Below are 117,166 nucleotides of genomic sequence, written 5' to 3' on the forward strand. Positions count from 1 at the left end.
GGACATTTATGACATTATATAATGGTCATATATAGTTCCAAACGGCATTATATGAACCTTAGATGTATCCCCTAGGGTCTCAATACTTTTCGCATCGGGCCCCATAACCTCAAAAATTCATCAAAAAGCGTGGATAATAGCCTTCAATTTTGAAATTTTTTTGACCGGAAATAAAAATTGCCGAGAACCATGGTTCCTAACCCCCTCCGGTAGTCCAATTGAGTGGGTGGAACCATCCAATATGCCTTAAAACGATCAATTTACCCGTTAGCAACTCGCACCAATTTCGTGAGTTCAAGACTACCACGAAAATTATGACAACATATAGTGGTCATATATGATTCCAAACGGCATTGTATGACTCTAATATGTATCCCCTAGGGCCTTAAGACTTTTCGCCACCGGGCCCCATAACCTTCGAAATTTCTCAAAAAGCGTGGATAATAATAGCTTTCAATTTTGGATTTTTGACCTTTTTCGCCCGGAATTAAAAATTGCCGAGGCGTTTACCATGGTCCCTGACATCCTCCGGAAGTCCAATTAGGTAGGTGGAACCATCCAATTTGCTTTTAAAACAATCAATTTACCCGTTCATAACTTGCACTGATTTTGTGAGCTCAAGCCTACCACGGACATTTATGACATTATATAATGGTCATATATGGTTCCAAACGGCATTATATGACCCTAAGATGTATCCACTATGGTCTCAATACTTTTCGCCACCGGGCCCTGTAACCTCAAAAATTCATCAAAAAGCGTGGATAATAGCCTTTAATTTTGGATTTTTTTGACCTTTTTTCGCCCGGAAATAAAAATTGCCGAGATGTTTACCATGGTCCCTTACAGCCTCCGGGAGTCCAATTGGGTGGGTGGAACCATCCAATATGCCTTAAAACGATCAATTTACCCGTTCGCAACTTGCACCAATTTCGTGAGTTCAAGCCTACCACGGACATTTATGACAACATATAGTGGTCATATATGGTTCCAAACGGCATTGTATGACCCTAATATTTATCCCCTAGGGTCTCAAGACTTTTCACCACCGGGCCCCGTAACCTTCGAAATACCTCAAAAAGCGTGGATAATAGCCTTTAATTTTGCAATTTTTGACCTTTTTTCGCTCGAAAATAAAAATTGCTGAGATGTTTACCATGATCCCTAACACCCTCCGGGAGTGCTATTGGGTGGGTGGAAGCATCCAATTTGCCTTAAAACGGTCAATTTACCAGTTCACAACTTGCACCGATTTCGTGAGCTCAAGCCTACTACGGAGATTTATGACAATATATAATGGTCATATATGGTTCCAAATGGCATTATATAACCCAAATATGTATCCCCTAGGGTCTCAAGAATTTTCGCCACCGGCCCGGTAACCTCTGAAATTCCTCAAAAAGCGTGGATAATAGCCTTCAATTTTGGATTTTTTCGACCTTTTTTCGCCCGAGAAAAAAATTTGCCAAGATGTTTACTTTGGTCCCTACCACCCTCCAGGAGTCCAATTGGGTTGGTGGAACCATCCAATTTGCCTTAAAACGGTCAATTTAGTCATTCACAACTTGCACCGATTTCATGAGCTCAAGCCTACCACAGACATTTATGACATTAAATAATGGTTATATATGGATCCAAACGGCATTATATGACCCTAAGATTTATTCCCTATGGTCTCAAAACTTTTTGTCACCGGGCCCCGCAACTTTTGAAATTCCTCAAAAAGCTTGAATTATAGCCTCCAATTTGCAAATTTTTGGTTTTTATTTTAACCATGAAACAAAAATAGCCGAGAAGCTTCCTATAAACCCTAATACCCTCCAAGAGCTTAATTGGGTAGGTGCAGTGGAATCATACAATTTGCCTTTAAGGATCCCATTGAGCCGTGTTCGTACACGCATCTTATATTGGCAATTAATCATATCAAAAGGCATTAAAAAAAAAAATCATATCAAAAGGATATGGAGTAAATTTTTATAGAAAATTATCGTAGAAGTTGTATGTCTATTTACATCCATTGTATAGTTAGTCATATATGGATTATTATATGATCGAGTTAAGTTTCGGTACAATCGAGCTAATCGAGTTTATTATGGAAGAGTCTTGTGCTTATAGACGGACGGAGTAAGGATAGTTGGTTATCGATGACCATTAACCACAATATATGTTAGGCAAAATTACAACCATTGACACCAACTTTGGGGGTGTTACAATTATTGACACCAATTTATACCAATAGTTATATTGACACCAGCTTTAAATTAAAAAAATAATATTAAATATTGTGTGTTTTCTACTTATTTTTGCCCTTTTCTCCTAATTTATTTTTTCAATCTCTACCTCTTTAATTTTGCTTCCGCTGGTTAATAAGACCGAATTAGCTTAAAAATTAGTATTATACCCCCCTTGATTTGATTTTTATTGATGTGGTAATGTGGTATATAAGACAAAGGAAAACGGTAGGGTAGGGTTTTGAAACAAACAAACCCTTTCTCCAATTCCCTCACTTGACCTACCTCACCGGCGCTCTCTGTCTCTTTGCAATGGCGATAGATGAATATGAGCTAATCCGGTCGATGAGAATAGACTTCAATCTAATCCCAATCGAAGGACATGTTACTACTTATTCTTCCCGTCTGAAGGGTGATATCTGGAGTGCAATACAGACCATACTCGAAACCCGAAAATCAGTCTTAGCCTCAACTAATCCGGATAATGTGGAGATATTCCCATCACTGGAGTGTCCGTGTTTTGGTAGTGAGCGGTGGTATGATGATAGGGGCTATGATGAGCAGTTAAGAGATGGCGATCACAGCTACATCATCATCCGTGGCACCACTCTAGACTCGTTAGTTTACGATCCTAGTAGTGGTACAGACAAGTTTGACAACGCCAGACAACTTCTTGTCAATGAGCTCAATTGCACTTACTTTAATTGTTGTGGCAAAAGATCTCGCCTTCTTATTACTCACTTTAATCCGTCTCATGATCCTCGTCTCTTCATCAATCTTATTGTTTCTCACTCTCAAACTCAACCGCCTACAGTCCATCTCCAGCGGTTTGGTCTTGGTGTTGAAGCATCGCTTCGAAACTTCCTCCACTCCCTTGCCAAAATTAGGTAATACACCTATGATATGAATAACACATACATACATACTTAATTGATCTTTTTGCTTACTTTACTTTACTCCTCTTTGTAGGGATATTAATTTTGGAGAATACCGTGTCTCCGTTCAATTTAAGAATTACAAGCAATGTTACAAAGCTTTGAAAAAATTGTGCTCCCATTATATATAAAAGGTACGGAGTATAATATTTCCAATACATGACTGTAGTTTCAGAATGGAAGTGAAAAACCAATTCAACCTGTTGACTTTATATGATATGTGATCTGCAGAAGGGGGAAAACCGTGTAGTTGATTATCAATTGACTTTGAAAGACGACGATAAGTTGTCTTACGTATCACTTTTTTGTGGCTCCTTTGATGATGAAGTGCTAGCCTACAAATGCAGCGAGAATAGCTACAACTCAAGCTCTCAACAACTGAGTATCAATGCTCGAGAAAGAGTTCAACTTGGTTAAATCCTTAACAAAGAATTCCAAGTCTGACTTTAAGGGATCAACTAAAGCCCGGGCTCTGAATCACCGAGCAGCAATGCTTCAGGAGAGATTATACTTGGTCAAATCCGTAATGGACAGCAGAGGTTGTTACAACAACCATGATGAATCAGAATCACCATTTAGTAGTCTGGCTCTGGCTCTGAGAAACCGAGTGTCAACCCTTGATAAGGATTTGAGCACTCTCAAAGCTGTACTGGAGGATGCTTGCATTACTAGGACTCAAACTCTACTTGAGAATCGAGTGGCAATGCTTGAAAAGGAATTGAAAGCTTTGAAAGACAACGTGGTCATCAAGGAATCATCCCACGATGATCAGGCTCTAAAGCGTTGCAAACGCTTGAGAAGGGAATGATTGAACCACTCACTTTGTAACACAATGGAGGAGGAATCAATCTCTGGTGTTAGCTAGCTAGTTGTTGTATTAGTTTAAGCTATCTATTTAGATATATATCCTTTAATTTAGTCGTGTTTAAGTTATTATTAAGGTGTCCTTTAGTTAATGTGTTTAACTTATTATCTAGGTGTTCTTTAGTTGTTGTGTTTAAGTTATTTCGGTGTTATAACTTAATCATCTGTTTTTCAAAGCAAAAAGAAAAAACTTAAATCATCTGGTAACATTAATGGTTATTTGATGCAAATGACTAAAGTGTATGCCCACCTATGTCAGTCTTAACAAGAGGATTGGTAGCATTGGTGCCTACTGTACACTTGGTCAGTTGAGGTAGCGGTGGCCAAGGTTATCGTGTTTGAGCTACAGCAGGCTCTGCAGTGTTATGTTCGTTGCGTGAAGTTGGAAAGGGGAAATTCCCATTGCGAACAAAATTTGTTTCTCATGGGGGCATTTTCGTAAATAAATCAACAACGTTTTCATTATTGTGGGCTCTATAGTTGAATAAAGTTGTTGACTTATTTACGAAAATACCATCTGAGAAACTGGGGCATCCTCGTTGGAAAGTGATTGTCTCATGGTCATTAAGAGCTAGCTAATGATGGGTCTTTGCTAGGATCGTTAATTCGTGAGATTTTGTTAGACGTGTAGTATGATACCGCGATTTATAAAAGAAAGTGACTATAATGTACAAAATTATACTTCGAATGTAAGATGAAAACAGGAAATGCATCATATTAGTCATATAATTAACTATATTATTAACAAAAACGGGTATACAATAGGTGTAATTTGTATAGAACGATCGTGAATCCAAAATTTCTTAAATATCACCCCAAATCACATAATAAGCTCTCACATACTAGAACATGTATCAATTTTGCAAAGGGTTGACTTTTTTTTTTGTTACTTGATTTGGAGTGATATTTATGAAATTTAGGGTCACTAAGACACTAATAATAAGCTCATAGTATACAAGATTGTTGAAACCATATTTACTGATGATATAAATTAAAATTAGATTAGCTGCTCTTTACTCATGATCTGTTGTTGAGTTCTTCTCGTGGCTCTAATGTAACAAAAAATCGACAAAACGAAAGCAGTAGCTAAGCAGCCAATAATAACACCACCACCAGCAACAGATTTATCCGTGTGATGGTGTGCATGAACATTCTCCAAATGTACCTCTTGGTGTGGACTAAGCTCCTCTCCATGACCATTCATCGCCTCATCATTAGAAGAACTCGCGTTTTCATGATGATTCTTCACACTATTGTGACTACTCTCTGGAGCTTGGCTAGGACTAATAGAAGGAGCATTACCATGATGAGACTTGTTAGCCCCATGGTGACCGAACTTACGTGGCTCGGGCACCATGAAGTCACTAGGACCGTTGTTGTTTAAGGTCTTAACCTCGTTACAATTAACAACTAACAACGACGAATTAAGGAGTATTAGCACAATAATACTTCTAAGAAGAGCCATATTTTTAGATGATAGAAAATAATTAGGTTGATAGGTTGGTTTATATATAATAGTGAAATTAAGGGCATTAATTATAAAGGATCCAATAATCACGTAGATTCCTTAGTAGGTTCCTATATGTTGGTTAGGTAAGCTGGAGATTTTAATTATAATGTTTTAAGATATTAAAATTGTCTGCTAAAAGGGGATGAATCAAAGAAAATCCACGTGCAACTTGTAGTATATTGCGCTCATACGATTAGCTGTACTTAAAATATTTACAACAATTTGTAATAAGCTGAGAAATGAACAAAATTTTGAGTTCAACTTATAAATATTGTGATGAATTGAACGAACATTTCAAGAAGGTTCGGATTCCAATAATTTTTGCCGATTGTTTAGGATTGTGTAGCCCAACTTATGTATTTTATTTTGGTAACGTAAACTACGGAGTACATTTCTTTGGAACTCATATATTGATAAATAAAAAGGGAAAAGAATGAGTGGCGAGATGATGTGAGAAGGTATAATAATACACTCGGATGCAAGGTGTGTGGAAGTAATACGGAGTAGTAGAGAGGATATAATTTAGTATAATAATACTTTGATCGACAAGGTAGTTTAAAAATTTAACAGAATACTGCAGTTAGTTAATATCATGTTTGAATTGTTGCTTTGCTAATAATCTTGTTAATAATTATACGTTTGATTGGCCACTGCAATTCTTGTCATAGTAAACAAGTCTAGATAGAAAGAACCAATATCAATTAGATCAACAATACATATCATATGCTCATATTAACCAATACAACAATTAGTGGTAAATCCAAAAATTTAGGAATGAGGCCGGTTTAAATTTTACCTATACAAAACTTTTGACCCAATATTTAAATCTAGACTAAATACCACGACATTCAAATTTATTTACGAAGTAATTAAAAAAAAAAAACGATCTAACTATAACCGAAAAAGTCACTTAATTTTCGATTCACACAAGTTAATTTGAGATCGTTACATACAAGACTTTAACACATACGTCAAATGATTGGGCATACTCAAGCTTGCGCCCACTTATCTGGCCAAATATAAGGGATGATATGACTACAGCTGCAACATGCCAACATGCAAGAAAGTTTATAGTTGAGGCAATCAAAGTAGGTCTGCTTATCAAAAATCAGAAAGATTTCCTCACCCTCTGACCTAATTGATTTAGATTAGCTGGCCATGTTTCCAAAAATAGAAGGCACACCACCAGCTTCATTAATCTCTAGTCTCTAGTTCTCTACCCATTCTATTACATATCCTCAACTCATCATGACACATAAACAACATTAGTAACTAGGGCACTACAAAGACGATCCTTGTTAATCGGAAAAAGAAAACAAAGCATGACCCGTACATAATCTAGTTTTAAATTAAGGAAAATGCTATACATAGCTTTTAGGGCTACATATAACCATTGAATTTACACCTAAAAATCGTAAAAGATTAAGAAATCATCAAAATATAAACACTAATTTTCGCGTGTTTTTGTCGTGAATTCCTAATTTTATACAATTTTCAAGAGTATATTTAATACTTATATATATATCCCTTATGACTATTCAAAATATATATATATATATATATATATATATATATATATCACTTATGACTACATATAGCATTACCCTTAAATTAAATAACGACCTATTTATGATATATTGGCTATACGGCTATACCCCTTGCACTCCTAATGGGGCGTGGGTACGGATTCCAAAGTTGGTAATTTAACTTTATCACCCACTTAAAAACTTAATAATATTCCCTTTTCACATGCTCACTGACTTAATCACTCACTAAATCACCTACTTAAAATAATTAACACTTCATTATTATCATCGCCATTAACAATTTGAAATCCATCAATGGCGGCATCATCTCTCCGTCTCCCCTTTCTCCCATCAATTTCTTCTCACCTTCCTCAACACTCCAACAACAACACACCACCACCACCTTCCAACCTCCACATCTCCGGCACACGCAAGCTACGCGCCGCCGTCATCGGCGGCGGACCCGCCGGAGCTTGCGCCGCCGAAGCGATGTCCTCCGGCGGCGTCGAAACGTTTCTGTTCGAGCGAAACGTTTCGGGTTCGAAACCTTGCGGCGGTGCTATTCCGCTTTGTATGCTCGACGAGTTTTCGATCCCACGCGACATTGTTGACCGTGAAGTGACGCGCATGAGGATCTTCTCTCCTTCGAACCTTTGCGTTGACTTTGGTAAGACTCTTTTGCCTAGTGAGTTTATTGCTATGACTCGGCGTGAGGTGCTTGACTCGTTTTTGCGGGCCAAGGCCCAGGCTAGTGGGGCCCGTTTGATCACTGGGCTTGTGACTAGGTTGGACCTTCCGGCCCATTTGGATAGTGGGCCGTATGTGATCCATTACAATGTGGGCGGGTCAAAGAAGTCGGTTGCGGTTGATGTTGTGATTGGGGCAGATGGGGTCCACAGCCGGGTGGCGAAGTCGATTGGGGCGGGAAATTACGAGTATGCCCTTGCTTTTCAGGAGAGGATCAAGCTGCCGGAGGAGGAGATGGAGTATTATAGAGATCTTGCTGAGATGTATGTGGGTGATGACGTGTCGCCTGATTTTTACGGGTGGGTGTTCCCGAAATGTGACCACGTGGCGGTGGGGACCGGCACGGTTAAGTCCAAGTCGGATATTAAGAAGTTCCAACATGGGATACGGGCCCGGGCTGGGCCCAAAATTCGTGGAGGTCGGGTCTTTAAGGTGGAGGCCCATCCGATACCGGAACACCCGAGGCCCGTGCGGGTGCGAGGTCGTGTCGCTCTTGTTGGGGATGCAGCGGGTTACGTCACCAAGTGTTCGGGCGAGGGGATATACTTTGCTGCAAAGTCGGGTCGAATGTGTGGGCAGGCTGTGGTGGAGGCGTCGGAGGGGGGTACTTACATGGTTAATGAACGAGATTTGAAGAGGGAGTATTTGAGGAAGTGGGATGGAGAGTATAGGAGTACATTTAGGTTTTTGGATGTGTTGCAAAAGGTATTTTATGGGAATGATGCAAGTAGAGAAGCATTGGTAGAATTGTGTGGGGATGAGTATGTGCAAAGGATGACATTTGAGAGTTATTTGTATAAGAAATTAGCAAAGGGAAATCCTTGGGAAGATACTAAGATGACAATGAATACTATTGGGAGTTTAGTTAGGTGTAATCTTCTAGGTAAAGGAATGGAATTTTTGTCAAATGTTTGATCCTTTGTTATGTTGCAATGGACATCTTATAAGTGTATCGAATTCATGATTTTATCATAAATTTTCACAACTTTGTACTACTTTGGCAATGATTTTTCAATGCTTACAACAGACTAAAGCTGTAATAGCACCAGAACAATGTGTTGCAATGTTTTTTATATCAAAAAGAAAAGGTTAATATTCATGCAAAAACAGGGCAGAGAGATGTAAACCCAAAAAGATAGCAGTGGTATCTTAATGCTTTGATATCATTGGCTAACTGTACAAAGAACTGAAATGGTACATCAATTACAAGAATAGGAACAAATGGTATCTATCTAGGTACACGAGTAACAATATAACGGCCTTTTTCAAGGTCATATATTGTCTTAAACTGTGGTTTTCGCAATTTCATTACAAAAAACGTGGCCAGAAGAACAATAACTATAAGAACCGCAAACAGGAAGAAGTAGGTGACAGACTCATTCTCGACAATATGGGTGTCATAGTGTTCTGTGATACTATCAAATGATTCCATGATTGTCTGGGAAATGAAGGCTCCAAGTCTCCAATCAACAGGAGTGCTTCCTGCTGCAAACTCAACTCTGTATAACCAGCATGAGTAAATTAAATCAGCTTGAAATTACATAGGCATCAGTACATCCCCTTCTACAACACAAAACACGAAAGAGGACTATTTCTGTATTGCAAGAATAAGAAACAAGGGTGCAGCAGAGCTATGAATAAAGACATAATATTTTCCCAGAAAAGACATCAGATTAGGATCTAATGATAATCATGCGTTATTTCATAATATTTATATTTAACAGTATTTCAACTTTTAGACAACATTCCATAGTCCAAAGAGCTAAGCTTACCATTATCTTTAAAGCAATTAGCTTAAAAATAAATACTCCAATAAAGTTAACAGATTAAAATTGAGCAGCAGGCAATGGAGAAGAAAAAGGATACCTAGTGGTAAGTTTTAGGAAACACAAGTTCAAATAGGTTCTGACAAGTTTTAGCAAATTTGAAATTATTCATATGCTGGGTTTTCAGGTGAAAGAATAAAGCCTGAAGTGTACAAATTCAAATTCCTACAAAAAAGTCCTAGATATGGAAGCATACCTCTTCTCATCAAATGGAATGCCAAAACTGTTGCGTAACAAGCTCACCATGAATGTATGTGAGAAACAACTTCTTGACAGTTCTACACCATCAATATCATATTTTCTTTTAAGATTGTCCCAGTCATCCTCGCAATAATTTCGTGCAACAGACTCCAGTTCTGATATAGAAGCCTTTAGAACTAAGCCTCGAAGCTGCCAATGACCAAAATAGAAAAGTAAAGCACTGTTCTACTGCAACCAAATATACCCGTCATTCCCTTTTATTCCTCCATGTACCCCCCTCATATCAGGCATTAGCAATAAAAGAATCTTAGATCATGGTCTTTATTATCTTCTTCTTTTATTTTTATTTTTTTTAAAAAAAAAAAAAAATATTACAATGTGCAAATTGTTCTAATTACTTATTTTGAACTCCATAGTGAAGAGTTGAGAATTATTATGAAAGAGCTCGAACTTTTTCTGATTGTTTTTTTTATAAGCCCAAACACGATGTAACAACAAATAATGTGGTTAACGAGAAGCAAGTTTCTTCAGTGATTATAAAATTCCTAATTTCTGACAAGCCTAATTTCAGTTCATCATCATTTGTTCCTTACCATGTGATACAGGTAATTAGCTGATAATTTTTTAACAATAAATTTTTCCACATGTTCCATATGCAACAACAAAACTCAGATATTTTTCTAGTGATTTCTCAAACACAAACCTGTGAAGAAAGATAGAACCTTTGCTGAGGGTGAGGTTTATTTTCCAACTCACTCAAAATGGTAGGCATTATCTCGCACGGTGCATGAGTGCATTTTCCTACAAAAAAAAAAAAAAAAATAAAATAAAATAAAATAAATAATAAAAAATAAATAAAAAATAAAAATAAAAACATTTGTCCTGGGCATTAGTCAAGAAATTATAATGTTGCTACGCCAAACACATGAAATTAAAATCTACTTCAGAGGACCCTGTGGAATTTATGAGCTACAAAAACAAAATTTTCAATCAATTGCAATAACAGTAGTATAAGCCAGGCTTTGTCAATAGCATGGCCAAAGTTGTATGCTGTAATTTGGCAACAAAAAGCACATTTGAGGTGTACTGCTTGGCTTCTTTAATTAGATGGGTATTCAGTATTCTGGCTATCAAAGGGTCATCACTCTCAATCATCATGCAGCTTTGGTAACTTTAAATGTTGAACGAAACTCTTATTTTCAATTAATTAAAACTTTGTGCATTGGATATATTTAGTTATTTTTTTTTTTCATAAAATGTTTATAGAAAAACTTGCAAAACAGCTGAAGTTCAATCTTTGAGGCAACACAATAATCAAGTCATCCCCCCTGAAGCACAAAAGAAAATTAGCAGGCAATTCAGCTGAGAAAAGGAACAAGTAAAAGCCAAGGGGAGCAACTACATTCATCAAAAGTAGAGCCTACAAAATCATAACCCATATAGAGAGTCAAAACATCACTGTAGAAAACTTCAAGGATAAAGAACCAACTTAAGCTCCAATATGGTCTAATCATAGACTGCAAAATAATTAAGCAAGATGGGAAATCAGAAGACTAAGGATGTATTGCACAATAAGACAAGTACCTTTCCTACCATTCAGCAACATGGTAAGTTCAGATTTACAAGCAGAAAAGTTCCCTGAGGCATGGGTTTTCAAAAGATTCTCATCACTTGCCTGTGATGTCAATTCAAATCCTCTGGGATAACAAGGATTAGGCATTGATCTTTCACTGTTAAGTGAAGCTGCAAAATAAATTAATTGATAGTTATACACCTAGTTCAAAAAATGCACAATATTTATTTACGGAGTAATAAATATAACATACCATATATGACCACTGATCGGTCACATGAAGGGAAGTGGCAAGCTTAAGTTAATGAAGGGAAATGTGTACGTAAACGGCTAAATTGATGGTTTAAAGACAGAGTAGACGATTTCAATCACCCAAATGGCCTCTCATGATATTGTGGGGTCCATGGGAAGAGCCACAACCTCTTTCCTTAATGAGTCTAAAAAAAAGGTCGAATTTGTCCAAAAATGAAGGCTATAATACACGAATTCGGACCAATTTTGGAGGTATTGGGACCCGGTGTTAAAAGTTCAAAGGATGGTAGGCAATGCATCCAAAAGTCATGTAATGTTGTTTGAAATCATAAATAACCACTAGTTAGTTAATTAATGGCCTATAGCAGCTTTGAGTTAATGAAGGGAGGTGTATGGGTAAAAGGCTAGACTGACATTTTAAAAGCAAAGTGTGCGTTCTAACCACCCAAATGGCTTCCTGACGTGTTATGGGGTTTATGGGGAGCACCCCAGTCTCTTTCATTTTCGGGCCCGAAAAAGTCCAAATTGAAGGCTATAATCAACAATTTCGGGCCAATTTCCGGAAAATTTTCAAAACGTAAGTAAATGTGTGGGGTGTCCACTGGGATCATATAAGTTGTTTTGGAACTAAAAGAGGCCTATCATTCTATCAACAGGACTATAAAGTTTAATAATGAATTTGGTTAAGCTATGTGACTAATTAGAATTTATGTTGCATTGAGATGGTTGTTTATATCAACAACTTGGCATCCCAGGGTCCTTATTAAGGTGTCAAGATTCCTTCATCTTTGGGTTCAGAAATACTAGAAAACCTTTGTAACCTTATACCCCTAGAAAACCTAATCTGAGACAGCTAGTGCCTTTTGGGCAAACCTTGAGACAGAGATAAATATGTGACATGACTAGAACATACAGGCTGCTTTCTAGAACTGGCAATTTCATATAATAATAAATAGTTTCCAAAAATATATTGACTAAAATTTTGTAGCATACAATTGTCTGTGATACCAATGCATCATTCATTGTAAGCCATAAACTCACTCCCCCAACCATTCCTACTAAACAAATGTTACTTTTCATTGATCACTAGTTTAGTCGTCTATAAGTAAGTAATGAACGGGAAAATCAAGAATTAGTTACCTATACCCCATTCCTCCCTAAATAAAGTTGTTAATAGATTAGTAGTATCATAAATAACTCAAAGAGTTTAATATAGATTCATCACCCTGAACTACATCAAATTCATGAGTGACCAGAGACTTCTGCTAGGCTCCCACTGATAGGTTTCCAGGACCAATTTAGATAAAGAAGGTAGTCCCATCAGACTGACCTTGATTGAAAAGACATGAAATAACTTCACAAACAATAAGCAGAGGGAGCAATTAAATGCATTAATTGATTGAGTGCATACTAATTCAAGCTGAGAAATTACCCACTAGAGATTCAATCAAACATTTTCATACTGTTTCATGGAGGAGACACATTAAAGAGCATTAAGGCAAAATAGTATCAATCGGAAACTTACATGACACCAAGTTGGGAGCACTCCGCTCATGAAACTTTTTCCAAATTGCATCCTGCATCCAGTAATCCACAAATTTGTATGTTAATAGAAGAGAGATCACATTGTTACCGCATATACTCCACATAATGTGGAAATTTTCCATCCTCTATCCAAGGCAGAATAAAGCTAAAAGTCTAAAACCAAAGTAATGTGGAAATTTTCCATCGCTTATCCCAGGTACAGTTAAGTTAAAAATCTAAAACCAAAGTAATGGACAAATAAATGAGCATAGAAAAAAAAATTAGAACACGGGTATAGAACTTAGATCAATGTCTTAGGTTACTTTATATTGTGGCTTAAACTACAGTTTTTGTGAAATTTGTAAGACATAACCATCCAAATAGATCTCTAAAAGTAATCTTCCTCGAAATCATTTACTAAAAATTGAAGTTCCACATCAAGGAACAAAAAAAGTTGATCACACTTCAAGAATTTCATCGTATTACATAATGAAATAATCTCCATGAAAGGCACCTGACCAAACTGCTGCAGACTTTGAGTATAAAGATTGTAAGGAACTCCTGCGAACCTGATAACTCTTGAGGATTCTGATAGTGGGGTCTCAGGGTTAGCAAAAGAGACCTGCAAACATATTTAACTAATTCAATAACAATGCAGAATGACATAAGCTAATTCAGAAGATATCACAGCCTACAACTTTTGTTACCAGGTCATAGTAATCCAATACATGCGCAGACAGTTTTATGATGTTCCACTGCTTCAAGTATAGAAACCTTAAAGCAGCACTACTAAGATGAGCCCATAGCCAGGTGTTGTTGCTGGTACAATAAGTATCTTTAACTCAGTGTTTTAACAAAGATATGTATTCATGTTTTTATATCACATCAAAAGACTAAGAGATCACAGTCACCGGAAAGAAGAGATGTTGCTGAAAATTATTTAAAAGTGATTTTTTCAAAATTTTAAACTTTTTAAAAAACATACTCACTTAAGGTCAAAAGAAAAACAGAGAATCAGAACTCTTAAGGGAACAGCACTTATTAAGGAGAACTTAACCATTATGAGTAATAAAATAGGAGAAGAACATGCACAACATTAAACGTTAAGCAGCAAGAGATTGGTTCATTACATGGACTAAAGATCAAGTGCAAGGACCAAACTATGCAGCAGAAATAGAATTATGCACATGTTACTAAGCCCAAGCACACGGATAGAGGCAGGTCAAAGGACAGGAAGAAAAAGAGAGGGTATGAGAAGTGAAATTAAAAAGGAAACCTGCATAGCAGAACTTCCAAGCGAAACTACTCCAGCTGTTTCTTCAGGTTTATTGCCTAGGTATCCGAGAGCATAATTTACAGCCAGCCAAGAATAAAGACCCTCGTCTTGACCTGCACTCAGATTGTGTCATACGGACTTAGAAACCATTGAACAGCTGTCATGTGTCATTTCTAATACAACTGAATAAGTAATGGTTAGATTTGAAACCTTTCATCGTTTCAGAGCAAGAATGATCGGAGTAAAACTCAGAGAGCAGCATAAAGGGTGCCTTTAAGGGATGTGATGGACCTTGAGTTATTTTTAAAAAATTTAGCTAAAAAGGTTAACAGACTTCCGAATTGTGAGTCATAATTGTTAATGTATCATGCATGTGAAGAAAGATCACAGCATGAACCTATAACAGAAACAAGTAACTGCCAGATTTCTTCTACGGTAGACTTAACTATAAAAGAAGAAAAAAAAATGTAAAAAAAGATATAGTGTAAAGATCATACCAACAGCACGACCACAAAAGTATTCCAGTTCCAATGATATGCAATCAATTACACGTCAATAAGAATTCGACAAGCCATAACATCTACATTATCAACTCACAAATAGCCAACTAAAGCAACAGATAACATAGGATAGCATGCAATTCTCTCAACTAGAAAATAAACTCAACAGCACCTATGCAAGCTTATACACCCTATACTTTTACATTCCCTAGGTTTGATAGTTACAAGATCACAATTGCTGCATCTCCCGCTAGAAAACTACGGATTATTAGCCAAGCACATCAATTCAACCAAAAATTATCAGTGATCCTCTAAAACATTATTAAATTGCATACTTTTCACTAGTCTCTTGCTCTCTTCACTTTAAATCAATAAGTTAATTTTCATTAATGACAGATTGCTTCTTTCCAGACTTTCAAGAAGCACACAATAATCTAACTAGCAGTAATAATTAAGCATTAATTACTGAAAAAAGTAGCAACATTGTTGAGTATAAGCAACATTAAATTCATAACTACATGATCAAATTTCAACAATGTTGCAAATTAATATCATCCCACCTTGTAAAAACACTACAAAATTGCATTCATCTTCAACCAATTAGATCACAAATCACAATAATCATATCTTCAAACTAGCATAAAATATGAAATTGCATCAAACTAAATCTGCAAACAAAATTAACCCATCATTTAAAATGAAAAAACTATTTCATACCTTTTAAAACAGAAGCCCAATCATCCCTAAACATGAACCCAGATGATCTCAAAACTCGACGACACTCTTCCAACACCCTTTCTCTCTCCTCAACTCCACCACCCACCAAATCACTCGTAATCATAAGCTGAACTTTACTAAATTTCCACTCATAATTGGGGATTTTCTCCTTAGCAAAATCCATCAATTTGAACAAAACCCGACCCGCCAATTCGGGTTTCCCGGAAAAGTTCAAAGTTCCGGCATCAACCCAGAAAGAATCAGAGCTCTCGCCGGAAAAGGGGTTGCCGGAAACCTCATTAAGAGATCGGAAAACGAAGATTTGAGAGCGAGAGAGTGAGATGTCAATGACAATGCCAAAAGAAGAGGAAGGAGGAAGATGGAGAGAACGGTAAAGAGAGAGAAAGTAAAGAAGAAAAGGGAGGAGAGAGAGTGAGATGATGAGAAGAAGGTGTTTATGGTGGTGGGATTTTGAAGATGGCGGTGGAGGAGAGAGAGAGAAGGGTTGCATCCGAGGAGGGAGTTGGGTTTTGTGAAGTGGGATGTATGAAGATGATTTTGTTGATGATGATAGTGAGGAAGAAGAAGAAGAAGAGGGGAATTTGTGGAAGTTTGTGGACGCCATTGGAGTGATCTTGGAGCTTGGGGAAGAGAGAGAAGAACGAAGGAGGTTGAAGAATTCACATGGAATGGAAGTTGTATTTGCACTTCACCGAGAGAGAGAGAGTGAAAGGAATGAGAATTTCTCTCTCCTCCTTTGCCTTCAAATGAAAAGTACAGTACAACTAGTAGGGGTGAGCATGGGACGGGTACCCGTACCGTTAGTACTAACGGTTCGGGTACCCGATAACCAAAATCACTAAAAGTGATACCCATAACCGGAACCGATAAGTTCGGGTACCCGAACTTCGGGTACCCGGATTTTCGGATCGGTTATCGGGTACCCAATAAGATATCCAATAATGATAATTATACTTAATTACGTAGTTACTATGATATAATTTACAACTAATTAACAACAATACCATATGATCTTGACTAAATTATTAATAATATTACTAATCATTGATATAATAAAGTGATTATGAAGTAAAGTGAAAATTGAGATTTATATTTATAGATTTAAGTAGGGACAACAAGCAAAAAAAAATGCTTATCGGATCGGATCGGGTAACCGTTAATTTTAAAATGATACCCATAACCATACCCGATAACAAATTATCGGAACGGGTACCCGAACCGTTATGGTTATTGGATCGGGTACCCTAATTTTCGGAACGGTTACGGATCGGTTTTTCGGGTTTTCGGTTTTTTGGGTAGTTTTGCTCAGCCCTAAGTACAAGTGTAGATAATAGAATGATCACCGATTTGCAATTTTGCCATGCCCGGAACGGCTACGTGCACCACACCCGTTGCCCCGTCGGAGTAGTACGGATGTATTGGCGTGTGATCTAAATGTTACTCTAATTGGCACGAGAGGTAATTTATATATGGAATTAGTGCGAAGTTTTATGTTGAAGTAAACGAACTTTAAAATTGAAATTGTCATTGCTTGATCAAATGTCGAATTTCAGGTTGTGTATTATTAAACAACATTTGCTTATTTACGCGGAGAATTACAATTAGTGGGAATTTTGTAAGATTGGAGGATTAGAGGTGTCCATGTGTCATAGGAATCCTTTGAATCAAGTTTGGTTTGAGTTGATTGTAAAAATTTTAAGGCATGTTTGGATGAATGATATCTACTTTCGAACAAAATTTATATTAAGTAATCAAGTAGGATCAATTAAACACGATCAACCTTTTATAAATTGTGTCTTTGCTATTCATGAAATTATGGATTATTTAATGGGATAGTGTTGATTTAGAGTTATGTACTGTACTGTTTTTGGAAAACATAGGCCAAAAATAGAGGGAAAATTAAGATTATGAGGGATCACGATTGATAGTACAAATGCTTTAACTAAAACAAAGTGTACACGTTCCTTGATTCTTCAACTGATTACATGCTCAATAAGTCAATTAGTCCAGCCTAAATTGCATATGAGATATGACAGCAAACTAAAAACTACTGTATAATTTAGAATATTAAACAGAAGATTAAAAATTCAAAGTATGGTTTAACCAAAAATAATCTGCAGCAGCATCCAGAATGAGGCTCATCAAGTCATCACTGTTGCATCTTGCAACTATTTTGACCTTGATGGCAAAAAATTGAGGTTGTAGAACAATATATGTCCCATGGCAGGGGCCGAATTAGCAAAAAAGAAAATGAGGGAATAAATGGTATAGGTAGTTTTAGAACTGAAATTGCATCTCAGAAGTGTATCCTAGAGCTTCGAGATGAGCAGCCATGGCCTTGTTCATTGGAGGCGGTCCACACCTCAAGATCTGATGACAATTCATTGTTACTTATTAGTATTGAAAGGTTGGATTTTACAATGAGTTGACGCTAGAAGATGCATAAAACATTAGCAAATGTCTACCTGAATATCAGAGGCAGGTTCAGGACAATGATCTTGAATCATTTTTGCTGATACGAAACCAACTCCACCTCTCCATTCTTCAGGTGGCTAAGGAGGACAAAACATTTGTATATTAGAAAACCTCAAATCTTTTTCTATTCCATTTAAGAGATATTAGTCCTTAGTATCAACATGCAAATGCCTATCAGAATCACATCTATCGAACTACTTGCACCAGTAGTAATACTAATATTACACAAGACTAAAGATGCTTCAAGAACAGACTCCTGAAAGAGTGAAAGGTATAGCATACTTGGTGCCACAACAGAGCCACAGGCTCTTCTTACATGAATGTACTGTACTAATATTTATGCATGCCAAAATCAATGCTGAATGATTCAATGAGTTATTACAAATTAATGATGGCTACATTAACCATGATTTCCAAATGATTGTTTACACACCAAATTGAGATATCTGATTTCCTGCTCTTATACCAACTAAGCGAGGCTTGTAAATGGAAATAACAAAGAAAACATGCAGGGCAGGACCAAGTTAATAAATGGAAACTGAATGGTCGCCTCACTAGTCACTATTAACCTACATGAATCATCAGCATTACTAACCAAATACCAACTTTTTCATACCAACTTCGAGCTTGATAGGCACCGTTTGGTCAGCAAGAAATAGGGATCCTGTGAGTTGTAAATTACTCAACCCCACACAAAGCAACCCTAAGCTCTTACGCTAATCTCCATTCTCAGATTTTGACCATTGATAATCAGATTAGTATCTAGACATATGATAAATAATTGCTTGCAGTGAATATTACTTAAAGTGCTCTAGATAAGCTTTCTTAAATCAGTATACTAAACACTCAGGAGAATCCACTAGTCTACCATGCACGGCATCAGATTTCACTCCAACCTCTTTTAGATTCATGAATTCTTAGCTTAATCACCAAAAAAAACACCAAAAAAACAGTTTAGCTAGATATTAAGCATGATCAAGCCAGTTCTGCCAGACAAATTAAGACACCATACCACATCCGCCTGACAAATGAAGACAGCATGAACATGTATATGTATTCGTGACTAGAAAATAATCAATGAGTCACTATTACTATATCAGTCAACAATCTGCAGGTGTAGAGGGAAAGAGGGTGATGCAAGATTGCAGAAAATTTTCTTGTCTTGGCATTTAAGTTTAAGAGAAGTTGAAAAAACTTAACCAGGACTAGGTGAAATATACAAAATCTAATACCTCATTTAGGACATAGTAAACAGAGAATCGATCAGAGAAACTGTGAGCAAAATTATCCAGTTCTTCCTGCAATACAAAAAAATAAAAACAAATTATAGTTGGAAGCAGTTTAATGAGCTGAAAACTCTTGCAATCACACATCATAATAAAGGACAGCGTATCTACAGAAGAGATAATACTGTATCTAACTTATAAAGATTGGGTATAAGCAAAGTTATAACCATGAGAGAGACTAATAAAAACAGTGAAAAACAAATGGAAGCTGGAATTACCTTCAAAAGAATATCATCATACGTGACATTTGCGTATATTAACTGAATCTTGGTCTTGTCACTTGGATCCTCTAATATGGCTCTAGCAACCTAACAATATACAAAATAGATCATGAAACAAAGTGACTTGCTCATTTCTGAATATGAAAAGGCTGGAAACATTCCATTTCTGATTACAAAAAGCAGTAAATCTTCCATTTTTACACCACATTGCCAGACCTGAAACATTGGAGTAATTCCTGTACCTCCAGCAAGCATACCAAAAGCTCTAACTTGCCCGGGCTGATACTTAAAACGTCCCTGCAATATAAGCAAAACCATATTGTTAACCGGAATACATCCTTAGTACACAGCTAGACACTCAAGCTAGTTTTTCATGGTACATAATTCATATTAGTTTAAGTAAAATAACTGAAACCCCAGATTGAAGACTAATTGCTGCAATACCATTAATATCTTGGAATAATATATGATAGAATTACAAACCTTGGGGCCCTTAACAGACAAGTAATCACCTTCACACATTTCTCTGAAATGGTGTGACATTCTTCCTTGTGGATACATCTAGAAATCATTGGGATAACTATATTAGATCCAATTGGGCAACACAATGCAATAATAAAAAGGAAAGGCTAACATAGCTATTGGATCAAGTCATTAATTATTGCATCAGGTATACTGACATACCTTTATAACCAACTCAAAATAGCCAACATCAGAATCCAATGTAGTTGGTGTATAAGCTTTCATAACTTCCTCACCATTAGCATCTTTTCCTCTGCATCAATAATGATCAATATCACATATGAATACTTAAAATTCTAAGATTATACTCATATAATGCCATTGCGCAAAACTCACAAACCTGCAACTTATATGTTGTCCAATGGGAAGACCCAACACAGAATCTGGTGAAGGAAGAGCAAATCTAAACTTTGCAACATTATGACTTAGCTCAGTCCGTTTCACAAGCTTAAATTCCTTGAACGTTTCAGGGTCCAAGCAACCTAACACAAGAATTACCATAAAAATCATAACATAATGAAATTGAATTTGAATATTTAAAAACAATCACATTGAATTACTCCATACCAAATAAAATCTTACAACTCAATTAAAGTAACTAGCACAACTTAAAGTGACCTTACACGTATGAAATTAAAACATTAAGATCAAGCATTGTTCTCGAGAGCCTGATTAGCCGACCCCATCCGTTTGGTATTAAGGCTTTGGCATTGTTGTTATATCAGAGTTTGATCAAGCATTAAGGATCATCAAACTTACTACATCACCCCCTACATTTTTGTAATCTTCAAAACCTCTTTAATCTTAACCAATCCACTTTCGGCCAAATGTATACTAATAAAATACATAAATTCTATGCCAGTATTTAACCAGTAAAGTCCCTTAGTTTCTCAAGATCAACCAGATTTTCCAGAAATACATATAATAATCTGATTAAAATAGCCTTAGAATCATTACTTCACTAGTCAAAGTACCCAAATCTTCTTGTCTTTAACAAAATTATTTTCCAGTACATATCTAAGGAACCCAGAATTGTTTATGCCCAGAGAATCCAACCAATATATTTAAATATTTCATTCATGATGCAGCTGATCATCTCAATTTATTATATTCCCAAAATTCAATATTATAATAATCAATGAAAAACCCAGAATTAATAACTGAACAATAATCAATTAAACAGCAGTAATAGGCTAATAGCAACAAATCATCAAAATTTATACAAAAAACACAGAAACTAAAACAAAAAATTAAAGGGAAAAAGATGGGTACCTTTGAATTTGGATTTAGATTTGTTGGAAAGATAGAAATAATAAGCAGAGCCAACACCAATAGCAGCAAGAGCAACAGAAATGCCTATAATCTCATTTCTGTGAGACTGCAAGGAATCCATGCTTAAACAAGTGATTAAATGATGAATCAATTTCTGGGTAATTGAGTGAAATTAGGAAGAAGGTGGGATTGAATGAAGGGATTTGAGCTCAACAACAATGGTGGGTTGTTAATGGAGGTATCGTGTTTGGTTTAAACTGTTTTGACTCTACCAAACTATACGCTTCACCATTGGTGGGTTCATGCGCCCACCACACTTTCCCTTTTCTCTAAAAAGATTGATTATTCTATTACCTTAAATTCTAAACAATACAAAAAGTGGTTGGTTGTTCACAAATTTCAAAATTACTCCGTTTGTGGAGATTACGCCGTTTTGAATGTGTGCGTTTGTTAATGTAACGGTGTAAAACTCAATAAATCTAATTACGGAGTACCTATTGAAAAAAGACTTAAGTTGAGATGGTTAAGTATTAGTAAGTGAACGGTTTTAGGTCATTTTTACTTTTTGGGTGAAATTGGTTCATCGTCAAAGTTGAGATACACAAGTTGGGTAGTTTATCGGTATAAAGGTTCAAAAGCTAGGTCAAAACAAATATAAATTTCGGAGATTGGATGATTAGGCTAAAAAGTATGATCCAAGACCCGAACTACATCGGTTTGAAGTTTTGAACCGGTCCAGCAACGATGATTAGACAATATTATATCTTTCAATACTAGTAAAATGGGATGATGAGATTGATGACAATAAAGGGAAGAAATCAATAAGACAATCTATTTGGTATTAACTTTTTTTTTTTTTTGAACAAATATTATAGCACATTAGCACTCATTACAATTTTTATTAGCAAAATCCCCTAATAAAAGGTGGACTATACTAGCTGGGAATAATTGGTTATAATGTGTTGCTTAACAATACAATTAAATTTACATAATCAAGAACTCAGTTTGTAGTTTCTGGTTGAGCAGCTGCTTCTTTGCCTTCAATTTCTGTTTTCTCTTCAGATTCATCTGCTTCTTTCTCTAGAGTTTTCTCAACCTTCATAACTCGAAAAATTGCAAGATGAGTATCCCCTGCCAAAAACAATTTAAGACTTCAGTATATAGGTAACCAAGCTATATAACATATATACACTATCCTATGATTATAAAAGAGTAATCAATAGGGACTGTATTGCTTCATGTCTAGCAGGATCAGAATCATGAGTTGAACTGAACTCGAACTATATATGTCCTCAGTCGCGTTCAATCCAAGTTGAACTTGTTATGCTCACGAATTCAAATAATAACTCAACTTAATCCATAATAGCTTGACTTGAATTCAAGGAGTTGCAACCTATTAGATGTATTGCTTTGGCTGATTCATCAAAAGTTGAATGCTAGAAAATGAACCTATTTAGCCAGGTTCAGGTTAACTCTGCTCAACTTATAAAGACCCTAAGTAGTACTCAAAACTCTAGTCGAGTTTTGACCAAACTGAACTCGAGCTACTCAGTTGTCACCTAGAGTGCATTGCTTACACTGCTAAACACATTGATTATGATACATGTTGTCTAGATTGCAGCATGCTTGTAACAGGATTAATTAGTTAATTACCAAATGTGAGCAAGCTTCCAGGAGGTACAACTGCTGGAAAACCGGGTTGTACTCGTTTTTCATTGATGTAAGTTCCATTTGTGCTGTCTAAGTCACTGATATAGAGACTTCCTTCTTTGTTCTGAATTCGAGCATGCATCCCTGAAACTGCAAACATATATATATATAGCTATATTTAGGCAAATAAACTCCTTGACTTTTTACATTAATAACAATGTCCAAGCACTATGAATTTGGTAATTGCAAGAAAATGATCGAATTGGCAATCTATTGCAAGATTAATGAATTGAACATGAAATTTATCTAGGACAAACATAATTTCATAATAAGAATGAATGAGAATTCATACTTCAAATAATTCACTATAACACGCTGTAACAACAAAATCATACAACAATGTTAATAATTTATTCTCCGTATATATCACTGACATAGTAGACTGTAGACTACGTGTTACTTTAATTGTATAAAAAACTTAAAATACTCGTGCTCGTGTTTGTTAAAAAAATCTAAATTATACCTGTGGCAACAGGAATAACCAAATCTGCTTTCTGAGGCTCTCTCCCAATCACCATCTCATCACTCTGATCAATTGACACCATAAAATGAGTACTCTAGCTAGCTAATGTATCATAATATGTATAATTTCATAAACAAATAAATGGTGAACTAATAAAATAAAATTAACTAACTTACAGAGAAAATTTCATATGCACCTGGCATTGGTACCTTAAAACCTATGTGTTTCCAATCACCATCTCCTGCAACACATACCATACATAAACCACGCCTTACTTTAAACAAAAAAGGTATCAGGGAGATGATATAAATAACTCTGGTAATATAACATATCGATACATGATTTACAATGGGTTCGGATTTAGGAAAAATGTGACAACCAATAACTCCACTAATAACCTAATATAACATATCGATACATAATTTACTATGGATTGAGATTAAGGACAATGTGACAACTTCTTCTAGGCCGCGGAATAATAAAAATTATACATTAAAAATGGGAACACACTATAATAAGTTACTGACCTACAGGTTCAAGAACCCAGCCCTGGACAACATTAGCAGGAGAAGTGTCACCTTTAGAAGCATACACAACTCCAAATTTCTTTTTTGGGAATGAATTGATGATTCTAACACATTGTAAATTTAGCCTTTTTAAACCCAGATTTTGAACAGATTGATAAGAAAAGGCAGAAGTTTTACATTGTAAAAATGAAGGAGAAATTGAAGTTGAAGTTGAACAATTTCTTATTAAAGGCTTGGAAATTTTTGTGTAGGAAAGAGATTGAGCTACTACTGCTTCCATTATTATTGTTGATCAAATAATTTGTCAATTGAAAATTAAATTTTGTTGGTGTTTTTTTTTTTTTTTTTTTTTTTTCCGGGTGTGTGGCTAAGATATTTGGATAAAGAGAATTTTAATTTTCTGGTTAATTTGGCATATGAGTTGAGGATGTGGCAACCATTTATTGCTTGTGATAGTGATATGGATAACAAAATCTTCTAATCTTTGCCCATTGTAAATGTTTGGAATAATAATACTAATTCAGTTTAACATGTAATTCATTATCGTTTTTATTTTTGCACTATTCAAGTATTCATGTGCTTATTTTGACCGTTTAATTTTTTGTCTTTTTCATATTCTTACTTTGATTGTGTTTAGTAACATATTTTATGTGTTTACTTTGACTGTCTTGATTAATTTTGCACTATTCATGTGTTTATTTTGACAATGTATATTCATGTGATCACTTTAATTTGACCACGTATATTTTTACTAATATATATATCACTACATTCATGTGCTTACATTTATTCTCTTAATTATGCACTATTCATGTGCTTAATTTGAAAATGCATATTCATGTGAATGATGTGGTCACTTTGACTATGTACATTTTCACTAATATCACTTTGACCATGCACATTCTTAAAATATAGCTAAGTATTTTCAAAAAGAACCAGGAAATTTATAAAAATAAAAAAAATACAAAAACAAAACAAATTATACAAAAAATTGCCCCCATGCAGGATCGAACTACAGACCTTCAGTTTACAAGACTGACGCTCTACCACTGAGCTATAGGGGCTTTCTGATCAATTTTTAACCTCTTAAATTATTTGAATGTAAAATTAATTGCCATTGTTAGCTTATGACCACGAGTTTATCTTTGATAATAATCACTAAAGTGCATAAACAGCTATTACTGAGATTAATCTATTATACTAGTTTCATAACTACCTGCATTTTTTATTTTTATTTTTTTCTATATGGTAAATTTTTCCTTTTATTTTTTTAAAGAAAAAAATATTGTATGATAAGATCACCACCTCAGCACCAATAATTCATAGAATCCACAATAAAAGGAAACAAAATCACACAAAAAAGGTAAAAAATGATTCTAAAGATCATTATGATATCATGAGAAAAAGGATCAGTATGCACTCTTTGGTTAGGATCTTGGCATTAGCATACCAAAAATCTTGAATGCAGTCCAGCAGAAAGATTGCTCAGGTCTTTAATCTATGTAACCATTACCGGATAAAAAACCAGCCCTGAAATATAATGAGTACTCGAGAATGTAGGTAAGCTGAACGGATAAATATATATATATATATACTTCGTGTTACACTTTTGTTATAAGAATAATACACTTTGTTCTTTAAACAACTGCTAGAAAGATTACAACAAATCTTGTGCACTTGGCCAACTCTGATACATCCAAGTCTCCAGCACTGTCAAACACTAATCTCTTTAACAATCAACAGTCTTTACAAATTTGCATTTGCACATATGTAACAATAATAGTTCAGGAGCACAATGCATGAACACTTAAACATACAAATCAAATAGCCAAGACTGAAGGAAAAGAAAGAATAAGAAAATGCTCCCAGATTGCAGGATGTCAAAATTCTCAGATTATATTTTCAGGAGGCAGGGGCAACGTACATCATCATAGCCTGAGATACAGGAATTTGATATGTGACAACAGAACTCGAAGCAGCTGAGAATTTTTGCAAATTAGCAAATGAGGAGCCCTGTCATGTTTTCTGCAGCAATCAAATGACTTTCAAGCAACATAACTCCACTAAATATAATATCTCTGCAGTTTTTGATGATCACTTTGTATCAATTATCAATATTACATTTTTTTCGTTTAAGTTCTAAATATTTTATCAAATATAACTGCAAATGAAAAAGAGCACTGTTACTCGGTAAGCCAGTCAATAACTCCAAGCTGCCACATTTCTCATTTAAAGGTCATCCCAATTCCCAAATATCCCTTTGAAAGCTACCCCTCTACAAAAATATTGCTCGTAGAGGTCCCCTTGACTTACCATACAATCCATCCCAGAACTACTGTTACTATATCATAAATTTTGGCCACTAATGGATAAAAAAATTGAGACGGTCCAATTCATTTAATCAGCCTTATTTCACAAGAACTAGAAGCATTTCTATTACTCATTAATTCAAAGTGTTTTCATTTTCTCTAACGCTAAAGTGTAAAGCAAAGTGGACATAAGAATGCATTGGAAATTTGGAATATTTTTCAAGTAACCATTATATTAAAAATGAAGACATCATATGACACATGTCAAACATTTGCTACCAATTGATCAACTAATTATGCTCACATTTTTTATTTTTATTATTAACACAATACACCAAGATATTTACTTTCACACAGAAAAGAAAAACAATACTCCCTCCATCCCTAAATTACATTTCTCTTTCTCACTATTATGTGAGGAATAAATGCTAGAAAGAGGAATGTAATTTAGGGACGGAGGGAGTATCAAACACGAGGATTGTCATAGCTAAATAATATATCCCACATAAGGAAATAAACCTAAGCAAATCCAAACTTTGAGATATGGAGACATTAAAAGTTTCATTAATGCATTTGACTATAAAGGAAGGCAACTAAGGCAAAACAATAATGTATCTAAGTAATTACTGTTTAGTTGAATAGCTAATTACAAAAGGCTGTAAATTGATTGTTCATAGATTGGTCTTTCTCCCTTAAATTTTTTTTTATTTTTTCCATAAAGAAGTCTTCAAATCTCTTTTTGCCTTCCCCAAATCTGCTCATCATGAGGAAAGCTATTGATTTGAATTGTGCACCAGTAGACCAATACCCGGTTACTAAGACGTTAACTAAGTCGGATATGACAACATCCCAACTGGTTTTGCCTCGACACTCTGTCGATGAATTTATTGTTCCAAACATGCCTGAAAATATAAGACAAAGGCTACACGAAGGAAGAGCGAATATCTGGGTTGTCGATGATGAAAATTGCTTAGAGCATTTTCTGACAATGATCGATAGGGACCATCGCTATTCAATCATTAGTTGGGGTCATGTCCGTGAGACCAGGGAATTGAAAGAGGGTCAACTGATGCGATTTGGGTGGATGAGTAATAAGCTACATTTCATAGTTGCACCAGAAGGTAAGTTTGTTTGGTATGATTTTTAAGATTTTGATATCTTGTTAGAGATGGCTATCTCTCACTTAATTTGAGTCCAAACTTTAGATTTTGACAACAGAGAAATTGTTGGCATTTGTTTTGAACCACATACGCATCATACATCTCGAAAGCTATAAATATACTCTATGATAATCTATCTGTCTAGTCCAGAAATGCGCATACACAATAGGCGATGTTAAGGTATATTCGAAAAAAAAAAAAAAAAAAAAAAAAATTGAGAAAGAAAAGGTTTTCAACACCTAATTGCATATAGATTTAGGGAGAGTTAAAAATAAATTGAAAGGGGGGAAAAATTTTTTAAAAAGAAGAAGAATAAGGAGTAAAGGGGAAATGGGGTGGATAAGAGGGTCTGGATGCCAAATTGATAGACAACAGCTTCATTAAAGAACAAAGGGAGTAGTTTCTACTTTTCCCAGTTTATGTCGAGTATATTTGGTGAACAAACATATTTTGCAGAAAATGACAGCAGGAAGGCAGAAATAATCAAAAAAAAGGGTGAACAAAGCGAAGGTGAACTCAAAGACAAAAACACAGATGAACCTCCTGCTAAGAGGATAAAGGACATGGGTAAGTCTGCACTGCAACATGGAGAGACTTAGCTTCACTTTTTACCATTGTCACCTAAATTATGCATAACCCATATCACTTACATTCTTTGGATAAGTATAGATTTTTTTTTTTTTTTTTTCGAAAAAAAATGTACAGAAATATTTGTCTTCTGACTGTTGAAAGAATAAATCCTTCGATCTATGTCAGCAGTATTGCATACAGGAAAACAATATATCGACGTACTACTTGGAACTTAGATTCCTTAATTGTAAGTACATAGATTTTGTTGTGGTGAGAGAAATGTTAGTCCACCACCAATTTAACTTTCAATGCTACGAACAGGAAAACAAGATCTTGTAGCATATCTAAGAAATTTTGCAAAATACACTCGTAATTCACATGAGATCTTCTAGAAAACAATTGACTACAACAATGGAATAAAGATGAAGTATCATTTGATTCCTGTTGCTAAAAATACCATTTCAGAAACCTCACTTTGCCAATCTATGGTAATTGAACTATTCATTTCACCCCAAAATGTATATGAATCACTTGACATGCTAGCATGGGTATAAATATATGAGAATTTGTTCAGACCAAAATAAGAATATTTTTTCCAATAAAAAAAGGGTGATTTCTGACAATTGCACAGTTGCACACATACACTACCCTACATGAGTACCTGACTCCAATAGACAAAACAGTAGTCAATATTCCCATTGTTAAATGGCCATTTTGCTTGTTCCTATTCATTAGGCTTGGCATGATGATGACTTTTTGTTATCAAAATTTCTTTGAATTAAAAACCAAAAATAATACAGTGTGTTTGGTTGGATTTTCTAGCATTTGGTTTGTAAAATTGACGAAAAATATGTTTTCAGTAGAACACTACATTTCATCTCTATTCCGACATACAATTTCTTCGCTTGTATACTCTTCCCTTTCAGTTTCAGGCTTTCAGCTTTCATTCTCATTCTAATTTTTTAATCAAGGAAGCAACCAAAGGAAAACCAATTGTCAAGGAAAATCATTTTTGACTAAAGATGAAATCCTTCCTAACACAATGGAGGCATGAAGCCTTAAATTGTTCAAGTTCTCTTGTAAAATGTTTCTTTCATGATGTGGTTTTTTCTGTAGAGTTGTCTATACTTCACACCCTACAATATCTTTCCAGTTATCTTGGATACTAAATCACTATCTAATATTACGTATTTGTATTGAGAAATAACCGCTCGATTGTGAACAGTAACACCTTGTAATGTTTATGAGCAATTAGATTCTCAAGTAATGCTAGTAACTAGAGGCTACAGGATCATATCTTGTTCTGCTGAAAGATATGCTAGTTCACCATTGAATTAACTCTGTATGGTACAGATAGGAAAACATGATCCTATATCATAGCTAAGAACTTCTACAAAATACGCCCATGATTCATGTGACATCTTCTAGAAAACAATACCAAGCTAAGCTTAGCCTATTGGCAAATATTATACCTTTTAACCTTGAGATTGGTGATTCATTCACAATTTGGAGTGAAGGAAGCCTATATATTTTAGAATCATGGAGTTTCTTCAAGAGCTATCCCTTACTCTCCCCTCCCCTGACTCCCAAAAAGACCTAGCCCTCAATATAATAAATATAAAGTAATCAAGATTTAGTATCATCTAATTCTTTCGCCAAGACATTCATAAAATACCACACACTGCCAGTCTATATTAAATGAACACTTCATTTCACCTTAAGTAATCATGCTAGATCCTCAACACACAAGCATAGGTATAAGTACTTTACACTTTGTTTCGGACTCACCAAAGTAAGAGATCTGCTCATATAATAGGTAGATTATGCACTTGCACACATACCCTTACTTTGACAATAGTACAGAAAAAACACGATTAACAATTACCTTCATAATTATATTCTAAAACTTGGCATTTTGCCTGCTTCAATCACTAAGTTTGGCATGATGGATCACTAACTATTTAATATATTATATATCATTACAAACATTTCTTTGAGTTTTGAACCATAATAGTAGTATATAGAGTTTGGCAGAAATCAACTTCAGAAAAAATGGTTTCTTTTGGTTTAAAATTATGAAAATTAGTTTTTTTGGGAGTGGTATGCCACACTTCCTCTTCATTCCTTACCTTCCAGGCTTTCAAACTCTATCCTCACTTGTATATCTTCCATTTCATTCCAATTTTCCTTTTCTCTCTAAGTTATCCATCATGAATCCAAACAAAGGAAAACCAATCTTCCACGCATTTTCCATGGAAATGGACAATTACTTTCAGCTGAAGTTGATTACTGTCCTACCATAATGAGGCTCAAAAGTTAAGATCATTAAAGTTCTTTCACATTGGTTGTGTTTGATTTGATGTTTTCATAGAATACGTTTTCCCATTTTCCCTCATTTTCATTTGTTTGGTTTGTGAAGGGATGGAACATAATTTTCCCAATAGTGGACAATAACACTCTCAATCTTAATAATGGAAAATATTTTTTAAAGAAGGGAAACTACATTTTCCTCCCTCCTTACCTCTTTTTTACTTTTCTCTCATCCATCCTCACCGTTCCACACCTATTTTCATTTTCTCTTAGAGGAGCAGACTCATTGGCTACGGTTTCGCCCTAGAAGTAGTACAAAATTTTCATTGACCAAGCCTTTTCTTGTAAGAAAACAAAAGAAAACTAATTTGTAATATTGGTTTTCCATGAAAAATCATTCTTCATTAAAAATGTTTTACGTCAAACCTACAATATCTTTCACCTTAATTATCTTGTAAACTACATTGGTAGGCAGTAGCCACAACTACTTCTTTGTTTCAAGACATAATGTTTCTCTCAACATTGCAGGTGCATCTGGAGAATCAATGGCTGAGGGTACTAGTGGCACTGCTGATGTTAGTTCTTAAGGAGGAAGCTCTATGCTCTTAAACTACCATACACAAAGCTCAGATTTCTTTGTCTGCCTTTGTTATGATTAAGAGCTCATTGTTAATTTATCGGCCTCGAGGTTCGTAAACCTCCATGAGAAAAACATAAACAATTATCTCAATCTGGTCGGACTAAGCAAACAATAAACTGCTTTATTTATGCTGCTTTTCAATATTCTCAGGATTTTGAGAATTGCAATAATTTTAATTTGGGTTTTGAACAATTTTTGGTGATTTTCTCAAATCTGTGGCCATGTTCATGCAAGTTTTACAAATCTAATTGCAATGGGTATGAAGTAATTTCATATCTAAAATTATACAGAATCAGATGAACAGGTGATGAAGATGAAGATGATGAAATTACCTCTGAAAATTTGGTAGATTGTGGTTGAAAAGCCATAAATTACCTGTTATAAATCAGAAGATTGCAGGTTAATTACAATAATTTAAACCCTAATCAGGGTTTCTGTGAATGGATTAAATTGTAGAGAATTTGAGCCTTACCTGCAAATCAAATCATCATTTTCCAGTGATTTGATTTGCTCTTGCTCATAGTAGCTTAGTTTGCTTGATTCATGAATGATTTTAGCATGCAGTATCTTTGATTCCAATTTAGAGTTTCAAGTCATCGAAAACCCTAAATTGGAAACAATTTTAGAGTTTCAAGTCATCGAAAACCCTAAATTGGAAACAATTTTAGTGTTTTGGAGGAAAGAGAAAGAGGAGAATGAAGAACATGACATACTCTTTCAGCAAGTTAGAAAGCATTGTTTAGTGTATGAAGATTAGTCACTTGAAGTACAGGTTGAGCCGGTGAGGTAAATAGATCTTCTATTTTGCACCTCGATTATCCTCACTTAATAAGATTCGACCTTAAGGTATTCCGTGATGAGTATTAATATTCCCCCGTTCTGAATATTCACAACACTTGTATTTTTCGTTTGTTTTTAAATACAAGTACTACCTTACCTTTTTCTATACACTTTAAAAAAATTTCTTAAATCCATGGCGAACTTAAATATTGAAATACTTTAGGAAGGAGAAAGCATTATCGAATACCATATTTAAATATAAAACTTATTAGAGAGGGTTGCTTCATTTGTATTAAGAAAATTATACCGACAACAATATAGTATCTAAATTCACGACGACAACAAATATGCAAAAAAAAAAAAGTGAATCAAATTTGATGTGTGTAATTTACTTTCTTTGTATTCTTCTTTTTAACCATTAATAATTGCTCCATTATCATTTTAATACACTATCTCCTCTTCTATTTAAGTTTTTCTACTTTCCTATTCTGTTGATTCCAATTTAGTTTATCCCTTTCTTATTTGACAATGATCCACTTACCTCGTGATTAAACCACCTTAAACTATTTGCTAATCCAACTGCACTACTATACTTTTTTTTTTTTTTTTAAAGCAACTGCACTACTATACTTTGTACAAGTATTTAAAAAACAAAAGCCACCTTCTAACTTCACCTAAAAGTCTAAACTATGTCTTGACATGAAACTAAACTGTAAATCATATGGGTATTTTGGTCCATATGTTATGCTGAAAGCAACCGAATTAGTGAATTACTACATCTTCCCCAGAATTCTGATATGATAAAGAGAAGGGTGATGTGTATGCAAGGAGGAGGGAGAAGAGAAGGGCAAAGGGTCAAAAGAGAGAGGCAAGGACAGACAACAACGATAACTTTAGATATTGGACAAATATTGCAATTTTAAGGAAAAATGAGGTCATTTACATAGACATTCTGCATTAACATTTTGCAGACGCTCATACCAGTCAACACACTGGTGCCAACAGCACCCTAAGCTTCGATTAACAACTCAAAGGCTAAACCACTTGTACACAGGTTAGCACACGTCACAACAATTACACCAGCCCAACAATGAAGCCTATGAAGGTGTCAGTTGTGCCCGACTGCCCTTTCCTCTGATGTGTACTTCATTGCGGGAAGCACTGGTACATACAATAAGCAAAGAATCAAGTCCTCGGCCTAACCCTTCTATCATTAGTATCACCACCATCAGAGAGTTGGGCCCACACACTCCGAGACTTTCCACCTGCGCTACTGCAATCATCCTCACAACCAGCAACTGTCTTTAGAAGCTCTGATTGCAAAGAGGGACAGTGTTCTTTAAGATACTCAAAGCCATCAGAGCGCATAACAGCTGCATAGAAGAACCAAAGGGAAAAAAAATCAGAGAAAGTCCAAACAAATAGCTCAGCACATCCACAAGGTTGCAATAAACCAAATACAAGTAAATGAAAATCGACTAAACTGCAGATAATATGCAAATTCCATAACCAGCACAATGAAAAATAACTCAAACTCTCTAAAACAAATGAATATAATAAATACTTGAGATAAGCCAACCCACAACCTATCCCAAGTTCCCAACAAACACACACACACACACTGACACATATATTGAAAAAAAAAAAAAAACACGCCAGATAAACATAGAACAGAACATAACCTGCAAGGTTTTCAGCCGCAAATCTTAAACAGACAGCCTTCAATTCGGTGGCATTGTGACAATCAGCCAATGCTAGGATCTCACCAACGGTATTGACAGATATACCCTTGCACAATGAAGATTCACACAACTGTCTGAGCCTTCCCAATCCATATTTGTCAGCCGCCGCCAACAACTTACCTATTAACAAATCAGCTATATGGGACTCACAAGAGGAACTTAGTGAAGCGAGGTCCGCCTCTTCCACTAGAGCATCTCTGTATATAAAGTGCAACATAGCCTGAAAAAAATGTTCAAAAATTGTTACTGTGCACGTCTATTCAGAGAAAAAAAAAACATTAAATCCATTTTCCGTAGTTTCTTAACTGCAAGTGAAGATTAAGGATAGTGGAACAAGACAAAGAACTTAAAAAAGGATATTCCACAGGTGAATAAAAACGCATTCTAATTATGAGCAGAAGGCATACAGCATATAAAAATTTAGAAGGCAGACAAAAAGGTTTGAAACCATAAGAAAACAAGTCACCTTGAATACTTTAGGCTCCACGTCGGTCACAGTAATCTCTTCTTTTCCTTCCTCCAACTTGTCCAAAAATTCAGAACGAAATATAGGTGACCGAGCAGCCAAGACCAATTTATGTGCATGGAACTTCTCTCCAGCCACATCAAAGACAATATCTGAACCTTCTATGTTATCTAGTAACATGCCAAAATGCATTCCCATGTCAGACTCAGGAACCCGAATCGGGTGCAATCTAGGACATTCTACTGATGACACTACAACACCGACAGTACAATTGATTTTCAGACAGTCGTCCTTAAGATAAGTCGATGTCTCAAGCACACTCCTCTTGAAGAAGCGCTTATATCCCCTGCATGTATAATTGAACAACCATAAGGATTAAGAAATACATCAAGCTTCTCAGCAACTAAAAAAAAGAAACGTAAAAATGAAGTAGCTATACCAGAGAGATAAATCAGAAATCTCAAAACTCATGACCAACCACAGGGATTGAGAATGAAACAAAAAGGATTAGTAATAGTACATACAGAAACAGCAAAAGGAAAAAAAAAAAACATTATATCAGCATAGCATAAAACCCAACGGGTAGAATATATTGATAGCTAAACATATTAACTAAAAACAGGACATACTCTCCAAAAGGTGAGATTAGTGATAGCTGACTGGGTTCCTAACACTTCCATTAACTCCAAAGTCCAAAGCACTCACAGGAAGCGCGTTAGCATTTATCTGTCAGTGATGTAATTCTTATATGCTACGGTTCTACCCCCTCCCCCATCACAAATCTCTGTATGATCCTACCACTTGGATTAGATAAAAATCAGCTATGAACCACATTGAATGACCTAGCACCCTTGCTACCTGGTCAGCAAACGAAGGGTTGAGGATACGACACATCCCAAAGGACTGCAACTGCAGCACTTTGACAATTACACTTACCAGTGCACAGCATACAATGAAACTAATATAACAACATTTTACTTTATAAGTTTATAACATATACTCTCAATAAATTAGCAAAAAAATATGTGATCAAAGTTAGCATATGCATTAGTGCAAAAATAAAATAAAATAAAAAATGCAATTAATTTGAAACGGATTATGTATGTTACTAGGTCATTCAGTCTGACATGCTACTAGAAACTAGACTGCCATGATTTTCAACGTCTAAACCAACTCCTGAAATAGGTTGCCTGCTAAATTTCCAGGAAAGCAACCAAATGCTGGCCAAAATTTTAAAAACCACAATACTACTTGTTATTAATTTTTTTAACAATTAAAGGGAAAAAGCAATAGGTCTAATTAGAACAGGGGAGCACCAATATTCAGTAGAAATAGTAAAAGATCAATAGAATTGTTGTTGTGTTAAGAAAATGGGTGTCTTGGAACCAGTATCCTCTTAATAAAGCCAATAGAGGTAAATATGGAAAAGTTGACTTAGAGAGTTGATTCAAAAAAATCTTCTCACTTCAAAGTGAGTAGTAAGTAAATATTAGTAGATATTATATGGTACAGTCGTGCAGATCATAATAAGCATACATAAGAGGATTTGAAAGAGGTACATAACAAGATAAAGGAGATGACAATTCACTTTAGTTAAATCTGCCTTTGCTTATAGTACCTAATTTTCATAGTGGCTGTTCCAAGTAAAATGACTGAGCCATATCGAGATTAAAAACTAAAAATAGAATAATTGCTCGAAGTTGCTAACAGCAGCACCTTCAGTGGTTTAAAGGTAACAAAATTGTCACATGCCCATAGACACCAGGGAATCTCACTTATAAAATGAAGGATGTGCATATTACACACACACACAGAAGAGGAAGAAAGCATTGGTAAAAAAAAAAAAGAAAAGAAAGAAAGTAAATAGTAGTACTTGCCCTCCACAGTTTTTCTATTTACGTAGGCCTTTTATTTTATGATACTTTTAAGTTTTTAACAGCAAAGTAATATAAAAGATACTTATTACAGGGTCTTCTAGTCATATACAAGTCCTCACTCCCCAACTTTACCACTCAATTGCAATTCAACACAACCTCCCCCCTCCTCCTCACCCCCTTTTTCCAAGACTGACATCTTTGTTTCATGGCTCAGTCCTAAACAGCTAAACCCATCATGCAAATCTGATGAAAAAAAATTTACACTAAGACACACCGTAGTATTAAGAAATAATTGCCATGACACTCTTCAAATCAAAAAATCATAAATAACAAAAATGCATAGCAACAAACACAGAGTATGCAACCTATAAATTTTAAGGCTTTGATTGATTGAATTGAATAGCTTCCTAAAAACCTGGCACATGCATCAGCTATGATATGTATCTGATCAGGTTAAATTCAGAAGACCTTGCACATGTCAAATGTCAAAATCTGACAGAAATGTATAGTCTCAAAGAATACAATAAATTTGAATTAACAACTTCCCTTCTATATTTATCTACTCCTAAAATCCTACAAAACCCCAGATATTCTGGGACACTGATGTAGTTTAATTATTTCCTAAGCTATTCTCATTTTCTCTGTCTTTTCCTCTAGGCTCTAGCAAAAGTTATTGCTCTTGTCTAACACCTAGATCATGTCGAGTGCATTCACAATACTGTCCTCTTTCCCTTCAAATAGCTAAGTGTACAATCCAGCAAAAATGACTCCGAATCTCCAATTCAAGAACAATAAACTACCAAGCCCAAATTACAACAAAACATAACATCACAACTAAATAGGGGAAAACAAATCCAATATATTACAATATCACCGAATAAAAGGGAGCTCTATAACCCTAGACAATCCCTTCCACGAACATACAAACTCAAAATGACGTTACCTCTCTTATTCGCCCCGAAAGTGATCCAAGATTCCTATTATCCACAATCTCGCACAAAAATTCAGTTTCAGATACCAACAACTCCCGGAATAAGTTAGTAATTTCAACTCAAATCCATAATCCTGCTACCTAATCCAGCCTTCTTTCCCAATTACCCATAATTAGCAACAAACAATCACTCCATCAATTTAAGAAGATACTAACAATTACCCACATTCTAGCACAAAAAATCAGTTTCAGATAACAACAATTCCTGGCAATTTCAAGATTTCAACTAAAAACCCAAAATCCAACTACCTAATCCACCCTTCTATCCCAATTACCCTAAATTAGCAACAACCAATCACTCAATCAATCAAACCCATAAAAACAAACAAACAATCAACTCAAAACAAAACAAAAACAACCAATCAAACATTCAAACAATAAAATTTAACCATAAATCAAGAACACATACCACATACTACCCCTATACTTCAAAGTATAAGGCCCACTCTCCAAAGAACGATCAAAATGACTATGAACCTTATGCTTGGGTTGATCACCTTGATCAACAAGAGTAAGCTCAAACAAAGCCCTGACATCAGTACCCTCGCTCGCTAAAGCGATGAAGACGGAGACATAAGCTGAATTATCTTCAGGATTTTTGCCATCTGGGTAGAAGTAAATCGCCCATTGATAACCTCCAACGCTGAAATTATCGCTCGCAATGTGTTTCCCAACTCCCATACCTTTCGCCAATGAATAGCCTTGGATCACGAACTTGTGAGACCCATTTACGGTTTCCGTCACCACTCGCGAGCTCGTCGGAGAAATCACCGCCGTTGAAGCTTCCGACATGGTTGAAGAATCTAAATGAGGAAAGGAATTTGAAGCTAATTCGTGAAATTCATGGAGAATTTGGGGGAATTTGGGAGCTTCGAGGAGAGAGAAGATGAAGTTAGGGTTTACTTTGGGGATAAAATGGAAGACGAATAGTCAGATTGATTTGATGATTATTCTGGAAAAAATGACGGACTTAACTTGTTTTTTCGAATTCATGACCGTTCTATCGTTCAAACTAATCTTTTACCTCCTGTCAAAAAAATTAAAAAAAAAAAAATCATTGTCCTTCATGGTATTGGAACTAAAGATTTTATCACATGGTCTTTTTTAACAAAAAAATAAAATACTTTAAAAATAAAAATTACATGGTCTTTCCCTCAAAAAAAAAAAAAAAAAAAAAATTACATGGTCTTGTGATAAAAAAAATCTTTATTATATGGTCTTTTAACAAAATAAAATATAGGAAATTTTGTCAAAAACTACCAATTAAAATGTGCGTTTTGAAAACAACTACCTATTAAATTTTTTTTTTAAAAGAACTACCACAAAGTTGTAAAAAGTTTAAGTAGCACTACCACTTTGATAATTCCAACTAGAATATTCGGCATGTAGGTTCTACTTTTTACCTTTACCTCATAAAATCATCATTTAAATTGACTAAGTTACCCTTCATAAAGGTAAAAAGTGATAAAAAGTGAGAGCCAAATACCGAATATTTTAGCCAAAATTGTTAAAGTGGTAGTGCTAGTTAAACTTTTTACATCTTTGTGGTAGTTCTTTTAAAAAAAAATTTTAATAGGTAGTTGTTTTCAAAACACGTGCTTTAATTGGTAGTTATTGACAAAATTTCCTAAAATATACTTACTCTGTTTTTTTACACGTAATATTTGCAACACACTTTTTATCATGTTTATCGATGAAGTGATTAAACTAAGTAAACGAATGAATTAAGCTATGAAATTTAAACCGTATCAACTTATGCCTTTCATTTTATAGGTGTTAAAATTTTACGTATAAATTAATTTTTCCATTTAGCTAGTATAATATCTTTCTTATCATGCGTGCCAAAGGGGGCAAAGGGGTATGTTGCAACTAAATAAAAACGGAGGAAGTAAATGCATAGTAAAAATTACATGGTCTTGTGAAAAAAAGTTTGAAACTTTGAACTACAAATTTTCGTGAGGTTTTGATTTAGGGCTTGTTTGGTTCATCTGGTCTGGTCTGGTCTGATCTGATCTGAATGTCACATTTGACCAAACTTTGCCCTTAAATATACGATATATAATCTATACGGGAAAAATGTATCAAGTGGGGTCTTGTTAGATTCGTAATAATGTGTATTTTATTAATATGTGATTTTCATAATTTTTTTCATTACGAAATTTAAAATATTTAGCGAAAAAAAATGCACATAAAACAATCATCAGATCTGAACTTAATTTTTCTGATCTGTTCTGATCTGAACTTATTTTGAACTAAACAAGGCCTTTCTGATGGACATGATTGAATTTTTATTTTCACTATTTGTAGAAATAATAAACCAAACTACTCGCGGGTTCCCATGTATAGCCTTTTTTTTTTTTTGAATGAATGGAAGTATAATGTATACTCACTACGTTTTTAAATACTTGCTCGACTTTTCTTTTTCGGCCGTTTTTAAATACTTGTTTCATTTCCTTATTTGGAAAGCTTCTACAATATTAAATTAATTTCTCTCACCTAGTTGACTCACCCTGATCATATTTTAATATTTTTATATTCTCTCTCTTCCAATTCTCTCTACTACTTTTGCTTTTTACAACTTTTCATTCTTACCTACCCCACTATCTCCATATTTTATTATTTTCTCCAATTTTTTCTAATACTCCGCGCATAGTGAATTAGAGCAAGTATGTAAAAACAGAGGGAGTAGCACTTAACTTTTCTAAAACTTTACTTTTCGTCACAATAATTTTTGTACGCTTGAACTTTTCTAAAATAAAGACTTGAGTGAGCATGTCACAACTCATGTCCCGCTACGGTCAATGTGTCCTATGGGCAATAGGCGACAACTTGAGCCAAGGAAGATGCTCATGTGTGCTGCTAAGCACCTTCTCCTAAAGCTTTTAGCTTTATTTAGCTCACATGTTGTTTTATTAGTGAACACCGCATTAACAATAACACAAAAATGGGCCTTTTTGGGGCTCCATTATTAGTGGCCACCATTTTTGGACCCAATGAACCTTGAGGTGAAATCGATTTCCCAACATGGGGTCACAAAATTGCTCAAATTGCGCTAGGGAGTTCGGAATATACCTAGAAGCTTCTAAAACATTATAGGATGCTCTTATACATTCTCTTAGTGTTAGAGTCTGGTAAAATACTCCGAAATCATATACATAAGAGTTGTATAGAAGCTTCTAAATAGTTTCTAGGACCCTTTATTTAAGAAGGTAAGAAGGTTCTAGAGAGAAAGTCTCTAAGCACTTGGGAGCTCTTTAAATAGGAGTCTTTCCCCTCGTTTTTGTGACATCTATCCAAGCATTTGTAAACACTCTTAATAAAAAATTCTCTTACATTATAAGAAAATTGTCTTTTCATAGCGATTGATTTTGTAGTGATTGTACATTTGCTACAATATACACATATGTTTGTGAAATAGTAGAGGAATTTGTATCATTTTACAATTGACATAGTAACACGTAATAATATAAATTAAACTTTTTTTTTTTGCACATTTATAAAATTATGAAAAAACGTATCATTTATAATTGTCACTAAAACCAAAAAATTGATACGAAAAGCTTTTTTTACCTTATATTTTAAAATTTTGTTTGACAAAGAAAACATAAAATATGTCAAAAAATATTGGAAAAAACATGTAATATAAGAGCTTGAGCTTGTATGTTTGAATCTCATATAGATTATATGTAGACATTTTATAAGATTATGGCAACGATAGTTGTTGTACCGAATAAATCATACATAGGGTATTTACAAGGTTAAAGAGTATTGAACAGAAAGTCGTCTTGCTCAAATCTTATACGATTAACAACTCAGGATGGGTTAGGTGCCCCTGCCCCAAATAGAGATGGCAATAGATAAATATCCGCTTACCCGATCCACCCGCTTAAAATAATTGAACAAAAATCCGAAATAAATGGATGAAAATCGAGTGATAAATGGAGTGGATGATGGATCGGATTGGATGTGGATGCAGATTTTTTCACCCGTTAACCATCCACCCACCCGTTTAACATATATAAAGTTTTTTAATCTAAGAATTTTAATTTAAAAATTTTTAAATAAAAATACTTAATATTGTTGCAAATTAAATTTTTTTTTAAAGAATATGTAGTTAGTATAGTACTTCCTTTTTATTTTAAAAATAATAATAATTCATGGTAAAAATAGCCATAAATTAAATTTTATCTGAGATTATTTTTAATAAAATGTTCATCCATTAGTCACCCGATTTACCCATTTCATCCGCGGATGATAGATGGATGTGGATGAAGCAATTAGAATGATGGACGGATGCGGGTGAAGTTCCACCCGATCCGAATCCGATCCATTGCCATCTCTAGCCCCAAACAAGCTATAAGGCATAGGACCCGCATGCCATCCATGATTTCGTACATCAGAAAGTCAACCGAATCAATTTGTAACTCAGTGCCTCTCTGAGTATAATAGGCATTGTGTACTTCAGCTTTTTATAGGGTAGCTGCGACACTTGAGCGCCTGTTTCTTGCTAAATACTTGCCAGCATGTCATCTTTAGGTCCTACAATTGTTGACAATTTTGTCAATGGAAGTAGAATATATTGTTAATTCATTCAACAAAAAGTCACGTAGTACAACATTTCTTTGTTTGTTTTTACTTAATCTGTCATAATATATTAGACGAGATAATATCAATTAGGGAATGGAATTATATAAACGTACAATTTTCTAGTTTCAAATAACTCACGTTGATTCTTTGAGCTATCGAACTTGAGGAATGTTGCAAAGATAAACTTATGAATTTTAGTCGGAAAAAGGTCCAAATCCCATAATTTATCACCTTGTCATGACTCACTTATACGTGATCAAATTAGATTAAACCTGTGAGCAAAATGCATTAGCACAAATAAATTAGATAACAATAATTATTATACAAGGGAATCATAATCGTAATAAAGTCATTAGTGGTTATCAACAATGGATCATATGATATCCCTACCTTATAAAAAGTAGAAAACATCTCTTAGGAATAGTGTATTACCAATTATACCCTCAAAAAATATGTATAAAGTTGTGTACAAAATGTGTGTTTACTTTAATACCTTCATTAATATGTTTACTATCATTAATATATTTAATGTTTTTTTTTTTTTTTATCATTAAACATATCATCAATTAATTTTGTTTTTGTTAACAAATAATTTGTAATGATTTTTTTTTTAAAATAAAAAAATTCTAATGCTTTACACTTATATGATATTATTATAATTATTTAAAAAGAAAAAATTTATATGTACAATGAAACGGTTTATTACCAAGTGACGGTTTATTTTTACTTTTTCATAGTTGCTCTTCTTATTTCCGCAAAGTCTCTTGACTCTTGCGAACTTTGATTTGGAATAAAAATCCTACTAACTTATCATCCCCCCCCCCAAAAAAAAAAAAAAACTTGTCGTTTTTTAATTGCAACTATTGTTAAGGTTTATTAGTTTTTTTTTGGTGTTTAGAGAGCCACAAGGGCGGATGATGAGAATCGATCCAAAGATCTCTTGGACTGGGAGGGGAGCTCTAACCACTTGAGTTATCCCTCACTATGTGGTTTATTAGCTTTTTAAGTGTACATATAAACAACATCATAGAATTTGATATGAGATTCATATATTAAATAGTTTGGTGATATTTGAGCAGGCGTATGTTATCAAGAGGTATAAAGAACTAAAAATCCTAAAATCAAGCGAAATCGGTGGTAGAAAAAAAATGGTATTAATTATGAAAAGAATTTAAGATGAAAAATATAACTAATTGGTTATTGCTTTAGTATTGATATAGATATTAGATAGTTATCGTATAACATTAAAGAACTTGTTTACATATTATTACTCCATATGACCAAAGCTCACAAAAAAATTCATTTGAAGAAAAACACGATAGAAATATTATACTAAGTACTATTGAAACATGCACAACAATTAAGAGTTCTAAACTAACAATGGCCGCTTAAAATATGAAGGGATGGAATACAATTAAATATTATATAATAATAATTTTGAAATAACATTGTCAAACTTTTGAGGATTTTTAAAATAATTGTCTTAAAAGATTTTGATGGCTTTCTTATAATTCTACAAATTCACCACATATGCACATAAACCAAATAGTACGTATTAAAATTACTAGGTCTACCACTCTAACCAAAGGTGTAAATACACGCCAATACAACTTCTCTGCAAGAGCTAGCCCCTCCGCGCGCATCGCGCGCGTAGGATACCTTAGTAGAGTGAAAAGTGAAATCTAATAATTAACGACTACATGTCTACCTATGTGAGAATGTGAAAACAGCACACGAGTAAAGAGTCTGTTATCTTCAGCTTATTTTTAGTTCAGTTCAATTCAGCTCCAATAAGTTTAGATCAGTTCTTAATTTCCTTCTCTCATAAAATATTCTGTTTAGTTCAACTCAATTCAGCTCCAATAAGTCCAGTTCAGTTCAGAAACATGCCCTAAGTCAAATGTTGGATTAATACGTTGGTCAACATAACAATACTGCCAGTGATACATCACTATTCACTCATATTAACACAATTACATTTAAACTAACTAAAATTTGTGGAGGTCAACTAGTTTAGTTGATTAAAGTTTGGAAAATTTGTTAATTACTACCTCAAAAAAGGGGTATTTGTGAATTACTACCCGTAAAAAAAAAAGTTGTTAATTACTACCCTAAAACTAATGAATTCTATAGATTGCTACCCTTTTCCCTAATCAGCCCCTAATTAGGTGATTTAATATATTAATGATATCATTATCCGGCTAATTTGTAATCAGTTGTTTTTAATCCCTAAATAATTAATTAAACCCTAGAACCACCTCCACACCACCATTGCACCACCTCCGGCCACCCTCCACCTACTACCGAACCTACCTCCTCCAACTCCCCACCATGACAACACCCCTTTCTCGGTCCCCACCCTAAAACCACCTTCCTTTCACGATACCCCCATCCCCTACCCGCGGCGGCCCTGACCCCCTACCCCTCACCGGAAAACCTTGCTCGACCATCCCCAATCTTCCTTTATCCCCTTTCCCCCTAATCACCACCCTAGGGTTTCAAGTTTAGGGCTTTAGGGTTTTAATTTTGGAACAATAGGGTGGTGATTAAAGGGGGGAAGGGGGTGGAGGAGGCTTAGGGAGGGCCTAATAGGGTTCTCTGGAAAGGGGGAGGGGACTAGGGTCGCCGGTGGGTGGGGAGGAGGGATTTTTTCGATGCTTGTAGGGATTGTTGGGGGGTTTAGAGGTGGTGCAATGAGTGGTTTAGAGGTGGGGTGGATGCCGGGGCGGGGGTAGGCTGTCGGAGATGGTGGGGATGGGGTAAGGGGGCTACCGGAGGTGGTGCAGTGGTGGTTTGGAGGTGGTGTTAGGTTTTATTTAATTAATCATGCCTTAAAAGTAACTAATTACAAATTAGCCAGATAATGATATCATTAATAGATTAAATCACCTAATTAGGGGCTGATTAGGGAAAAGGGTAGCAATCTATAGAATTCATCAGTTTTAGGGTAATAATTAACAACTTTTTTTTTTACGGGTAGTAATTCACAAAGACCTCTTTTTTGAGGCAGTAATTAACAAATTTTCCTTAAAGTTTTAAGGTAGTAACTAAAACACGAGGCTGAATCACTTTTACACTCTCGATTCCTTTCACCTCAAGAAGGAAAAAGAAAAATCTCGGATAAAATCACAATCCAAAAAGAGAATTATTTCGATTATAATACATCGAATATACTTGTACACCCGGATATATAATAAACATCCCGTTAACGGGGCTCATCAGGTAACTTTTGGACATCTAAAATAAGATTTGCTCTCCCTCTCAATTGCGATACCTAACTAAAAACAAAATAAGAAGAAGAGAAGACTAGTTTGGGAAGAATAAGTGAAGATGATAACCGTTGAAGAAGCACTGAAAATCGTACTAGGAGTTGCTCAACGTCTTCAACCAGTGACAGTCCCACTTCACCAAGCTCTCGGCAAAACCTTGGCCCAAGATATTCAAGCTCCTGATCCTCTTCCTCCTTACCCTGCCTCCATTAAGGTATTTTTCATCTCTTATAAATTTGTTTTTTTAATTTTGATTCGATTTCGTTTTCTAGCAGTACCCTTTTGTAATTCAATCGATTTAAGTTTTAGGGTTTTGCTAATTTTTTAATGGGTTGCTTGATTAATGTCAATTTGTGTAATTATTGACAAAGTTCAATTAAAGGATTATATATTACTAAATGGGGTGTTCTTTAATTGGTATATTCTCATTAATTCTAATATCGAATTGGGTTTGATTTATTTTGCTTATATGGTTGTTTTAGTGTTCTTCAATTGAATGGGTGTTTGATTAATGGCTTTTTTTGAGAAGATTTTAATGGATTTCAAGCGGTTGTATTGTTGACAGGATGGTTATGCGGTGGTTGCTGCGGATGGTCCTGGGGAGTATCCTGTTATTACTGAATCTCGGGCCGGAAGCGATGCTGTTGGTGTGACTGTGACTCCTGGAACTGTTGCATATGTGACTACTGGAGGTAAGAATGTAAGATGAATGTGATTCTGCTATCTAAATTTGTTTGCTAAGTTTAATTAATGATACATTGTTGAGAGTGAAGTTACATAAAAAATTTTGTATTCAGTATTTGATGTTGTAGGATTAGTTTTTATTTGCCATTTCTGTTGTAGTATAGGCTTCCATGAAATTTGGACCAGGAAGTAAATGCAGAATGTCATGATAATGGCTTGGCTGACCTCTTATAATCATATAATACCCAAGTCTTTTATTACCTTCATCTTTACTTTTTTGTGTGAATTATAACTTACAGTGGCTGGATATAGATTGCCCATTCAGATCTTTTACGAATTGCACTTAGTTAGACCTCTATTTCGTTCATTAACTTCATTTAGCATAATGGCTTGCTTTGTGAAAGTCAAATATTGAACATTCTCAGACATTGATGGAGCTTTAGCAGAAATTTGCTGATTGTTTCTTCTGATGTCGAGCAGGGCCTATCCCTGATGGAGCTGATGCGGTTGTTCAGGTGGAGGACACTGAAACAATTGAAAGTGATCCTAGTCAGCCTAAGCGAGTAAGAATATTGGTGCAAACAAGGCCAGGTGTTGATGTTCGCCCAGTGGTAAATCTTTCCTCATCAAGATCACACTTTTCTTTGTAAAGATCTTTATATATTCTGCTCATTGACATCTTTTAAGATGGCATTATGCGGAGGTCCTAGTAATTGATAAGCTTTTCCTAGGGTTGATTGATACTCGCTCACTATTTACATCTAACAATCTTTTTTTCAAGGGCTGTGACATTGAGAAAGATGCTGTGGTGTTGAAGTCTGGTCATCTTGTCGGTGTCTCTGAAATTGGACTGCTTGCCACTGTTGGCGTGACAACGGTTAAGGTACATTAGCAACTGCTCCGTGCTCATGTCCTTTTGTTTATTAGCTTCCTTTTCTTTGAGTTGCAAAAAGTAGATTACATGGTCTTCCTTGCAGGTTTATCGTACTCCAACAATTGGTGTGCTTTCAACTGGAGATGAACTAGTGAAGCCAACAACCAAAAATCTAGGCTGTGGTCAGGTACTTCACGAGGATAAATTGTAGTATATTTGTACTTTGGTACCAAAATCTTTATTGTTCCACTTGATTCTAAGTTGCTTGCTATTGTCAGAACTCAAAAAAGTTGCCAGTTTCTTGCTTTCTTTACCTCCCTCTTGGTAGATGCATGGTTCTTTCCCGTATTTCTAACATTCCTTTGTACTTAATTTTGCCTCTCTGTTATATGTATTAAAGAATAAAGATTATATCTAATCAGAGCTTGGGGATTGGGCCTGACTTCGTTAGTTAGTTTATGCAGGGTATGCTTGTAAAACGCATAGGTATCATAACTTGACTGTGCTGCTAATCCCTAGATGTGAATTGAATGCAAGAAACAGTATATTTATCTAAGAAGTCTTAACTTTTAAATATCATTATTATGCCTTCTAAAGTGGGTTTTTTTTTTTTTTTTTTTTTTTTTTTTTTTTTTTTTTTTGGTGTCAGAAGTAGATGGTTAATCACATATTCATATGTATCAAGCTTCTTGGAATTTCTAGGTAGGTAGTTGCGCCTAGGCTTCTAGAGATCTGCATGAACAAACTGAATGTAAAAAATTTCTCTTTTCGCATGCTTTCCTCGTCCATACCTTATTGCCTATTTTTTTTACTTTCATGTAGTTCAGCTTATATCTTAATGTTCCTTTTTGCTAGAATTAGGATAGTTTTGGAGGACAGATAGGTTTGCATTGAGCATAAAATAGGTGGGGTGTAACGAGTTCAGTTTACATGGAATGCCCCGGCTGTCATTCATTTGACATATTCTCCTGATCTAATGACTTTGCCACTAAAATATATACTATGTCTCATTGTAGATTAGAGACTCCAACCGTGCTATGCTGCTAGCAGCTGCTGTACAACAGAGTTGCAGTATTGTAGACCTTGGCATTGCTCGTGATGATGAAGTGGAGCTTGAGAAAATCATGGACAAGGCTTTTTCTGGTGGAGTTGACATAATTTTAACATCTGGTGGTGTTTCTATGGGTGACCGAGATTATGTGAAACCATTGCTTGAGAAGAAAGGAATAGTGCATTTCAGCAAGGTAAGTAGGTAACTATAGTTGCCTTTGAATCGTATATTTTAAGGCTAATTACTTGTTTTAAGATCCATGAGCTCATGATAAAATGATTAAACAAGTTGCTGAAATGCTGTGTGAATTATGATATAATTATGTTCCGTGATTAAAGATCACAGAACATGCTAGCTTTTCTTAATGTATTTTTGTTTTATTCATACTGATTTTGTAGTATAGCTTTGGATGCTTTAGGTTCTTATGAAGCCAGGGAAGCCATTGACATTTGCTGAGATCAATTTGAAGCCAACTCAAAATGTGAATGTTAACAAAGTTCTGGCCTTTGGTTTGCCTGGAAATCCTGTTGGCTGTTTAGTCTGTTTCCACCTCTTTGTGGTGCCTACCATACGTGTTCTTTCTGGACAGACAAACTCTGACGTTCTGAGGTTACTAATACTCTGTGCTTCTAATTTGATTTTGCCTTTTTCCTATATCATGTTTTATTTTTTCCTTCTTGATATTTTTTTGGGATCACTTGAATGTGCCTCAAGCCATTTGCATGCTTTGTTTCATGTATAGGGTTCATGCCCGCCTTGAGCAGCCCATTAAAACGGACCCTGCCCGTCCTGAATTTCACCGTGCGATTGTTACTTGGAAGGAAAATGATGGATCAGGGAAGCCTGGGTAATATTTGGTCTCTCCATTGCAGATGATTCCTCTTTCCAATATACCTTTATTTATTTATTTTTTGTTTTATTTTTTATGATTATTGTTATTCTTTCCCTTTATCTACTTCCTTTATTCTCCTTCCCTAAGTTACTTCTCTCCATTTTGAGCCTTCAAAAGTTACAAATGAAAGTCTGTTCATAAAATTGCATTCATTTTAAAACTTTAGAAATTTCTTAAAAGTTAAATAATGTGTTTTTTCTGTAAATTTTAGTTTTGTTGCTGAGAGCACTGGTCGACAGATGAGCAGTCGTCTTTTAAGTATGAAGTCAGCAAATGCGCTGTTGGAGCTTCCAGTTGGAGGCACCTTGCTTCCTGCTGGAACATCCGTATCTGCAATTGTTATTTCAGAACTGAGCTCTACTATGAAAAAGGATTTATCAGTACGGAATTCACCTATTGAAACAACTATGAGCAACTTCCCAAATGATGATGTTCGAGTTGCTATTCTGACTGTTAGTGATACAGTCGCATCAGGGGCTGGGCCTGATCGTAGGTAAGCAAGATTAAGGCTCTGTTTCAACTTTTATTTAGAAAGGTATTTTGAGTGGAACATTTCCTTGAAAAAAAAGGAAGCACACTATGTGGGTAACCATTGAATGAAAGAGACAATCAATGACTTAAATTTCTAACTGCGCTCAACTAGAATAGAGTACATGCTTACATACAAGCCTTAGTGAGGTTCTCTTTCAGCCAATTGAATTGATTAGAGTAATTCACAATTCATAGGTATGCAAGGTTATCTAAACATTTAATGCGGGTGACAGTCTTTCAGTCACATTATACATGTCCCCTCGTTTTTTGGCTCATCCAATACCTTAGACAATTAACTTTTGATATTATTGGTGTTGCACCATGTTTATATATTGTACTGGGTCCTAAGAAAGAGCACATGTAAACAAAAAATGAACTTTTATCTCAAAACGTATTGCAATCGGCAGAGTAAATCACTTCTTGAAAACGAGCATTTGTAGTTTCCATGGTGGAATTGTTGGATGACCTCAGGAAAACGTGTTCATGATATGAATATGTTCATAAACTATCTTTTTGGAAAAATGTGGATAAACTATCATTTATATTCCCTTTTTTATTATTATTTTTTATTTTATTTACCAACAGCTACCTTGATATTTTATTATCTATTTAAACGATTACCTTATAAGACTTTTTATTTGATTAACACTACCATCTGACACATTTGACAGCTCTAGTGAGTTTCAAATGTTGATTTTGACCTTCAAACCATGCCGATGAAGGTATATAACTGTTGCATCTGGATACGCCTTCTTGAATCATCATTTCAAAATAGGTCACGTCATTGATGCTACAGAAAGAAAGCAAAAATGATGTTGCTCCTTGTCTGAGTGGGACATGGTAGCACACCTGCTTTGCTACACTGTTAGCCTTTTTGGTACCTATGTAGTATGTGCTTGTCTTATAAGGCATTTAGTATGTTAAAGATAAAAACTGTGGATACCATTACCTTTGTCCACATGTAATTAAGCCAAATGCTTAATAACTTTGAATAATAACGGACTATTCTAAGTATAAAAACGGACTATTCTAAGTATATAACTGACAACATGGGCACTTCTTATTTATCGTGAAGCAGATGATCATTCTATCATTACCATCTGGATCAAGAGCAAGGATGTGTATTTCCAAGCCCTCCTTACTCCTTACCTTGCCTTGAACGAAAACCTCTTAGGGACATTGAGGGTAATGTTGATGCCCATGTTGTGGAGATATGCATAAGGCCATCAACCCCCTTTATTGGCTTTAGATCATATCCAATGCTCCCTGATATATTTGTTTTGCTTTTCAAGTCTTAATTTCTTGTTCTCTTATATGAAGTATCAATGCTCTTTTCTCATGTATTTGCAGTGGCCCAAGGGCTATTTCTGTTATTAATTCTTCATCGGAGAGGCTAGGAGGGGCCAAGGTAGTTTCAACTGCTGTTGTTCCAGATGATGTACCCAAAATTAAGGATGCTTTAAAGAGATGGAGTGATGTAGATAAAGTAGACCTCATCATCACACTAGGTAATGAATTGGTGTCTATAGCTCCGTTTCTTTTAACAAATCTACTAATGCAAAGTCTACCTTGGATTAAACTTGCTGGTGAGTGGGGGCTATGCTTCTTACAAGTGACCAGGCATGGACTGTGAAAGACACACAGAACATGAGAACACTGTTATTTCTGTCACCTTCGACAATATGAAAGTTAAAGAGTTAAAACACCTAAACTTGAATGGCGTGAAAAATGTTTCAATTTGTTTCTCTGGCTCCAATGATTACTAAAACAATTTCATGTTCTGCACTAGGGATCACCCAGGGGTGAGTGGATCAATGATTTTATGTTCAACCTCCAAAAAACTAATGATAAATTATAACTTGGGACAGAAACAATGTTTCTGAAAACATTTGTGGTCTGAGTGTCTGACTTCTCTATGAACTAGCCCGATTTTGTTTTTAGAAATCAAATCTTTTGGTGTCTTTGTTTCAACTTTTTTGTATGTGTTAATATCTTGGTTTAAAACTTGTGATGTAGGTGGCACCGGTTTCACCCCAAGAGATGTTACTCCAGAAGCAACAAAAGATGTAGTGGAAAAGGAAACTCCAGGACTTCTATATGTCATGATGCAAGAGAGTCTCAAGGTAACATTTTTTCTCATAATTTGTTTTATGATTCCTACTTCAATCAAAATTGAAGATATCAACAACAGGTGGTCAAGAAATTCAAAATACTGTATCAATTATCTTGTCTTGTGTTTTTTTTTTTTTTTTTTTTTTTTTTAATTTTAGTCATGTTACTCAAGTATTATTCATAAGAATGATCTTTTACAGAGAACGGTATCTTGGTCTCTGTTTTATTGTGCTTTGTATTGCTACATTTCCAAGTCATAAAGATGTATGGTATTCTGTTGTCCTCCTCATAGGTGACGCCATTTGCCATGCTGTCACGTTCAGCTGCAGGAATAAGAGGATCTACACTGGTATGTCCAAACTTAATTTTGCATTCCTAAGGAAAGAAGTGTTTGCAATATAACAAATTGGATCAAAGCAGTTCTTGGATTAGTTTTCTTGACTAAGCTTGTGCTTTTCCTGTCAAGTATGACGACAAATATTGTATAAATAGAGTGTACCCTTGTCAAGCTATGTTGTACAAAGGGCACATCTGTAATTGCTTCTGTAGTACCGTTTCTTGCCTATGCTATGCTGAAAGCACTAAACTTAGCTTTAATGCAAAGTATAATCTAGTCTAGTACCTTCGTAAACATGTAATACAAATAAAAGTTCGAGATTGCTCAGTAGGTAATGTATCTACATAAACAATTAAAATTATGATTTACTTTAGCTAAGTTGGAAATTGAAATTCACCAATATTTACTTTTGTATAAAATGTTTGCTTATCATATTTTCTGCCACATCATATGGGTAATCTGGCAATATACAGGGTAGACATTTGTCCTCTTTTAAGTGTATTCTAATATTTCTAAGTTATCACTGCATAGTTAACAATTTTGCATCTTCGTGATTTTCACTGAGACAGATTATCAACATGCCGGGCAATCCAAATGCTGTGGCTGAATGTATGGAAGCACTGCTGCCTGCGCTCAAACATGGTTTGAAGCAAATAAAAGGAGACAAGAGAGAGAAACACCCTCGTCATGTTCCGCACTCTCAGGCTGCACCTGTGGATACATGGGAACAGAGCTACAGAACAGCCACTACCACCGCTACCAGTATTGAAAAGGAGCATGGCTGTTCGTGCTCACACTGAGATAATGACCAGGCATGTATACTAGACAGCATGTATCATCTTGAAAATAAATTAATTTTATTGCTTTCCAATTGTCTCTCTGATGTACATTTTTTGTTGAGTAATGTTTGCACTGATTCATAATAGAAAACTACAAGTATTTTGTTTATTTTTGAAGGCCATTATGTTTTTGAATTTAAATCCATTGCAACTACTTCTATGATATGGTCTATAAAAATGTCAGCCATTTTAAATTTTAATAATGAAGTTTACTTTTTTTTTTTTTTTTTTTTTTGGTAGTATCTACGAAGGTACTTATTAAACAAACGCCGTTAAATTGTTGATTCACATGATTTTGTAGTAATTCGGTGTACAACCTCTTTCAGTCTGTCACAGTTTCACTCATTTTGTAAAGCTTTGTTAGAGGACTTCAGGGAATTAGGAAAGACTCTAGTAACCACATACTTCTGTTAGCCGGGCTCGGGCAATGGCCGGTGACGCGTTTGTGGATCCGGCCCTTTTACTACCCACCGGTTATCTGTTATTCTTAATTAGAGAAAATATTATGGGATCAAAATTTTATTGATTGAATTAATATTTGATATCTCTTACATGTATTGAACACCCATGTTAATATACATTGATTTAATAAACACGCTCGTATGAATGAGTCACATGATTTTGTAGTGAAACTTAGATAATCTTCACGATCATATAACAAAAATTACATAATCAAGTGAATCCATTTAGCAGATTGATCCTCCTTGGCAACGTAGAGCCCCAGCTGATCTTGTAAGTTGCCTTACAATCCTACCACTTTCGACGGGAAATCTTTCTTCATTGTTGTAGTTTGGTTTTACAAAACCCGAACCGGTTTCGTTGAAAGAAGCTCCATTTTCTAAGACATCTCCCACTGATTTAAAGTTCCATATCCCTTTTCCAGTACTCTTGTCATTCATGTTCATTAAAACCTTTAACAAAAAAAAAAAGCTCTATTGCTTAGGTAATATGTCTAAATTTAATACAGTAACACTCTTTATTTTTATATGTCTAAATTTAGACCATTCTAATGGAGCAAAATTTACCTGTTTCGAACCAGAGTTAGGCGCGACAAAGAGGTTAGACTCACTCTTTATGCTAGGGCTCATGCTTCCTCCAATGGCGTAAACTTCCCATCCGAGATATAAGTTGTTAGCTACATGAGCATAACCATGACGAACTCTGCAAAACCATACCACAATTTTTTAGAATGCACCTTGATAGTAACAACAATTGCAATGATCACCAAAGAAGAATAAGAATTGACTAGACCTTGGCATACGCTGGTGGCAGTTAGGACCAAATCGGTTGTAGACTACCGTGACCTTCATGTTCTTGTCGTCCTTGAAATCATCATCATGGCCTAGCAGCATGACCTTGTTGTGGTCACGAAACCAGTTGTTGGAGATGGTGATGTTGGTTGAACCAAGGGTTACATCGATGAGGCCATCTTCGCTCCTATAGAGGGTATTGTGGTCTATCCACACCTTTGTTGAGCCAAGCATTCTTATGGCATCGCCATCCATTTTGCTCATTGGCAACAACTTTGCACCAGGTCCCATAACCGAGCCTGCTGGTTGGGATCGACAATGGTGAATTCGCAACCCGTGGATGATCACATTAGTAACCTAAGCATACCATGAAGAAAAAAGTATGATTTAGTCATGATGCATACATGTAAAATTTGAGCCATTAAATTCCAAATAGTTGGATGATAACTAAAAAAATAATATGGTATGTAAGTAATAAAAATTGATTACCATTTATAGTTATAGTTGAAGGTTAATTGAATGTTAATATGTGTTCATTTGGATGAATAGAAGATCTTTTTTTTTTTTTTACTTGGAAGTTACTATCTATCAATTCATTTTTATGAAACGGCCATATTTTCTTGAAGAAAAAATGTAAGTATAAATTTGTATGGAAATTGAAGTTTAGCATGTAACAACAAAAAATGCAAAAAGAGTATATACTACCTCCGTTACAGGTTATATGCAACCATTTGACATAAAGTAGAGAGGGAAAATGTCTAATCGTTGCACATAACCTGTAACCGAGGTAGTATGTATATACCTTGTATAGCATGAGGCATCCATTAGTAATACGAACGATAGCACCTCGACCATCAATGGTTGTATAGCTACCAACAACAAGAGTCCTTTCAAGTTTAATCTCCATGTCTTTTTGAAATGAGATCCATACTTTTCCCGGTACCATAGTCACTCCATACCTAAGAGTTCCCGGTTTCGGACTCATTGCATTATCACTAGGATCAGTGACTACATATTTGCTCACATCTTTGCCAATGTTGTTAATCATTTTACCAGCAAAACCTGCCGAGCATTTTGCAATATCTTCCCTACTATTAATCCAATTAGGGTTTCGTCGCCAACAAACATCAATGGCATTAAACGTTGCAAGGCCGGATTTCTTACCCAAACATGTTTTTGGTACCATGGCTAGTAAAAAAGAGAAAATGAGCAAAGATACAAATTGACTAGCCATGTTTGTTTGGGCAAGAGTTTAAGCGAGGGTGTTTATATGTTATAACTATTGTTTTGGGTGATGAAGAATTGTTGAGAGAAAAAGAGAGGTATTTATTAGAAGAGGTAACGCGTTTTAAATAAGTTTGTTAATTTTTTTGTGCTTATTTTTGTTAGGTTATTAATATTGCCAATTAGCAAGGTTTTTTTTTGCTCCAAAATAAGCTATTATTAGTAAATAAACCGTTGATGTAAAACTCAATAATTTCTTGACAAGATGTGAAACTGAATAAAGTTGTTACTTCTTCAAAAAATAAAAATAATAAAAAATTATGAAAAATTGACAAATATAATCCCACCTTTTGCCGATTCACTCAAAATAATCCCAACTTTGGATTCTTTTTTAAATAATTCCAACTTTGGGGGTCATTCGCTCAAAATAATATAAAACGGAGGTAGTATGAAAGAAGTGGAAATAAAAATATTATGGAGTACAATGTAGGGCATAGTTTCTTAATCAAAGGTTTAGGTTTCCTATTGCTATAATTTAAAATCATGGAGTCCTGTAACGAGAAGGCCATGTCAAGTAAGAACGTTGCATAACTTGGAAAATAATTTTCAAGAGGACTTTGGAGGAATAGTGGCTTGGAGATATAACGAGACCATGGTCAACGCTCCAGCTGGTTGGTAACTTGGAACTAGGCCCCTCTTAAGGTTACAAAAATGTTGGTTATTTTTCGGTTAAATTTAAATTGTATGCATTTGTTATTCGTAATAAATTATTCGAAAAGCTTATACTCCCTCCGTCCCCTATTGATGGTCACTTTTGTCATTTTTGGTGACTCGAAATGTTAGTCACATTTGCTTTTTTCAAGTATCATTAATATTATTTTTTTACCAAAATTCTCTAACATTTGCAAAAATGTTTGTGCAAATTTAACTTTCCCATGTACTTTAATTACTTTCTCTCTCTACTTTTTTGCATACCCAATGTAAATTTACTTTTTCAATGTACTTTCTTTATTTCTCCTTAATTCCCGTGATTTTTTTAGCAAAAGTGACCATCAATAGGGGACGGAGGTAGTAAAACATACTCCCTCCATTTTTAAACATTTGCTTCATTTCTTCATGTGCGGAGTTTTAGAATAAATGGAAAAAAGTAATAAAATATGGAGGTAGTGGAACTGTGAAAGAATAAAAAACAGTAAAAAAAACAAAAGTAGTGGAGAGAATCAAAGAAGAGAGAATATGAAATTAATATTGTGGGCCGTCAGATTCTTCAATTCACAAGAATCATTCCTCCTGCTCCTAATCTCTTTCAATTATTTCACCAGTAACACACTTAGACCCTGTTCTTTTGAGCTTCTGTGCAGAGCAGAGCAGAGCAAAGTAGATTTCAGCAGAGCAGAGCAGATTGAAGCAGAGCAGGGCAGGGCAGGGCAGGGCAGAGCAGAGCAGATTAAAGCAGCTATTTTTAAGTATTATTTTTAAGCAGAGCAGAGCAGAGCAAGGCAGAGCATAGCAAAGCAGATTGAAGCAGAGCAGAGCAGATCAAAGCAGCTCTAAAGAACGGGGCCTTATTAGCTAGCCTGCTTGTGGGCCGTCTGGGCCGAGCCTGGTTATTTCAAAGGGCCCATACTGAAGACGGCCCTTTTAATTTCCGTTTTTTCCAGCCCATTTTTTTTAATAAAAAAACCCTACTACATCTCTCCTTTTTCCTTTTATTTATCTCAGTTTTCCATGCAACGAGGCGATATATTTATCTTTCATTTAAGCATAATCTGAGGTAAATTAATGGTTTTTGAATTTTCAAGATATTTTTAATTACCTGAAATTACAAGAAATTATGTAGTATTGTTTATAAATTTAAATTGAAGTTTGCTCAATATATGCTTTTTACAAGAAATTAATTGAATCTGAGGTTATAATCAACGACTGATTTTGTTCATTTGTTGGTAGAGAAGAAATTATGAGCCTAATTTGATATTTAAATAAAATTAGGGTTTTACTGTTAGGATGGAACTATTATGTTAATATACGCTCATAACCCTTTAATATTGTGCTTGTCCTTTTTATTTGTTTCTCTTGATTATTTATTGTGATGTTTTTATTTGACTTATTGTGATGTTTATATTTAGTTTTATGTATAATCACTTATATAGTTGTTGCAAATATATATTTTTGGATTCTTATTAGATTTGAGTTGAAGTGTGAATCAAAGATGAGAGATTGGGGTAATATGCTAAAAGAGATTGTGACTAAAATTGTAGAACATGTACGAAGACTTTGAGACTTTACAAAAAATTTGTAGCCATTGGAGACTAGCTGCAAAGTCAGCAAACTTTCGAGCTTATCTCAAAGAATCATGCTCGGATGATGAGCATACACTTCCATGGTTGATGCTACCAGAAGAGGACGAGTCCTCAATGATCCGTCGTTTGTATAGCGTATCTAAGAAAATGGTTTATCATATAAACCTCCCTCTTCATAACATAAGAAAAGACCAGAAAAGGCTATTATCTTCGTTTGGGTGGTTGCTTGTGTTGTCGAATACAACAGGTGAAGTCTCTCTTTTAAACCCTTACTCCAATGCCATAATCAATCTCCCAAAAATTTATACTTTTTACTATGGTTCAAATTGTTTTAAGTTCACCTTATGAGCCAACCCCTTAACCACTTCCGATTTCATTGTCTTTGTATACTTCTTTGATGTATTATTGGTCAGTGTTACTACGCCGCCTTCAACACTGTTTTACTGGAAGAATGGTGATGATGGGTGGGTTCGCGTAACGAATCCATATGCTCCGCCTGGAATAGCGCATTTATGTAAAATAAACACCATAGGAAAATTTCTTTACTCTAGTTGTGTTGATGTAACTTTTTACGAAGGTGAGTTTTATGGGACTAATAGCTATGGCTGGATTGTGAAATTTGAGACAGCCCAAGGTAGTCCTCATTTTCGAGTGGTGGCTAACCTATCTTATAAAAGACATGTGCAAGCGAAGAAGCCGAATAGCTCCATCACCGTGTTTAGTGATACATACTTCTATTACCTAGTGAAATCTCTAGGACAGTTGTTGATCATATGTCAAGTGGTTTGATATTTTGAGAACAACTCTAAAGATCGGCGCTGTTGCACTACAAGATTTGAGGTAGTCGACTTGAATGTTAATAATGGAAAGGTTAAGGAAGTGTCTAGCTTGGGATATAGAGCATTTTTCATAGGTTTAAACTCTTCCTTTTCCGTCGAGGTATCTCCTTCTCAATCTCTTGCCAATGGCTTTAAGCCTAATTGCGTTTACTATACTGATATTTCTGCTGGTATTGATAAGTTCAGACGTCATGGTAGAAATGATTCTGTTTACAATTTAGCAACAAGGAAGTTTGAGCGTCTTTTTTACAAAGGTCCTTCATCAGGTTTCGCCAAACTCACACCATTTACCTGGGTTGAGTCTCCTAAATAATTAATGCATGATACATTTTTTGATTCACAAACTTTTAAATAAGTGTACATCCGTTATAAAGTTACCCCTAAAATAAGCAAAAGTTACCCTAATATGGATAAATGTTACCCTAACATAAATAAATGTTACGAAGTATTTATACTTTATTGATAAAAGTTACCCAAAAAATTGTAAAAGTGACCCTAAATTTGATAAAAAGTGACCCCCGATGTACAGTAAATTACTGTACACCGGATGTATACAAAAGTTATTGTTTTTGATTTTAATTTGTGCAATCCAAGGTTTTTTTTTAAGATTTTGATGTTTGTTTTCCATAATTATGCTATATAATTTGGTGACAATTCCCTATTTCTCATGGTGAGAAACGAAACGAAATTTGTTTCTCATGGTGAGAAACAAAATTTGTTTCTCATGGGCCATTTTTGTGACTAAACCAATAAATTTTTCATTATTGTGGGCTCCACAGTTGAATAAAATTAAATAAAGTTGTTTGTTTAGTTACGGAAATGCTATGTGAGAAACAAAATGAGAAACTGAGGCATCCTCATTCTTGTACGTTATAGTTTTTTACTAAAAGATTTTCATTATAATTAAATAAAACCTCTCTATAGCTTGTCATATAAATTACTTAGGCCTATTCTCATTGACTGAACTCGGCTGAACTGAATTGAATTGAAATGAATATTTTATAAGAGAAGGAAATTAGGTGTTGAACTGAACTGAATTTCAACATACGAGAACAGACCCTTACTTCTCTCAATCTCAGATGAGGGTATATGGACAATATGGTGCCGGATTACAGTTAGTCTTTGTAAATCATACACGAGATTTATTTTCATCTAATACTTCGTATATCAATAAAATTATGAAAAATGGACGTCAAGACGAAGATTTCGGAGGTAGTTTTCCCAGGAGAAATGATGAGAACATAATCAAAGCTCTTCTAGGTTGGTAACTTGGTACTAGATGTCCAGCCCCTCTTACTGTCACAAACACCAATCCTTCATAACCTACTACGTATCCTCCAACCTGTATTATATGCAAAAATAAATTATTTATTAAGTTATGACTTTTCTAACCATATCATAATAAAATTTTCTGCATTTCTTAGCTTATTTGAAATACTTATTATAAAACATATTGCTAACATATTGGATTAATTAGGCTTATACAAATTAAGTATGAGATCGTCTTTTCTACTATACAAGTCAAAATGAAGTCTTACTTCGTATTTAGTAAAATTTTTATTTTCTACATACCTGGCTGTCTGTGTCGTACCATGGACGCCAAGCATCTTTAACTGGAAGCTTGAGAGTGTGAATGGAGTACTTTGATGATGTGACCGGCACACGTCCATCAACATCTCCACTTTTAAAAATACCAATAGTCAGTTAAAAATCACGATTTGTCTAGTGTACAACTATATAAGATATGTTTAAAATCGCGATGTATTTTAATTTTACATGTGATTTTGGTATGCTACTAGATGTACATATAGAGACAATCCGGATATCATATGTCAAAATAATCGAAAGTAAATAAAAGATTAAGAGAAGAGTTCAATAAACTAGTTGAATTATTTACCTGTACATCCACATACTAATGTCGCTTGCAATGAGCTTCTGAATGATTGGTAACACTGTAAATGAACTATCTTGCCATCTAAATCCACTGGATTTCACACAGATGAATAATTAATTTACATTTGATTAAGATATTCTACTAATTATTGTAATTATATTGAGGAAAAAACACAGGGGAAAATTAAGAATTTGTACATGTAATTACTTGAAACAAACTAAAATAAAAAGTACCTGCAGGATTCCCATTTTTTGGGTTTGGCATGGAGAGCCTTTTGCACTTCTTTAGTGTTTAAATAAGTTGTCACGTATTTGGAAGAACATGGATCATAAATCTCGACCTGAATATATGTGTGTAATAATTTATTTTAGCTATTTTCGAATCCATTGATCATTCATTATAATAATCATTAGACATGCATAACCCTTTGTAAGTCTAATCGCACCCTAGCTAGAACACCCAAAACAACACCAAACTGGGCCAGGCATACTCGTGTTTAATTTGGTCATTTCCCTCAGCTTGCTAATGAGAATTGAACCCACAACCTTGCGAGTGGAAGGGTAGGAGACTAATCGAGCATACTGCCCTTCCACTGCTTATTTAAGCTTAGGTTATAAATTTCCTTTTGCGGCCGTTTTAAAATACTTGCTTCATTTCTTTATTTGGAAAGCTTTTATAATATTTAATTAAGTTTTTTTCACTAGTGGGACTCAATTTTATTACTTTTAGATTCTCTTTCCTCTAATTTACCTTCCACTACCTCTATATTTTATTATTTTATCTAATTTCTGCTAAAACTCCGCGCATGGAGAAATGAAGCAAGTATTTAAAAATGGAGGGAATACTTAATTAGCTTGAAAAAAAGGTGAAGAAACATACTGAATCAAGAATATGAGCTTTGGAATTTCCAGACTTTAAGCAAACCGGAGAATATATGTTGTAAATGTCTATGTTCCCTGCTTCTTCCCAAGCTTTGTCCTTGTAATCTTCGCATTTTTGGGATGTGGTTGCCTTGGAAAAATTGCAAAATTGCTTGATTTTGGCATGTGTTTCATCTGAGTGTGTAGCATGATTCCATAAGTAATCATACAATCCTGCTGTATCTGTTGCATCATCTACCCAAGCGTTACCTATCTGCATAACATGATTTCATTAGTAAGGGACAATGTTGTAGACATACGTACACTTAGGTTTCGTTATTTTCACATGGATTCTCTTTATCTGAACCTACGTGAACTTATTCAAAGCCTTTTATTTCCTAGAAATTAAACTCGAGAAAAGAGCATATTAGTAATGGTGTAAATTATAAAGTGTATGATAATAAGGAATACATACCGCTATGCCTTTGAGGTTAATGAAATTGTTTATATGTTTTGCATAATTGTTTTTATGCAAGATGGTATAAGCAAGTTGAGGGACATAATGGCCAGCATAGCTCTCTCCTGCTAAGTAGAATTCGCGGTTTTTATACTGAGGGAACCTCTCAAACCAATTGACAAGGAACGTGTAAGCGTCTTTAGCTGTGCTCGTATCCCCTGATTGTGCATAGATGGCTGGTTCCTTACCATATGAAAATCCCACTCCTGCTGGAGATTCTAAGAAGATCACATTTGCCACTGCAATTATTTCCATATATAATTTCATAAATCCTAAGTTAGTTCATTATATCCTATAACTTTACAACTTCTAGTATTGTTAAAACTTAAATTTACATACTAGACGAAATAAATTTTTACATACCATTGTTCCAAGCATATGGATTTCGAAATAGTGTTTTCCCATCACTTTTGACCCGAAAAGGTCCTAGTTCTAACAATCCTCCATTGCCAAACGAGGAGCATCCTGGTCCTGAAATTCATATTACTGTTAATTAGCAAATTTTATCATCTAGGAGACCACTACACAAATTTTTTTACTCTTTTAAAAAAAGAGATGTTATACAAAATTTCCACAAAACTTCGCGATACATTGTAATGTTTGTTAATTGTAAAGTAAATTAACTATTTATAACTCCGTATATGATGATTTTAGTCTATCAAAACTCGATCAAAAGGTACATTATAGCTAAAAATAAAGATGCAACTAATTAAGAAGCATGCATGTTTAGTTGTTTACACAAAAGGAGCACGGTGACATGAACTTAACTAGCTTAGTGCATGATAATAATTAATGTAGTGGTGGGCTGGTGGTCCAATTGTCCAATAGGCAATAGCTAATGTCCAAGTATTTTACATGTATTATATAGTCTCTTGGCCCCTTTATATTAAAATAAAATTATTACTCCATAAATTCGATGTAGTATTTCGTATATACTAAAGCCATTAAGTTTAATGTATGACGATATATATTTGATTAGTAAAGCGGCATTACACGTAAATTATCTTTTACATGCCTGATACGTGGATATATACACATCATGTGTCACACAAATGAATTATTTTACGTAAACTCAAGATTATGGTTATAGTCAATTAGTCAACCGGAGAAAAAAAAAAAGCCGAACATGAATACCTATAAGAAAACATATAATAATTCTGTTTTAAATTGTAGTCCTATATAAAATCTATAAAGTTATTATTCTCTTAGTGATAATGTGAATAAGCACTTCTTTTATCATCATGCGGAGGAAAGATACTATGTGATTTTTCAATATTACAATGATGAAGCTCTTTATTTTTTCGGATATAGTTGTTGCTCTTACTTACCACTACAATGACGGTCTAAAATTAACATGAATGCATAAAATTCCATTATCAATATCATTATCATCATTGTGGGCCTAAACCCATGTGTTGCGAATTAATTATCAAAATTTTCAATTCACATTACAAACTCCCACTTTTCAATGGATTTGAAATCATATGACTTATTATAGGTCGTGTAGCTTTTCTAAGGAAAAAAAAAGGGGTAAGGGCCTGTTTACATTTACTGAACTGAACTGAAATAAATTGATTGGAGCTAAACTGAACTGAACTGAATTGAGCTGAGCTGAACTGAACTGAACTGAATTGAGCTGAGCTGAACTGAACTGAACTGATTGGAGCTGAACTGAAATTAAGTAAATATGAATAGGCCCTAAGCTTGTGTGATAAGCCCTCATCTCTCACCTATTGAGGGAGAACTAACCACTTTCTTTGTAGGTCATATATATATATAGTTTAATCGATATATATAGTTTAACCACTTTCTTTATAGGCTTTATATATGTATGTTTTAGTATTATGTTTTGAATTGTAGTGTATATAAAATCTTTAATATATATCGGCCTAATTTTAATATCTTACCTAAGAAATTAAAGCAATGGTTTTATGGATATAACTAAACACACCTATAAAAGACTAATGAAATAACTAGCTTCTATAATATCATATATTAACTATATTTACCTCCATTTAGCCATAAAACCAAAGGTTTCGAAGAAGCATTCTCAGGGGATTCAACAAAGTAATAGAATAGTGCCTTCTCATGAGCCGGATCAACGGCTACATAACCGGCATATTGATCGAAATCAACCCCATTTGGCTGGCCGGGCAAGGTGGTGATCTTGTCGGCCTCCATAAGACCATCTTGAGGTTCAACATGAGCTTGAGTTTCCGTAATTTGGGTTGGCAATGTGACCCAAGAAGCAGCAAGAGAGGAGCTTTTTAACCTCTTAGACTTGAGCAATTTATACAAATTTGTTACTTGATCATTGGCATTACTTGGGGTGAGTATGTTTGAAAGAAAGCAAAAATAGAGGGAAAGTAAGAGAAAGTAATAGTGTATGCCTTTGCTCATTTTTCTTGCTATTAAGCTTACTATTTAGAATGGAGTGATAATAATAATGAGGAAACTTACCATATAAATAATGTAAGATTTGGCTTATCATCAATTGGACAAAGATTGGCCATGCTAAAAGTCATTGGTCATATATATATTACATTAAAAATATAGTGAATGACGTATCTAACTGTAAATTTATACGCTCATTAAATGAAAACTTATGACAAGAGTTGTCCTGTATGGTTGTATTATATTATTTATTTATTTATATCTATAAACAGAGTAGAAAAAAAAAAAAAAGAAAGAAAGACTTGCAAATCTACGTATCCAATGGGCAATTTTTCTAATTTTATTTTGGTTTTGGATAATTTAAAACCTCGAATAGATAAATAGACTCGGTCGTGTATTGTTTCGAATTGCCTATGGCTCTATGTGTCTCCATCCATTTAGTACATGTGTATTGTGTTTGTCTAGCGTTACGTATGTGCATTTTTCGCCCCACTATGTATGACTGATGTTAATCTTAGTGTCGTAGTCATTTAGTTTATTATATAGTACGAAGTATATGATTATATGCTTCCAAAATCTTGCTAAGAACTGAGAAATGCTAAATTGTGAAATAGCGTTAGTTTGTTGACTCAAGCCAGAGGAAGACTAGAATAATCTACCTTCCCATTAGAAAGATATTTGTGTTACCAGTACATAAAATATAGCAAAGGTACATATATTATAAATTTATAATTATATAACAAGAAGTGAAAAAAAATATGGAGTACAATGTAGGGTAAAGTTTCTTAATAAAAGGGTTCCTATTGCTATTGTTTATCCACACACTTGTGCACAATTCAATTTTTTTTTCCCTCCAAATAATATGAAGGTCCTATCAAGTTAAAACGTCGCATAACCTTGAGAAATTAATGTCAAGACGACTTTGGAGGTAGAGTTCCTTGAAGAAATGACGAGACCATGGTCAAAGCTCTAGCTGGTTGGTAACTTGGAACTAGGTGTCCAGCCCCTCTTACGGTTACAAACACCAATCCTTCATAACCTACTACATACCCCCCAACCTGTATGCAAAAAAAAAAGGGTTATTTTCCTAGCCAAACAAACTTAAGTTGTGTGCATTTTTTATATGAAATCTTATGAACAGAATAATCTTTCTCGCTCATCACTAGAATAAAGGTTGTGTACATCTAATTTCTTTTTTAACTAGAGTTTTATTAGAAGCATATATATTAGAGAAGTAGAAAACTTTGCTTGCTTTTTTAATTTCTAAATGAACATGCATATCATTTTATTCCTTAAAATTAGTACATAGTACATACAACTTTAATTCCTAAGAGATGATATTGACTAATCAATTGTGTCACTACGTACCTGATTGTCTGTGTACCATGGACGCCAAGCATTTTTAACTGGAAGCTTGAGCGCATTAATGGAGTACTTTGATGATGTCACCGGAACACGTCCATCAACGTCACCACTATAAATATACATAATACATCAGCGCAGTTAATTTTTATTTTTTTAAAAAAGGTTAGTCACAGAGGAGCATACATAGTAACATAGTACATGTAGTACGTACTAATGAAACATGAAAATTGTTATCAAATTTAAATATGATCAAATTTATGCGTTAACAAGTGTATACTTTGTAATTATTTAGAAATAGAGGGAGTATTGCGTAAAGAATAATCCAATATTGAATTACCTGTAAATCCACACACTAATGTTGCTTGCCATGAGCTTCTGAATGACTGGTAAAATAGTGGTTGGACTATCATGCCATTCAAAACCACTGGAGTTCATACAAACAAAAAGTCCATTCTTCAAAAATTAATATTCTATTAATTGTAATTAAAGAAATAAATATAGGGTAAGAAAAAGTCTTATCAATTTCAAACTAAAATTAAAATTACCTGCAGGATTCCCATTTTGTAGGTTTGACATGAAGAGCTTTTTGCACTTCTTTTTTATTTAGATAATCTTCCACATAAAGTGAAGAACAAGGATCATAAACTTCCACCTAAAATATAATATAATATAATATAATATAATATAATATCAGTACTTTTAACGAAAATTAATTTAATTGAACCCCCAACCTCACGGGTGGAAGAGCTAGCTTACTGCCCCTCCACATCTTAATTCAATCTAATAAATTTTATAGTACTTAGCTAGCCTAGAAGAAATTGAAAAACGAAGAGAGTATATATAAACGACGTAAAAGACATACCGAATCAAGAACATGAGCTTTGGTTCCAAGCTTAAGGCAGACCGGGGCATAAATGTTGTAGATGTCAATATTCCCTGCTTCTTCCCCTGCTAAACTACTATAAGTATCACATTCGTCGGAAGTAGATGTCTCGGAAAAATTGCATAATTGTTTGATTTTAGCGTGCGTTTCATCTGAAAACAAAGCATGGCTCCATAAATAATCGTACATCCCTTCCGAGTTTGTAGCATCATCTATCCATGCATTGCCTATCTGCAAAATTTTCAAACAACAAAACTATTATTATTACACTTTAAACTTCGTTTTTCACGTGAATTTTCCTTATCTGAACTTATACGAGCTTTAATATTTATCCCTTAGTGTGAAGTTTTATTTGTCTCCCTAGCTAGAAACTTTTTTTAAGGGTTAAGAACAATGTGTATATATGATACATACCGCGATGCCTTTGAGATTAATGAAGTTATAGTTTGCATTCTTGTTATTATGCAAGATGGTATAAGCAAGTTGAGGCACATAATGACCGGCGTAGCTCTCTCCTGCTAAGTAGAAATCGCGGTTTTTATACTGAGGGAACCTCTCAAACCAATTGACAAGGAAAGTATAGGCATCTTTAGCCGTGCTTATATCCCCTGTTTGGTTATAGATGGTTGATTCATTTCCGTATGAGAATCCTACTCCTGCTGGAGATTCCAAGAATATCACATTTGCAACTGCCATTTACACAAATTGGTAAATAAATCTATGTTAGATCATGAAGATTACCATTTTAAAATTTGATTGTTTATTATGATACGTACGAGTTATACAGTAATATTTGTTAAAGACTTAAAGTACGCACGTAGTAGAAGAAATTCTATATCAGATAATTAAAGGGAGTAATAATGTTTTTCATACATACGTACCATTATTCCAAGCGTAAGGATTTCGAATTAGTGTTTTACTATCGCTTTTGACTCTGAAAGGTCCTAGTTCTAATAGTCCTCCATTGCCAAATGAGGAGCATCCGGGTCCTGAAATTTACATTAGAGTGTTAATTAGCAAAATATGTATAATCAGTGATAAATGATACGGAGTTTTAAGAGATGGTCATAATTACACAAAGTCGATCTTTATTCTTTAAGGACATACTATATGTTACATACACAAATAGATCATCGCGAGTTGTCAATCAATTCAACCCTAGGAAGGAAGAACAGTTGTGATATTATTGAATGGCATTTGAATTTACTACGGAGTATATGATTTGATCAAATATAGGTGATTATGAGTAAAGGTTTAGTTTAGCTAATGATGCGACTAATGCTTTATAAAGAAACATGTTTACACAATTGAAGAATGATTATCAAAGGTAATTATGAATTTTAGCTTAATGATGATAATGTGGTGCATTATTTTCACAAGAGGGACCACAAGAAGGTATCCAATTTTGATAAACCAGTAGCAAAAAAAAAAAAAAAAAAAAAAAAAAAGGTGTGAATTGTGACATGAATTCATTCCCACTATTAATCTGTAATTGTATTAAAGAGTCCTTATCAATTATCATGCACCCTTATATCCCCGATTAAGGAGAGCATCTATAAGCTTTGACTCGATCTAAATTTAATCCTATTTTCATTCTATCAATACTAAATAGTAGTGATATAGATGGATTTGATATGTAAGACAACACGTGCACACCACGTCTTATTTATGTATGACGCGTGGCTACTAGGTATATATGCACACCATATGCCATACCAAATGCGTAAAATCCATAATCATTGGAAATTCAAAAAAAAAAAAAAAATGTTAATGTATGTAGACAAACATGATACTTCTAATACAAATAATTATTATGCCTCCCCTTCGATCGAATTATGGAGACATAGATCTATCATCTAAGTTAGTGATAACGTAACATATATAATAAGCTATTCCTTTATTATACATGGGGAAAGATAATTAATTAAGAATACATGATTTAGGTTCTCTCCCTTTTTTTTTTTTTTTTTTTTTTTTTGAAAAAAAAGGTTGTATGTAGTTCTTACTTCTTAGTACACTAGAATGATAGTTAATCTATAAGTAACGTGCATAAGATACCATTATCATTGTGGGTCCAAAACCATGTGTGTTGGAACCAAATTTCAAAAATTTTCAGCTCACATTACTAATTTCACTTTGTAAAGCAATTGAGCATCTAATTTTTTTTTTTTTTTTTTTTTTTTTTTTTTTTTTTTTTTTTTTATGCATGTTTGAGAATCTAATTAAACAGGAAGAAACCCTTTCTTTAATATATAGCTAGTATAGTTTATCTACTCGATCATTAGTAAATATTGGTTTACCTAATTAATAAAAGACTAAGAAATTAAAGTAAAAGTTAGATGGATCAACTAATTATAAAGGCCTATATAACGAAATGAATGCAAAAAATGAATTCTTTAAGATCATAAATAGTACAATGGTTACCTCCATTTAGCCATAATATCAAAGGTTTTGAAGAAGAGTTCTTAGGAGATTCAGCAAAGTAATAGAACAGTGCCTTCTCGCTAGTTTGATCAACGGCTACATACCCGGCATAGTGATCGAAATCCACCCCATCCGGCTGGCCGGGTAAGGTGGTGATCTTGTCCGCCTCCATGAGCCCATCTTGAGGTTTAGCATGAACCCTAGTGTTCTTGATTTGGGTTGGCAATGTGACCCAAGAAGCAGCAAGTAAAGGGTTTTTTGACCTCTTAGATTTGAGTAATTTGTACAAGTTAGCAACTTGATCAGTGGCATTAATTGGGGTGAGAGTGTTGGAAATAAGGCAAAAATAGAGAGATAGCAATAGAAAATAATAGTGTTTGCTTTTACTCATCATTTTTCTTGCTTTAGCTTACCAAATGGTGTGGAAAGTAAGGAGGGAAATGTCCATATATATACATATAATTATGCTTGAATAAAAGTTGTGTCTTATCAAGTGGGAAAAATAAATAAGTTTTACTAAAAGTCATCAATCATCTACTTAAATACGAGTAAAAAGGAGTTGCATGCACTATATTCAAAATATAGTAGAGCGGACACTAACTTAGGTTTAAAAACTTATTTCACACGTGTTAAACAAAGTGATAGGAATATATCTTCTAGATGAACGAATTTTGAATACTGTTTACCGTTTATAATGTTTTTTGACAGGTTCCACTTATTTTGTTATTGTTAATACTACTTGTATTAGAAAATCTCAGAGTATATGAGACTTGACTAATGTATGATGTTTGTCTAGTGTTAATTAATTTTAGGATGAAACTTACCTTTATAATCGAAGACAGATAAATTAGTATATTGTCTACTTATATGGCTATTGCTCTAAGTCCCTATTCATATACGAATTTATTATTATGTGTTTGTCCAACTTTACGTAACGTAAGTGGATTATTCTTCCCACTTTGTATGATTGAGGTTTATCTTGGTGTCTTAGTCATGAATATATATGCATCCAAAACCTTGTGTGAAATGCTAAATGATTAAATGTGAAAGAATGAAAGACTTGAGGAGCCTACGTACCTTCTGATTGAAAAGGTAGCGAATTAAAATCTAAGATCCTTTGAAAGTAATTATGAAAGAAGGCAAAAAAAATTCTAGTACTTAGTAGGGTAAAGACTCTTTAATCATTTAGACGACAAGAGAGGCCAACAAAGCCCAAAGATTCCAACCACGCGCATATATCGAAGGTCAAAAATAATATTATTTCGTATGAATTTAAAAAAAAAAAAATGAATGTCAATCAATTTATTTGGTTAAAGCATTACAGATGATAACTAAAATTGTCAAGACTAATGAAATAGCTAACTAAAATCATACCCGGACAAAAATCAAAACAATCTTTAATAGTGACAAAGCTTATGATATTTAATCTTGCTTCATTAATTGTAGTATCAACTATGCTAATGAGTTTAAGTTTTGAGATCAAATATCATATCAAATGTTAGCTTTCACGTCTCTCCAATCTCTACACATCAAAGAAAGCTTTTTTTTTTTTTTTTCCTTTTAAAAATCAAACAAAGAAATCTTATTTCAATAATTAAGGGGAAAAAAGAAAAGAAAAGGGTAGTAATAATCTTCAAGACTTCTTTTTCTTTTTTCCACTAGTAATTATTTTATCTTCCTCCTTTCACAAAAGCATTATTGGGAGGTAGTGGAGCTTTTAATTTGCATGCTGAAAATATTAAAAATTTTACTTTAATCCTAGTGCAAAAGCTAATTGCTTTTGTGCTACACGTGATATATATAGGCGGCTTTTAATTATAATTAGGATTTTGTGAATTGAGGTTCGATTATCCGTTAAAATTTATTATGATTAACAATTATGTTTAAGTGGCATTTTTGCATAAAATGACAATTGATGGTGGCGGCTTGGCTTGGCTTGGAGCCTTAGAGGTAAGGCAACGCAAGGTAGGTCGAGGTTTAGGCAAAACATCTTAAAACATGATAGATTGATGATGAGGAGACTAATGCATAAATGAGATAGTTATTCCAATTTATGACATTTTCGTATCAAGGCAAAAAATGTCAAGTTAATTATTGGAGAGGAAAGGTGTAGTTACTACTTACTAATTAGTTACTATACTAGTATACTACACACAAGTAGTAAACTAGTACTCCCTCCGTCCTTAAATTACATTCCTCTTTCTAGCATTTATTCCTCACATAATAGAGAGAAAGAGGAATGTAATTTAGGGACGGAGGAAGTAATATCAATATAGGTATTGGGCCAACTTGAAACTTAAAAGGATCCTACAAAATGAAATGGATAGGGATACAGGCCCACATAGGGTGGTGATAGTTGTGCAAGGTCCAGTAATGGTGAAGCCCGTTTACTGTTACTTATCCCTGAAAATTGAGAATGCAATTTTCCCCTTGTCAATTGTGAATTTGTGATAGACTTGTTCTCCTTGTGATGATCTCCACCTAATATTTCTTTTTTCTTACCTTTTATGAAAATAAAAATTTACTCGATATGTCATATGTATCCGATTGTTTTTAAAAAAAATAAAAAATAAAATAAAATTACATGCATAACTCTTGAAAGACTCTTATTCAAGTATCCAACACACATACATTTATATGTTATCTAATAAAGTAATAGATTGCATCCATGCATAGTATGTAGAGTTAGGGCGTGTTCGGCAAAATATAGTTGTGAAGGTAGCTATAGCTGTGGAGCTGTGTAGGTTACTGTTAGCAGTCAACAAGCTGTTAGCTGTGAAGATAAATAATTTAGATATGAGTGTTCGATAAAGTAGCGGTAGACTAGCTGTTACATATAAAAAATCAATATGTTATTTTTAAAACTATAGATTAAATTTTCAACAGCTACCTCTAATTTCAAAAGCTAATTTTTCTACCTTTTCATAAAAGCTACCTCCACCACTAAAAGCTATCCTAACCACTGATTTGCCAAATACTCACATTTTTTGTTAAGTAGTGGTTTGACTTGGTCAAACCACTAAAAGCTACTCAAAAGCTAACCACTAAAAGCTACCTAAAAGCTACTCAAAAGCTAGCGTCGAACACGCCCTAGAAAGAAGAAAAAATAGTAAAATTGAAAGTTATGGAATTTTTTTAAAATTTTTTTTTGGATAAAGGAAGTTACTTGGAGGTTGTTATCAAAAAAAAAAAAAAGAAAAAAAAAAAAAGAAAAGAAGTGTACATAATTGGAGGAAGTTGGTGAGAAGTTAGAAAACAACTCTTAAATTATATAAAAAATATATATTTAAATTTATTAGAAATGCTCAAAAATTACTTGTTTGTACTTGTAAATGTCATAATAATGTAACTAACTAGATTTTATTTTTAATTTTGTCAATAAAAAGAGAAGAAGATGATATTGGTCTTAATCAAATAAATGAAATTATTGATAAAGTGGTGAATTAATTCTAGTATTTAGCTTAGGTAGGAGGAGATTTCCAATCACTTCAGGTGGGTTGGTCCTCATTAACCTACCCATTCATACAATCCACCCACCAACTATTTTTCATGTATAACAAGTTTTAGTAAAGGGTCAAGATCAAAATTATAATTAATTAAGCCTAACTATGTTATACAAAATTAATTAAAGCTTAATATACTCATGCATACTCACCAACTCCATCTCAAAAAGTATAAAGGCGACATTGTGGTCGTTCATCACCAATTCACCATTGCATTATAATTTCTGATAAAAAACCCACATGTTTATTATTGATAGTAGGAAAATTCCACATGTTAATTATTCTAATGTGCTCAATTTCTTCCCTATTCTTCATGAGCAGATATGTAGTTTTACTCAAATAAATTATAGTTATATAAGGTGAATCACGTGAAATATTATTAATCGCACATATAATATTATGATTTTGAGATGTGTTTATAACTCTTTGTAGTAAAATGGACACACGATTTTGAGTATAGTGAGAACCACAAATAACAATTGAACAATATATCCAACTTTAACCTTTCAAACCTCAATACTTAATTATACACACATCGTATCCCTAATTACTAATCATTTATATTCAATAACATCCCTAATGAATAATGACTATAGACTCACAAATAATATATATCGTGCATTAACATATCTCGTGCATTAATATGAGTACATTCTAGTTATTTCCAATAAATAAAATAACCTCGAAAAAATATCACTTATTTACAATTAGTACTAGTGGAAGTATTCAACTCAAGATAATTCCCCTCAAATGATTAGTAACACTAATAATATCCTTACATAATTGCTAATAATACACGCATATATAGTAAAGTGGTAGTAAACAGGATGATCGAAAACTAAAATTACGTGCTATTGAAAGCGGAAGGGAGGACAAGAGAATTCATGTCACTAAAGTACTCATTAAAAAACATACACCGTAATCCTTACCACATGATCATGTACTATTGTCTATTACGGAGTACATAATATGTACTCCGTATTCCATAACTCAAGTGAATTAGTACTACGGAGTACTTCGTATTAGAAACATAACTAGTTTAAGGTCCCGTGCAATGCACGGTTTTACTTAATCAAATTATGAATTACAATGTTAATATAACATAAATATATTTATACATAAAAAAAAAATTAAAACAAATACTTGAATTTCTTTTCAAAAAAAAAATAACTTGAATTAATATTATATTGTTATCAAAAGTTATTGATTAATAAACATTAAAAAAAGACACTCAAATTTAATGGTTATACGGTTTACATGAGAATAAAATTTATGTTAATTATAACCCGTGCAATGTAATTATATACCCCGTATTTTCCTATTTTGCTGGCATGTTTTGACCGGCACAATATTTTATAGCATACTATAACCGGAAAAATATTTTATACAAATTTAATTGACTTAACTTTTACGACAATTAATAATCAAGGTTTTTTAATTTTTGTTTTATATTTATGTTTATAGTTATTGAATTGTAGTGTTATAACTATAAATAAATCAAAAAATTTATAGTAAAAGCTAAAGTGTCTAATCCTGGTTGGAGCAAAAAAAACTTTCAAGGAAAAAAAATACATTGTAGAATGATACGAAGTACGGGATTTAAACATTATTCTAATTTAATATATTACCTTATATATTTGTTTATTATAGAAAAATATCATTATAAAAATTATAAAAAATATGCATATAGAATACATTTCGAATATAATTGCCAAATTGAAGGTTAAATATTATAGGTTATATAAATTGATATTAATGAAGATTTTGTACAAAAAGAAAAAATAAAAAGGGAAAGAAAAAAGTGGCGGGAAAATTTTTAATCAGAACATGACAAGTGTCATGTCAGATTCGCCTTTAGTATTATGTAATTGATTGATTGATTGATTGATTATACTCGTATGATAAAATTAATCGTATAAAATAAGGTGATGAAAAACTAAAATTACACTCAAAAAGGATTGTGAGTTCTTAACTGCTGTAGCCGTAGTTGGTGGAGAGGGAGTGAGTATAAATGAGCCAATTCTCTGTATCTTCTTCATTGGCACCCTTCACTTCTTCTCTTTCCTTCATTTCTCTTCGTTGTTTTTCTCGCTCTTCTCCTTTATTTTACTCCAAACCTCGTTTCTCCTACTCATATCTCCGACTTAGAGTTCGTTCCAGGTATCCTTCATTTCTTTCTCTTAATTTGCTCTTTTTTTTTGGTAAGAAATTGGTTGATTATGTTGTGGTTATTTGTTTGAATTAGTGTAACCCACTTTCAATTTGTGTTTATAAACTTGTTGATTTTAATGGGTATTTGTTAATTTTTGATTTTGTTGTGTACCCTTTTTGATTTGAGTCATTATGACCCTTCATTTTGATTGAATTATTTGTTGTGGGGTTTGTGTTTTCTAGAATTCAAGTTTGATTTTTGGAAGTTTCAGATAAGTTGGAATTGATAATTATTAGGGATCATGTGGTTTTTGTCACAATTTCCATGATATGTCTAGAGAATGTGAAAGGGTGTAAAATTATTTTCAGGGTGTAACGTATACACCCGATTGAACGTATGATCAAGAGATTTGACATTCATTAAAGTTCTTGTGGTTAATTTGAAATTTGACCCATGTTTTGTAATTGTTATGTTTAGATTACTAGAAATAGAAATGTGATTGAAAAAATATATATTTGACTGTTATTTGTGGTATTTGTAGTACAAGAACAATGGCATCTCACATTGTTGGGTACCCCCGTATGGGACCTAAGAGAGAGTTGAAGTTTGCATTGGAATCCTTCTGGGATGGGAAGATCAATGCCGAGGAATTGAAAAATGTTGGATATAGTTTGAGGACGTCGATTTGGAAAGAGATGGCTGATGCTGGGATTATGTATATTCCTAGTAACACCTTCTCATACTATGATCAAGTATTGGACGCCACTGCAATGCTTGGTGCCGTTCCCCCAAGATACGGATGGAATGGTGGAGAGATTGGGTTTGATGTTTATTTTTCGATGGCTAGGGGTAATGCCACTGTCCCTGCTATGGAGATGACTAAGTGGTTTGACACCAACTAGTAAGTTGCGTGTACTCATTGTTTCTGAATGATGTTCTATGTTCGTCATGGTTGTGAATGTAATATATATATGCTTGTTTTTTGCAGCCACTACATTGTCCCTGAATTGGGTCCTGACATGCAGTTTACGTATTCCTCACACAAGGCAGTGGATGAATATAAGGAGGCCAAGGCTGTAAGTTTATATTTTCTCAAGCGTGTGTGGAAATGTTTACTTGGTTTGTGACAAGATTTTGTGAGATAAATGTAATAGATTTCACTTAATGTAATTACAAAGTCATAGAAAATGTAGTTAAAGCTTGAGAATTATATAAACAACAAAATATATAAGTAGTGGTATAAGATGGCATGCTAAGTTATGTGATTTTATCCCTATTTTTTTCCTGCAGCTTGGAGTTGAGACTGTACCAGTGATAGTTGGCCCAGTATCTTACCTATTGTCATCAAAGCCAGCTAAGGGAATCGAGAAGTCTTTCCCCCTTCTTTCTCTACTCGACAAAATTCTTCCGGTCTATAAGTAAGATTATCAAAGAGTTACACTTGCTTTTCTTCTGTTGAGTAATTCCAATCTTCCTTTAACTAATACTGATTGTTGCATCTATACAGGGAAGTGATTGCTGAACTTAAGGCTGCTGGTGCATCCTGGATTCAGTTTGATGAACCCAAACTCGTGATGGACCTTGATGCTCATCAATTGCAAGCCTTCACACACGCCTACTCTGAGCTAGAATCTTCTTTATCAGGCTTAAATGTTCTCATTGAAACCTACTTCGCTGATATTTCAGCAGAGGCCTACAAAACTCTCACCTCATTGAAGGGTGTAACTGCTTTTGGATTTGATCTTGTTCGTGGCACAAAGACCCTTGAATTGGTCAAGGGTGGATTTCCTTCTGGGAAGTATCTTTTTGCCGGAGTTGTGGATGGGAGAAACATATGGGCTAATGACCTTGCAGGTTCTCTTAGCAACTTGCAGGCTCTTGAGGGCATTGTTGGAAAAGGTATGTAGCAAACAAGTTCTGATTCAATGCTAAAGTGCTAAAAGCTTGCTTATGCTAATTTTGCTTGTGCCACAGATAAGGTTGTTGTATCTACCTCATGTTCTCTTCTTCACACTGCTGTTGATCTGGTGAATGAAACTAAGTTAGACTCAGAGATCAAGTCATGGCTTGCGTTTGCTGCTCAAAAAATTGTTGAGGTGAATGCCTTGGCTAAGGCATTGTCTGGTGAGAAAAATGAGGTGAGATCCTTGTCATTTCACTATTATTTGTAGGGCAGTGAGCATTTATGATTTCATAATCTTTATGTTGGGTTCTTCTTTAAGAACTATTTAACTAAGAAATGCAGTACTCTTTTTAAAATGTCAAACCTGGACTTTTAAAGTCAAGTGGGATTGTGACTGTTCTTTATCAAGTCTCTTGGTCTGGTTCATTTAACTATTATCCCCATTGCAGGCCTTTTTTTCAGCAAATTCTGCTGCTTTAGCTTCAAGAAAGTCTTCCCCTAGAGTGACTAACGAGGCGGTGCAGAAGGCAGTATGTGCATTTAACCTCTGTTTTTTTATTTTTCCCTTCTGTTGCAGTTATAATATTTCTCGTTTATCATGCTGACATTTCTATGCTGCATAGGCTGCTGCCTTGAGGGGATCTGATCATCGTCGTGCCACAAATGTGAGTGCCAGGTTGGAGGCTCAACAGAAGAAATTAAACCTTCCACTCCTACCTACCACCACTATTGGTTCTTTCCCTCAAACCATGGATCTCAGAAGAGTCCGCCGTGAATTCAAGGCTAACAAGTGAGTTTATTTTCTTGGAGCCAAGAAATGAATTATATTGTTACAGAGTTTACATTGCCAACTGTTCTGTTATAGATTAATTCTACACGAAGAACAAATAAAAAGAAATTGCAAATTAAGGTCGAATGCTTGAGTAATTTGATTACTAAATGATGGAATTACAATGGTCAAACATAACTTGAGGTTATGAGTCTCTGAGTAACTTTAGGCTACTAGTCTCTCTAGTGTTTACACTCAATTTTCTGGATACCCTGCTCTACTACTACTTGGCAATACATATACTCAAGACTAAGATAACACATGTGACCTTAATTAACTAAAATGGAAACCCACAACATTCATGATTAAAGGAAGCATGCTTTCTTTCCCTAACTCCTCCTTAATTAGCCTTGTCTTGTTGCTCATTGTTTCTTACACCCATTGACCCTTGCTGCCCCTGTTTTGCGCGCCTGGAGTAAACCAAGAGAGGTGGCTGACTTAGTGTTTTATAGCCGTTGACCCTGCTGACCCAGTCCATAACATGTTCTTACCTGAATGTGTTAGGATCTCTGAGGAAGAGTATGTGAAGGCTATAAAGGAGGAGATTAGAAAGGTTGTCGAACTCCAAGAAGAACTTGACATAGATGTTTTGGTCCATGGAGAACCAGAGGTGAGCTCATCCTAGGTTGTAATTCTTGCTGTTTTCCTTCTTTTACATCTAGATTCCATATCTAATGCTTATTTGTGATACAGAGGAATGACATGGTTGAGTACTTTGGGGAACAACTATCTGGTTTTGCTTTCACTGTTAACGGATGGGTCCAATCTTATGGGTCTCGATGTGTCAAGCCTCCCATCATTTATGGTGATGTGAGCCGTCCGAATCCCATGACAGTCTTCTGGTCCACAATGGCCCAGAGCATGACAAAACGGCCCATGAAGGGAATGCTCACTGGCCCTGTTACAATTTTGAACTGGTCTTTTGTTCGGAATGATCAGCCTAGGTAACAATGTGTTCCTGACTGAGCTGCTTTGTTGGTGCATTTTTCTTTTAATCAAAACTGAGTGCTGTTGCTGTCTCTAACAATTCTGTAAGCACATTTCCTTTCTACCTTCTTCAGGTTTGAGACTTGCTATCAGATTGCCTTGGCCATCAAGGATGAGGTTGAGGATCTTGAGAAGTCTGGCATTAATGTCATCCAGATTGACGAAGCCGCTTTAAGAGAGGGTTTGCCTTTGAGGAAGTCTGAGCAGCCTTTCTACTTGGATTGGGCAGTCCACTCATTCAGGATTACCAATTGTGGGGTTCAAGACACAACTCAGGTTCTCATTCTTTCTGGCTGCTTTCATTTGATCAATTCTTAAGCAAATTATTTATTACTTCGGATTGCTATTATTATCTTATCTAATATATTGATCTTTCCCCCTTGGCCCCTTCCCCCTTTTTTATCGGGAATTTAATTCATTAACTGGCAGATTCATACCCACATGTGCTACTCGAATTTCAACGACATCATCCACTCTATTATCAACATGGACGCTGATGTGATCACCATCGAGAACTCTAGATCAGATGAGAAACTCCTCTCCGTGTTCCGTGAGGGTGTCAAATATGGTGCTGGCATTGGCCCAGGTGTTTACGACATCCACTCCCCAAGAATCCCGTCCACAGAAGAAATTGTGGATCGTGTCTCCAAAATGCTTGCTGTCCTTGAATCTCATGTTCTTTGGGTTAACCCTGACTGTGGTCTGAAGACAAGGAAGTATGCTGAAGTCAAGCCAGCCCTTAGCAACATGGTTGCTGCTGCCAAGGCTGTTCGCAACCAGCTTGCCATCAGTAAGTGAGTCAACATCGTCCCCACTAATTGAGAAAATAAAACGTGATCGGAAGGAATGAAGGTTTTCACTGTAACAATAGAGATCAGTTTACTTTTCATTTGCAATCTTTTCAATGTTACCTTATTCTTTTTTTTTTTTTTTTCTTTCTTTCTTTTTCTTTCATGTTTTTTTTTTTTTTTTTTTTTTTTTTTTTTTTTTTTTTTTTTTTTTTTTTTTTTTTTTTTATATTGAAACCATGTTTTTTCTTTTCTTTTAATCACTTAAGGGTACCTCATGAGCTGTTCAAATTTGTGAGCATGAGTTATAAATACAAATATTTCAGTTGTATACTTGTATGCTGTTTGCTCCTTGTTCTCAATTCATCTAATATTCACCCGAGTGTTACCTACTTCTAGCCTCTACTTGGTACAAACAATTCCGAATGATTACTCATTTGCTCTTTCAAAGGGGGGAAAAAAATTGTTGATTTGGAAATCAGAATGGGCACCAAAAAAAAAAAAAAAAAAAAATGAAGTCTGCAGATATGTTCTAACCTCTTATGTGTTGCAATTTCATTCAATATAATGATATCAAGCTGCAATAAATCCAGTTTAGCTTTTGAAGAAATATCTCTATAACTTGGAGGTAAAAGCAAGATAAAGATATATGAGATTTATGGACATGTGTAATTATTCAGACATTTTACAGTTGGCAATTAGCCATTCACTTCAAGTACAAACACACAGGAAGCATTTTGTTCCAGAACTTCTGTCTCTTCAAAGCCAGATAATAGTATCAAAGTCCTTCATATCAGGAGTCCCTGAAGAACTAAGCCCTTTCTGCTGTCAGTCCCTGCAAGGTTAACATTCTGACGCAGAGGTTGAAGAACAAGAAAATACAACCATGTACAAATCAAAGTTACAGGAAATGTGTGTCGTGAAATCATGGACATATCCTAAGTATTCGGTCATCAAGGATGGTCCTGACCACAATCCACTCTTCACAGCCTCAGTGTTTGTCAATGGCGCCTCCTTTGACTCGCCAACTTTCTGCAAATCGGTGAAAGAGGCTCAAAATAAAGCTGCTGAAGCTGCCTTAATTCATTTCATCTCTTTGTCTTCTGCGTGTCCATATCCAGGTAGAAATCTGAAACTGACTTATATTAGTCATTGTTCAATTCAAATTTGGTTTCTGAACTCTGCTTGCTATATTCTTATCCTTTTAATGCATGTAAACTTGTCTCTTGTGATGGTTAATTGGTTATACATCTTATTTCCGAAACTTGGAAAATCAAAATCTCATAGACAATCTTAAGTGACAAAATTACCTTTTCTTCCACATTTTTTTGTTAATACTCCGTAATACTAAACATTGTACTTTGTAGATTTTTATAGGAATGTTTTTTATTTATTACACAAGGCTGTCACATAATTGTTGCATCAGGGCATGTAATCTCCAAAGACGGAAAGATGAAGGAAACCAACAAGAGTATTTTTCCTGCCGAATCCAAAGAAGGTGAGAAACTTCAGTTTGGTTTTGATGAACTTTTGATGTCTGAAATTCTTGGTATCTGACAATATGTTAACATATTCAAAGCAGTTACCAAGAAAATGCCAGAAGTTAAGAAGCAAGAGCATCAGAGCAGTACTTCTGTTTTGGTCGGAAATTGCAGCTTTAAGAATTCAAAGTCTGATGCTAATCAACAAGGAAAAGAGATTGAAGCTGCCAGGCTTGATATGAATTCATTGTCCCTTGAAGAATTTCCACAGGTTACAATTGAACAATCAATCATATTACAAAATTAATCACTCTATACTATTTTGTTTTCATAATCAATTTTGTGATTAAATATGATTGCATGGTTTGCTTTTGTTATTTTAAGCAGGACACTGGACCTAAGTTAGCTGAAGGAAGGGAACCCAAATCCAAAAAGCACGGAAAGATCAATCCTACAGAAGATGATGGTTTTCTTATCAAGGGTAAGTCCCTTTCAGAATTCAAAATTAACCTGTCAGTTTTTTTTTTCTTTATTTTGGGTAACCATGAAAAACTTTAGCTGTTTGCATCAGTTTCAGTCTGTTTTACTACTGTGTCTTCATACATTGTCAATGCTTCTTTGTCATGTAAGCATACATGTTAAGGATTAAAGAAACGTAATTATATGGGATTATGAGGTAATTTTTAATACGGAGTAATGTTGAAATATAGGTAGATTTGTATCTCCTTATATATTCACTTGATTACTTGAAGATATATGTGAAAATATTAGTCTAAAATAATAGCATTTAGATGTAAAAGAAATTAACTAATGCATGTTTCAGTAGAGCACTTTACACAACTGACTGGGATTGGGGCCATTCTCAGGTTTCCTGCACTGAACATATTTTCCTTTAGGATTTAGTTAGGAAAGATTTTTGTTTGGAATTTGTGAATTATAGAAAATTTACTCCAATCAACCCGTTTAGTTTGCATAGTATTTAAATCTTGTTATAAACAAAAAAAATGTGCTATTAGGTAAAACTGGGGAAATTTCTGTTTGTCAGGTGAAAAGGCTTTAGCTTCAGCTGAAAAATCTTCGGGTCCAGAGAAGCAGAAGAATCCTGAAGCAACCAGTTTCTTGCTTTGCAACCGGATCAGAGTTTACTCCTATGTTCCAGAAATAGCTAATCTTCCCAAGGGGGTTACTGTGCTGCAAGTTTGTGAGAACAAATGGGTTGCTGTTAGCCTGGAATTTCCAAATGAGAAAGGCAAGTAATGAAGTAATGATTAATTTTTACTGTGCAACTTATATTTTTATCTGGGAATCAGCTAGATTCTTAGATAACCTCTCTTTAACATACATCTGATTGAAAAAAGACATTGAGACATGTTTTAACGTTTAATGAAGAACCAGGTGTGAAACTTATTTTCTCTGATGCAGTTTTCTGCTGTTTTTCATCATTATTTTTAATCATCTTTGATCAATCGTCTCTAACTGTCACCTTAATTTGAGGTGATGAAAATTTAATTTTACCAAGAAAATATGAAAAGTCTGTTATTTAACAAGATGGTGCTCCAAGCCCAGCTCACGCAATATCCTGGGTAATCCTGGATGCACCAGCATTATACTGGTTTGAGGACAGTAATCAGAGTTCGAGTTATTATTAATGAGTATAACAAATTGTCATTATTAAAAAAACCATAGCAGTTATTGTTTTATTGCTTGAAATTGCTTGTTAGGTAAGAATTGTCAGCGATTTCAGATGAAATCTGGTGTGATATACAGGTCAGAGTATGGCATTTCAGGACTATTTGAACTTTCTCGTTTCCATCTGGAAGTAGTAGTACTCTTGTTGCATCTCTTTTTGGGGCTTAGAAGCTTAGAGTTCGTGATGATTGTACTCCATAACACTTTTTTCTTCAACCTTGGTGAACGATTTGAACATCTTGATAGCTTGGTAGCCTAGTACCAGAAACAGAATAACATAAACAGCAAGCCTTTTCTGTGTTCCTGGCTTCCTAAGCTCCTTAAAAAGCTCACTACGACCCCCAACTTGTTTACGAATCTCATTTAACTCGTGTTTTACTTTGCTTCCCACTTGATCCTTGGCAGGGGTCTCATCTTTTTCTTTCTTCTCCATTTTATCCTCCTTGTCTTTCTGCTCCGTCTTTCCCTCTGTAGGAGCTTCGTGTTGAGGCTGTGGTGCAGGATGTTCTGCTCCTGCAGCAGTTTTCCCTTCATCATGTTTCTGTTCAGTTGTTGCTGGCGTGATCAACTTTGGTTGCCTGATGTAAAGTATGCCTCCTTCAAACTTAGCAGTCATATCCTTCGTATCAATGTTTGATGGCACGTTAAACTCCTTGTGAAAACGCTTCCATTTGTTGTCCCCAATTGGACGTTCTCCACTTATTCTTAGGATGCGCGAAGTGGTTAGTTGAACCTTCAGTTGCTCCTTCCTAAAACCTGCATATATAGTTTCATCATATGGACGTTATTAAGCCTTAGGCATACAAATAGACTAGCCATATCTGTTTAATACCGATTTAGCTAACATTAATAAATTGAGCTGAATGACCCGACCAATACTAAATCCAATCCGAATGATCTATTTGCCACCTCTAGAGCTTATTATAGACGATATACTTGTAATTTCAAACTTGTACGAAGGTTGAAAGAAGCAGGAAGTTATGTTACCTGGGAGATAAAGAAGTAAGGTGTCACATTCTTTTTCAGATAGCAAATCTGAAACAGGGTCAAAATCTTCATACTTGCGCTCAGAAGTGTTAGCCATCATCTTAACTTGTTATTGTTGATGAGGATGTTGTTAATAGAATTATTTGTTGTTTGTGATGAATGATTACATTTGATTTGATTGGAAATATTTATAGAAATTTATGATTTGTTAGAGAGATTCTTGCATGTTAATTTGCTTTCAAATTGGATTATTCCAATGCTTCATGTAGACAAAGAAGGTGACCTCTGTTTTGAGGGAAACAAAATTCTTTGTGTTTCTCATGCTACTTTCCTAGTTTCCTTTCCTTTCCTTTCATATATACTTTTCTCCAGAATTTTAGTTTCATAATATTTAATGTAAAATAATAGTTCACGTGCGAGTTGTGGTCATTAATTGGTTTTGTGATCGAATTTGGAAGGTCTAATATGTCGTCAAACTCTGCTTTAGTTTATAATCAAGCTATTAGCATATCACCAAATCACCAATGTTTAGCTCATAATCAAAGACGAACTTTTAACATTTACTATCCCTTGTTAGAAATAAATATTATTTATTCGTCTATAATTTTATACCCTTTTTTTTTTTTGGAAGACATATACCGTTTAATTTGAAATACTTGTATTAACTTCTTTATTTTTTGGTGCATAAGAGGGTTAAACCCAGAAACTCAAAATTTGCCACATTTCGCCACCGGGTCCCAAAACCTCAAAATTTCCTTAAAAAGCGTGGATTATAACCTACAATTTTGTAATTTTTTTTACCCTTTTTGCCGGAAATAAAAATTGCCGAGATGTTTACCATGGTCCCTAATACCCTCCAAGAGTTCAATTGGGTCGGTGGAACCATCCAATATGCCATTAAATGGTCATTTTACCCGTTCACAACTTGAAGTGATTTTGAAAACTCAAGCCTACCACGTACGTTTATGACAACATATAATGATCATATATAGTTTCAAACGGAATTATATGACCCCGAGATGTATTCCATAGGGGCTCAAGGTTTTTTGCCATCGGGACCCGAAACCTCAAAATTCCTCAAAAAGCATGGATTATAGTTTTCAATTATGTAATTTTTTAACCTTTTTTCACCTAGAAATAAAAATTGCCGAGATGTTTACCATGGTCCCTAATAGCCTCCAGGAGTCCGATTGGATTGGTGGAACCATCCAATATGTCCTAAAACGGTCATTTTACCCGTTCGCAACTTGCACCGATTTCGTATACTCAAACCTACCACGGACGTTTATGACAACATATAATGATCATATATGATTTCAAATGGCATTATATATTACCAAGATATATTCCCTAGGGTCTCAACACTTTTCGCCACCAGGCCCCGAAACCTCAAAATTTCCTAAAAAAACGTGGATTATAGGCTTCGATTTTATAATTTTTAGACCTTTTTTTCGCCAGGTAATAAAAATCACCAAGATGTTTACCATGGTCCCTAATAGCCTCCGGGAGTCTAATTGGGTCAGTGGAACCATCCAATACGCCCTTAAACGGTCATTTTACCCGTTCACAACTTGTAGTGATTTCGTAAACTCAAGCTTACCACGGACGTTTATGACAACATATAATGATCATATATGATTTCAAACGTCATTATATAACACCGAGATATATCCCCTAAGGTCTCAACATTTTTCGCCATCGAGCTCCGAAATTTCAAAATTTCCTCAAAAAGCGTGGATTATAGCCTTCGATTTTGTAATTTTTTGACCTTTTTTCGCCAGGAAATAAAAATTGCCGAGATGTTTACCATGGTCCCCCATAGCCTCCGTGAGTCCAATTGAGTTGGTGGAACCATCCAATATGTCATGAAACGGTCATTTTACCCGTTCGCAACTTGCACCGATTTCGTAAACTCAAGCCTACCATGGATGTTTATGACAACATATAATGATCATTTGTGGTTTCAAACGACATTTTATGACCCCGAAATGTATCCCTTAGGGTTTCAAGGCTTTTCGCAATCGGGCCCGAATTCCTCAAAAAACGTGGATTATAGCTTTCAATTTTGTAATTTTTTGCCTGGAAATTAAAATTGCCGGGATGTTTACTGTAGTCCCTAATATCCTCCGGGAGTCCAATTGGGTCGGTAGAAACATCCAATATGCTCTTAAACGGTCATTTTACCCGTTCACAACTTGTAGTAATTTCGTAAACTCAAGCCTACCACGGACGTTTATGACAACATATAATGTTCATATATGGTTTCAAACGGCATTATATAACACCAAGATATATACGTTAGGGTCTCAACACTTTTCGCCACCGAGCCCCGAAACCTCAAAATTCCTAAAAAAACGTGGATTATAGCCTTCGATTTTGTAATTTTTTGACCTTTTTTAGCCTGGAAATAAAAATTGCCGAGATGTTTACCATGGTCCCTTATAGCCTCCGTGAGTCCAATTGGGTTGGTGGAACCATCCAATATGTCCTGAAACGGTCATTTTACCCGTTCACAACTTCCACCGATTTCGTAAACTCAAGCCTACTACGGACGTTTATGACAACATATAATGATCATTTGTGGTTTCAAACGACATCTTATGACCCCGAAATGTATCCCTTAGGGTTTCAAGGCTTTTCGCAATCGGGCCCGAAACATTAAAATTCCTCAAAAAGCGTGGATTATAGCCTTTAACTTTGTAATTTTTTTGACCTTTTTTCGCCCGAAAATTAAAATTGCTGGGATGTTTACCATGGTCCCTAATATCCTCTGGGAGTCTAATAGGGTCGGTAGAAACATCCAATATGCTCTTAAACGGTCATTTTACCCGTTCACAACTTGTAGCGATTTCTTTAACTCAAGCCTACCACGGACGTTTATGACAACATATAATGATCATATATTGTTTCAAACAGCATTATATAACACCAAGATATATACCTTAGGGTCTCAACACTTTTCGCCACCAAGCCCCAAAATCTCAAAATTTCTCAAAAAGCGTGGATTATAGCCTTCGAGTTTGTAATTTTTTGACCTTTTTTCGCCAGGAAATAAAAACTGCTGAGATGTTTACCATAGTCCCTTATAGCCTCCGGAAGTCCAATTGGGTCGGTGGAACCATCCAATGTGTCCTGAAAAGGTCAATTTACCCGTTCGCAACTTGCACTGATTTCGTAAACTCAAGCCTACGACGGACGTTTATGACAACATAAAATGATCATTTGTGGTTTCAAACGACATTTTATGACCCTGAAATACATCCCTTAGGGTTTCAAGGCTTTTCGCAATCGGGCTCGAAACCACAAAATTCCTCAAAAAGCGTGGATTATTGCCTTCAATTTTGTAATTTTTTAAACTTTTTTCGCCCGGAAATTTAAATTCCCAAGATGTTTACCATGGTCCCTAATATCCTCCAGGAGTCCATTTAGGTCGGTAGAAACATCCAATATGCTCTTAAACGGTCATTTTACCCGTTCACAACTTGTAGTGATTTCGTAAACTCAAGCCTACCACGGACGTTTATGACAACATATAATGATCATATATGGTTTCAAACGGCATTATATAACACCAAGATATATACCTTAGGGTCTCAACACTTTTCACCACCGAGCCCCAAAACCTCAAAATTCCTCAAAAAGCGTGGATTATAGCTTTCGATTTTGTAATTTTTTGACCTTTTTTCGCCAGGAAATAAAAATTGCCAAGATGTTTACAATGGTCCCTTATAGCCTCTGAGAGTCCAATTGCGTCAGTGGAATCATTCAATATGTCCTGAAAGGGTCAATTTACCCGTTCGCAACTTGCACCGATTTCGTAAACTCAAGCCTACCACGGACGATTATGACAACATAAAATGATCATTTGTTGTTTCAAACGACATTTTATGACCCTGAAATATATCCCTTAGGGTTTCAAGGCTTTTTCCAATCAAGCCCGAAACCTCAAAATTCCTCAAAAAGCATGGATTATAGCCTTCTATATTGTAATTTTTTGACTTTTTTTTGCCCGGACATCAAAATTGCCGAGATGTTTACCATGGTCCCTAATATCCTCCGGTAGTCCAATTAGGTCGGTAGAAACATCCAATATGCTCTTAAACGGTCATTTTACCCGTTCACAACTTGTAGTGATTTCGTAAACTCAAGCCTACCACGGACGTTTATGACAACATATAATGATCATCTATGGTTTCAAACGACATTATATAACACCGAGACATATATCCCCTAGGGTCTCAACACTTTTCGCCACCAGGCCCCGAAACCTCAAAATTTCCTAAAAAATCGTGGATTATATCCTTCGATTTTTTAATTTTTAGACCTTTTTTCACCCGGAAATAAAAATTTCCGAGATGTTTACAATGGTTCGTAATATCCTTCGGGAGTCCAATTGGGTCGGTAGAAACATACAATATGCTCTTAAACGGTGATTTTCCCGTTCACAACTTGTGGTGATTTCGTAAACTCAAGTCTACCACGGACGTTTATGACAACATATAATGAACATATATGGTTTCAAATGTCATTACATATCACCGAGATATATCCCTTAGGGTCTCAACACCTTTTGCCACCGGGCCTTGAAACCTCAAAATTTCCTCAAAAAGCGTGGATTATAGCCTTCGATTTTTTAATTTTTTAATTTTTTTTCACCCTGAAATAAAAATTGCCGAGATGTTTACTAAGGTCCCTAATTAATAACTTCCAGGAATCCGGCAAGGTCGGTGGAACCATCCTATATGTCCTGAAACGGTCATTTTACCCGTTCGTAACTTGCACCGATTTTGTAAACTCAAGCCTTCCACAGACGTTTATGACAAAATATAATGATCATTTGTGGTTTCAAACGGCATTATATGACCCCGATATTTATCCCTTTGGGTCTCAAGGCTTTTCGCTATGGGCCGCAAAACTTTATAATTTCCTTAAAAAGTTTGGATTATAGCCTTGAATTTTGTAATTTTTTTACCTTTTTTCGCTTGGTAATAAAAATTGGCGAGATGTTTACCATGGTCTCTAATACCCTCTAGGTGTCCAAATGGGTCGGTGAAACCATCCAATATGTCCTGAAACGGTCATTTTACCCGTTCGCAACTTGCACTGATTTCATAAACTCAATCCCACCACGAACGTTTATGACAACATATAATGATCATTTGTGGTTTCAAACGGCATTATATGAACCCCAAGATGTATCCCTTAGAGTTTCAAGGCTTTTCCCAATCGGGCCATGAAACCTCAAAAATCCTCAAAAAGCGTGGATTATAACCTTCAATTTTGTAATTTTTTGACCCTTATTCGCTCGAAAAAAAAATTTGCCGAGATGTTTACCGTGGTCCCTAATATCTTTCGGGAGTCCATTTGGGTCGGTGTAAACATCCAATATGCTCTTAAACGGTCATTTTACCCGTTCACAACTTGTGGTGATTTCATAAACTCAAGCCTACCACGGACGTTTATGACATTATATAGTGATCATATATGGTTTCAAATGGCATTATATAACTCCGAGATATATCCCTTAAGGTCTCAACACCTTTCGTCACCGGGCCCCGAAACCTCAAAATTTCCTCAAAAAGCGTGGATTATAGACTTCGAATTTTTTAATTTTTTGACCTTTTTCGCCCGGAAATAAAAATTGCCGAGATGTTTACCATGGTCCCTTATAGCCTCTGGGAGTCCAATTGGGTCGGTGGAACCATCAAATACGTCCCAAAACGGTAATTTTACCCGTTCGCAACTTGCACCGATTTCGTGAACTCAAGCCTGTCACGGATGTTTATGACAACATATAATGATTACTTGTGGTTTCAAACGGCGTTATATAACCCCGAGATATATCCCTTAGGGTTTCAAGGATTTTCGCAATCAGGCCCTGAAACCTCAAGATTCCTCAAAAAGCGTGGATTATAGCCTTCAATTTTGTAATTTATCACCTTTTTTCGCCCGAAAATAAAAATTGCCGAGATGTTTACCTTGGTCCCTAATATCCTCCGGGAGTCCAATTGGGTCGGTAGAAACATCCAATATGCTCTTAAACGGTCATTTTACCCATTCCCAAGTTGTTGTGATTTCGTAAAGTCAAGCCTACCACGGACGTTTATGACAACATTTAATGATCATATATGCTTTCAAACGGCAACATATAACACCGAGATATATCCCCTAGGGTCTCAGCACTTTTCGCCACCGGGCCCTGAAACCTCATAATTTCCTTAGAAAGCGTGGATTATAGCCTTTGATTTTGTTATTTTTTTTACTTTTTTTCGCCCGAAAATAAAAAATGCCGAGATGTTTATCCGGGAGTATAATTGGGTCGGTGGAACCATCCAATATGTCTTGAAACGGTAATTTTACCCGTTCGCAACTTGCTATGATTTCGAAAACTCAAGCCTACCACGGACATTTAAGACAACATATTATGATCATATATGGTTTCAAACGACATTATATGACCTCGAGATTTATCCATTAGGGTCTCAAGGCTTTTTGCTACGTGGCCGCAAAACCTTAAAATTTCCTCAAAAAGCTTGGATTATAGCCTTGAATTTTGTAATTTTTTTGACCTTTTTTTGCTCTGTAATAAAAATTGCCGAGATATTTACCATGGTCTCTAATACCCTCTGGGTGTCCAAATGGGTCGGTGGAACGAACCATCCAATATGCCCTTTAAATAGTTGTTTTACCCGTTCACAACTTGCATTTATTTCGTAAACTCAAGCCTACCATGTAGGTTCATGACAACATATGATGATCATATATTGTTTTAAGTGGCATTATATGGCCCTGAGATATATCCCTTAGGGTCTCAACACTTTTTGCGACCAGGCCTTGAAACCTCAAAATTACCTCAAAAAGTGTGGATTATATAGCTAGAGTTGTCAAAAACTGAACCGACCCGAGATTCCGACCATAACGGACAAATCTGAACCCAGCCTGTACTCGAACAATGGGGTGAAACTAGTGACCTGTAACTTGACCACATGGATTATAAAATCTTGATGATGCTTGAACAAATTATGAAAGGCGTAATTAAATACTTCCTCCGTTTCTTTTTACTTGTAACACAGCCTTGTGGCACTTGAGGTCGCGTTTATAAATTGTAAACGGATAAATTATTCATTATAATTTTTACAAATGATACTTAACTCTATTCTAATTTTCGTGTAAAAATTATATTGATAGAATCGCTCGTTTACCCTCACTAATCATCTCCTAAAACTGTGTGCCTAAAAGGTGTGTTGCAAGTAAAAGAAAACGGAGGAAGTAGTTCAACTTGGCCACATCGATATTTATTACTCCTTCCGTCCCCTTTTGATAGTACCTTATGGGCATGTTTCACGGGAATTAATAAACACAAATAAGAATAGTAAAAATACATTGAAAAAGTAAATTGATATTGAGTATGCAAAAAGTAGAGAGATAAAGTAATAAAAGTGCATGGGAAAACAAAATTTACATGGGAAATTCAAATTTGCACTAATATGGTTGCAAGTTGGAGGGAATTTTGGTTGTTGGAAAAAGCAAATGGGGTGAACATTTTGGGACTAAAATTTATCTATAAGGGACTATCAAAAGGGGACGGAGGGAGTAGAATTGAACTAAAGTCAGAACCCGACTCAACACTAACCTGAAACCGAATGTACCATCTTGTCAACCCATCCAAACTCGACTCAACACAACCCGAACCTGAAATAAACCCGATCTGATTTTAACTCGAATTGAACCCGACCTATATCCGAAAAGGTGAACAACCCGTTATAACTTGAATTGAAATTGACCCGACCTGAACCTGAACCTGATCTGAAGCTAGATTGATCCGACATAACCTAATCTTGATTTAACGCGAGACTTAATTTGACTCGACACAAACTTGACTTGAATACCCGAATTGACAGCTCTACGTTCACCCCTCAAAAAAGACACTTTTGCATAATACTCCCACATAAACTACCTTTTCCAAGTTAATAAAATTAGTCCATTATTCTAATAATGATCATAGATCTTAATCACATCAAAGCATGTCGTCGTATGTATACGAGTGCTAAACCAAAGAAAAAATGCTAGGTAATTATATCATGGCTGGAAAGAATAGTCATTTGCTCATTATTCAGATAATATTAGCTATTTTACTAGCCCTAATGATAAAGTTATTTTAAAGAAAAAAGTGGTAAAAATCTATAAAAGTCAATAACCTATCTTGTTCTTAAGTTAAATAAAATTTAGCTGCAAAGTTATGATGCAATTATTTCTTGTGTCTTTTTAAATCATGTGTTACCTTTTTGATACTCCTATATACTTCACTTCATGTTAAGGCCTAGGTATAGTCAATCTTCGTATGTGATTTTGGGCATTTTGTCCATTGATTAATTATTCGTATAGTCCAGTATAGTTTATGTTAAAGTGAAGCTTGAATTGAATATGAATCAAATATCAGATTTGGATTAACACAAGTTTGAAAAGCTTCAAAATCGAAGAAAAAACCAAGTTATTGAACAGAACTTTCTATATTTGCTTGTTGATGAATAAGAATTACTATATATATATATATATCCATGATAAGCAAATCTTTTTACATTTTATGTCAGATCAATATTTATCTGAACCTTACATTTTATTCGTATCTTGATCATATTTACATGTATTTTGGCACAACCTTGATGGGTATTTCCGTGGAGATTATAGTTCATTGTCATCCCTCGTGATCGATTTGAACATGTAGGTAGTGTAGAATCCAATGCCTAGCACTAGTATAACAGAAACAACGAGCCTCTTGAGATTTTCTGGCTTCTTCAGCTCGCTGAAAAGTCCTCTTCTACCAACAGTTTGTTTTGGCCTTGGTGTGTATGTACATTGATCTTTTACTTCTTCGTCTTTCTTAGGAGATTTGCCTCTTTCCTCCTTTGAAATTGCATCTTCTGCATTGTCCTTTTTCTCCATCTTCTCATACAAACCCTTTTGAGGCTCTGACAGAGGAGCCTGTTGCTGCGACTGAGGTAGTGGCAAAGGAGCTTGTGGTTGTGGTTGAGGCTGAGGCTGTGGCTGATCACGAGCTGGTAGCTGCGGCTTAGGTTGTGGTAGATCATAAGTTTGTCGCTGGGGTTGGGGTTGAGGTTGAGGTTGTGGTACATAAGGAGGCTTGGAAGGCATGGGAGCCTCTACTGCAGCTTTCCCTTTGTCTGCAAGCTGTTCAGGTGCTGCTGCAGGGGTGATTATTTTCGGCTGCCTGATGTAAAGTATACCACCCTCAAACTTAGCCGTGATCTCTTTCGTGTCACAATTAGCAGGGACCTGAAACTCCTTGTTAAAACGCCTCCATCTGTTATCACCAATTTGACGTTCTCCACTTATCTTAAGAACACGCGATGTTGTTAATTGAACCCGCAGTTGCTCCTTCTTATACCCTGCATGTAGAAAATATATTCATTAAAGAAGTGTTTCTTCATATCTTGATTAAACAAACCATGGAAAAAAATGTAAGAAATTTGTAAGTACCAGGGAGATAAATGAGGATGGTGTCACATCCTTCTTCGGTCACCATATCAGATGGAGGATCGTAATCTTCATAGGCGCGATTAGGATTAGCAACTTTGGCCATCTTTACCTGTTTCTAAATCTTGTTTGGTTTTGATTGTTTGAGATGAAAATTATGAGCTATGTAGTTGTCTATATATATGCATTCTCTCACTTGCCTTTCAAAGAGGATATTCCTATTCTTAATTAAAACCAGGATGTGACTTCTATGACGAGGGAAAGGAAAACAAATTCCTTGTCTTTCTCATACTCCTTTTTAATCCAAACTTTGATGGAAGAATCTCTTCATTATCAAGTCCCTTGACTTAAGCAAGGTTCACATTGGATGAAGTATTCCCTCTGCCCGAAATTAATAATACAAGTATTATTTTTGCTTTATATTGCTCGTGTTTTTTAATAATAATAATAATAAATAAATAAATAAATAAAAACTATTGTATACTCCGTACAGTTTATCAGTTTTACATTTCCTGATTAGGTAATTTGGTATAGGTGGTAATGAAATCTAACGAAGATTCTATCAGAGAAAAACACATATTTGGGGATAGAATTGCATTACAATAAGCATTCACTACAAAATACATATAAACTCATTACCATTAAGTCCATTGATAGCTTCCTACGAGCCTACGATTAACTTCTGCGTATTTAATCAGACCATTATGAATTGAATGGTCTAACAGGAACAGCAGCTATTGAAATTACCTGGTATAACAAGTGATTTTAACATTAGACATTACACTGTACACAAAAATTGGCTATTTACATGTAGTAAACCACACAAAACTGGACTCCGATGATACCGATTTACCGAGCCATGGTATACCCAAGGCCCCAGGAACCAGTGAAAAGGAGGCTTTACAATACAATCCTAGAAGGATACAGAAAAACACACTGCACTATCAGATTCCACAATCAAACTCACAACACAACCAATAATGATTAGCATGGCAGCTCTTTCATGTCATTTATTTACCGAGAGAATGCCATGCACATATCATTACCAAGGGCATCTGAGTAATACCCATTGTAATTCAGGCAAGTCCAAAACCGAGCAAGGCCGAACTCTCCGTGCTTGGGAGACTTGAGATAAGATGAATGCAGTTCTTTAAGATTTTCATCGAATTTTTTCTTTATCAAAATTATCTGCAGATGAAATACAGAAGAATAGGATCAATCAGTTATTTACTTATTCCATCCTTAGATATAAAACCTAAAGAGACATTCTTAAAAATGAAGTCAAACAATAATGAACAATCATCATTATATTAGTTTCTTGAAGAAACTTAGCCAAGTCAAACAAAAATGCAGAACCATAACGAGGACAAAAGTATGAAACTCCTTTCCCTCAACCCCCCCCCCCCCCCTCCCCCACCCCCCCTATAAACAGACAAGGAGTACACTAATGATAAGTAACATCTGTCACGTGAATGGAAGAAGTTTAGCAGGAACATCAAATAAATTAGAGTTCTGTCAAACGGCGAGCTTAATATAGGCAGGGATATGATGCTAAGTCTTTTACCTGAGAAAAATTGATCTGTGAAATATGGTCTATCAAACCCTGGTTGTCAGACTGAAAATCCCCCAGTCCATTGACAAGGCATGATCGAAAATCTAGGGCACATTGCAAAATTCTCTCAATGTTGTTTGATATGGATAGAGTTTCATCAGATAGGAAGCATCTGAAAAAGAGAAAATCATTTGTCATCTAAAGGTTGGTCGCCAAATGTACCAAAGATAGCACAGGAAAAACCTGCAAGCATAAACTTAGGTTTTTGCTCAATGAAGATATATAACATTAACTAAGCAACAACCTGTATCATCAACTTGAACAGTTCATATATGATAAGTACATAAATGACTCCAAAATTGTGGCTTCCTTCAGTTCTTTACTGGTAGCAATTTTACCTCTTTAAAATAACCATGTACTTTATCAGAGAACAGTCATTTTAAGATCCTTTTGTATGGCACATAGTCACATAATCCTCATCCCACAAAGTAAAGAATTTAACATAATTTAAACAGGAGTATACTTTATTCTTTTATATTAATAGTGTGCAGTACTGTAGTTACCTTTCTCCCTATTTCAGTCATTTAAATAGTGAGGGTATTTTGGAAAAACCAATGATAAATTATCAATATTTTAGAGAATGTGACAACTACTAGAAATCCCAAGAAATATAAGGCCTAATATCTGCATATGCTTTTTCCCTTCACATGGTGTGCATATTGAAAGCACGAGAAAAAGAAAGAGAAGCTTAAAGTAGCAACAGGCAAAAGTGGGGTATTACTCTTCTCTAATCGTTTTTAAACATGTGCATCTTCTTTTCCTAATTTTTAATGTTCAATGAGGGGCGTTCAGACAAGCACCGACAAGGGTCTTACTCTGAGAGCTTAATCCATCTATTACTGAATTACTGCTCTCATCTAGTTTTGCTTTCATAACTACTTCATTCATCCCACAAAAGTTGTCCACTTTTGATGTTTCACAAAAATTTAAGTTCATTAGACTTCACCCAAAAATTTAGTTGTCCAAGTTTTCCTTACTATTATGGAATCCACTACATTCATATACAGGTATCCAAGCAACAGTTGTACAAACTTTTAAAAAGATGACACAGTGTAGATGGTATGTCAGTTAAAAAGGGGAACATCTTCAAAATAGCAAAGTTGTTGCACTAATAGAGCAATAATCATCACATAAACTACTAGAAGCACGCAATCTTTGCTTACATGCGCATTGAATTTTTTAGGTACGCCATATGCACAGTTTCTAGATCCATCATATCTTTGACCTGCAGTAAAACAACTCAGAGGTGAGGCAGAGATCACAGACATCCAGGAAAGTGCATATACTACAAGAAATGGAAATATAAAAACATAAAAACTTCCGAGAGAGAGGGAGAGAGAGAGAGAGAGAGAGAGAGAGAGAGAGAGAGAGAGAGAAAAGAAGAGCAAAATGCTTAAAGGCAAGCCTTAGGAAATCCTGTCATCAGATGTGAGAAGGCTTACTAGTCTAGCACCAACTATGTCAACTCCCAAACCCCTTGATAAGCAACTGGCGTCACTTTCCAATGTTCAGATTTCTGAACCACTAAAGACTTTAAATGGCCATAAAGTGAGGCCATTATGAATAAGAATACAATGAAAAGGGTTGAAGCAGTTCAATTGGTATAGATATAATGTATTCAAAGATATGCTCTTACTTTTTAATTTTTCATTCATTGAAAATAAATCACTCTAGTCGAGTAAATCTGATAGGAATGCTTCGATAAATTCCTCTTTAAATACCTGACTGATTCATCTGATGCACCTCATGTGGCCAAGCAAACTAAGGAGAGAAGAAAGGAACGAACAAGGGTTTTTCTTTCTTTCTTTTTCTTTTTATTTATTTATTTATTTATGTATTTAAAGGTGTTGAGGACTTGAGGTATCAAAATATCAAATAGATAGGAATATGATATTATAGAGAACCAAGAGACATGAGACATAAAAAGAAACAAGGTATACTTATAAATTATAGCACTGGCTCAAACCTCATGCTTGAGGGAGAAGCAAAATCTACTCCAGGATACATCCGATAACTGCGATAGCACATATTGCTGCAACGTGGAGACAAAATGATTAACCTGATGCCTGAAACACAACAGTAAACTACATCATCAACCTATGATTATGTGGATTATGGAGTCACCTGAAATTTTACATAAATGTAGAAATCTATTGTAAGTTGTAATATAAATATATTGATCAAGAACATGAATAAAAAAAGAGGATATAGTAGAAATTAGTTACAGAACAGAATTACACAAGGGTATTGCTAGTATGATTCCTTTTTTCTCCAATTTTTCCTTTTTATTAGAGTAAAATTTTTGGTTTTGAAGTTACATCTACACTATGCATGTGGAACATCACATGGTCCAGAAAATTTGTCATTTATATCAAAGAAGCAGCCATATAGGAAAGAGCCACTTCAAAACAATTGATCGTTGTTTTCCATTCACATATTAAAACTAAGTAAAAAGCATTGTCTCATCAAAGGCCTTGTTTGGCTACTGCTTACTGGTAAGGGAATAATTGGAAGGCCCAAAAATCTATAATATTTTACTGGAAAATTTCAAGAACGTCAAGGTCCTTATGTAACAACTTATCCTGGAGCTCCATGTATATTGTTGTCTTCTTTAGTTCAACAAATTTCAAACTCTCTTAAAATTTACAGTAGTCAAATGTCCACCCATGGCATTGCATCCAAAAATACAGTTTTACAGATTCAATTTCTTTGGATGTTTCTACCAAAAAGAAAAAAGGGGGAAAAAAAAAAAAAAAAAAAACAGCAACAACAACAACAACAAAGTAGCGCATTGTATGTTGTACATAACTCCCAGCCCCTCTCCAAGCCACAGGCAAGCAATTTTCTATGTCTCGTAGGACATTCTATTCAAAAGATATGTGAAGCTTCTTGTAACTTAATTAGCCAACAATGCCATACATATGTTCCAAGAAAGTTTGACTTTCATATATTTGGAGTACCAAAGTATACCATCAGAGAAAGCTTTGGTTTTTCAAGTAATAACGAAACCACATTTTGGTACCTTCCCAAATTAACACCAAATAGCAAATGCACCCCACCCCCATCCCCTCCCACACACACACACATAGAAGCAAGATCAAAATTGGCACTCACCCCCTTGGCCCATTTAATCCAGCGACAATGGACTGTTGGGCACTGTGGAAATAATTCTGAGCTATCAACTACTAGTAACTACACCAAACCAATAGGTGGCGCCTACATGCAGAATTGCAGATGATAAGAAGTGTATTTGATTCAAATAAAACATAATTTTAGGGTTCCTACTTTGGACACAGATTTGATATTTCTGTATAAAGATGGTAACAGAACGACCAACACCAAAATAAGGCAAACAGAAGCTTTCTGGACATTTCAATTGGTACCTCAATTTTACGATGCAATTAAATTTTGTCCTTGCCTGCTGATGCTGTTCATCAGTCTCACTGATTAGGTGCTTATAAACCTGCAGAAACAAGCAACGTAAAGCCGTTTTCCAAGGTTGGTAATGTAATGTGAGAACTTAGAATCTTTTACTAGTAATCAGATCATAAATAGCACATTTTCAACACATCTACAACCACATATCATAAGCAAGAGCACCATATAAAGCAATACTGCATAAAAGTACATAACAGTGGTCATTCCCAATTTAGGTGACACATGTATTTTGGAAATTATGTTTCTATATTCTCACTTCCATTCAATCACGTGTCAAAAGTGTTTGTAGCAACTATATTGGGACAGAGGGAGTGCGATTGAGTATCAACAATAATTTCCCCAATTACCCAACAGAATAAGAACCATCAGAACATATGTGAGGATATGATGATTAGGTGGGAACACAAGAATTCACATTTCTCCCCCCCCCCCCCCCAAAAAAAAAAAAAAAAAAAAAAAAAAAAAAAAGGTATAATGGGAAATTACCTACTCGATATTTGGGTTCTTGAGTTTTGATTTCATCAGTTCATGACAGGTACAATTATATATCTTTTACATATATATATATATGATATGCTCTACCTTCAACAGCTCATTTACTGTAAACCATCCAATATTCTATTAGCAGCTCAATAAATCAATACCTTCAAAGAGCACCACACATCAGCCAAAGACAGAACAGCAAGCTTGAGCTGTATGAGATAAGTGAATATCTCAGCATACATTCTCAATGCATTTGAGGTCAGCACGATAGTGACCGGCCAATCAACTCTGTAACCAAGTCCTATAAAATCAAATGAATGGAGCCCTGCAATTCACATGATTACTAAGCACTTCAGATACTAAAGAGCAAGTGGCAGCCGCAGATGAGATATGCAGATCAAATAATTGAAAACACTGAGATGAAGGGATAAACCCAAAAGATTTGAAAGTAAGATAATTACCAAGTGCAGCAGCTGAAAAAGGAGTCGTATTCTGATTTTTCACAAAAACATACAAGCGACCCTTATTATGATCTCTTTCGCATGAAGACCTCTGGATTGATGACTCAAGTAACCCTTGAATTTCTGGAATTTTTTGATCTGCCTCTGTAAAGCACCATTTCTGCATCATATAAAGTAGTTAATAATAAAGTACAAATAAATCTGTCCAGTTTGCTGTTTCCAGTATGATAAATTATTTCTGTATACAGAAAAGAAGGAAAATATTCGTACATGATGCCAAAGAGAAGTGACAAATACATCTGCCCAGTCTGCTGTTTCCATAAAAAGATAACGTCGCAGAGCGTGAAAATGCTCCTGAAGATCAAAACCTCCTTCCAGTAACTTGATACTCAGCCTGCTAACATAGATATATCTGATATAGTGAAGGAAAAGCACCACTTGAATACAAAGATTTCTAATTAATTGATGCAGCATTTCTAACATTTTCCACGGAGGGTTTTTTTTAAAAAAAAATAAAAAAAAATAAATAAATAAAAATAAAAAAAATTGTGCATGTGTGGCTTGACAGTAATCACAAGATTATACAGAACGACATCAGATGTACAGAAAATTCCTTAAGAATAGAAAACAATACTAATATTTCCAAATCCAAAATATAGGGGATACTGCAACATAATCTCTTGCATGAGGCATTTGTCGATGATGAAATCAAGTGGAATTTCAAACATAGCCTCTTTGCCATGCTTGTGCTCTCTATTTGATTCATGATCAACTCTGAAAGAACCACGGAGCAAGACTTGCCAGCTACTCCCTCCACGGGCATTTTTCAGATCCTCTAGACTGTTCTCTGCATTCAAAGATGCAGCGGAACGGTCCAAATAATCCTTATCCAGTTGAAGTTTCGCTGCCTCCGGTCCCCTTCCAGAGATGTCCACATTTGCAACTTCTGTAGTTTTTGTATCAGCGGAGGGGAAATGTTCATGGCCAATATGGTGCCTTTGGTCAACAGATAACCTTCTTTTGTAGGCCTTCATAGGATCAGTGGCAGATGAAAAGTCGAAGCAAGGGAAATGTTTGCTAAATTTGGAAGAGTTCTCTTTAGGCTTATTTACATCTTGAATGAAAGCGTTTTTTGTCAGCATGGGGTTCATACTAAGAACATTGCTGGAGTATTTAGCATTCCATGTCTGGACAAGATACGAATTTGAAGAGGAAAGTTCATGCCCATGACATTCATTATGCATCAATGTACCCTCAGTTGTAAATTGCTTACTTACACTCGGCATGATCTTAGGCTGATCACTGTCACTAATATGCAAAATTTTGTCATCTTTGTATGTTTGGGCGATGCTAAAAGGATTTCCGTGGAGACCTCCTAAAGGCCACCCCAGAGAAGGAACTTCACCTGAATATTGAATTTCAGAAATCCAAGGTTTAGAGATCTCAGTTAGCTCTGTGCATGAAGCATCATGGTTCCTAGAACAAGAATCTATTAAGTCATTATGCATAACCTCTTCCACAGGTTTGCCAGAAGAGAGGTTAGAAAAATACAGAGAAGATAAATAACTTGGCTCGGTACATGCCAAACTATGTTGACAATCAAATGACTGCGCAGCATCAACTTGCTCATCTGAATCATCTGTCGATGAACATTCTGAAAGCTCCAGAGGATCAAATGTGTAAGAGACATCCTCTTCCATGCTAGAGACCTCTGAATCCCTGCATTGGACAGATCCAAATATTAAGGGAGATTGAAGAGAAAGGTTATTTTGTAAAACAATCAATAATAATTAACTAATTAAGATAGTTGTGCTACTATACAACACCCCAAATAAATGCACTCCATACAGAAAAAACTAGTCACATACTCTTGTAGGAAGTCTAGAAATTGTTGCCACCTTTTGTAAAAATGTAATGGGTTGTGAGTATGTATTACCATACCTTTATTTAAATTTATTAGTATGGGATGACCAAACTATTATTAAGAGTCCTGCGTAAATTTGACTCATTTTGAATCATTAAGATTGGGACAATGTGACAATATTATTAAATTAATTATAGTTTTACTTTAATTTTAATAAGTTACACTCCAGTTAAGCCATTCAACTTCAAACTTAATTCATTATTAGACTTGAATTTTTTTTATTTTTTTTATTTTTTTTTTATTTTTTGGGGTGGGGGGGTGGTGTTAGTGGGGGTTAGAGTCATCAATCATCAGTCATCAAAATTAGGTCAGCAGGCTCATCTAAGTAAAACAGATAATAACTTCCCTGTTGTTGCCACGATAACATGCAGCAGTGGATACATCAACTTGTCAGACTGTGAAAGAGAGATGTTAAATAGGAGAGGCACGAGAAAAAGATAAGATATTTACTGATTTAGATCTCTTTTTTCTGAAGATGAAGGGACAACTGGTGTCTTGTCCAAATTAGAGGAATATTGAGCATCTATGTTTCCTCCAACATAGCTGGTACCAACAAAGAATTCATCATACAAAACTACCTGCAAAAACAATTACCAGAAACTTGACTAAGAATGTGACAACTTCAAAAGGGTTATATCCCATAACGTAACCCAAAGTGAAAAAGGAGTTCTTTGGAAAATCATGTAGCAACGTCATATTTATGTGAAGAAATAGAATAAGAAAAATTGACAAGTTGATAAAAAGTTGTATAACTTTTTTTAAGATAAATTATAAAGTTGTATTCAAGTGAGGATGTAGGCAATCTCTACAGTTCCTCATCCCCAGATTTATGTTCACATTTCTTGATTCATCAAGCAACGAAAACTCGAAAAGGCTATGATAAGATGATAGATGTATGGTAAGAATCAGTGTGCCTAGTAATGGAGACGTACATTTATTTACAAGGGAAGTATGTCAGCTTGATTGAGAAGCTTAGAACCAAGGACAAGAAGACTTTATGGCACAATAGCCTTTATGCAATTGCAGATGCAATTGCAGGAAACAGCCCCCAAAACCTTTGAAAAGTAGGGGTCTTCTTGGCTTCCTTTATCATTACAGTGAAGGATTTCTAATTAGATGCTTCTACTGTATTTTTTATACAGTACTTAGAGTTTCTCAAGGTGGGCATCTACAGCAGCTTGATTTATAGAGGGCTGACATTGGTGGTGGCGGTCTTAGTAGTAATGGCGAACCATACAGTAGGTGTGTTAGTTTAAAAAATCAATGTTGGTTAAGCACAGCATCAGAGGAGACTCAGTAAGCATTAATCCCCTAACTGAAATCCCACAAAAACGTCAAAATGTTCTGTTAAAGGAAAAGAGAGGGCATTAAAAATTCCTACAAGGCTACAAGCACTCACTATAAGGTTGAACTAACTAAATTTTGCAAGAACCTTAGGAATCTAAGGTAGAAAGGTAAAACGATGATTTAGGTAAAAAAGACACATAAAAGATCGAAAAAGAAATACAAAAAACAGCTTTATCTCAAGCTAAATAACCAGCCCCTCAGATGAAACCTCTAAGATCATGAATAAAAGATGATATCCTCACAAATCAAGAAATTTATTTAATGTAGCTACAGTAGATGGAATAAAAGCCAAAATTTATCTCAAGCTAATCCAACTACCCCTCAAATAAAACATTTTAGATCACAAATTATTAAATAAGAACATAAAGAACAATGAATGGAAGGGGAAATTTCAGTCATTTCACAATATCTTTACAGAAACATAGCAAGCCCCTTTATCAGTTTATCACCCTCCCTGAGATGGTAGTTCACATTTAGCTGGACCAATTAGACAATATGAAAAAGTAGCCACAGGAAAGGAATCAAGCATCATGCAACAAATTCTAAATTCTCAGAAATTATTGCTATGGAGCAAGTCAAAAGAAAGAAATACATAACATAAATTACTAAATTCTAATACAACTCTTAATGTTTGACTCAAGGAAAATGTAATTCATAAATGATTAAAATGAAACTATTTTGGCCATGATAATAACTTAAATTTAGCAAAGAAGATTACCTGACGATATTTGATGTCTAAAGTGTCCATAAATTTATCAAGTTTTTTATGCATCTTGTAGTAGAAATTCTTCCTTGAGAGTACAGTGGCTTCTATTTCTCCTTTATTAAAACTTAATGGAGAACCAGAAACTTCACCACTGCAAAAGTCACTTGAGCATGGAAGGATGTCATCAAAAGTATCTTCTCCAGCATGAACATAATTGCACAGTCGAAGCAATTTCATTACCATTTGCAATTGCTGGCCTGCTCTCAGCAATGGAACTAAAACATCTCTAAGAAAACAAGGAATGGAAGCTCCATCTTGTTCCTGGAAGTATTTCCAAAAGAGCATCAACAGCACAGAACCAGAATATCTCAATCAGATAGCATAGAGTGCATGTTTGGTTAACATTCTGAAAAAAAAATGGGAAGTAGGACTTATTTGGTTTCTACTTCCCATGATCAGCAAAATAAAATTTTACACTTTCTAAGAAATGAAACTACATGGGAAAAACAGCTTCTTATGCACAACAAAGCAACTACATATTACAATTTCAGAGATTATTACCCTAACAGATGCCAATGGGAAGTCAACAGGGGTGCCAGCTTTACCATGTGAGTAAGGTGGAGGATCTGCAGATTTTTTAACTACAAATTCGTCATACGGGTCACTAATCTTGGCCTCATAAATCCACGATCTGATGAATATACAATATGGTTCAAGAGACCGAACAAAAAGGAACTTGAGCAGACTGCAGTGAGCTGGATCAACAGCCTGTGGGGATCAATCAAAATTATTATAAATTACAGGATCATACAATATTTCTATTTCTTTAAAAATAAGCCCCACGTTGTAAGAAGAAAAACAATAAAAGGCAATATTCACCAATGACAAAAATAGAGTTCAACCTGCTATTTCATCCAGACAACGAAACAAAGAGAAGTGAGGCAAGCAGGATAGACAACTTCGTCTCAGTGAGCAAAAATCTTATTTTGTCGAATGGTTTAAATAAGGGTAGCAACACAGCTATTTAGGTTAAATTGTCAATTACTCAACATAAATAAATACCAAACAAGGCAGCAGGTTGAACAAATATTTCGGCACAAAGTTTGGAGCACAAAGGGTGTAAAAAGTACATGTTGGCGTGAATGTATGAAAGTAGAGTTCAAGACTCCATATTTTTTTTTATCTTATACTATGACATGTCATGCACTTTTCCAACCTCCCCGTTCTTCTAACAATCCATACAAACAATTGTCCCTATTAAAAGCAAAAAATGAAAGAACATGGAGACAAGATATCTAGGCTTACCTGCAGCTGTCTATACAGAAAAGTGAGCAAATCTCCTCCACTAGGGAAGTTACGAAATTCCACACTTGCTTTGACAATCACATCCTCAAAGGAGATTGATGAAAAGCAGAGAGCCGAATCATATAAATGGCAAAGATGCCCAAGCACCTCGATTTGAACTCTCAATTCTTTTGTGTGCAGATAAGTCTCTAATAAGGTAACTTCAGAAAGTGAAATGCTTGTGAGACTACCTTGCTGTGAAGCCTTAGATACCGATTTGACTTCATTGCAAGAACGCCTCATATTCACAGAGGCACTTAATGTATCCAATGCACATAAATATCCTTCCAATACTGTTCGAACAGCAACTGCAAATGCTTGATTTACAAGGCTTTGTGGACGACGCCTCACATCAATACCTTCATCCATTTCCCCTGCTGGACCAGGCTTTGCTTGTTCTATCTCTGTCATGCCATCGGCAAAACTTGTATTCGTAAAATAATCCACAAACTTATGGAGAAGAATAACCAGGGAACCAGAAAAGCCAATAGATTTTAGTATCTTTCCCAGTGCACATGTGCTTAAAGATCTATTCCAAAGAGTTGGAAGACGATGACCAGATCTGTCAGCAGGATCCGCACATAGTAAAGTTGAAATGTGTTCAATACTAACAACTGCTGACTGAACACCTTGCAATGCATTCAACACCAAGCGCACCAAGCTTGCCTCCTGATAAAAAAATAATTCCAAACATAAATACAGATATCTGAGAAAGCAAGCGTAATAAATCTCTAACAGCATAAATGCTGCAGTTATTAAAAATGTGAACTCCAAACTTACATACATTATACAGCATCAACCAGTACACGACATTTTCACAACTTTCTAAGGTTTTGGTACGCGATTCAACCTGTATCTACCACGCAAACTATGGAGTACAATATAACAATGCAATCCCCAAATTATACCGGTTTCTTAGCATATGACTCTAGATTATTGCGCCTAATAATTCTGTTCCGTACAAAATCCCACTGTAAACATTAAACAAACTCAGTTCTCCTAAATTGACCTAAAGTAGCATAATTCAACTAAGGAAGAACAATCTCCTAAACATTCACAATGAAATATTTGAATCTACACTCAAAATTGTGTGAAACCTAAAATTGCATTCAATTATATCACCAATATCGCAAAAATAGAGCTTAGAATATAGCTAATAAAGAATCGCATACAATTCAACAAATTCAAACCTAAAGAGAGAAGAATTGCTTACTGAAACGGAGGAAATATCGTAAAGAGAGCCATGAAAGGAAGCATTATGTGTGGAGAGAGAAACAGACGCGCCATTTTCAGAAGGAATAGACTCCCAAGGTTTAGGAGGAAGCCATGGATCTTCTAGCTTCAATTGTCGAAGCAACGATTCTTCAAAATGTAAATCTACCGCCATTTTCTACCTCAAAAACACGATCAAACGACTCAAAATTAGGGTTTTGTACTTTCGTAACATTTCAATTCTTCTCAGGATCATACATTTTGCACAAATCAATTAACCTAAAAAAATCGATTGATTTCGACGAAGAGTGAGCTTCAATTGTGAACTGGAAACGATTCAGAGGAGAGAGAAAACTGTCGCCGGCGAATTTGGGAAGGTCGGTGTTCGGAGAAATGAGGAGAGAGAAAAAGGCGGGGAAAAAGAGAGTGTTTGTTTTTTTGAAAGGTTTAGTAGAGTGGTCCGGTGGGCGGATGATGGGTCAGATGCTCCGAGTCCATGGTCAATATAGTCACATTAGACGATTAGAGGAAGTGGCCCTAGTTCATATTAGCTCGCTCCCCGAGTCCCCGTTATAGTCTACTCCGTACACAAGTTCATAATAGAGGAGTACTATTGTTATCGTTGATTTTATACTGTTATTGGTGGGGTAAAAATTCTGATGGAGAAAAAAGTAAAGAGAAAAAGAGTGATTTTTAGTAATATGATTTTGTTGATTTTATACCGTTATTGTTGATTTTAGATGTAGCTAGATAAAGTAGTTATCTGTTATTCAATTTTTGCCTCTAAATATAGTCCATATCTGATAGTGGGCTATCACGTCTCATCATCTTAAAGTGTTTAATAGTGTTCATGCAATGTATTTGGTAGAGGGTAATAAGTTTTCATGATACTCCGTAATATATTAATATTTTAAGCATTATTACTTTATTAGCCTATGTTAGCATGGAGTAAAAATCTATCTTCAAACAATGAGTTTTTTTTTAAAAAAAAAATCATTAATACATACTCCTTCTGTTTTTAGTTAACACATTTCTTTTATTACATTTGCTAACACACAATTTTATCGATTACAATATCACTAATTATCTACATTGTAAAATTATAAAAAGTGGAAATTAGTAAATTTTATATTGAGACACTTCAAACGAGAGGTGATCATTAATATTAGCCCTAAATCTTAAGATTTCATAAATATAGATTCTTTTAGTAATTTCAAAACTTTTAACTAAATAGCGTAATTGACATCCACCCGTCTCATCGAAATAAACAAAGAAATTTCACAAGGCCCATGACAGCTTAATAATACCCCAAAACTTTCCACTCATGGACTGTTGTTAGTCTCTTGTCCATATTCAATTGTTCGTCATACTCTAATAGTGCCACACGATTTGACTAATCTTTGCCCCCACTATCGTATCCTGTTTTAGATAGCGTTTTAGAACCGCCCCTTAAGAAAAACATGCACATAAAAACAGAACACATCCTTTTTCTTTTCTTTGATTCTCATACTTACAACGATGCAGAATACTTCAGCTTCACTGTTACAGATTGCATTTAGAAAAATTAATAAAAAGATGTTCTTTGTTTCTTGAATTTTCAAATAATTACACCCTTTTAAGTTCATTGTATACATTTCAGTGATTATGACATATTTATAGTGATGGGTTCATTTAATGTATTTTAATATTTTATTAATTAATGTTTTGCTGATTTTGTTACGTAAGTCAAAATACTTGTCATTTATTGGATATTGTGGAGGAGCAGCCGAGCAGGTGTACTTGATTAAGTGATTGACATCTCAACTTAATTTGCTGCTCAAAAAAAAAAAAAAAAAAAAAATGGAGAAGAAAATTGAAGGAGGGAATTTGTTGTTTGCTGTTAATGGTGAAAGATTTGAGATACCCACTAGTGTTCATCCATCAACTACTTTGCTTGAGTTTCTCAGAACTCAAACTCATTTCAAAAGTGTCAAGCTTGGTTGTGGAGAAGGTTAGCTTTACTCAATTCTATTTATGTCCTTTTAATTTTATTTACTACCTCCGTTACAGGCTGTGTGCAATGATTTGACATAAAGTAGAGAGTGAAAATATCTAATCGTTGCACATAACCTGTGACGGAGGTAGTATATGGAAACCCGATGACAAATTCAGTCACCGGGTTTGTTGTTCATGTGTGTGAGATTGATCAATATTGGATATTGATATTGGGTGTGAATTGGCAATTGCTGTTTCATTTCATTAATGTTACTATTTGCATGGAATTAGAGACTTATATATTATGAAGTTTTTATTGGGTTTATGTAGGAATTAATCATGGTTTGATCTTTATATAGATTAGGATTATGTGTGTGTGTTGTTGGGAGTTTTTTTTTTCTGAATTTCAGGTGTTTTTTTTAAGCATTTATGTTGAAATTACAGATGAAATATCAATAAATTTATGTGATAGTAGGTGGAAAAAGAAAAAGAAAATGAAGTCTTATCCACAAATTTATCTTACTGAGTATGGGGAAGAATTGGTATCTAGAAATTCTGCTTCTGGTAATTGGAAAAAAAAAAATTTGTATCATTTTTGTTTTATATATGACTTCACTTGGTGTAAGAAATGAAAATAATTTCGATTGAAAAGATACTACATCCGTCCCACTGAAATTTCCTCATATGACCATTTTTCGGGTCAATCTGAGCAATCCAGTGGGATGGAGGGAAAAACAATGGTTTGCATGTGTAGAGGGAATAATGGATTGTTGGTACATGGTAACTTATTAGAGCAACTGTCAAATGGAATTTTAATCAGATTATTCATGGATAAAAGTGGTGCTCATTTTTACCAATTCTAGAATTTGGTTGTGTTAATTGTGTTTAGTGCACCTTTTGAATCTTTGTGAAAAGTTGTGTTGTCATTCACTAAGAGTAAGATGATATATTGGAGTTGAAATTGGTTTGTGACACAATCGTTCAATGTCAATAACTGCAGGTGGTTGTGGGGCTTGTATTGTTCTGCTATCCAAATATGATCCTGTACACGATAAGGTGGAGGATTATACAGTTAATTCATGCCTTACGCTGCTTTGCAGTATACATGGTTGTTCCATTACCACGACTGAAGGCCTTGGAAGTCAAAAGGAAGGTTTTCATTCAATACACCAAAGATTTGCTGGTTTCCATGCCTCTCAGTGTGGCTTCTGTACGCCTGGAATGTGTGTTTCTCTTTTCTCGGCTCTTGTCAATGCTGAGAAGAGTGACAGGGAAGAATCCTCACCCGGGTTTTCAAAGCTTAAGGTTACCGAGGCAGAGAAAGCCATTTCTGGAAACCTCTGTAGGTGTACTGGTTACCGGCCTATTGCTGATGCTTGCAAAAGCTTTGCAGGAGATGTGGATATTGAGGATCTAGGATTCAACACTTATTGGCAAAAGGAGGAGGGCAAGGAACTTAAGGTGAGTAGGCTGCCTGTTTATGATAGCAGTTGTCAGGTATCAACATTTCCTGATTTTTTGAAGAGTGAAATAAAGCTTAGAATGTTATTGGATTCGGGAAAATATTCTTGGTATACCCCATTAAGCATTGAGGAACTCCAAAATAAGCTGGAATTGAGTGAGGCCATCTACGTAAATCGTGTCAAATTAGTTGTTAATAATACAGGTACAGGGTATTATAAAGAATTAGAAGGCTATGACACATACATAGACTTAAGGTACATTCCTGAGCTCTCTATGGTTAAAAGAGATTCTGAAAGTGTCCAAATTGGGGCAGCTGTGTCGATCTCTAAGGCTATTGCTACACTGGAAGAAGGTGGTGAAGATAGACTGAGTGGGGGCAGTGTAGCAATGCTTAAGAAAATTGCTGCGCATTTTGAGAAAATTGCTTCTGGGTCGATCAGAAACTCAGCAAGTATAGGCGGAAATTTAGTTATGGCGCAGAGGTCTGGATTTCCTTCTGACATTGCTACTGTTCTCCTAGCTGTAGATTCTAGTGTAGAGATAATAAGAAGTTCAAAAAGGGAGACTATTAAATTGGAGGAATTCCTGGTAAGGTCGCCTTTAGATTCAAAAAGTATAGTTGTGAGTGTCAAGATTCCGATTTGGGAACCTTCCTCAAAATCAAATTGTAAAGTTATGTTTGATACCTATAGAGCAGCACCTCGCCCTCTGGGAAATGCACTGGCATATCTAAATGCTGCTTTCCTTGCTGAAGTTTCTCCCAGCAAGTCTTCTGATGGCTTCGTGGTGAACAAGATTTACTTGGCTTTTGGTGCTTATGGGACTAGGCATGCAGTGCGGGCTAAAAAAGCTGAAGAGTTTTTAGCTGGCAGAGATATTGACCATGAATCCCTCCGCAAAACAATGAATTTAGTTCGGGCTGCTGTGGTGCCTGAAAATGGCATTTCACATCCTTCCTACAGGATAAGCTTAGCTGAGGCATTTGTTTTTGAGTTTCTGAACAGTTTGGTTGAGCCTAGGTTTACAAGTTTAGCCTTGGATCAATACATTGGTTCTCAGTCTACAACAAACTGTAGTGTGAACGAGTACAATAAGAACCCTTTATTATTACCTGCAAAGCAGGTAATTGTACCGGGCACAGATTATCATCCTGTTGGGAAGCCCATTGGCAAAACTGGAGCTGCTCTTCAGGCATCTGGTTTGTTTTCAGTTAGTATACTAGCTGCTTTACAGTTTAATTTACCAATTTGATTTTATGTACAAACAGATCCACACTATGTTGTTTTGCTCTTGAATCTAAATGTCAGTATAGAGAGTAATCTGGATAAATTTGTTTTCATTGATTTATTTGAGTTAATTTGAAATGGACACACGATAAAATAAGGATAGTCTTGAATTAAACATGGTGCTCGGTCTCAATAAAGCATGTTCTCTCTATCACTCTTCAATGATAATAATAATGTTATGTTACTTAAATCGGCAAGTTTTGTGCTATATTCTTTAACGTTTTGAGTTACTTTCTGCAGGCGAGGCAACATATGTTGATGATATTCCTTCTCCAAAAGACTGTCTTCATGGAGCATTTGTGTATAGCACAAAGCCATTGGCAAGGGTCAATTGTGTGAGATACGAGTCTGAATCACATTCAGATGGAGTTGTTTCTGTTGTTTCCTATAAAGATATCCCACATGGTGGGATGAACGTAGGAGCCCAAACAATATTTGGCAAAGACTTGTTATTTGCTGATGATCTCACAAGATGTGCTGGTGAACGTATTGCGCTAGTTGTAAGTCGAATTTCCTCTTAAAGCCTTTTTAGGTGTCTTTTTTCTCACAGCTTTGATTCATCTTTGATTTGAAATATCAAGGAATACACAGTTCTGAAAGCATTACAGGTTGCAGATACACAGAGGCATGCAGACATTGCAGCTACTAAAGCAGTTGTTGACTATGACTTCGAAAATTTAGAGCCACCAATTCTGACAGTTGAACAAGCAGTTGAGAGGTGTAGCTTTTTCGAAATCCCTCCTTTTTTGTGCCCTAAACCAGTCGGCGACTTTGCAAAGGGAATGGCTGAAGCTGATCAGAAAATTCTTTCAGCTGAGGTACCACTCACACATTCTATGTCTATTCTTAAGTGTGTTTAAGTAGATATACTTGTCTGAATGTGAGCAACGGTATTCTGACTTCAAAAATTCTAATTCTTCTGATTTTTATGTTGGTTGTATCTGTAGATTAGACTCCCATCACAGTACTATTTCTATATGGAGACTCAAACTGCCTTGGCTATTCCAGATGAAGATAACTGCATGGTGGTTTATAGTTCTGCTCAAGTTCCAGAATTTACACAATCTGTGATTGCAAGTTGTCTTGGGGTACCTGAAAATAACATTCGTGTCCTTACAAGGCGGGTTGGAGGCGGTTTTGGAGGAAAGGCAATGAAAGCTATACCTGTGAGTATTATTGGTTTCATAATTCAGGATTTAATTTCCCTTTCATTAAGCATTTGTGCTCTGAATATATATCTTGCTTCTTTGACCACCACAGATGTATGGGGATATATATTATATGCTGAAATCACTTTGTAATGCTCGGTTATTTATAAATCCAGTTCTGAAAAAGCAGAAAACCTGGCCTTTCAATTAAGAAATATATGTAGATTACTTCTAGCTTTCCACCTCCACCTTTTTTTAATTAATAACACAATATTGAACATCTTATAGGTTGCATCAGCTTGTGCATTAGCTGCATACAAGCTTCATCGCCCTGTGAGGATGTATCTCAATCGCAAGACTGATATGATAACAACTGGAGGAAGACATCCAATGAAAATTACTTATAGTGTGGGATTCAAATTGAATGGGAAGATCACAGCTTTACATCTTGAGATTTTGGTTAATGCTGGTATATCAGTAGATATTAGCCCAATACTGCCAGCAAAAATAGTAAATGGACTTAAGAAGTATGATTGGGGTGCTTTATCACTTGATATTAAATTATGCAAGACAAATCATACAAGCAAATCGGCAATGCGAGCTCCTGGTGAAGTTCAAGGAACATTTATAGCTGAAGCCGTGATTGAACATGTAGCTTCTGCACTTTCGATAGATGTTGATGTTGTTAGAGACCAAAACTTCCACACCTTCGATAGCTTAACTTTGTTCTGTCAGGCTGCTGCTGGAGAGCCAAGTGAATATACTTTACGTTCAATTTGGGATAAGATAGCTTCATCTTCAAGCTTTAACCATAGAAAAGAGATGGTTAAGCAGTTTAACAAGACTAATATCTGGCGTAAAAAGGGAATTTCTAGGCTACCCGCTGTGTTTGGTGTTTCACAGAGACCAACCCCTGGTAAAGTCAGCATACTCCGGGATGGGTCAGTTGCAGTGGAAGTAGGAGGGATTGAGCTTGGTCAAGGTATATGGACCAAAGTAAAACAGATGGCGGCTTTTGGTCTGGGTATGATCAACTGTACTGGAAGTGATGAACTTTTGGATAAGGTACGAGTAATACAAGCAGATACATTGAGCATGGTACAAGGAGGGCTTACTGCAGGAAGTACTACTTCAGAGTCTAGCTGTGAAGCTGTAAGAATCTGCTGCAATACTTTGGTTGAAAGATTAACCCCACTCAAGCAGAGTCTACAGGAAAAAATGGGCTCTATTAACTGGGAGACACTTATTTTCCAGGTAAGTACTTGTTCAAGATCCGATCCCCAATGATATGTTCAGGCACACAAACTATTCTTTTTTATTCTGGCTGACTACGCTATAAGTAGGTTTGCTTCCAAAAAAAAAAAAAGTTGTAGGAATTTTCATTACTTTAAGGCCATATGATTTTCCAGCAAAAGTGTATAAGTCTCTCTGCTTGTTTCTTTACTGTATACTGTCAGCGCAAAATAAATTGAAGTTTCTTTGATGAAGTGCAATTTTTATTACTTTTTAAATCTTGCTAAGGAGTATATAAGTTTTTCACACTAATCAGATAATGAGCAACATGGATTCTCCTACCAAGCATAAAATGTGAAGTCAATTTATATATTTGATGTAGAAAGTGTTTAATAACAGTTTTTTAATTGCAGGCAGGCATACAAGCAGTGAATTTGTCGGCTAGCACCCTTTACAAACCCGATATGACTTCCATGCAATATCTGAACTACGGAGCTGTTGTTAGTGAGGTAAAACTTGTGAAATTAACCATGTTTAAGTCTCCCCTTTATTGAATGCATTTGTTGTATTAATTGAGTAATTGTTATACAATGGCCCTAGTTAAGCAAGCATCATGCTGTCTGAAAAGAAGTAATAAGAAATTAAGCCAAGAGTTACCTGTTCCATTTTTCCAAGGACTATTTCTTATGATACTACTTTCCTTCTACAGGTAGAAGTGAATCTCCTTACGGGAGAAACTACTATTTTGCGGTCAGACATCATATATGACTGTGGACAGAGTTTAAATCCTGCTGTTGATTTGGGACAGGTTGATTTCAATTAGCATCCTTACAGTATTACTTACTCCGTATAATATAATGCGTAAGATGTAATGACTTAAGAGTTAAGATACATTTTTAATTCAAGTGTAAGATTTAGCCTTCGTTCCGTTGACAGTACTGCTTAAATATAATGCTTATGAACTAATTTATTCAAAAATCTATTTTCTTAAGATGAGAAGACTAACCCTTGTGCACTGATGCCTTTTTTTTTTTTTTTTTTTTTTTTGTAATGATGCCGGGGTGATATGTTTTTATATTTTGGATTGGTTGTGAACCTACCTGACTCCCCTTCTTTAGTTGATAGTTAAAGCATCCAATTTGTGGCATTTTTTTTACAGATAGAAGGGGCTTTTGTTCAAGGTATCGGCTTTTTCATGCAAGAAGAGTACCTATCTGATCCTGATGGTTTGGTGATTTCTGATAGCACATGGACATATAAGATCCCAACAATTGATACCGTACCAAAACAATTAAATGTTGAAATTTTGAACAGTGGACATCATAAGAATCGTGTTCTATCATCTAAAGGTATAATTATACAACAGTATGCCTTCTGTCCTCTGATCGCGTAAGAAAAACTGTCACTTTACTTGTGTTTGATTTGCTTGCAGCATCTGGAGAGCCACCATTGCTTCTAGCAGCATCAGTTCACTGTGCAACAAGAGCAGCCATAAAAGAAGCAAGGAGGCAGCTTGCTTCTTGGAGTGGCCGTGCTGATGATTCCTTATTCCAATTACCTGTCCCTGCTACCATGCCTGTTGTCAAGGAACTCTGCGGCCTTGACATTGTTGAGAGGTACCTGAGTAGTTCACCTACTACCAAAGTGACTGATAAGCAATAGCCTTTGTGCAGGTTTGCACCCTGAACCTTCAGTTATGAAACATCTGTAATTGTAAGATAAATTCGTATGTAAAACTACATCCATTAAGTTACACATCAGATTCTACTACGTGTACACTATCAATTTGATCGTAATTTTAATTGCAAATAAAGGCGGGCGTCTATGGTGTTTCTTGATAGGCCGAGAAGGTGGAATACATCAAAAATTGAAGGATAAGAGAACGTGTAGCTGAGGTTGATTGAACAGCAACACACTACTGATAAAGATTGCAATTGTAATGCACAAAAAATGAATAGTTTGAGGTTATTCATGTTGTTTAGGGGGATCTCAGTTAGTTTCTGAATTCTGATTATGATACTTGTATACAGGAAATCAAATTCAGGCTTGTTTTGCCTTTTTCTGTTTCACATGACAATCACATCCTGAAAGAAGATTGATGAAAAGCAGAGAGCCAAATCATATAAATGGCTAAGATGCCCAAGCACCTCTATTTGAACCCTCAATTCTTTTGTGTGCAGATAAGTCTCCAATAAGGTAACTTCAGAATGTGAGATGCTTGTGAGACTACCTTGTTGTGAAGCCTTAGATACCGATTTGGCTTCATTGCAAGAACGCCTCATATTCACAGAGGCACTTACAAGGCTTACAATACTGTTCGAACAGCAACTGCAAATGCCTGATTTACAAGGCTTTGTGGACGATGCCTCACATCAATACCTTCATCCATAATTTCCCCTGCTGGACCAGGCTTTGCTTGTTCTATCTCTGTCATGCCATCAGCAAAACTTGTATTCGTAAAGTAATCCACAAACTTCTGGAGAAGAATAACCAGGGAACCAGAAAAGCCAATAGATTTTAGTATCTTTCCCAGTGCACGTCCTTAAGATCTATTCCAAAGAGTTGGAAGACGATGACCAGATCGTCAGCATGATCCGCACATAATAACGTTGAAATGTGTTCAATACTAACAACTGCTGACTGAACACCTTGCAATGCATTCAACACCAAGCGCACCAAGCTTGCCTCCTGACGAACATAACTCTGAACGTAAATCCAGTCTCCGAGAAAGCAACCGCAATAAATCTCTAACAGCATAAATGCTGCAGTTATTAGAAATGTAAACACCAAACTTAGATACATTATACAGCATCAACCAGTACACGACATTTTCACAACATTCTAAGGTTTTTGTACACGATTTAACCTGTATCTATTCACGCAAACTACGGAATACAATGTATGGATGCAATCCCCAAATTAAACCAGTTTCTTATCATACGACTCTAGATTATGGCGTCCAATAATTCTGTTCCGTACAAATTTCCATTATAATCGAAGTCAGTTCTCCTAATTGACCTAGAATAGCATAATTCAACTAAGCAAGAACAAACTCCGAAAGATTCACCATAAAATCTACACTCAAAAATGTTTGAAATTGAAAAATGTGCTAAATTATGTCACCAATATCGCAAAATCAGAGCTTAGAATTAAGGCTACTAAAGAATCGCATACAATTCAACAAATTCAAACCTAAAGAGAGAAGAATTGCTTACTGAAACGGAGGAAATGTCGTAAAGAGCGCCATGAAAGGAATAGACTCCCAAGGTTTAGGAGGAAGCCATGGATCTTCTAGCTTCAATTGCCGAAGCAACGATTCTTCAAAATGTAAATCTACCGCCATTTTCCACCTCAAAAACACGATCAAATTACTCAAAATTAGGGTTTTGTACTTTTGTAACATTTCAATTCTTCTCAGGATCATACATTTTGCAGAAAATCAATTAACCTAAAAAAATCAATTGATTTCGAAGAAGAGTGAGCTTCAATAGTGAATTGGAAACAATTCAGAGGAGAGAGAAAACTGTCGCCGGCGAATATGGGAAGATCGGTGTTCGGAGAGATGAGGAGAGAGAAAAAGGCGGGGAAAAAGAGAATGTTTGTTTTTAAAAGGTTTAGTAGAGTGGTCCGGTGGGCGGGTGATGGGTCAGAGGCTCCGAGTCCATGGTCATATACTCATATTAGAGGAGTCCGATTGTTATCGTTGATTTAATAGTCTCTCCATTCCTTAATACAAAGTCTCTTTCTAGTATTTATTACTCACATAGTAAAGAGAAAGAGGTTTTTAATTTAGGGATGGAGGGAACACTGTTATGGTTAGGGTGAGAATTCCGATGGAGAAAGAAGTAAAGAGAAAAGAGTTTATTATTATTATTATTATTATTATTATTATTATTATTATTATTATTATTAAACTGTTATTGTTGATTTTATACCGTTATTGTTGATTGTATACTATAGCTAAATGGAGTAATTATTTTGTCTAAGTTTTTACGTGAAAGTACATTTTTGCTCCTAAGTATAATCTATACCTGATAGTGGGCTATCATGATTCACGTAGGGCTGTCAAAAGCTGACACGACACGAAAACCCGACACGAAATAAGCGGGTTTGGGTCAAGTATTCTTGACCCGTTTATATAATTGGGTCGGCACTAACCCGACACGAAATTAAACGGGTTAGGTTTGGGTTGAAATTTTCAACCTGAAACCGACACGTATAACCCAATTATATAAATGGGTTGAACGACAACCCGCTTACCCGAACCCGACACGCTTAACCTATTGATAAAGTAGTAACAAAAACCGAATTTTTTTTTTCTAAACTTGTAATTTTGTAAATTGCCTTGGCACCATGTATACGTTTAGGTAATTTTTGGCAGTTAATTTGGCGGATAAAATAAATTTCAACTTTTGTAGATTAAAATTTGGCTGTTAATTTGGACAATTCTTATGTATGGTTGTGCTGCTAAAGCAACCAACTTTAAATTCTTGTAGTACTTTTGCTATAATTACTAACTTTAAAATCTTGTAGTATCATTAATGATGTATGTCTTTTTAATTTTTATATTGAATATTATAGTATATTACATACTATATGGTAAAAGGTTACATGGGTAACTCGTTTAATAAGCGGGTTAGGTTTGGGTCAAGGGTTTTCAGCCCGTTTATTAAATGGATTAGGTTTGGGTCAAGGGTTTTCAACCCGTTTATTAAATGGGTTAGGTTTGGGTGAAGGATTTTTCAACCCGTTTAACATCGACACGAACCCGACACGACACAACCCGTTTGACAGCCCTAGATTCACGTCTCATCATCAAGTGTTAAAAGACACGGTCCACTATAAGTTATGCTTGTTTATTTGGTAGACAGTTATAAAATTTCGTGGATAATATATTCAAGCATTTTTAGCCTATGTTAGCATGGAGTAAAAATCTATCTTCAAAGTTCAAACAAGGAGTCTTTTTGTCAAAAAAAAAAAAAAATCATTAATACATACTACCTCTGTTTTTTAGTTAATACATTTATTTTATCACGTTTTGCCAACGCACAATTTTAACGATTCACATTTATCAATATTGTTAAATAATTAAACGTGAATATTAGTAAATTTTATAATGAGACGCTTCAAACTAGAGGTGATCATTGGACGGAACAGACCAGGTTCGGATAAGATTAGCCCTAAGTCTTAAGACTTCATAAAGTATAGAGTTTATTAGTAATTTCAAAAACTTTAACTAAGGTGTTGTTTGGCTGACAAATAAGAATATGGGAAGCTCCTGTCCAAATATATATATGGGATATTATCAATGGTACACCCGTGGTATTGACTTTTATCAATGATACACCTGTGTTTTTATTATTTATCAACGGTACACCTGTCGTTTGGACTTTTCTCACTAATACACCTATTCCGTTTGAAAAGTTAAAAAACCGTTAAAAATTTTATTTTTTTTTAAATCTAAATTATTCTAAAATCTTTTAAAAAAAAAAAATAACCGCTCCCTCCCCACCCTATTGCCACCCCCTCCTCCCCGTCACCATCGGTCCCCCTCCCCCCAGCCAGCGGCC

General features: G+C 35.1%; 15 protein-coding genes, 1 long non-coding RNA gene and 1 other non-coding gene across 22 annotated transcripts; 5 read left to right on the forward strand and 12 right to left on the reverse strand.

Annotated features, from left to right (window-relative positions):
* Positions 1-7,381: 7,381 nt before the first annotated feature.
* LOC145618529 (geranylgeranyl diphosphate reductase, chloroplastic-like) lies at positions 7,382-8,736 on the forward strand. The gene has a single exon (XM_081673300.1). It carries the CDS (start codon positions 7,382-7,384, stop codon positions 8,726-8,728), a length of 1,347 nt encoding a protein of 448 aa, XP_081529426.1. The 3' UTR covers positions 8,729-8,736.
* A 182-nt stretch (positions 8,737-8,918) lies between these two features.
* LOC145617499 (putative apyrase 6) lies at positions 8,919-16,423 on the reverse strand. The gene is made up of 8 exons (XM_081672206.1): positions 15,683-16,423; positions 14,466-14,578; positions 13,704-13,811; positions 13,191-13,242; positions 11,425-11,583; positions 10,544-10,641; positions 9,836-10,029; positions 8,919-9,312 (listed from the first exon to the last, which is right to left on the reverse strand). The coding sequence occupies exons 1-8, from the start codon at positions 16,305-16,307 to the stop codon at positions 9,042-9,044; spliced, it is 1,620 nt and encodes a 539-aa protein (XP_081528332.1). The 5' UTR covers positions 16,308-16,423; the 3' UTR covers positions 8,919-9,041.
* A 1,184-nt stretch (positions 16,424-17,607) lies between these two features.
* On the reverse strand, positions 17,608-21,839 carry LOC145617670 (NADH--cytochrome b5 reductase 1-like). Its single transcript, XM_081672400.1, has 9 exons — positions 21,480-21,839; positions 20,548-20,689; positions 20,370-20,460; positions 20,169-20,246; positions 19,902-19,982; positions 19,683-19,772; positions 19,411-19,476; positions 18,169-18,255; positions 17,608-18,073 (listed from the first exon to the last, which is right to left on the reverse strand). The coding sequence occupies exons 1-9, from the start codon at positions 21,598-21,600 to the stop codon at positions 17,981-17,983; spliced, it is 849 nt and encodes a 282-aa protein (XP_081528526.1). The 5' UTR covers positions 21,601-21,839; the 3' UTR covers positions 17,608-17,980.
* Positions 21,840-22,290: 451 nt separating this feature from the next.
* On the reverse strand, positions 22,291-24,524 carry LOC145617661 (uncharacterized). The gene is made up of 5 exons (XM_081672387.1): positions 24,180-24,524; positions 23,829-23,893; positions 23,653-23,716; positions 23,133-23,279; positions 22,291-22,610 (listed from the first exon to the last, which is right to left on the reverse strand). The coding sequence occupies exons 1-5, from the start codon at positions 24,457-24,459 to the stop codon at positions 22,480-22,482; spliced, it is 687 nt and encodes a 228-aa protein (XP_081528513.1). The 5' UTR covers positions 24,460-24,524; the 3' UTR covers positions 22,291-22,479.
* Positions 24,525-25,171: 647 nt separating this feature from the next.
* TRNAT-UGU (transfer RNA threonine (anticodon UGU)) lies at positions 25,172-25,243 on the reverse strand. Its single transcript has one exon. It is a non-coding gene; the product is annotated as a tRNA-Thr (tRNA).
* Positions 25,244-25,765: 522 nt separating this feature from the next.
* On the reverse strand, positions 25,766-32,019 carry LOC145617333 (uncharacterized). 4 transcript variants are annotated; one of them, XR_014107715.1, is made up of 3 exons: positions 31,641-32,019; positions 31,501-31,543; positions 25,766-25,889 (listed from the first exon to the last, which is right to left on the reverse strand). It is a non-coding gene; the product is annotated as an uncharacterized LOC145617333 (long non-coding RNA). The 4 variants fall into 4 exon arrangements; XR_014107714.1 differs by lacking the exon at positions 25,766-25,889 and adding an exon at positions 25,896-26,257; XR_014107713.1 differs by lacking the exon at positions 25,766-25,889 and adding an exon at positions 25,896-26,204 and having other exon boundaries at positions 31,641-32,017.
* Positions 32,020-32,815: 796 nt separating this feature from the next.
* On the reverse strand, positions 32,816-37,986 carry LOC145616485 (BTB/POZ and MATH domain-containing protein 4-like). Its single transcript, XM_081671214.1, has 4 exons — positions 37,434-37,986; positions 34,157-34,502; positions 33,631-33,910; positions 32,816-33,321 (listed from the first exon to the last, which is right to left on the reverse strand). The coding sequence occupies exons 1-4, from the start codon at positions 37,814-37,816 to the stop codon at positions 33,134-33,136; spliced, it is 1,197 nt and encodes a 398-aa protein (XP_081527340.1). The 5' UTR covers positions 37,817-37,986; the 3' UTR covers positions 32,816-33,133.
* Positions 37,987-44,858: 6,872 nt separating this feature from the next.
* On the forward strand, positions 44,859-52,237 carry LOC145616384 (molybdopterin biosynthesis protein CNX1-like). Its single transcript, XM_081671091.1, has 13 exons — positions 44,859-45,094; positions 45,446-45,572; positions 46,045-46,175; positions 46,346-46,447; positions 46,542-46,625; positions 47,455-47,682; positions 47,908-48,098; positions 48,232-48,336; positions 48,593-48,874; positions 50,263-50,420; positions 50,929-51,035; positions 51,317-51,373; positions 51,931-52,237. The coding sequence occupies exons 1-13, from the start codon at positions 44,942-44,944 to the stop codon at positions 52,159-52,161; spliced, it is 1,956 nt and encodes a 651-aa protein (XP_081527217.1). The 5' UTR covers positions 44,859-44,941; the 3' UTR covers positions 52,162-52,237.
* A 649-nt stretch (positions 52,238-52,886) lies between these two features.
* LOC145616385 (putative pectate lyase 4) lies at positions 52,887-54,684 on the reverse strand. Its single transcript, XM_081671092.1, has 4 exons — positions 54,253-54,684; positions 53,452-53,807; positions 53,226-53,361; positions 52,887-53,111 (listed from the first exon to the last, which is right to left on the reverse strand). Exons 1-4 carry the CDS (start codon positions 54,682-54,684, stop codon positions 52,887-52,889), a joined length of 1,149 nt encoding a protein of 382 aa, XP_081527218.1.
* A 4,151-nt stretch (positions 54,685-58,835) lies between these two features.
* On the reverse strand, positions 58,836-63,587 carry LOC145616363 (serine carboxypeptidase 1-like). The gene is made up of 8 exons (XM_081671073.1): positions 63,094-63,587; positions 61,448-61,555; positions 61,043-61,323; positions 60,587-60,841; positions 59,941-60,047; positions 59,711-59,797; positions 59,386-59,494; positions 58,836-59,155 (listed from the first exon to the last, which is right to left on the reverse strand). The coding sequence occupies exons 1-8, from the start codon at positions 63,482-63,484 to the stop codon at positions 59,006-59,008; spliced, it is 1,488 nt and encodes a 495-aa protein (XP_081527199.1). The 5' UTR covers positions 63,485-63,587; the 3' UTR covers positions 58,836-59,005.
* Positions 63,588-64,155: 568 nt separating this feature from the next.
* On the reverse strand, positions 64,156-68,557 carry LOC145616324 (serine carboxypeptidase 1-like). The gene is made up of 8 exons (XM_081671024.1): positions 68,151-68,557; positions 66,608-66,715; positions 66,141-66,415; positions 65,706-65,957; positions 65,389-65,495; positions 65,181-65,267; positions 64,847-64,952; positions 64,156-64,536 (listed from the first exon to the last, which is right to left on the reverse strand). Exons 1-8 carry the CDS (start codon positions 68,542-68,544, stop codon positions 64,390-64,392), a joined length of 1,476 nt encoding a protein of 491 aa, XP_081527150.1. The 5' UTR covers positions 68,545-68,557; the 3' UTR covers positions 64,156-64,389.
* A 5,793-nt stretch (positions 68,558-74,350) lies between these two features.
* LOC145618561 (5-methyltetrahydropteroyltriglutamate--homocysteine methyltransferase-like) lies at positions 74,351-78,545 on the forward strand. Its single transcript, XM_081673333.1, has 11 exons — positions 74,351-74,706; positions 74,794-74,881; positions 75,096-75,223; positions 75,313-75,704; positions 75,780-75,943; positions 76,158-76,238; positions 76,332-76,498; positions 77,042-77,147; positions 77,231-77,481; positions 77,599-77,800; positions 77,954-78,545. Exons 1-11 carry the CDS (start codon positions 74,357-74,359, stop codon positions 78,320-78,322), a joined length of 2,298 nt encoding a protein of 765 aa, XP_081529459.1. The 5' UTR covers positions 74,351-74,356; the 3' UTR covers positions 78,323-78,545.
* A 653-nt stretch (positions 78,546-79,198) lies between these two features.
* LOC145616199 (uncharacterized) lies at positions 79,199-81,050 on the forward strand. Its single transcript, XM_081670895.1, has 5 exons — positions 79,199-79,433; positions 79,739-79,810; positions 79,895-80,064; positions 80,181-80,274; positions 80,839-81,050. Exons 1-5 carry the CDS (start codon positions 79,199-79,201, stop codon positions 81,048-81,050), a joined length of 783 nt encoding a protein of 260 aa, XP_081527021.1.
* A 412-nt stretch (positions 81,051-81,462) lies between these two features.
* Positions 81,463-82,725, reverse strand: LOC145618392 (uncharacterized). The gene is made up of 2 exons (XM_081673165.1): positions 82,470-82,725; positions 81,463-82,238 (listed from the first exon to the last, which is right to left on the reverse strand). The coding sequence occupies exons 1-2, from the start codon at positions 82,567-82,569 to the stop codon at positions 81,655-81,657; spliced, it is 684 nt and encodes a 227-aa protein (XP_081529291.1). The 5' UTR covers positions 82,570-82,725; the 3' UTR covers positions 81,463-81,654.
* An 8,268-nt stretch (positions 82,726-90,993) lies between these two features.
* Positions 90,994-92,124, reverse strand: LOC145618419 (uncharacterized). Its single transcript, XM_081673188.1, has 2 exons — positions 91,968-92,124; positions 90,994-91,876 (listed from the first exon to the last, which is right to left on the reverse strand). The coding sequence occupies exons 1-2, from the start codon at positions 92,068-92,070 to the stop codon at positions 91,152-91,154; spliced, it is 828 nt and encodes a 275-aa protein (XP_081529314.1). The 5' UTR covers positions 92,071-92,124; the 3' UTR covers positions 90,994-91,151.
* Positions 92,125-92,549: 425 nt separating this feature from the next.
* Positions 92,550-105,066, reverse strand: LOC145616263 (uncharacterized). Its single transcript, XM_081670959.1, has 15 exons — positions 104,771-105,066; positions 104,493-104,673; positions 103,241-103,948; positions 102,497-102,703; positions 101,948-102,256; positions 100,333-100,460; positions 98,625-99,677; positions 98,229-98,370; positions 97,959-98,118; positions 97,659-97,822; positions 96,960-97,039; positions 95,543-95,642; positions 94,740-94,801; positions 93,529-93,688; positions 92,550-93,152 (listed from the first exon to the last, which is right to left on the reverse strand). Exons 2-15 carry the CDS (start codon positions 104,664-104,666, stop codon positions 92,979-92,981), a joined length of 3,621 nt encoding a protein of 1,206 aa, XP_081527085.1. The 5' UTR covers positions 104,667-104,673; positions 104,771-105,066; the 3' UTR covers positions 92,550-92,978.
* Positions 105,067-105,887: 821 nt separating this feature from the next.
* Positions 105,888-113,663, forward strand: LOC145616261 (abscisic-aldehyde oxidase-like). Of its 3 annotated transcripts, none has more exons than XM_081670957.1 (11): positions 105,888-106,481; positions 107,466-109,127; positions 109,456-109,715; positions 109,824-110,033; positions 110,163-110,381; positions 110,652-111,617; positions 112,010-112,105; positions 112,306-112,404; positions 112,756-112,945; positions 113,029-113,269; positions 113,411-113,663. In XM_081670957.1, exons 1-10 carry the CDS (start codon positions 106,331-106,333, stop codon positions 113,256-113,258), a joined length of 4,083 nt encoding a protein of 1,360 aa, XP_081527083.1. In that variant the 5' UTR covers positions 105,888-106,330; the 3' UTR covers positions 113,259-113,269; positions 113,411-113,663. The 3 variants fall into 3 exon arrangements, with proteins under 3 accessions (XP_081527083.1, XP_081527084.1, XP_081527082.1); XM_081670958.1 differs by having other exon boundaries at positions 113,438-113,663; XM_081670956.1 differs by having other exon boundaries at positions 113,029-113,663.
* Positions 113,664-117,166: the final 3,503 nt, after the last annotated feature.

This window comes from Chenopodium album, chromosome 26 (assembly GCF_948465745.1).
Source record: "Chenopodium album chromosome 26, dcCheAlbu1.1, whole genome shotgun sequence".
Taxonomy (NCBI): domain Eukaryota; kingdom Viridiplantae; phylum Streptophyta; class Magnoliopsida; order Caryophyllales; family Amaranthaceae; genus Chenopodium; species Chenopodium album.

Bases quoted from the DNA above. Each gene is read 5' to 3' on its own strand.
- LOC145616363 (XM_081671073.1), bottom strand. From the start codon at position 63,484: ATGAGCAAAGGCATACACTATTACTTTCTCTTACTTTCCCTCTATTTT. The intron at 59,798-59,940 runs GTACTTTTTATT...TGTGAAATCCAG, and splicing joins AAAAAATGGGAATCCTGCAG to TGGATTTAGATGGCAAGATA. The intron at 59,495-59,710 runs GTAAATAATTCA...TATTTTTAAAAG, and splicing joins ATTAGTATGTGGATGTACAG to TGGAGATGTTGATGGACGTG.
- LOC145616384 (XM_081671091.1), top strand. From the start codon at position 44,942: ATGATAACCGTTGAAGAAGCACTGAAAATCGTACTAGGAGTTGCTCAA. The intron at 45,573-46,044 runs GTAAGAATGTAA...GATGTCGAGCAG, and splicing joins TGCATATGTGACTACTGGAG to GGCCTATCCCTGATGGAGCT. The intron at 46,448-46,541 runs GTACATTAGCAA...TCTTCCTTGCAG, and splicing joins TTGGCGTGACAACGGTTAAG to GTTTATCGTACTCCAACAAT.
- LOC145617499 (XM_081672206.1), bottom strand. From the start codon at position 16,307: ATGGCGTCCACAAACTTCCACAAATTCCCCTCTTCTTCTTCTTCTTCC. The intron at 14,579-15,682 runs GTATGAAATAGT...ATCTGAGTGCAG, and splicing joins TTGGGCTTCTGTTTTAAAAG to GTCAAGACGAGGGTCTTTAT. The intron at 10,030-10,543 runs GTTTGTGTTTGA...GGTCATTGGCAG, and splicing joins GGTTCTATCTTTCTTCACAG to CTTCGAGGCTTAGTTCTAAA.
- LOC145616385 (XM_081671092.1), bottom strand. From the start codon at position 54,684: ATGGCTAGTCAATTTGTATCTTTGCTCATTTTCTCTTTTTTACTAGCC. The intron at 53,808-54,252 runs GTATATACATAC...TGGTATGCTTAG, and splicing joins GATGCCTCATGCTATACAAG to GTTACTAATGTGATCATCCA. The intron at 53,362-53,451 runs GTCTAGTCAATT...ATGGTTTTGCAG, and splicing joins TGCCACCAGCGTATGCCAAG to AGTTCGTCATGGTTATGCTC.
- LOC145616263 (XM_081670959.1), bottom strand. From the start codon at position 104,666: ATGGCGGTAGATTTACATTTTGAAGAATCGTTGCTTCGACAATTGAAG. The intron at 102,704-103,240 runs GTAAGCCTAGAT...TGATCCCCACAG, and splicing joins TTCTGTATAGACAGCTGCAG to GCTGTTGATCCAGCTCACTG. The intron at 94,802-95,542 runs GTTTGAGCCAGT...GTTTTACTGCAG, and splicing joins GCTTCTCCCTCAAGCATGAG to GTCAAAGATATGATGGATCT.
- LOC145618392 (XM_081673165.1), bottom strand. From the start codon at position 82,569: ATGATGGCTAACACTTCTGAGCGCAAGTATGAAGATTTTGACCCTGTT. The intron at 82,239-82,469 runs GTAACATAACTT...CTATATATGCAG, and splicing joins CTTACTTCTTTATCTCCCAG to GTTTTAGGAAGGAGCAACTG.
- LOC145618529 (XM_081673300.1), top strand. From the start codon at position 7,382: ATGGCGGCATCATCTCTCCGTCTCCCCTTTCTCCCATCAATTTCTTCT.
- LOC145616324 (XM_081671024.1), bottom strand. From the start codon at position 68,544: ATGATGAGTAAAAGCAAACACTATTATTTTCTATTGCTATCTCTCTAT. The intron at 66,716-68,150 runs GTAACCATTGTA...TGTAAATTTCAG, and splicing joins GATATTATGGCTAAATGGAG to GACCCGGATGCTCCTCATTT. The intron at 65,496-65,705 runs GTATGTCTTTTA...ATTATATTTTAG, and splicing joins AAGCTCATGTTCTTGATTCG to GTGGAAGTTTATGATCCTTG.
- LOC145618561 (XM_081673333.1), top strand. From the start codon at position 74,357: ATGGCATCTCACATTGTTGGGTACCCCCGTATGGGACCTAAGAGAGAG. The intron at 75,944-76,157 runs GTGAGATCCTTG...TCCCCATTGCAG, and splicing joins TGTCTGGTGAGAAAAATGAG to GCCTTTTTTTCAGCAAATTC. The intron at 77,801-77,953 runs GTTCTCATTCTT...ATTAACTGGCAG, and splicing joins GGGTTCAAGACACAACTCAG to ATTCATACCCACATGTGCTA.
- LOC145618419 (XM_081673188.1), bottom strand. From the start codon at position 92,070: ATGGCCAAAGTTGCTAATCCTAATCGCGCCTATGAAGATTACGATCCT. The intron at 91,877-91,967 runs GTACTTACAAAT...TTCTACATGCAG, and splicing joins CATCCTCATTTATCTCCCTG to GGTATAAGAAGGAGCAACTG.
- LOC145617670 (XM_081672400.1), bottom strand. From the start codon at position 21,600: ATGGATTCCTTGCAGTCTCACAGAAATGAGATTATAGGCATTTCTGTT. The intron at 20,690-21,479 runs GTACCCATCTTT...TTCTTGTGTTAG, and splicing joins ATCTAAATCCAAATTCAAAG to GTTGCTTGGACCCTGAAACG. The intron at 19,773-19,901 runs GTCTGGCAATGT...GTATATTGTTAG, and splicing joins GAATTACTCCAATGTTTCAG to GTTGCTAGAGCCATATTAGA.
- LOC145616261 (XM_081670956.1), top strand. From the start codon at position 106,331: ATGGAGAAGAAAATTGAAGGAGGGAATTTGTTGTTTGCTGTTAATGGT. The intron at 111,618-112,009 runs GTAAGTACTTGT...TTTTAATTGCAG, and splicing joins GGGAGACACTTATTTTCCAG to GCAGGCATACAAGCAGTGAA. The intron at 112,946-113,028 runs GTATAATTATAC...ATTTGCTTGCAG, and splicing joins TCGTGTTCTATCATCTAAAG to CATCTGGAGAGCCACCATTG.
- LOC145617661 (XM_081672387.1), bottom strand. From the start codon at position 24,459: ATGGAAGCAGTAGTAGCTCAATCTCTTTCCTACACAAAAATTTCCAAG. The intron at 23,894-24,179 runs GTCAGTAACTTA...TATGTGTTGCAG, and splicing joins CTGGGTTCTTGAACCTGTAG to GAGATGGTGATTGGAAACAC. The intron at 23,280-23,652 runs GTATAATTTAGA...ATATGTTTGCAG, and splicing joins GGTTATTCCTGTTGCCACAG to TTTCAGGGATGCATGCTCGA.
- LOC145616199 (XM_081670895.1), top strand. From the start codon at position 79,199: ATGTACAAATCAAAGTTACAGGAAATGTGTGTCGTGAAATCATGGACA. The intron at 79,434-79,738 runs GTAGAAATCTGA...TTGTTGCATCAG, and splicing joins TTCTGCGTGTCCATATCCAG to GGCATGTAATCTCCAAAGAC. The intron at 79,811-79,894 runs GTGAGAAACTTC...TATTCAAAGCAG, and splicing joins TCCTGCCGAATCCAAAGAAG to TTACCAAGAAAATGCCAGAA.
- LOC145616485 (XM_081671214.1), bottom strand. From the start codon at position 37,816: ATGTCGGAAGCTTCAACGGCGGTGATTTCTCCGACGAGCTCGCGAGTG. The intron at 34,503-37,433 runs GTATGTGTTCTT...TTATACATGCAG, and splicing joins AAGTATAGGGGTAGTATGTG to GGGATATAAGCGCTTCTTCA. The intron at 33,911-34,156 runs GTGACTTGTTTT...CATTTTTTTCAG, and splicing joins TGGAGCCTAAAGTATTCAAG to GCTATGTTGCACTTTATATA.